General features: G+C 50.6%; 1 protein-coding gene across 3 annotated transcripts; it reads left to right on the top strand.

Moving 5' to 3' along the window:
• The first annotated feature begins 312 nt into the window (after window positions 1–312).
• On the top strand, window positions 313–101,653 carry ARHGEF18 (Rho/Rac guanine nucleotide exchange factor 18). 3 transcript variants are annotated; one of them, XM_027547620.1, is made up of 30 exons: window positions 313–508; window positions 6,284–6,369; window positions 19,980–20,101; window positions 29,558–29,838; window positions 30,862–31,012; window positions 31,662–31,776; window positions 32,787–32,844; window positions 33,461–33,505; window positions 34,068–34,145; window positions 35,984–36,086; window positions 36,227–36,368; window positions 79,141–79,279; window positions 81,066–81,178; window positions 81,337–81,477; window positions 83,140–83,390; window positions 84,105–84,230; window positions 86,212–86,329; window positions 87,164–87,412; window positions 90,073–90,149; window positions 91,467–91,645; window positions 92,625–92,716; window positions 94,978–95,160; window positions 96,268–96,357; window positions 96,654–96,778; window positions 97,417–97,473; window positions 97,571–97,618; window positions 97,737–98,207; window positions 98,572–98,890; window positions 99,511–99,627; window positions 99,713–101,653. In XM_027547620.1, exons 3-30 carry the CDS (start codon window positions 20,087–20,089, stop codon window positions 99,865–99,867), a joined length of 4,038 nt encoding a protein of 1,345 aa, XP_027403421.1. In that variant the 5' UTR covers window positions 313–508; window positions 6,284–6,369; window positions 19,980–20,086; the 3' UTR covers window positions 99,868–101,653. The 3 variants fall into 3 exon arrangements, with proteins under 3 accessions (XP_027403421.1, XP_027403420.1, XP_027403422.1); XM_027547619.1 differs by lacking the exons at window positions 313–508; window positions 6,284–6,369 and adding an exon at window positions 11,050–11,150; XM_027547621.1 differs by lacking the exons at window positions 313–508; window positions 6,284–6,369; window positions 19,980–20,101; ... (6 more) ...; window positions 35,984–36,086; window positions 36,227–36,368 and adding an exon at window positions 46,710–46,828.
• The last annotated feature ends 1,437 nt before the right edge of the window (window positions 101,654–103,090 follow it).

Below are 103,090 nucleotides of genomic sequence, written 5' to 3'. Positions count from 1 at the left end.
GTGTGTATGCTCGTGTTGCCGTGCGTGTATGTGAGTGCCTGTGTCGCCGTGGATACACATGACTGGCGTGTCCCACATGCTGGGGGGAGGCCCCAGCCCTCTATACCTCTTTGGCAGTGGGTTCCACAGGAAGTGGGGGGTGGGGAGAGTGCTGAGACTGCCCTCCACATCCCCAGTCTGCTACCCCATCTCAAGATGCCTGCATGCACGGGGCGGGGTGTTGCTGAGTGGAGGGGGGAGAGCTCCCTCTTTTAAAACCCTGTCCTGTGCTGCACTCGCATCCGTGCCTCAGCCCACGACAGGGGGGTAGAGGCGCCAGGCAGGCAGGCAGGCGATTGAGGAAGAGGAAGTTGGGGCAGAGTTGGGTCACCCTGTGGCTTAACCCGGGCTCTGGCCCGCAGATGCTCCCCTGGGGCCAGCTCAAAGCCCTAGCCAAGGGTCGTGGGGGCTGCGGGAGCTAGTACACCAAGCTGGGGCACCCACAGCAGCGAGGACAAGGCTCCATCTGGTGAGTGACCATCCCTGGGGAGTGCGGGACAGATGGATGAACAGCGGTGGGAGGGGGGCCTCAGGGGCAGCAGAGAGCCCATCTACAATTTCTCTCCACCTTCTAGTCAGCCCGCTTCCTGAGTGGGTTGGGGAGGCTGTTTGACTTGAATCTTTGCTCTGCAAATGTCTGTGGTTTTAAGAAGTCAACTCAGCGGGCTGGGGTCCATAATCAATAAGAGCAAGAGAGAAGGATGGCCCCCTTGTAGCCAAAGTCTGCTCGGGGGACAAGGAACAGGGGATAAATTGGGAGATGGGATTAGGCTCCCGGAGGCAAAGTCAGTCAAAGATGCTTTTGTTCTTAAGCTAGAGATGTGGGGTGAGAAGAGAGGTTATGTGTGTGCTGTGCTTAGTCGCTCAGTCATGTCCGACTCTTTGCAACCCCATGGACTGCAGCCCACCAGGCTCCTCTGTCCATAGAATTCTCCAGTCAAGAATACTGGAGTGGGTTGCCATTTCCTCATCCAGAAGATCTTCTTGACCCAGGGATCAAACCCACATCTCCTGCATTGACAGATGGATTGTTTTACCACTGAGCCACCCTGGAAGCCCCAGAGAGGTCTCAGACCTCCCTGAAACATAATCCAGATAGTGGCGTTGGGGGAGTCTGACTTTCAGAACAAACTCCCACTGATGACCAAGGACATCCTTATCCTAGTCTTCCAAGGTCATCAAAGAAGGAGGTCCCACCACCCAGGCAGCCCTCCTGGTTGGAGCCCTCCACTTGGGGAGGCGCCCCAGGTCCCACCTTGGCCCTCCACCGGGAGCCTTCACACCCAGCTGCCTGGGGTGGGGTGAGGTTGGGTAGAAAGGATGTGGTTTCTGAAAGGGCACACCCAGGCCTGCTGCTTCCTCCCGGCCCCAGTGCCAACACGGCCATCAGGGTCTGGGAAGGTGGCCCAGAAGCAGCCAGGAGTGGGATGGATTTAGAGTGGAAGGCTGGAGCCAGGGATGATGGAGCTGGTGGGGTTAGGCTAGGGGCACATCAAAAAGGCCTCGAATGCTGCACTCAGAGAGTTCCACTGGCCAGGTCACCCGTGGTTCTGAGGAAAACCTTGACAACCACTGGCAGCCAAGGGAGCGCTTCCCCCACTGCCAAGCACCTTGAGCTCCCCAGCCACTGGAGTGAGTGAGTCCATCTGGGAGGACTTCCTGGCAGAGGCAGGCTTTTCACTGGACCTTGAAGCACCCGTGGAATATCAATCTCAAACCCATCAGTGCATCTGGTCTGGGACATTGCCCCCACTCCACCCCCCAAGCTCCGACACAGGGCCAGACACCTGCCAGCGCTCAGTACTGCTGCGGATGGAAGGATGGCTGTGTCGGCCAGTTGTGGGTTCAGAGCTGCACTCCCCTGTGTCTGCGTGGCTGTAGGCAAGTGTCCGCACTGCTCTGGCTTTGTCTGTGCTCCTCCATAGAATGTGCTGTGCTGTGGATCTTGCATGTGAGAGCATGGCTCAGTGCCCAGCATACAGTAGGCACTCTGAAACACTGTCCACCTTGCCCATTCTCTCATATTTTGTCCCTGTCCCACAGCCTGGCTATCCTGAGCACTCTCCACCCATGCCACACGTGTGCATCTGTAGAAACTCTGTGAGTCACATCTAGAAAGAGGGACTAGTCATGGGTGTCAATCTCCATCAAGCGTGCAGGGAGTAGTCTGTTATACAGAGTGAAGTACGTCAGAAAGAGGAAAACAAATATCACATATTAAGGCAGCCAATTAAGGCAATCAAACCAGTCAATCCTAAAGGAAATCAACCCTGAATATTCACTGGAAGGACTGATTATGATGCTAAAGCTCCAATACTTTAGCCACTTGATGCAAAGAGCCGACTCATTGGAAAATACCCTGATGCTGGGAAAGATTGAGGGCAGGAGGAGAAGGGGACAACAGAGGATGAGATGGTTGGATGGTATCACTGACTCGATGGACATGAGTTTGAGCAATTGGAGTTTGGGAGTTGGTGATGGACAGAGAAGCCTGGCGTGCTGCAGTCCATGGGGTCACACAGCTGAGCAACTAAACAAAAACAATTGACCACAGCCCACCAGGCTCCTGTGTCCATGGGATTTCCCAGGCAAAATACTGGAGTGAGTTGCCATCTCCTACACCAGGGGATCTCCCTGAACCAAGGATCAAACTCGAGTCTCTGTATTGATAGATGAATGAGTCACCTCATTCATCGGAGTCACCTGGGAAGCCCCCACAGTAAGGTAATGTTCTTAAATAAGTTGATGAATTCACAAAATGACTCTCTGCACCTGCTCTGGTGAATTAGTTAGATCGGTATTTGTCACAAGGTATAGTAAGGAAATTTCAGGCACAGTGTTCTTTCAGGGAAAGGAAGGTCTACTTTGTTGCTAAGGCAGCTTGTGAGTTGTAAAGCAGACCTGGAGCTCTGGTCCTTCTAAAGTTATTATGAAGTGCAGAAAGCAACTTCTGAGGGCAGGAGGAGAAGAGGGCAATAGAGATGAGATGGTTGGATGGCATCACCGACTCAATGGACATGAGTTTCAGCAAACTCTGGGAGTTGGTGAAGGACAGGAAACCTGGTGTGCTGCAGTCCATGGGGTCTCAGAGAGTGGAGATGACTTATTGACTGAACAGCAACATATTAATGCATGTATATATATATATGGACTCTAGAAAATGGTACCAATGAACCCATTTGCAGGGCAGTAATAGAGACAGACATAGACAACAGACTTGTGGATACAGGGGGAGAAGCTGGGACAAATTTAGAGAGTGGCATTGACATATACACCATCGTTGTTGTTGTGTCCAACTCTTGTGACTCCATGGACTGTAGCCCCCAAGGCTCCTCTGTCCATGGGATTTCCCAGGCAAGAATATTGGAGTGGGTTGCCATTTCCTTCTCCACGGGATCTTCCTGACCCAGGAATCAAAATTGGCAGGCAGATTCTTTACGACTGAACCACCAGGAAAGCCCAACATATATACAGTACCAGGTGTAAAGTAGCTAGCTAGTGGAAAGCTGCTGTATAGCACAGGGAGCTCAGTTCAGTGTTCTGTGATGACCTAGAGGGGTGGGATGAGGGGGTGGAGGGAGGCTCAAGAGTGAGGGGATATATGTATCCCCTCATATACATATGGAAGAGGACTGGAGACAAGACTTGGGGACCATTTGGTGACTCTAGACATGGCTCAAGCCCATGGGGAATCCAGGACAACATGCTGATTTCAGCTTTAATGAGGGGATGGATATGACTTGGGAAGAAGTTGTGTTTAAGATGTTTGTTACTTACCCTCTTTGCGTCTTGGTTTCCTCACCTGAACAACGGGAATGCTGGAAGCGTCAATAGCATCATGCCACCATAGGATGATTGTGAAGAGTAAAAGAATTATTGACGTAAAACCTTGGAGTGGTGGCTGGCAAGACATAAGCGCTTGTTAAATGTTAGCTTGTGTGCTATTACTTCATCCCCGGCCTTTGCGCTGGCATGACCCACACACATGGCCTTCTAGTTGGCACTCCCTCTGAATGCCCATCAACTTACCTAACCCTACACCAGCTGGCTGGTTCTTCCAGCTTCAGCCAATCTCTGCTGGGCTCACTAATGGATCCATGGGACATGCTGTCATGGAGGTGTCTCTGGAATCTGCCCTTTCTAGATGTCAGGGCACCATTGTGTCAAGAGAGGGTACCATCAACAAGATGGCAATCACCATCAATAAGATAGTAAAAGACCTCACTAAGATGGCAGAGATCCTCACCAAGATGGTAGATGCCCTCACCAACATGGAGGCTATCCCCACCAAGATGGCAGCTACGTCCATCAAGATGGAACACACTCCATACTCTTCACCCCCATCCAGACTCTCTTCCAGATCTTTGTATCATCTTTTAACACCTAGAACCAAAAGACCACCCTTTGGCAGGCCAAAGGGCTATTTACAACTTTAACTTGAGACATTCAAGGTCATTGGCCCTCTGCCTCCAATGACTAGCCCCCACCACACAAATCAACCCAGCCTTCCTCCTCCCTGACAACATCACAACCAGCCCAACAGCTCAATATTTAACTGTGGGCTGCTATGTTTATGATCTGGGGTTGGTTGAATCCACAGATGCAGAGAGCCAACTGTGGGGCTTGAACACTGGAGGATTTTGGTATTCATGACAGGTCTTGGAACCAACCCCACACAGGTTATAGAGGGATGGCCGTACATCATAACTTTGTACTAAGTAGGTATACCTGATCCTGTCCGTGGAGGGGATTCCTGAAAATATCCCTTCCCTGTGACATTTTACACCAGACCAAGCCATCCCTGGCCCATATTCTACCTTGCTTTCCTTTGCAGTATCTGTATCTTCTGTGGGTTTGTTGCTATGTCGGTTTTTCTTCTACTTTTAGTTCATGAGATCCTATTCTCTGATGTGCCTCAACTTTTGACTGACTGCCAGATACCGTTTACGAAAAACTGTAGATATTTCTGGTGGTTCTTCATGGTGCTATTTCCTTCCAGAGAGGTTTTACTTTTGCTTCTGGCAGATAGTGAAAGTAAAGGCAGGTGTTGCGTGCATGTTCTGTTGCTCAGTCATATCTGATTCTTTGCAACCCAACGGACTGTAGCCCGCCAGGCTCCTCTGTCCGTGGGATTTCCCAGGTAAGAATACTGGAGTGGGTTGCCATTTCCTCCTCCAGGGAATCTTCCTGACTCAGGGATGGAATCTGTGTCTCTTGCATCTCCTTCACTGGCAGGTGGATTCTTTCCCACTGCGCCACCTGGGAAGCCCCCAAAGGCAGGTGATTTCAGTCTAATCAGAAATTAAGCGGAGTTGAAGCTGAATTTTAGTCTGGGTGAAGGTTGCTCTGTTTCTCGTTGCTCCCTGCTCCTAGAATGAAGTTTTTGGTGACCCCATCTTTCCAGGGTCTATTTCTCCAGCCCCAGAAGATTGCCAGAATTCAGAATTCAGCTTCTCAGCCTCTCTCTGGCCTGCTTTGCACCGAAGAATTGCATTCAAATCAACAACTTGCTTGCGAGGGGAGGGTGGGGGAAACAGCACTGCATCATGCCTACTCACCTTTCTAGGATTCTGACCTCTCATATCCTGGTTTGACAACACCTTGATACTGAAGGTGTTTTTTTGCCTTCTGATTTTATCCAGTTTTTTTCAAAAAAGCTGATTCTGGTGGAAGGGTAAATCTGCAATGAGGTAGCCTGCCATCACTAGAAATAGTTATCCTGGTTGTATTTTTTCTAAGTATTTAAAATTATTTACTCATTTGTTTTTGGCTGTGCTGGGTCTTTGCTGCTGCGTGCAAGCTTTTCTCTAGTTGCAGCTAGCGGGGGCTACTCTTTGTTGTGGTACACGGGCTTCTCAGCTCAGCAGCTTCTCTCACTGCAGAGCATGAAGGCTTCAGTAGTTGTGGCTCCTGGGCTCCAGAGCACAAGTTCAGTAGTTGTGGTTCACAGGCTTAGTTGCTCCATGACAGGTGGGATCTTCGTGGACCAGGGATCGAACCTGTGTCTCTTGCATTGGCAGGCGGATTCTTAACCATTAACCCACCAAGGAAGTCCTTCCTGTTGTATTTTTAACATAAGATTTTTATCAAGCCTCCATTTCTGACTCTGCTCAGATCACCATGTTTCTCTGTTTCTGGCCTCCTGGGTCCCTGCCTTTGTTACCACCAGTTTGATGAAGGCCCCTCCTAACTTCTTACTGCCTTTGATTTCCCTGAAGTTCTCATATCTGCTGTCTACCCAAAGGTCTGGAAGATCCAAGAGGCATTTGCAGTCTGTCCAGGGAAAGTGATGGGAGATGAGGAATTAAAACCTGGAGCACAGCAGAGGAGGTAATTTTTTAAATCTCCTTGGGTTTTCCTCTGGATTTCTGTGTAAGCATCTAGATGTTTGTGTATAACTGTTCTCAGTCACTCAGTTGTGTTTGACTCTTTGCGAACTCATGGACTGTAGCCTGCCAGGCTTCTCTGTCCATGGGATTCTCTAGGCAAGAATAATGGAGTGGGTTGCCATTTCCTACTCCAGGGGATCTTCCCGACCCCGGGATCAAACTCGTGTCTCTTGCATCTCCCACAATAGCAGGTGGATTCTTTACCACTGAGCCATCTGTTAACATATGTCTGACTGCTTATGTGTATGTGTTTGCCATTGTCTGCAAGTGCTGGAGAGTGTGTTGGGAAGTGGGAAGTGTTGGTGTATCGAGTATGGTGCGGTATCTTTCAAGTTTTTTTTTGATGTGGATTTATAAAGTCTTTATTGAGTTTGCTGTTAATACGATACTGCCTGCTTTATGTTTTGGTTTTTTAGCCATAAGGCATGTGGGATCTTAGTTTCCCAGCCAGGTATCCAACCCTCATCCCCTACACTGGAAGGCAAAGTCTTAACCACTGGACTACCAGTGTGTTACATTTGTAGAGTGTATTTTTATGTTTTTTTGTAGTTGAAGATTCAGGTGCCACCTACTCAATAGGATAGTGGAAATGATGAGGGAGGTGCAGATGAGGGTCACCAAGGCCAGTGGGGAGAGCAAGAAGTGACCAAGGACAGAGCCCTGTGTATATAGAGTTCAAAGGTCAGGCAGAAACAGGAAGAGGAACCAAGTCAAGAAGGGAGACTGAGAAGGAACAGACAGAGAAACAAGAGGCCTGTGAGGGATGGATTTCAGGAAGACAGTGGTCAGACCTGTCCCATGAATGTGAGACTGAAAAATGCCTGTTACAGATTTAGCCACAGAGAGAGCTAGAAGACTGAAAGGGATGGAAATAAGACTTCAGGGGGTGGTGGAGTCAAGTAGGTGTGTGTTGGTAAAGACAGAAGTGTGGATGACCCTTTGAGAAGGCAGGGTGGAGGCTGAGAGGTCACTGAAGAGAGAAGGAACAGCCAGGAATTTTTCAGAAGAGGTGGCAAGAATACACAGAAGAACTGTACAGAAAAGATCTTCATGACCCAGATAACTGGGTCAGATAACATGACTTCATGATGGTGTCATCACTCACCTAGAGCCATACATTCTGGAATGTGAAGTCAAGTGGGCCTTAGAAAGCATCACTACGAACAAAGCTAGTGGAGGTGATGGAATTCCAGTTGAGCTATTTCAGATCCTTAAAGATGATGCTGTGAAAGTGTTGCACTCAATATGCCAGCAAATTTGGAAAACTCAGCAGTGGCCACAGGACTGGAAAAGGTCAGTTTTCATTCCAATCCCAAAGAAAGGCAATACCAAAGAATGCTCACACTACTGCACAATTGCACTTATCTCACATGCTAGTAAAGTAATGCTCAAAATTCTCCAAGCCAGGCTTCAACAATACATGAACTGTAAACTTCCAGATGTTCAAGCTGGTTTTAGAAAAGGCAGAGGAACCAGAGATCAAATTGCCAACATCTGCTGGATCATCGAAAAAGCAAGAGAGTTCCAGAAAAACATCTATTTCTGCTTTATTGACTATGCTTTGACTGTGTGGATCACAATAAACTGTGGGAAATTCTGAAAGAGATGGGAATAGCAGACCACCTGACCTGCCTCTTGAGAAACCTATATGCAGGTCAGGAAGCAACATTTAGAACTGGACATGGAACAACAGACTGGTTCCAAATAGGAAAAGGAGTACGTCAAGGCTGTATATTGTCACCCTGCTTATTTAACTTCTATGCAGAGTACATCATGAGAAATGCTGGGCTGGAAGAAGCACAAGATGGAATCAAGATTGCTGGGAGAAATGTCAATAACCTCAGATATGCAGATGACACCACTCTTATGGCAGAAAGTGAAGAGGAACTAAAAAGCCTCTTGATAAAAGTGGAAAAGGAGAGTGAAAAAGTTGGCTTAAAGTTCAACATTCAAAAAACGAAGATCATGGCATCTGGTCCCATCACTTCATGGGAAATAGATGGGGAAACAGTGGAAACAGTGTCAGACTTTATGTTTTGGGGCTCCAAAATCACTGCAGATGGTGATTGCAGCCATGAAATTAAAAGACGCTTACTCCTTGGAAGGAAAGTTATGACCAACCTAGATAGCATATTGAAAAGCAGAGACATTACTTTGCCAACAAAGGTCCGTCTATCAAGGCTATGGTTTTTCCAGTGGTCATGTATGGATGTGAGAGGTGGACTGTGAAGAAAGCGGAGTGCTGAAGAATTGATGCTTTTGAACTGTGGTTTTGGAGAAGACTCTTGAGAGTCCCTTGGACTTCGAGGAGATCCAACCAGTCCATTCTAAAGGAGATCAGTCCTGGGTGTTCATTGGAAGGACTGACGCTGAAGGTGAAACTCCAATACTTTGGCCACCTCATGCGGAGGGTTGACTCATTGGAAAAGACCCTGATTCTGGGAGGGATTGGGGGTAGGAGGAGAAGGGGACGACAGAGGATGAGATGGCTGGATGGCATCACCGACTCAATGGGCATGAGTTTGAGTGAACTCCGGGAGTTGGTGATGGACAGGGAGGCCTGGCGTGCTGCAATTCATGGGGTCACAAAGAGTCGGACACGACTGAGCAACTGAACTGAACTGAACTGAAGTGAGGAAGATTCCACCACCAGGAGGCAGCACTTGTATGAACAAGCGAGGGCTGGCATCCACACAGATGCACATACAGATAAAGCAACAGACTTGTAGACACAAGGAAACCACAGGCCAATACCAAGCTCTCCCCCAAATACTGGAAGCAGATCTCCCCAAGTCCCAGGTGAGTCATGTAGAACCCATCCCACAGATATGGGCATTCACACAAATACATACAGAGGATCACAGAGATTTTAAAAACCACATAGATAATATTATTCAGCCATTTTTAAAAAAAAGGATACTTTGCCTGTTACAACAACATGGATAGACTTTAAAGGCATTATGCTAATGAAATAAATAAGTTCTCAACGCAAATGCTATGTGATCTCATTTATATGTAGAACTTAAAAAAAATAAACGGTGACAACCAAACTCATAGAAAAAGAGATCAGATTTGTGGTTACTAGAGACAGGGAGTGGGGTGGGGAAATTGGATGAAGTTGGTCAAAAGGTTCCAACTTCCAGTTGTAAGATGAGTAAATCTTTGATGTAACGTATAACATGATGGCTACAGTTAACGTTGCTATATGGTGTCTTTGCTTCCCTGGTGGCTCAGTCAGTTAAGAATCCACCTGCAGTGCAGGAGATGCAAGAGATGTGGCTTTGATCCCTGGGTTGGCAAGATCCCCTGGAAAAGGAAATGGCTATCCACTCCAGTATTCTTGCCTGGGAAATCCCATGGACAGAGGAGCCTAGTGTGCTACAGTCCACGGGGTTCCAAGAGATGGACATGACTTAGCAACTAAACCAACCACCAACCAGGAGAGTAAATCCTACAAGTTCTCATCAGAACAACAACAACAAAAAACATATTTTTTCTTTTCTTGGTATCTATATGGGTTGATGACTTCTCTGGTGGCTCAGACATGACTCAGCAACTTCACTTTTTATGGATTGATGGATGCTAACGAAATTTACTGCACTAATCATTTCACAATATATTAAGTCATTATGATGTAAACCTTAAACTTATACAGTGATGTCAGTCAACTATACCTCAATGAAACTAGGAGGAAACATTGATATAAACACCCCTATATACACACACCCCCATAGACAAGTTGACACTCAAGATTTAAAAACATGCTATGTGCTGACACACAAAAGGACTTTGTGTTCACACTCACTCAGTTGTATCCAACTCTTTGTAATCCCAAGGACTGCAGCACACTAGGCTCCTCTGTCCATGGGATTTCCCAGGCAGGAATACCAGATTGGGTTGCTATTTCCTCCTCCAGGGGATCTTCTGGACCCAGGGATCAAACCCAGGTCTCTGCACCTCCTGCATTGCAGGCAGATTCTTTACCACTGCATCGCCTGGGAAGCTGTCACACAAATGCACTGTCAAAAGCATAGTGTGTGCATGCTCAGTGAGTTCAGTTGTGTCCAGCTCTTTGTGACCCCCTGGACTGTAGCCCACCAGGCTCCTCCGTCTATGGAATTCTCCAGGCAAGAATGCTGGAGTGGTATCCCATTCTCCAGGGGATCTTCCTGACCCAGGGATCAAACCCAGGTCTCCTGCATGGCAGGCAGATTCTTTAACATCTGAGCCACCAGGGAAGCCCTCAAAAGCAGAGACAATGACAAACACTCATACACAAACACTCAGACATTCACGCATACCCAAGCCCACCGACCTCAAGACCCAGTCTATACCTGTGTCCTGAGGACTCTCTCACTGCTCTCTTCTGCTCCTCCTGGGAATGTCTTGTATTAATACAGCCAGAGCAAGAGGCCTAGAGGGCAAGGGAGGTGTGGGGTAATGCTAAGTGCTCGGCCTCCCCCAAGGCTGCAGTCCTGCCTCCCCCGTCTCCCGCCCCAGTCCCCAGCTGCCATCAGCTGATGTGTCTGGCAGCCCCTGCAGACAGTCTCCGCCCCTCTCGCTGGCAGCCCTGTCCTGGCAGGGCTTCCCAGCCGAGCGCCTTCTTCATCCTGCCGTTCACTCACACGCTCGCACGCACGGCCCCCATGGCCAGCTCGGCGCTCAACCACTCCTGGCCGGCTCTCTCCAAGTTCTGGCTGAAGCGGTGGGCCTTTAAGAGAGGTAAGGGGGCATGCAGTGAGTAGTGGGCACTGGCCACCCAGGCTCCCTGGACAGCCTGCTGCCCACCATCCCACTCCAAACCTTTTCTCAGCTCAGGGTACAGACACTGCCTGAATCAGCCCCAGATGATCTCTGCTTCCCCAGGGCCCCCATGGAACATCACAGACTTGTGGGGTCCCTCTTGTCTCAGAGGAGATGTCTCCCCAAGCTCTGCCAGGAGGTTGTCTTGGAAGGTAAATTTGTGGATGGACAATTCGCCCTAGACCTGGGGCAGCCTGGTGGCTTCCTGGGGGTTCCTGATGCTACTTGTTCCCCGGGTGGGTGCAGGACAGAGGCTCAGAGAGGCAGCAAGAGGAAGGTCTGAGACATCCAGAGATTCAAGTAGACATGCCCTGGAATATGCACACACATACACATTGGCTGGTAGCACTCCCCCACACCGGGTCCCAGGACCTCAGTTTACCTCTGGGAGCTGGATAGACTCTTGTATCATATCCCCCAAGGTCCGGGTGAATTGCTTTTGCAAAAAGGCACTTCTTAAATCTCAGCAAGAGTTTAGTCCTGAAAGATAGCCAGATAGTGTCCAAGGCCACGGGGCACAGGGGGATTGTGTGATAGGAACTCCCCCTACCCCTTGCTTAAGCTGGGTACTTGTTAGTGAGTGAGTTTCCGTGCAGGAGACGAACCATGGAGAAGACCCATTCGCTTCTTCATGACATACGCTCTGGTTGAGGACCTGTAGTGTGCCAGGCACTCTGCTGGAGGAGATAGGGCTAGCAGGGGACCTGGAGGCTGGGGCTGGGGAGGGAGAGGGTGGCCTGGGGACTGGGATGCAATAGAAGAACAGTCATAGTGGTAGAAATTGCTGCCAGCTGTTGAGCCCTTGTGAAGCCGGACTCAGAAAGGAGGCGTGATGAACTCAAGGTCACACAGCAAGTATATACTGAAAGACCCATGCTTTGAAACCCATTCTGTTCCAAGGCCACCTCTGGAGTGTGTTCTGGGCAGTGAAGGAAGCTACCAGTGTGAGTGGGGAGGGGGGGCTTGCAGAGAGTGTTTAAATCCACCAGTGGATGGCTATGCTAGAGAATTAGGGTATCAGCCATGGATCACGAAGATGTCCACATCCTTATGAAGGTCTAGCCACTCCTGGCCACCCAGCCCACCCTGTCTCCCCACCCCAGGCAGGTTGAAGCTATGATTTATAGGCTGGCAGGTGGGGGAGTGAGCTGTGGGAACCAGTGGCAACTCTTAAACCCTTTTATGGCGAGGGCTGCAGGGGTTGCTGGTGTAAGAGGCTGCCTAGAACCTGAATCCAAGCTGCTAGGCGGCTCCTTAGAGAGAAGCTTGGGGGTGCGGCACAGAGAGGGGCTCCCTAACCGTGTCCTTCCCGTCTCTAGCCTTTCTGTGCCCTCCTCTTACGCTCTGTAACTGGCTGTCTGGGCACCAGACGGGGCCTCCTGGGAAAATAATGGAGTAGATGTGGGGAGCCAGACAAGGCTAGGGAAGGGGGGTTGGGATTTGCAGCAGGGCAGAGCCCCACTGGCCCTTTCCCTCGGTTGCTCAGTTACTCATTTTGGCCACACTTTTTCCACTCTTTCCCTAGTATATGATAAGCATGTATATCATGAGTACATTCTGTGTCTCAACTTGGTTTCCTTCTTGCCTGGCTTCTCTGCCACAGTCCTGCCTCCTTCCATCTAGAGCTCTCCCCACCCTCATCCCCTAGGAATACCATCTCCAGAATGCAGAGCAATCACTGCCACTGGACACTGCCACACGACTTATCCCAACTATCCGTCCTTTCATCCATCCATGCATCCATCTAACCATCCACTTTTTTATCCATCCAACCAGTCAGGTAGCCAACTATCCATTCATGCCTCCATGTATCCATGTTTTCATCCATCCATCCATCTAACCATCTACCCATTCATCTACTCAACAGAGAGACAGCCAACTATCTATCCATGCATCCTTGGATCTATGCATCCATCCACCTATCCATCCAAAGACCCATCCAACTAGTTATCCATCTAAACGTCTACTCATTCATCCATCCAACCAGCCAGCCAGTCAACCATCCACCTATGTGTCTACACATTCTTCCCTCCCTCTAACCACCCATTAATCCATATAGGTAACCATCCACCCATCTAAACATCCATTCATCCAACCGTATAGCCAGACAACTTTCCCTTCAGCCAGCCAGCCAATGAACTAGCCAGCTATCCAACAACCATCTATCCAACAATTCATCCAATTCATCCATCCACCCTTCCATCCAATCATTTATCCACCCATCTATCCATTCATCAGCTCACCACAGAATAGCTCTGTGGTTAGGAGCCCTTGCTTTGGAATAAGAAATACCTGGCTTCCCATCTCAGCTCTGCCTCTTGACAGCCTGGTATGACCTTGGACAAGTCAGTACACCTCTCTGAGCCTCAGTTTCTCCTTCCATAATGTGGGGACTCAGAGGGTTGTTGTTAAGATAGAAGAATGGAAAGAACATGACAGGCTTAGCATGAAGCAAGACATATTGGAACTGATCAAGAGACTTGGGGGATGTAAAAGTGGGTTGGATACAGAACTTGCCCCCATGGACCTTGGAGTGGGAGTCAGAAAACCTTTTCTGTAAAGGGCCAGGGAGTAATACCTCCAGCTTTGCAGGTGATATGGTCTCTGATGCAACTATTGGACACTGTCATTGTAGCATGATGACAGCCACAGACAGCAAGGCACATGAATGGGTGTGGCTGTGTGCTACTAAAATTTTATTTACAAAATCAGGTGTTGAGCCAGAATTGGCCTGTGAAACTCCTGGTCTAGAAGGGAACAAGTAGTCCAATTAAAGTACATCCAGAAGCAGAAAAGGGGTGCGTGCGTGCATGCTTAGTCCCTCAGTCATGTCTGACTCTTTGCAGCTTCATGAACTGTAGCCCACCAGGCTCCTCTGTCCATGGGATTCTCCAGGCTAGAATCCTGGAGTGGGTTGCCATGCCCTCCTCTAGGTGATCTTCCTAACCCAGGGGTTGAACTCGAGTCTCTTATGTCTCGTGCATTGGCCCAGGGGTTCTTAGCCACTAGCAAACCAATCCAAAGTTTTCTGGCTAAGACCATCTACAGAGGATCAGAGGGACCCCTTGGTTGCCAGGCAGAAGAGTGGGAAAGAGTGGTGGGAACTGCACAGAGGTGCACAGGAGAATGGTGAGTTAGGAGCTCAGGCATTTGGGGGGAGTTGAGCGGGCAGACTGAAAAGTGCTCAAATGTCCTTGTAAGGGGACTGGTGTCTATGGGGTGGGGACCAGACGAAGGAGGGTGACTCTGAAATGTCATGCCAAGAAGACACATCTTCTTCTACTGGGATGGAAGAAGCCAACTATTGTTGGCAATGGTTTGTACAGGAAAATCCCAATGAGAGTTGCGATTGTAGGGACTTCCCTGATGGTCCAATGGTTAAGGACTCCGTACTCTCAATGCCAAGGGCATGAGTTTGATCCCTGCTTGGGGAACTAGGATCCTGCATGCCTGGATAGCATGACCAAAAAGAAAAAAACTTGTGGTTGTGTAGAGAGAGCACTGTTGTGTTTAGTCACTAAGTTGTATGCGACTTTTTGCGACCCCGTGGTCTGTAGCCACTAGGCTCCTCTGTCCATGGAATTCTCCAGGCAAGAATACTGGAGTGGGTTGCCATTCCCTTCTCCAGGGGATCTTCCTGACCCAGGGATTGGACCCAGGTCTCCTGAATTGGCAGGCAGATTCTTTAATGCTGAGCCATCTGGGAAACCAGATAGAGCATAATGGAGGCTGATATTAAGATCATATCAAAGGCAAAACCAAAGAAGGACGGAGGGACTGCCCTGGTGGTTTAGAGGTTAGGACTGTGCTCCCAGTGAAGGGGCTCTGGGTTCAATCCCTGGTCAGGAAACTAGATCCTACTTGCTGCACCTGAGAGTTTGCATGCCACAACTAAGACCTGGCACAGCCAAATAAGTAAATAAAGCTAAAGAAATGGAAATTTTTTTAAAAAAGAGGGGTGGGGAATTGACAGGGCTTGGTGTCCTGAGGGGTTGGGAGGAGGCGAGGCTCGAGTTCGGGTTTCTGGTGGGGGTCACTGGGGAGACACTACAGTCACACTGATACATAGACCCCAAAGGAGAAAGGAAGACAAGGAGTTTGGTCTTAACAGCTTGAGGTTGGAGTGCAGGTGGGGAGATCAGGCAGTGGTGACCAGAGGCCACTGAAGACAAAGACTGGAGCTTGAGAGAATCTGTCACCAGAACCAAGCTCAGAGTGTGACTTCAGAGTCAGGGCTCAGTGTGTGCCTGGGGTCAGTGTTTAGTGTGTGATGAGGATTGGGGTACAGCTTGAAGCTCTAGGATGGGAACTCAGTCCATGACTCCAGTACTGGGACTCAGTCTATGACACCACAATCAGGGCTTAGAGTATGATGCCAGGACCGAGGTTCAGTCAATGACACTGGGACAGGGATTCAGTCTGTGACCCAAAGATTGAGGCTCAGCATGTGATGCAGAGATCAGAATGGACTCTGTCTTCAGGGTCAGGCTCAGCCTGTTCCTGGGTCAGAAATGACGTGAAGTGACAGTTGCTTCAGTCGTGTCCAACTCTTTGTGACCCCGTGAACTATAGCCCGCCAGGCTCCTCTGTCCATGGGATTTTCCAGGCAAGAGTAGTTACTGAGTGGGTTGCCATGCCCTCCTCCAGAGATGGAACCCACATCTCTTACATCTTCTGCATTGGCAGGCAGATTCTTTACCATCTAAGCCACCAGGGAAGCCACACATTCCTGGGTCAGAAGCATCCATCCAAAGAATCAACTTTTACCTTCAGCCTTTGGGTCCCAGACCTGCAGGGTCACAGATGCAAGGATGAGGTTCAAGCCTCTGTGAAGCCCCCATCCAGGAAAGCAGGCACACCCAGCAGCCTGTCCTGAGGCCCCCTGGGATCTTGGCCAAGGGATGAAACTGCCTCTCAGGGAGTCTCTCCCTCTTTTTTCAAGCTGCCATCAGCCTCCAGGACTCACCCCCACATCTGGCTTTTCTCGTCCTTCACAGCCTGCTTGTTTTATTCCAACATCTCCCCGAGTCATAGAAGCTGCCTTGTGGGAGATGCAGGGCTGAATGAGGGCAGCCGAACAGAGGCCCTAACCCAGCTTGGGATAGTAGCTAGGAGAGCAGCGGTGGTTTCTAGAATATACCGTGATGGGAATCCCCAGCTTCCCAGTGGTTAGGACTCGGTGCTTTGACTTTCACTGCTGGGGGCCAGGTTCATTCCCTAGTTGGGAATCATGATCCCACAAGCCTTGTGGCATGGTCAAAAAAAAAAAAAAAATAGGAGTGTTGTGAATGATTACCACAATCAATTTTAGAAGGTTTTCATCACCCCCAAAAGAAATCTGAATCCTTTATTCATCACTCCAAAGTTCCCCATTTCTCCCCAGCCTTGCATGCTAAGTCACTTCAGTTGTGTCTGACTCTGCAATCCCATGGACTGTAGCCCGCCAGGCTCCTCTGTCCATGGGATTTCCCAGGCAAGAATACTGGAGTGGGTTGCCATCCCCTTCTCCAGGGCATCTTCCTGACCCCAGGGATCGAACCCGTGTCTCCTGCATTGGCAGGTGGGTTCTTTACCACTAGTACCACCTGGGAAGCCTCTCCCCAGCCTTGCTGCTACTGCTGCTAAGTCGCTTCAGTCGTGTCCGACTCTGTGCAACCCCACAGACAGCAGCCCACCAGGCTCCTCTGTCCCTGGGATTCTCCAGGCAAGAATACTGGAGTGGGTTGCCATTTCCTTCTCCAATGCATGAAAGTGAAAAGTGAAAGTAAAGTCGCTCAGTCGTGCCCAACTCTTAGTGACCCCATGGACTGCAGCCCACCAGGCTCCTCCGCTCATGGGATTTTCCAGGTAAGAGTACTGGAGTAGGGTGCCATTGCCTTCTCCGTCCCCAGCCTTAGACAACAACTAATCTACTTTTTGCCCCTATAGATACACCTGTTCTGGACATTTCATATAAATGAAATCCACTAACATGGGATATTTTGTGAAATGACTTCTGCAACGTCACATGATATCTGTCTTCGAGGTTCATTCATGGTATAATAGGTTTCAAAACGCCATTCCCTTTTGTATTCTTCTTTTGTTTATTTGTTTGTTTGTGGGATCTTAGTTCCCTGCCCAGGGGCTTAGTTCCCTAACCTCGGCAGTTAAAGCACTGAGTTCTAACCATTGGACCTCCAGGGAATTCCCAGAACTCCCCCCCGTTTCTTATTATGACTGAAAAACATTCCATTGTATGGATGGACCACATTTCGTGTATCTATTCATCTGTTTATGAACATTTGGATTGTTTCCACCATTTTTTTTTTTTTTTTTTTTGGTCGCCCTGGATTTTTGTTGCTGCTCAAAGGCTTTCTCCAGTTGCAGCAAGTGGGGCTACTCTCTAGCTGCGGTGCACGGGTGTCTCATGGCAGCGGCTTCTCTTGCTGTGGATCACAGGCTGTAGGGTGTGTGGGCTCCAGTAGTTCTGCATCTCATGGGCTTAGTTGCCCTGCAGGGTGTGGGATCTTCCCAGGCCTGGGACCAAGCCCGTGTCCCCTGCATTGGCAGGCAGATTCTTAACCACTAGACCACATAGGAGGTCCTTAAGTTTTTATTTATATATTTATTTATTTATTGTTTATTGAAGGATAATTGCTTTACAGAATTTTGCTGTTTTCTGTCAAACCTCAACATGAGTCAGCCACAGGTATACATATAGCCCCTCCCTTTGAACCTCCCTCCCATCTCCCTCCCCATCCCACCCCTCTAGGTTGATACAGAGCCCCTGTTTGAGCTTCCTGAGCCATAGTATGCTTAAGTTTTCGAAGAACTGCCAAAATGTTTTCCAAACTCCTTAAGTTTTTCACACCCATGTAATAGCTTTTCATTCATCTATTTATGGAATGTGTTTATTCCTGTCTTGGCTGTTTTCTGCTGTTCTTGCTACTTCCCAGTAATTTTGCATTCATAATTTCATACTCTTTTTCTTAAAAAAAGTAGCCCTCCAAATTATACAAGTGTCATGCCCCCAAAAACGTAGGGCAGTGTTGGTATATACACAGCTGGGAGGAGAAGGAAGGTAAGTGGCTACAGACAGCTCATCCTACTTTGGGATAGAAAAAGACAGCATCATCTCTTCTCATCTGCGGGCCACGGTGGTTATAGGTGGAGTGGCCACAAAGTGGCCACCCCACTGGTACCCTTTGGAGGGCAAAAGCGTGGTACTGTGGGAGGTTTTGTTTTATTTATTTCTTTGGCTATGCCGGGTCTTAGTTGTGGCACACAGAATCTTTTAATTGTGGCATGTGGGATCTAGTTCCCAACCAGGGATCAAACCCAGGTTCCCTGCACTGAGAGCATGGAGTCCTAGTCCCTGGACCACCAGGGAGGTCCCATAATGTTCATCATTACTTGACTCAGCAGCATAAACCAGGACTGTGTCCAGCAAGCCAGGAGATGGGATCACCCAGCCACAGAGGACCTGAGCTAAGGAATGAAGGAGGCCCTAACTGGCACTGCCCAAGGACCCCACCATCCCACTCCCCACCCCAGCCCAGCCCCTCGGGGCTCTTACTGGCTCTTACCGCAAACGTGCTGGTCCGTCTCTCCAAGTACCACCTCCACCTTCCCCCAGCTCCTCCACTGTCACCTCTACACACACTTCTCTTAGCTCCCCAGTTTCAACAGGACCTGGGATGTCATGGCAGGGGGCGTGGAGGCATGAAAGGAGGCCAGGGGTCAAGATAATGCAGTGCAATGACGTGCAGGGCAATGCCCAGGACAGAGGCACCATGGGAGGAGGGTGGATGGACATTTCTGCAGTGAGTAGGATGAGGTCTTCAGGCAGGTGGCCCTGGAACAGGAACGGGGTGCTCTTAGGCAGTGGGTCCCGCCTAAGGGGCAGAGACAAGGCGCAGAGGAGGATCCTGGTGGACATCGGTGGCTGAGCCAAGACATTCGACCTTTTTCCTCCAGGTGGTGGGGCACCTCCATGGGGATTCGAATAGGGAGGCACGATATGCTCTAGAAGCCGTGCAAGGGGCAGAGGGAGAGAGACAGGACACCTGTGTCTCCCTCAGCAAAAGGCTCAGTCCAGGACTTCCCTGGTGGTCCAATGGTTAAGAATCTATCTGCCAATGCAGGGGACGTGGGTTCAATTCCTGGTTTGGGAAGATCCCACATGCTGTGGGGTGATTAAGCCCATGTGCCACAACTACTAAAGCCCGAGCTGTAAGGCCCTCGAGCCACAACTGCTGAGCTTGTGGCCTGCAACTACTGAAGCCCATATGTACTAGAGCCTCACACCGCAACCAGTGAGCCCCCGAGCTGCAACTGCTGAAGCCCACGTGCCTAGAGCCTGTTGCCCACAACAAGAGAAGCTACTGCAATGAGAAGCCTGACCACTGCAACAAAGAGAAGCCCCTGCTCACTGCAACTAGAGAAAGCCTACATGTGGCAACAAAGACTCAGTGCAACCAAAAATAATAATAAATAAAAAAATTTTTTAAATAATGCACTGGGAAGAATTCTGAGGGGGCCATGGCTCAGGAGGAAAGAGCCGTGTGCCTGAACAGAAATGTCTGCTCCAGGCTCAGGATGAGTGGTGGGGAGTGGTGGCATGTATGTTGGCTTACAGATCATCGGTACCATCCTCCCCTGCAACCCCATTTTACAGATGAGAAAACTGAGGCCCAGATGCAGCATTTGGGGCCCAACTCTTCAGGCCTCACAGCTCAGGTCTAACACCTTGTCCCTCCTTTCCCACAGGCTCTGAGCCCAAGCCATGTGTCCAGCCCTTTGACTCTGGAGCTGCAGATTCAGCCACCAAGAGCAGCAGTGGACCCTGGAGGCCTGAGGACCCAGACTTCTCCACTATGGAGGATGAGCAGGCAGGTGTCCAACTGCTGAGATGGGCAGGAGTTGATGACTCCAGGGGAGCAAGTACACTTTGTTTAGCACCTGGGTTTTACCAGGCACTTGTGTGCAATATTTCAGGGAATTATTAAAACATAGCAGAGTGGTTATTATGCCATTCCACAGGTGAGGAAATGAACCCTTTATGGAACAAGAAGAGGGAGCACGGGATGAGTAGAGTGGAGGGATGATGGCTGGAAGGAGGAAAGGAAGGAAGGATAGAAGAAGACATGGATGATGGATGGATGGATGGAAGGACATTTTGACAGAAGAGATGGATGGATGGACAGATGGATAGATGGGTGGGTGGATGGATGGAAGGACTGACAGAAGAGATGGATGGATGGATAGAAGAATCAAGGGAAGAAAGGAAGAGAGGGAGGAGGGAAGGGTGGCTAAATGGATGCATGGGTGGGTAGATGGATCAATGAAGAAGGAAGGAAAAGCTCCCATGAGGAGCTCTGAGCTAGAACATCCCTGCAGAGTCATCCCAAATTAGGCTGAAATGACCAAGCCATTGCATCCCCACACCAATAAGTCATGGCCTGTGGACTGCCCAGGAAGGGATATGACTTCCTGGGAGGAGGCTGACAGCTGACAGCCGTCTGCTGATAGCCACCCACCCCTTAGCATCTGGGGCAACACATCCTCACCAAAGGGGGAATCTGGGTGGCATTTTGGACCACCCACCACACTAAGGAAAGAGGCTTCATTATAGTCAAACCATATACAGGGAATTCTGTGTATCTGCTGGTATTGTTTTTTAAATTTTATTGATTGATTGATCAAGGCGGTGCTAAATTTTCATTGCTGCGTGTGGGCTTTCTCTAGTTGCAGTGACTGGGGGCTGCCCTCCAGTTGTGATGCACAGACTTCTCATTGCTTCCCTGCTGCAGAACATGAGCCCTAGAGTGCTCCGGCTTCAGTAGTTGTGGCTCACAGCCTTAGCTTACCCACAGCAGGCGGAATCTTCCCTGGACCAGGGATGGAACCTGTGTCCCCTGCTTTCGCAGGCCGACTCTTAACCACTGGACCACCAGGGAAGTCCACCCCTTATTTTGGAGAAGAGCACACTGGGGTCCAAGAGGGAGAGAATTTGCCTCGGTGTTGGGAAGAGTCCAGAGTAAATGAAGAGAGACCTGAGACTCAGGCTTAGCCCTAGAGCCTTCCAGGGCTCTGTATATATTGGAATAGGGACCGTGGGCAGCAGGCAGTTGGGCAGCTAGGATGGTGATGGAGAGACCACGCATCTGGGGAAGCAGGGAGCCCTGGGTGTGCTCGCTGAGCACCTACCACCTCCAAAGAAGCCCTGCCACCCACATCCTCATCCTCATCTTGTTGGCCACCAGAGCTGGAGGCAGCAGATGGCGATGTCCCTGCCCCTTCTGTCCAAAAGCCCTGTATAGCATCAGACCTGTACAGCTCTCAGTGCTATCCACGTCTGTCCCTGCCTTTCCGCTGCCCTGGTGGAGGCCACCATAGTTGCTCACCCAGGTGATCTGCACAGGCATCTTCGCTGCTTCAAGCCCATCTGGGCTCTGCATCTTGCGTCATCTCTCTGAAGGGGAATCACCACCTCCTCTCCCCCAGCCTCCCTACCACTACTGTTGGGAACTTAGAGATTAAATCCTTCCTTGGGCTCCCAGGCCTGCTGATACAGCTCCATCCCCCCTACCCCAACACACACACACACACACACACACACCTCCAGCCAAAAGGAAATCTTGCCAGTCCTGCAGGCTTCTGAACATCCTGTTCTTTTAATGCCTGGAATGCCCTCACCCAGAGCCTCCGCCTAGCTAACTCCTACTCATTGCTCAGGGTGTCCCTCATTGTCACTTCCTCCAGGAAGCCCTCCCGATTTCTTCCTTCCTTCTTCTTTTTTTACATTTAGTAGGAGTTCTCATTGAAATATGCATGCATTTTAATGAAAAGTATGTATCAGATCAGATCAGATCAGATCAGTCGCTCAGTCGTGTCCGACTCTTTGCGACCCCATGGACTGTAGCCTACAAGGCTCCTCTTTACTGGAGTGGATACACAGGTAAGATATAGATTATTTTAAAATATATGCAATTGGCTATATATATTGACCTATATAGCCAGTTCAAGAAATCACTTACCTGTCACATAGACACTATGTGATTGGATATACAGTTTGGGGGCTTAATTTTGGTTATGGAAGCTGTCTAAAGATGGTCTAACCTGTCCTAATTGAGTTATCCTTAGTAGATTTTGCATACCAGTGATTACCCCAGTGGTTGGTCCATTTTAAAAGAGGGATTTTTTGTATGATCTGGCTTAGAATAAATCTAATTTTTCAAACTTAAAAAAATTAAGTTTTAAAAAATAATAACAAAAAAGGGATTTCCTAAGTAGAACTCCAGTCCAGAATTCTTGTCCCTCCAGAGTCAACTGTCCCCTCCTGTTCTTTCTAGCCCACTTTCTACTTTCTAGAACATTCACTCATACTTGATTGTCATTGCAGGGTTTAATCATTGGTCTACTCCAATTAGCTCCATCTGGCAGGGCCCCAGAGGAAGATCCCTGATTCCTGAAGTATTAAAAACAACCACCATAATATGGGCTTGGCCAAAAAGTGTGCTCAGGTTTTTCCGTAAGATGTTATAGAAAAACCCAAATGAGCTTTTTGGCCAAACCCATATCTGCTTCCACTGATCAAGGGCTTGCTGATAAGTCACTTCAGTCGTGTCTGACTCTGTGCGACCACATAGATGGCAGCCCACCAGGCTCCTCCGTCCCTGGGATTCTCCAGGCAAGAACACTGGAGTGGGTTGCCATTTCCTTCCCCAATGCATGAAAGTGAAAAGTGAAAGTGAAGTCACTCAGTCGTGTCTGACTCCTAGTGACCCCATGGACTGCAGCCCACCAGGCTCCTCCGTCCATGGGATTTTCCAGGCAAGAGTACTGGAGTCGGGTGCCATTGCCTTCTCCGGATCAAGGGCTTACAAGATGTAAATATCATCTCATTTCACCTGCCTAGCAATCCTACAAAAAGGCAACATAAGGTTTCCCTGGGTGGCTCAGTGGTGAAGAATCCGCCTGCCAATGCAGGAGACAAGGGTTTGATCCCTGGTCTGGGAGGATTCCACAGGCTGCGGAGCAACTGGGCCCGTGTGCTCCAACTACTGAGCCTGTGCGCTAGAGCCCACAAGCCGCATCTACTGAAGTCTAAGCGCCCTAGGGCCTGTGTTCTACAGCAAGAGAAGCCACTGTAGCGAGAGGCCCAAGCGCTGCAAGTAAGAAAAGCCCGCACAGCAATGAAGACCCAGCAAAGCCAAAAATAACTAAATAAGCAAATAAAAATATATTCAAAAAGAAGGCAACATAACACCCATTTTAGAGATGACAAGACTGAGGCCCAGAGAGGCTTAGAAATTTGTCTTAGGTCACACTGAGCCAACAAAAGCTACATCAAGGATGCAAACCCTGACGAAGGCCTTTCTACCCTTCCAGCCACCAGAAAACCCTCTGTCCCTGTTCTGCTCTCTTGTTTGAAACTCGTTCCCTGTTTTACATGATGAAACAGAACCAGAGACACGAAGTTTGCTCTGGTGTGCTATTTTTTTCCTAAAGTACAAGGAGATAAATAGCCATTTACATTTTTAAAAAAACGTTGATCTGTGTACTATTTAAATCTGCACACAGCTAGCCGTTTTTATAGAGTGGAAATTCCTGGGGCATCTCGCCTCTGGGTCTGCGGGGGCGGGGAGGCACCCATCCCCCAAGGCTCCCCAGGGTCCAGGGAGCAGGAGTCTGAGTTGATGGCACGCTCTCTGGGGTGTCAGGGCCAGCATACCTATGTTTGGGCAGATGCCCGGGGAGGCTCCTAGTGGGCTGGTTCCTGTTTCTCACCCAGGAAATGTTGGAGGAAAGATACAAGTTCCCCAGCAAAGGACGAAGCCCCCTCCCTCCTCCTCCCTCGCTGTACCTGCCACAGCCGTCCACCCTCCCCTTCCACCCAAAGACCTGGCCGGGTTCCCACTTCTGCCTCCTGTGAGGGAGGCCAGATGCAGGAGACAGAGGAGGGGGGACCCAGTCCAGGCCAAGAGGCTGTCCTGACGTGTTTATATTTACAGGAGGATGAAAACCAGAGATGCGAGGAAACTTTAGGGGCTGTGGCAGAGGAAGACGGGGTTGGTAGAGGTTGTCCAGACACCCGGGACGGGATGGGAGTGACTTCAGGAAGGCGGCTGGGGAAGTCAGAGGAGAATCAGGGGAACCCGGACCAGCTGGGCCAGAGGGGTGGGTTTTTTGGATAGAGACTGAAGGAGAGGTACCCTGGTGTATGAAAGGCACAGGGAGGAAGTGGCAGACAGAGAAGGAGCAGCCAGGCAGGTTGGGGGAACCAGAGCAGTGGGTGCAGGAACTTCCCTGGCGTTCCAGTGGTTGAGATGCAATGCTTTCCACTGCAGGGGGCATGGGTTCGATCCCTGGTCGGGGAACTAAGATCCCACATGCCACACAGAGCAGCCAAAAAAAAAAAAAGAAAACAGATTAGTGGGTGTAAAGGAGAAATTCAAGAGGGGAGACCATGGAAAATATGGCCAGGGCTCCAGAAGCCAGTCAGAGAATTGCTGTATGATCTAGCAACCCCGCTTCTACAGATCTACCCAAAAGAGGTAAATATGGAGACTCAGACATTTATACACCTCGGACACGACTGAGCGACTGACTTGAACTGAACTGAACTGATTCATAGCAGCAAAATCCACAAGAGCTAAAAGGTGGAAGCCACTCAATTGTCCATCAAAGACCAAATAGATAAACAAAATGCAGTTTTGCTTATATCCACGCAGTGTGGTTCCATCCATACAATGAAATGTTATCCTTCCTTAAGAAGAAAGGAAACTGTGACCTGTGCTAGAACACGGATGAACTTGAAAACATTAAGCTAAGTGAAATAAACTAGACACAAGATGACAAACACTGTACGATCCCACTTAAACAAGGTGCCTAGAATAGGCAGGCGGCCAAAGCCTTATGGGAAGAACCCTGATGCTGGGAAAGACTGAGGGCAGGCAGAGAAGGGGACGGCAGAGGATGAGATGATTGGATGGCATCATTGACTCAAAGGACATGAGTTTGAGCAAACCCAGGGAGATAGTGAAGGACAGGGAAGCCTGGCGTGCTGCAGTCCCTGGGGTCACAGAGAATCAGACATAACTTAGCGACTGAACAACAGCAAAGAATAGGCAAATCCAATGAGACACAGTAGAGTTGAGGTGACTAGAAGCTGGAGGAGGTAACAATAAGCAATTACTATTTACTGGGTACAAACCCTTCTGCTGCTGCTGCTAGGTTGCTTCAGTCGTGTCGGAGTCTGTGAGACCCCACAGACGGCAGCCCACCAGGCTCCCCTGTCCCTGGGATGCTCTAGGCAAGAATACTGGAGTGGGTTGCCATTTCCTTCTCCAATACATGAAAGTGAAAAGTGAAAGTGAAGTCGCTCAGTCGTGTCCGACTCTTATCGACGCCATGGACTGCAACCTACCAGGCTCCTCCATCCATGGGATTTTCCAGGCAAGAGTACTGGAGTGGGGTGCCATTGCCTTCTCCGACAAACCCTCCTTAGGGGGAGATGAAAAAAAGTTCATCTGGAGATGGAGAGTGATGATGATTACATATCGAGTAAATGTAGTTTATGCCACAGAGTTGTACACAAAATTGTTACAATGGTGAATTCTGTTATATTTTTGTTGCTATTGTTCAGTCACTAAGTTGTGTCTGACTCTTTAAGACCCCATGGACTGTAACCCGCCAGGCTTCCCTGGCCATGGGATTTCCCAGACAAGAATGCTGGAGTGGGTTGCCGTTTCTTCCTCCAGGGGATCTTCCTGACCCCCCCGTCTCCTGCATTGGCAGGTGGATTCTTTACCACTGAGCTGCCAGGGAAGCCCCATTTATATTTTACTATAAGGCATCAAAACTGTAGAGTTCCACGTGGGGAAGGTCAGAGAAAAAGCCAGACCCTAGTTCTTCCAACCTCATTCAAGACAGGTATGGACACTGCTGCCTGCCTCCCACCAGCCAAGATCCCCAGCCAACCAAATGCCTGGCTCTTGGCTGGCAAGTATTTCCTCTTTCTCTTTTAAAAATTTTGGTTATATATTTATTGCTTGTTTTGGGCTATGCTGAGTCTTCATTGCTGCACACGTGCTTTCTCTATTTGCAGCGAGCAGGGGCTATTCACTAGTTGTGTGCATGGGTTTCTCATTATGGTGGCTTCTCTTGTTGCAGAGTGTGGGCTCTAGACTGCGTGGGCTCAGTAGTAAGGACACTCAGGCTTAGGTGGCCCACACCATGTGGGGTCTTCCCAGACCAGGGATTGAACCCATGTTCCCTGCATTGGCGGGTAGATTCTTATCCAATGGACCACCAGGGCAGTCCAGGTATTTTCCACTTTCAATTGGCTGCTTCTCTGAAAATTCCCCTCACCAAGCATTAGTAGGGACCTCCCTGTTCCCCCTTTCCTAGTAAAGACTGCCCATGACCGGCCAAATGGCCCATGGATAGGTAGGCTTGCAAAATTGAGCAAATAAAATTACAGGATGCCCAGTTAGAACTGATTGCCAAATATTGCAATGTTTGTAATCTATTTACACTAGAAAAAAAAAAATAGTCGTTTATCTGAAATTCGAATTTCACTGGGTGTCCAGTATTTTATCTGGCAATTCTATCCTGGGAGCCTCTTGTAGAAACCATCAAGGGTGGCAGGTCTGCTCAGTGGGCCCTTTAGGCCACCAATCGGGACAGTCCATCAAGGACTGCCTGAGCTCACACAGATGCCTAAGGCCACATCTCAGGGTTGGTTTTGCCTGTAGCATGGGGGGCGGACCACCCACCTACCCACCAAAGCCTGTCTGAGGACAGCGTCACAACAGCCTGGAAAGGAATAGTCCTTATCCTGCAGACCCTGACAGCCCAGAGGAGGGACACCTTATTTAGATTGGAAGAGTCAGAAAGGCAGCCTGGAGGGCATGCCCAAGGTGGGTTTTGAAGGAGGAATAGGAGTTCACCAGACTGCCTCTGGATGGCCTAGGAGAAGAGATTCTCCAGGGAAAGGAAAAAACAGGTGCCCTGGCTGGGAAGAAAAAAAAAAAAAAAAGGATGAATGACAGGGAGAGGAGAGGGCAAAGAAAAGACTAGGAAAAGAAATAGAGGAGGAAGTAGAGCAAGAAAGAGCATAGAGCTTGGATCCAGACAGATCCCACAGAGTATGAGTCTGGCTCTGCCATTTACCAACTGTGTGACCCGAGGCTGCACAGTCCTTTCTTCTCCCTGAGCCTTAGCCTCCTGATCTGGGAAGTGGGACAACAACACCCCCTGGTAAGAGCTGCAATGGGATTAAGAATAAGGCCCTTGAATAACTGTTGGGGAGGCAACTGGTTGGTGCTTTGGTGGATGTGGCGTTATCATCTACCTCTACGTATTTTTAGAGTCTAACAGCTGCCTCCTGGGTGGGTGGGAACGTGAGGCTGCAGAGGGGCTGGAAGCAGGAGGCGGTGGACCCTGGAGCCCTTTGTAAATACTGGGCTGAGGAGGGAGGGGAAGGTATCGGAAGGGATTTAGGAGCTCAAAGGTTCCAAGCTACTCTCTGGTACAATGGAGCGGAGGGCTGGAAATAGGGTGAGGTGAGCGAAGTGCAGGGTCCAATACTGTCATGTCTTAATTTTTAAAAATTATTTATTTATGTATTTATTTTTAGCTATGCTGGGTCTTGGTCGCTGCACACAGGTTTTCTCTAGTTGTGGCGACAGGGGTTACTCTCTAGTTGCAGTACACAGGCTTCTCATTGCGGTGGCCTGTTGTTGCAGAGAATGGGCTCTGGGGCACACAGGCTTCAATAACTGCAGCACGTTGGCTCAGTAGCTGTGGCTCAAGGGCTCGAGAGCACAGCCTCGGTAGTTGTGGCGCACAGGCTTAGTTGCTCTGAGGCATGTGGGATCCTCCTGGATCAGGGATTGAACCTGTGTCTCCTGCATTGGCAGGCGGATTCTTTACCTCTGAGCCACCATGGAAGCCCCGCCTTTTAAAAAAATTTTGGCCCCAGCACACAGCATGTGGGATCTTAGTTCCTAGACCAGCAGTGAAAGCGCCAAGTCCTAACCACTGGACCACCAGGGAAGTCCCTGTCATGTCGTAACACTTTGATGATTTGTTCATCATGGAACTCTGCACTATATTGAAGTTTGTTGGGTTTTTTGTTACTGTTGTATTAGGGGCTTCCCTGGTGGTCCTTAGGGCTTCTTCCCTGAGGCTCAGACAGTAAAGAACCTGCCCACAATGCGGGAGACCCTGCTTTGATCCCTGGGTTGGGAAGATCCCCTGGAGAAGGAAATGGCTACCACTCCAACATTCTTGCCTGGAGAACCCCACGGACAGAGGAGCTTGGTAGGCTACAGTCCATGGGATTGCAGAGAGTTGGACACGACTGAATTACTTACACTTAGTGGTGGTCCAGTGGTTAAGACTGCATTACCACTACAACGGCACCAGTTCGATCCCTGGTGGGGGAAGTTTCCCATGCCATGAGGTGTGGCCAAACAAAAAAGAAAGGAAAAAGAAAAAAATGAAAATTACAAACTTAAAAAAAAAGTGTGAAAATACGCTTTTCTTGATCTCTGAGTTTGGGGGTACCCCCTACAATTTTGTGCCCGAGGTAGCTTCCTCACGTGCTCCACTCTCATCCTGGCTTGGGAGGGAGACTTAGGGTCTAGGAGACCCCTAAGGGCAGCCCTGGGGAAAGCCTAGGAGCCACAATACTGCCTGAAATTCAGCCAGTAGCATCAAGGATACTGCGTGCAGTTCAGTTCAGTTGCTCAGTCGTGTCCGACTCTTTGTGACCCCATGGACTGCAGCACTCCAGGCTTCCCTATCCATCACCAACTCCCAGAGTTTGCTCAAACTCACATCCATCAAGTTGGTGAAGCCATCCAACCATCTCATCCTCTGCTGTCCCCTTCTCCTCCTGCCTTCAATCTTTCCCAGCATCAGGGTCTTTTCCAATGAATCAGTTCTTTGCATCAGGTGGCCAAATTATGGAGTACAGCACTTGTACAAATTGCATTCACACACATGATCTTATAAGAGGCTTAAAGCAAGCTGGGTGAGCCGGCAGACAGAGGAGAGAGGACAGAGGACAGGATTTACGTGGCCTGTTTCATAAGATGATCAGACAGAAACTCAACAATGGAGGTCGAGTCGGGGCCAGTAGCCCTAATTTCCAACCCCTTTTCTGAGGACTAAGGCCTTGAAGGCCTGCACTGAGGGGACCACCCTCATTCTACCCCACCTGCCAAGAGCTGGGCCCAGAGCCCAGGTTGGATAAGTAGGGGATGGTGTGGAGGGTCTGGATGTGGGGGTCTTCGCTGCCTGTGGGTCAAGGCCTTTTCCGCATCTGTCTCCAGGAGGATGGAATCCCAGGGCTGCTCGGCGGTAGCGAGAGTTCAGAGGACCTCAGCCTGGATTTGGGGGCCCTTCAGGGCAGTGAGTATCTCCAGGACCTGGGCCTCGAAGTCCTTTCACACAGCCAGCCTGGGGGAGCCAGAGACAGTGGCCCCCCTAGTGAAGAAGCCCGAGGAGAAACGCCCCGAGGAGAAACGCCCCTCTCCAGCGCTGCGAGGTCCCAGGGCCTTGCTCGGAGACGCAGCTGGGAGAGGTCAAGGAGCTGCTCTGAGAGCCGGCAGAGGTCAGCCGCCCACTGCGCCGCCGCCTTCCGGGACACACCTTCCAGGGCGGCCACACGCTGCTCCTCACCCCCCACCACCACCTCTGGGTCACCTAGCTCAAGGGCCACCAGAGGTGTCTGTGCTATCAGAGGCAGCCCCAGAGACCCCCTCCGGAGGTGCACACATGCGTGTGGGCACATGCATCTGTGTGCACGGGTGAGCAAGCACACGCTGAAGGAGCGTCCGCCAGGTCAACCTGGAGGCTGCATGAAGCCGGCAGGCATGCTTGGACCCAGATGAGCACACCTGGCCTTGCACACGGGGGCTACATGCCCACACACAGGCATGCACCCTCCTCCTGCTCAAACCCAGAGACGCCTAAATGTGTCCCTTGCATATGCGAGCACAGAACCACAGAGGCACTTCTGTTCGAAACACAGATAGGTGCTTGGCACCACCCACACAGTGCAGGGGCAGCCTCAAACAGTGGAGTGCTTTAGCTGTGGGCCCTCCTCAACTCTCCCCCCACCCCTCTTTCTCCCTCCACCCCTCACATGCTTGTGTGCTCAGTCACTTCAGCTGTGTCTGGCTCTTCTGCAACCCCATGGACTGTAGACCACCAGTCTCCTCTGTCCATGGGATTCTCCGGGCAAGAACGTTGGAGTGGGTTGCCATGTCCTCCTCCAGGGGATCTTCCCGACCCAGGGACTGAAACCCAGTCTTTTATGTCTCTTGCATTAGTAGGCAGATCCTTTACCATTGCACCACCTGGGAAGCCCCCACCCCTCACAGTTTTCCCCAAATATTCATCTAGTCTGTGTAAAAAGAGCAGTGGACCTGTGATGCAAATGGAACTTCAGCATCAACTCCTCTAGCCAGGTTTCCCGTCCACCCCCCTGGTGCTGGGAGATCTGGAACACTGTCTGTGCCCTGCCCCCATCACAGGACCACCCAAGGGTTCCCCCCAGCCCCTGTGCTTCGAATGCTGGAGCTGGGGCGACAGCCCAGTGGTAGAGACCTGACTCCCTCTTGATCTTCACCAGGCTCAGCATCGAATCCTCAGCTGTGAATGAGGGGCCCTTTCTGCCTCGGACACTGGCCAGCCTCGCTCTGAACCTGCCAGGAGAGGGCCTGCAGGCCTGGACCCAAGGGTGTCTGCCTGGGGGTGGAACCCCCGCAGAGCAACCAAGCAAGGTTGGTGCAACCCCCAACCACCCCAGTTAATAACACAACTATGCGCCCAGCAGCTGCCTCTGTGGGACCCTGGGGTGCCTTACACATAGCTGGGGGGACCAACCCATCATGGCAGGTGTCACCCATGACAGAGAAGTCGCTGGGTCCTAAGACTTCAGACCAAGCCTGAAGGTCCTTTGCTGGCCTGAGATCCTTGGCTGTAAGCGCCATCCCCTGGGCTAGGGAACTCAGGCTTGTCTCTGAATCTTTGCAGCTGGGTGGAAGCCCTGTCTGTGACTGAACTTTGCAACGGAGAAGAACTCATCTCAGGTCTGGGATTTTAGCCCAAAGCTGGAGAATGTACACTCGGAGCTGAAGCTTCCACCTGGGGCATCTCTGCCCTTGACCATGACTGGGTGGGGAGTTTCTGGCCATGGCTGGAATTTGTGGTTCAAAATTCCAGAACTCCAGCCCACAGCTGGGGGGTGGTCCTTGGCTGGTACGGTCCTTGGCTCCAGCCCTCGGCTGCTGTGGAGACCCATCCCTACTCCTGTGCCCCAAGGCTGAGGGTAGCCCCTGTCTGCAGCTGGAGGCTGGGGACCCTCAACCCAGGGAAACTGCCTGCAGCCCAGGCTGCCTCTGGGCTTAGCGAGATGCTTATTCCCTGCAGGAATGTGACAGCCCCGAGAAAAGAGTGAGGTCACGGTCTGTTCCTGTGTCCTTCGATGAGATCAGCTCCCTGGAAATCTTTCCAGCTTTGGAAGTGCCACCTCCAGCTGTTCAAGGTAGCCCAGCCTGGGGGTTTCCTTCATTCAAACAAGTGGGGTAGGGGGTTTCTGCTGGAGGGTCCCCTGGTTGGGGCTAGTGGAGGAGGCTTAGGATCCCCTCGGCAGGAATTGGGCAGAATGCTGGGGGAGGGGTGACATGGCTCCTCCATCATCTGCCCTTCCCCCTCACCCTCCCAGGGGACTCTCAAGCCAAGGTGGGCACAATATTGGAATGACCTCCAACACTCTCTTCCTCCTCTGATTCTGTGTCTTTCTTTGTCTCCTTCTTTTTCTCTGAATCTCTATCTGAAGAGCTTGTGTTCCTCTGGTAACAGAAAGACCTACAGGCCAAACCAGAAGCTACCACTTTCTTTTTCTTTTTTTAAAAATTTTTATTTATTAATTTATTTTTTGGCTGCACTGGGTCTTTATGCTGTGTGCAGGATTTTTCTAGTTGCAGCAAGCAGGGGCTACTCTTCAGTGCGGTGCATGGTCTTCTCATTGTAGCGGCTTCTCCTGTTGTGGAGCACAGGCTCTAGGGTGCACAGACTTTAGCAGTTCTGGCACGTGGCTCGAGGGTTCTAGAACACAGGCTCAGTAGATGTGGCACACGAGGCATTCCGAGGCATGTGGAATCTTCCCGGAATCTCCCCTGCATTGGCAGGCAGATTCTTAACCACTGTACCACCAGGGAAGTCCAGGAATTTACCACTTTCTAACAAGTCTCTGAACCTCCTCCACTTTGTCGCTAAGAAAGACAATCAGAGTATCTTCTTAGCGTCACTTTGAGAGTCCACTGACCTAATATGTGTAAAGCGTTTCGCCCTTTGTGAGCTCATGACACACCCGGGACGCTTCCATCCCTGGCTGTCTGTCCTGTTTACAACTCTCCCTCGCCCCGAGGATGGCAAGCCCCATCTGGACCGGCTCCAGGTCTACAGGGGTGCGTTCAGGAGTTGTATGCCAGGCTGGTCCTGCCCCAGGGCACCTTTCACACCTATGTCTCCTGGGGTGGGGGCTGCTTCCAGGCCTGGACCCCCCGGTGCTGGAGTGCATGGAAAAGGATCATGTGGAGCCGAATCATGTGTGAGTGTCTGACCCTTAGGTGGGGGAGGGACCCCCAGGACAGCCAAGGGGGTCAAGGTTTGGGGAAGAGGGATGCAAGGATGTAGCATCGTTGCCCATAAAAGTGAGCAGGGCCAGCCACTGCTGCTGCTGCTAAGTCGCTTCAGTCGTGTCCGATTCTGTGTGACCCCATAGATGGCAGCCCACCAGGCTCCTCCGTCCCTGGGATTCTCCAGGCAAGAACACTGGAGTGGGTTGCCATTTCCTTCTCCAATGCATGAAAGTGAAAAGTGAAAGTGCAGTCGCTCAGTCATGTCCGACTCTAGCGGCCCCATGGACTGCAACCCACCAGGCTCCTCCATCCATGGGATTTTCCAGGCAAAAGTACTGGAGTGGGGTGCCATTGCCTTCTCTGAGGGCCAGCCACAGTCCCCCTCTAATAACCTCAGTCTCCTCTCCCACACCAACTTTCTCCCGGCACCTCAGAAGGTTCTCGACAGTATCAGGAGAGGGTTTGGGCCTTCCAGTTAAGGGTTGCATCAGGACCAGGGCCGGGTCAGGCATTCACAGCTCGTTTGGGGAAATGTCTGTCATTGGGGGCAACTGTGGACTATTTTTATCCAACCCCCCCGCTCAGGTTGATTGTCCAGCAGGTGCTTGAAGAACTCCGACAGTACCATGGGTGAGTGGATAGGGGGCCAGGTGTGGGGGAACAGGTGTGTGAGACAGATGTAGAAGGCAGGTGTAGGGGGACGGTGGACAGGGATGGGGGACGCAAACAGGGAACGGATATGGGAAGACAGGTGTGGGGACAGGTGGAAGAGTGGACGGGTAGAGGGGACATGTGTGAGGATGGGGAGGAATGGGAGGAAAATGAGGACTGGAGAGGTGGGAGGAGGCACAGGTGTGGGGAAGGACAGGACACAGGAGCAAGCTGCCGCTAGCCACGCTGTACCTTTGCACAAACGGGAAAAGGCGGCCCTTTCCCAAAATGCTGCCGTCTGTTGGAAAAATCTTCCCAACATGTTAACTTTGTTTGACCAAGACCTGTTACTACCCTCTGCTGGAAAACCCATCACAATGACCATGTATCCAAGCCCACACGTGGAGGGATGACAGGATCCCTGGTCATGGGCTGCACACCTGTCCACAGGAGCCCTAGGAGAGAGGGGACAGATGAGGGGGCCGCTAGGGGTCAGGGGAAGGGCTGCTGACCCTGTTGTCTGTCCCCTTTGACCTTGCAGGGCCCGGCAGAGGGCTCGATTGTCGGTCTGCCCCGGAGGAGCAGCTTCGAACCTCACCTGGTTTGAGTTCTTGTCTGAGTGAGTACTGAGCTGTGGGCGGGGCAGGCACTGAATTGAGAGGGCAGGGACCTGAGATGGGATGAGGGGTTGGGGCCCCATCCTCTTACTGGAATCACCAGAGAAACAGTGGGGGTGGCAGGGGGCTCCTCATACTCCCTGGCAGGGCAGGGGAAGACTTCTCAGAGGAGGTGACAGCTTGAGCTGGTTTCCAATGGAAAAGTAGGAGTTTGCCGGTATGCTGAGATGAGATGGGGAAAAGAATTGGGTGCCTTCCACAGGAAAGGTGTCGGGGTGGGGCTGGAAGGAGGGGAGGGGAGTCAGCAAAGGCCAGATTGCTGCTGGGAAGCAGAAGTCCACAGCTCTGTGGTGACCAGTGATGGTGAGCACCATCAAGGGTGCAGACCAGAGGCATGGAATCTCCCTCCAGGGACTCGATTCTGCAGGGGTTGGGGTTCTTTGTATTATATGTATTATAATAAATACATGCAATGACTTAATATGTTATTTATTAAATGAGAGTACGCTGGTCATCCAGAAGAGGTAAGATCTAAGGCTTGAGTGTTGGGTGGGAAGAGGGCAGGGGGATTTGAGAGACATCCCATGGGAAGAATGGACAGAGTTTCAGGCTGATAAGATAGGAAGGGGGTGTGAATCAGAGGAAGGAGGCAGAGATGGACAAGGTCCATCAAGGTACCTCAAGCTTGAGACCATGTCACTTTCCCCTAGGCAAACCCAGTCCCCAAGTCTGCTGGAACTTTGCAAACCTCCATAAATGTTGTGTGTGTGTGTGTGTGTGTGTGTGTGTGTGTGTGTGTGTGTCTGTGTTCAGTCACTCAGTCGGGTCTGACTCTTTGAGACCCTGTAGACTGTAGCCTGCCAGGCTTCTCTGTCCATGGGATTTTTCCAGGCAAGAACACTAGAGTGGTTTGCCATTCTCCTCTCCAGGGGATCTCTCTGATCAAGGGATCAAATCTGGGTCTTCTGCTTGGCAGGTGGATTCTTTACCACTGAGCCACCTGGGAAGCCCTATATATGAATATGAAAGTGAAAGTGTTAGTTGCTCAATCGTGTTTGACTCTTTGCAACCCCATGGACTGTAGCCCACAAGGATCCTCTGTCCGTGGAATTCTCTAGGCACGAATACTGGAGTCGGTTGCCATGCCCTTCTCCAGGAGATCTTTCCGACCCAGGGGTCAAACCTGGGTCTCCCAAATTGCAGCAGATTCTTTTACCATCTGAGCCACCAGGGAAGCTCTCTCTCTCTATATATATACGATATATGATAGATATCTATATCTATCTCTCTATATATACATCTATATATTATACATACTATATCTGTATGCAAACTATAGTATATACATACTATACCTATATATATGTCTGTATATATATACAATTGCACTCGTTGCTTGTTGCTGCACAGGCTTTTCTCTAGTTGAGGTGCTCGGGCGTCTCACTGCGGTGGCTTCTCGTGTTGTGGAGCGTGGGCTCTAGGTGCTTGAGCTTCAGTCACTGTGCCTCCCAGGCTCTATAGCACAGGTTCAGTAGTTGTGGCACACCAGCTTCGTTGCCCCACAGCATGTGAGATCTTGCCAGACCAGGAATTGAACCTGTATCTCTTGCATTGGCAAGCAGATTCTTACCCACTGTGCCACCAGGGAAGCCCAGTAAATGTGTTTTGAGTGAATAAGTGAGTGAGAGGAGAGAGAGAGTTCAGGACCACAGCAAGGGTGGAACAGGATAGAGGGGCCTCAGGTAGATTCCAGGTGGATCCCAGGAGTGACATGCAGAACTGGCCAGAAGGGCCTTTTGGGTCTGCTGTAACCCTCCTCACCAAACTCTCCACCCCTTAGGAGTGAGGACAGCATGGGGAAGACGGAGAGAAGCGACAGGGGCACCAAGGTGAAACGCAGCCTGAGCTCCCTGCGCAATCGAGTCACCAGGCAGAAGGAGAAGGTCAGAGGGCTGGGCCAGGGGTTGGGGGGACCCTCTCTGCCTTCTCCAGCTTGCCAGGATGTCCCTGGTCCCAGAGCCCTGTGATTCCAAGTGGGAAGGGACACACAGGGCATTCTAAGGTCCACCTCTGTCCCCAACAGGGGAAGACCCCAGTGCATCAGAAGGACAAAGGTCAGGATGCGCGAGAGAGGAAAGAATGTATCAACGGGCACCAGCTGGCTCGAGGAACCTTCTCTGGCCACTCCAGCTGCCCTATGTGCGGCAAACCTTTTCTGAGCTCTGGTGAGTCCGGTGGCCCAGCCCGTCGCCCTGGATGGCAGCCACTTCCTCTGCCTTACTTCCCTTAAATTGCTCCCATGGCCTCCTTCCATCTTTGCATCCTCCCTTTCAGCTCAGGCCAACCATGGCTTCCTGGAGGTCACCAGGAATCCATCCCTAAGAGCAGGGGTATTTGGTTAGCTTGGACTGCCCCACACAAGTTCCTTTTTTTAAAAAGTGCTTATTAATTCATTTATGGGGCTGCACCAGATCTTAGGTCCAGCACGCAGTATCTTCAATCTTCGTTTCAGCATGCAGGATATTTAGTTGTGGCATGTGAACTCTCAGTTGCAACATGTGGGATCTAGTTCCCTGACCGGGGATGGAACCCAGGTCCCCTGCCATGGGAGTGCAGAGTGTTAGTCACTGGACCACCAGGGAAGTTTGGGACTCCCAGATTCCCTTTAAGTTTTCGCTTTCGTTGTTGGCAAAATCCAGACTCAGGCAGTGTATTAGTTAGCTACAATCTGGCTGGTTTAAACCACAGAAATGCATTGTCTCAGAGTTCTGGAGAAGTTCAAGATCGAGGTGTCAGCTCCCTCTACAGGTGCTGGGAAGGGGTCCATCCCAAGTGTCTTTCCTGGCTTCCGGAAGTCCAATGGTTTGTGCCAGAAGAACTATGGTCTTCATGTGGCATTTTCCCCACACTCATGTTCATGCCTCAAATCCCCCTTTGCCTGAGGATTAGGGGCCAACCCTAAGTCAGTATGACCTCACTGAACTAAATACATTAGCTTAATAAGGCCACCTTATGATGCCCTGATGGGGCTTCCCTGGCGGCTCTGTGGTAAAGAATTGCCTGCCAATGCAGGAGAACTGGGTTCGATCCCTGGAGGAGGAAATGGTAACCCACTCCAGTATATTTGCCTGGAGAATTCCATGGACAGTGGAGCCCTGAAGGCTATAGTCTGTAGGGTCGCAAAGAGTCAGACATGATTTAGCAACTTAGCATGCACGCAGGCATGATGTAGTGAAAGGGGTGAGGTCTGTAATATATGAATTGGAGGGAGAGAGAGAGGAGGAGGCAGGATCAGCCCATTAACAGGCAATTTCCTGCCTCCCAGAACAGTCTCTGCTCAGGAAAACATTTTGTTTGTTTTGTTTAGTCGCTAAGCCATGTACGGACTCTTCAGTGACCCCATGACTACAGCCTGCCAGGCTCCTCATCCATGGGATTTCCCAGTGCCATTTCCTTCTCCAGGGGATCTTCCCAACCCAGGGATTGAACCTGTGTCTCCCACATTGGCAGGCAGATTTTTTTTTTTTTACCACTGTGAAACCCAACACAGAAATCAGGAAAAAGTATTGGGTTCCAAAGGCCTTGGAGGGAGATGACTCTGGTCTTTTATGAGATTTAGAACTTCGCTTTTTTTGACAAGGGGCAGAGAGGAGGCACTGGCAACTGCATGCTAGTTGCAAATTCAGGCTGCTGCAGGGTTCCTCCACCTTGGCCCTATTGCTCTTTGAGGCCTGGTCATTCTTTGTTGAGGGAGGGGAGGGCTGTTTTGTGAACTGCAGGATACTGAGCAGCATCCCTTGCCTCCACCCACTAGATGCTGTTAACACCTGCCCCATGAGTCATGTCAGCCAAAAATGTCTCTAGATGTGGCCAAATGTCCCCTGGGGGCTAGGATTGCCCAGGTGAGAATCAGTGGGCGAGTACAACAGAGAATTGGCCCCAGGGTGGGCCATACAGTGACAGCGGTCCCTCCATCCTGGGGGCAGGTGCCTCCTCAAGACCTGAGCCACAGGTTTTGCATTTCTGCCTTGCTTGGCCCCACACGTGGGCATTTTCCTTCTTCCTCATTCCTCCCGTTTTCCGGAGTAGTTTTTGCTGGCGGCAGGCCTGTTGGCTGCTGCAGTCAGGAGTGGACCCATTTGGAGCTTTCTCTCCAAAGATATCCAACCTGCTTTCTGACCCTGTGAACGCTCTCCAGCAGAAGCCACCCAGGCTTTGCAAAGTCTTCAGCATCTTAAAGTCCTTTTAAGCAGCAGGTGAGTGCTAAATTTGCTTTAGTAGTGTCTGACTCTTTGTGACCCCATGGACTGTAGCCCGCCAGGCTCCTCTGTCTATGGGATTCTCCAGGCAAGAATACTGGAGTGGGTTGCCATGCCCTCCTCCAGGGAATCTTCCTGACCAGCAAGTGACTTCTTGTTTCTGCTGACTTCCTTATCTCTTCATCTGGGAGGGGTGGGGGTGAGGTCTGCTGGATACTGGAACCTCCCTGGAAGGCCACGATCAAGCCCTGAGGGCTCTATCTCAAGCAGCAAATTCAAGGTGCAGGTGGGAAGTTGGCAGAAGGAAGGGTGAGGGCAGAGATCCAGAACTGAGCCAGTACTGATCCAGTAGAGAAATGTATCCATGTTGTTGCAGAGTTGAATATTTTTAAATAAATACACAGATATATTCAAACTACTGCACAATTGCAGTCATCTCACACATTAGCAAAGTAATGCTCAAAATTCTCCAAGCCAACAGTGCGTGAACCATGAACTTCCAGATGTTCAAGCTGGATTTAGAAAAGGCAGAGGAACCAGAGATCAAATTGCCAACATCTGTTGGATCACAGAAAAAGCTAGAGAATTCCAGAAAAACATCTACTTCTGTTTCATTGACTATGCTAAAGCCTTTGACTGTGTAGATCACAACAAACTGTGGAAAATTCTTCAAGAGATGGGAATACCAGACCACCTTACCTGCCTCCTGCGAAACCTGTATACAAGTCAAGAAGCAATAGTTAGAACTGGACATGGAACAATGGACTGGTTCAAAATTGGGAAAGGAGTACATTAAGGCTGTATATTGTCATATTGCTTATTTAACTTATATGTAGAGTACATCATATGAAATGCTGGGCTGGATGAAGCACAAGCTGGAATCAAGATTGCCAGGAGAAATATCAATAACCTTAAATATGCAGATAACACCATCCTTATGGAAGAAAGTGAAGAGGAATTAAAGGGCCTGTTGATGAAGGTGAAAGAGGACAGTGAAAGTTGGCTTAGAACTCAACATTCAGAAAACTAAGATCACGGCATCTGGTCCCATCTCTTCACGACAAATAGATGCAGAAACAATGGAAACAGTGACAGACTTTATTCTCTTGGGCTCCAAAATCACTATGGACAGTGACTGCAGCCATGAAATTAAAAGACACTTGCTCCTTGGAAGAAAAGCAATGACAAACATAGACAGTGTATTAAAAAGCAGACATTATTTTCCCCAGAAAGGTCCATATAGTCAACGCTATGGTTTTTCCAGTAGTCATGTACAGATGTAAGAGCTGGGCAATAAAAAGGCTGAGTGCTAAAGAACTGATGCCTTCAAAATGAGGTGCTGGAGAAGACTCTTGGAGTCCCTTGGACAGCAAGGAGATCAAACCAGTCAATACTAAAGGAAATCCTGAATATTCATTGGAAGGACTAAAGCTGAAGCTGAAGCCCCAATGCCTGATGCAAAGAAAAAACACCCTGATGCTGGGAAAGATTGAAGGCAGGAGAAGGGGATGATAGAGGATGAGATGGTTGGATGGCATCACTGACTCAATGGACATGAGTTTGAGCAGACTCATGTTAGAGTTGAGATGGTGAATGGTTAATGTTAATGGTTAAAGTTGAGATGGTGAAGGACAGGGAAGCCTGGCGTGCAACAGTCCATGGGGTGGCAAAGAGTTGGATATGAATGCGTGACTAAACAACAACAAAGGCAAAATTTTATATTTTAAAAGAAAATTAAATTACAGAAGAGCAAAAGTCTAATATGCCAAAGACACTTTGTTTGATGCACTTAATGTCAATAATTGGAGCACTTTTTAAGGCTTTTTTCCTACAAAAAAAAAAAATGGCATCGATAATGGCTCTGTACAATAATATTTAAAATAGTAGGAAGATGAAAACATCTTCATACCATATTTTGGCAAACAGTTCTAAAGACAGCAAACACGCACTCAGTGGATTTTCCTTTGCTTTAAAATGAGCTACCAGTAATTCTAAACCAAGCAAAAATGCATTGTTCCTGGATGGAATATAAGCACTCATACTCGCAAAAATGTTTTGCAATGAGTTCTTGGCTTCTGTGAAAATCCCAAAATAGCAAAGGAGAGATTAGAGTTTATCTTCAGATTCTATGACTGGCTTCCAACAATCTTTTATCAGTAGACTTACAGGCAAAATACTAGACGCTCAGGATCAGATTCCATTCCTTGATGTAAGGATGGAACTCTGTGGATTGCTGTCCTTGGCTAGCATAAACCAGCAAATAACCACGTGTAGAATAAAATGCAAGACAGGCAGAAGGGGTAGCTTAATGGTTTTTTGTTGTTGTTGTTGTTGTTGCAGGAAAAAAAGAATCCATGCTAATACTATGGTGAAACCAATGCTTACTTAGGGATTTTACCATTAGAGTAAGACTCAAGATCAGACTTCAAAGAGACCAGATCTGTAACTTGGAAGTGAAATGTTTTGCTGCATTTTGGCAATAGACTCTAACTTGGAGTATGCTCAGTTGCTTCAGTCGTGTCTCTTTGCGACCCCATGACTGAACCCCAGCTCCTCTGTCCATGGAATTTTCCAGGCAAGAATACTGGAACAGGTTGCCATTTCCTCCTACAGAGGATCTTCCCAACCCAGGGATCGAACCTGGGTCTCCTACATTGCAGACAGATTCTTTACCACTGAGCCACCTGGGGGAGCAACTTAGAGTATACAACTATCTATTTGAGGACTCTCCTACCCCTCCAGTGGGGGGCAGACCCCTGTCCTCCTGGCAACTTTTCATTTTAGATTTACAGAAAAGTGCAGAGAGAGCTCCCATATACACTTCACCTAGTTTTCCCTCATGTTAATGTCTTGTTGTTCAGTCACTAACTCGTGTCTGACTCTTTACCACCCCATGGGCTGCACTACGCCAGGCTTCCCTGTCCGCCATCTCCCAGAGTCCGCTCAAACTCATGTCCATTGAGTCAGTGATGCCATCCAACCATCTCATCCTCTGTTGGTGCCCTTCTCCTCCTGCCCTCAATCTTTCCCAGCATCAGGGTCTTTTCCAGTGAGTCAGCTCTTGGCATCACGTGGCCAAAGTATTGGAGCTTCAGCTTCAGCATCGGTCCTTCCAGTGTGTATTCAGGGTTGATTTCCTTTAGGATTGACTGATTTGATCTCCTTGCTGTCCAAGGGACTCTCAACAGGACCTCGATACATTTGTCACAACTTAGGAACTAACATTGGTCCAGTACTATTAACCCAATTCTGGATTCTATTCAGATTTCACCAGGTTTGGTTTGGTTCTTTCATTAGTATTCTCCTTGTTTCAGGATCCAATTCAGATACTACATTCTCTTCAATCGTCCTGTCTTCCTAGTCTCTCTGGTCTGTGAGGGTTTCTCTGTCTCGTCTTACTATTCATGACCTTGACAATCCAGAGAAATGCTAGCCAGGTGTCTTGTACGAGGTCCATTAATCTGGGCTTGCCTGATGTTTTGGGGGAGGTTGTTATCATTATTGGTTTTGGGGTTTTGATGGGTTTGTTTTTTGCCATGCCTCTCAGCTTGTGGGATCTTAGCTCCCCAGTCAGGGCTCGAACCCATGTCCTCAGTAGGGAAAGTACGGATTCTTAACCACTGGACGCCCAGAGAATTCCCATGTCTTATGTTTTCTTTTTTAATTGTGAAGGCAATGGCACCCCACTCCAGTACTCTTGCCTGGAAAATCCCATGGACGGAGAAGCCTGGTAGGCTGCAGTCCATGGGGTCGCTAAGAGTCGGACACGACTGAGCGACTTCACTTTCACTTTTCTCTTTCATGCATTGGTGAAGGAAATGGCAACCCACTCCAGTATTCTTGCCTGGAGAATCCCAGGGATGGCGGAGCCTGGTGGGCTGCCGTCTATGGGGTCGCACAGAGTCGGACACGACTGAAGCGACTTAGCATAGCATAGCATAGCATAGCATTAGTCGCTCAGTCATGTCTGACTCTTTGCAACTCCATGGACTGTAGCCCGCCAAGGTCCCCTGTTCATGGGAATTCTCTAGACAAGACTATTAGAGTAGGTTGCCATGTCCTCCTCCAGGGGATCTTCTTAACCCAGGGATCAAACCCAGGTCTCCCGCATTGCAGGCGGGTTTTGTTTTTTTTTACTATCTGAGCTACCAGGGAAGCCCTTTTTAAAAATTTATTTATTATTTGTTTTTGGCTGCACTGGGTGTGTGTTGCAGGGCATGTGCCTCTCGTTGCGGTGGCTTCTCTTGTTGCAGAGCACACGCTCTAGGTTCTCAGGCTTCAGTATTTGCAGCACGGGGCGCAGTTGTGTCACATGGGCTTAGCTGTCCCGCAGTATGTGGAATCTTCCCAGACCAGGGATCAAACCTGTGTCCCCTGCATTCGCAGATGAATTCTTTCCCACGGCACCATCAAGGAAGTCCTGGTGTTTTCTTAAAATTGTAGAGGGGCTATGGGTTTGGGGAACCTTTATGCCTCATCAGATAAGGGGGTAAGTGCTATCGACATGACATCCTTGAGAATATTAATCTTTATCACCGGGGTAAGGTTAACAACTGCCAGGTTGCTATTTTTCCCGTTTCTCTTCTCTATTCTCTAGAAGCAGGTCACTCAATCCAGCCTACTCTCAGGATGGCAGGAGTCAAATTCCATGTTCTGGAGACAATATTTGACTTTCAGGACAACCCTTTGAGATCAAGGGAGATTGGAGTTCATGTCACAGAAATGATGAGCACTCAACATGGTGCCGGGTACATACGGGCAATGGTAGCACCTATTGTCATCGTCATTTGGCAATATCTCTCTTTTTACATTGTAGTGTTTATTTATAGGCTGTACTGGGTCTTCATTGCTTTGAGTGGACTTCCTCCAGTTGTGGCAAATGGGGGCTACTCTCTTAATTGCGGTGCATGGGCTTCTCACTGCAGTAGCTTCTCTTGTTACGGAGCACAGGCTCTAAGGCAGGTGGGCTTCAGTAGTTGTGGCACACAGGTTTATTTGCTCCATGGCATGTGGGATCTTCCTGGACCAGGGATTGAATCTGTGTCCCCTGCATTGACAGAAGGATTCTCAGAGCACTGGACCACCAGGGAAGTCCTAGTGCTAGCTCTTGTTATGGAGGCAAAGCTAGCCTTTTAGTTACAGACCCTAACCCTAGGCTCTGACCACAGCCCCACACCTGTCTAAGGGAGCAACGTGAGGCCAGAACACCTGTGTCTCACTCCAGCAGGCTGAGAGCAGGCACCACCCAGGTGTAAGTCACCACAAGCTTACCTCCCATCACAGATATTCAAAGCTAGATGTGACTGACTGTCCCCTTAAGGAAACAGCCCCACTGTAAGTTGAACAGAACAGGAAGTGAATCATGTTCCAGGTAATTAGTGTCTCCAGGGTAAAGCTGAGATGCTTTCCCAGCGACCAGCTCCGCTGGTGGAGTGCCATTCCTGATAGTCCTGTTCCTAGCCTTGACCTTTGGGGCCCCTCCGTGGTCTGACCCCACCTAGCCCTCCACCCTTCTCTGCCACTACTCAACCCCCAAGATCCCCTCGCCCGGCCACCCTGAAGTCTCGTGGCTACTCGTGCCGGTCACATGTGCCTTGCTCATTCAGTGCTCTTCCTGGAACTCCTTCCACCACCTAACTCTTACTCATTCTCTAAGACAAAGAGCAAGGCCACCTCCCCCAGGAAGCCTGCATGGGGTGACTTTAAAGCCTGCATGAGGTGACTTTAAATTCCAATGGCTGTCAGCCAAGGGCCACTGTGTCCCCCCTGAAGAATATTTAGCAATGTCTGCAGACATTATGGTCTTCCCAAGTGGCTCAGACAGTAAAGAATCTGCCTGCAACTCAGGAGACCTGGGTTCGATCCCTGGGTCAGGAAGATTCCCTGGAGAAGGGCATGGCAACCCACTCCAGTATTCTTGCCTGGAGAATCCCATGGACAGAGGACTTTCATGCATTGAAGGAAACTGGTGGGGCTACAGTCCATAGTGTCGCAGACTCCACTGAGTGACTGAGCACAAGCATGAACTGTCATTAGTAGCAAAACTGAGAAACACAGATCCTTAGCTCTTGGCAGAGTCCCTGGCCCATGATAAGGACTCAGTAAAAGCAGGAAATGGTTAGATGGATAAGAGGAAGACAAGAGATGCCTCTTCTTTCTGACAGGCCCCTTGAAAGGGTTTAGGGGAGAACTTTGTCAACCTGAAGGTAACAAAGGGAGCTCTAGATATAAGGATCATGCCACTCTTCCTGCTTAAAATCTTTCAGTGACTCCCCACTGCCTTTGGGATAAAGTCCAAAAGTTATGGGCATTCAGAGTGATCATTTACAGATCCATCGAGACCTCAAAAGTACCTGTGTCTGGGCTTCTGACCTCAACTGGGGTGGGTGTCTGATGACCTCCACTGGGGTGGGATTCTTGCACTTTTGGACCCTCCAACTCCCTAGACGTGTTCCCTCTCCTGATCATGAAGTCTGGACTTAAACCGAAGGCAGGTCACTTGGGGACTCCGCCACCCAGGTTCTAAATTGAGAGCTGTCAAACACAGATTGTGTGTGGCTTTATTATTATTATTTATTTGGCTGCACCAGGTCTTGGTTGAGGCACGTGGGATCTTTCAGTTGCAGCATGCAGGACTTTTAGTTCAGCATTCAAACTCTTAGTTGTGGCATGTGGGATCTAGTTCCCTGACCAGGGATTAAACCCAGACCCCTCGCATTGGGAGCATGGAGTCTTTGCCACTGGATCACTAGGGACATCCTGATTGTGTGTGTTTTGAAGTAAGATTATTTGGGGGTGATCTTGACCTGGTTGACTAGCTTGGACCTTAGGTGAAAGCTCTTTGGCTCCTCTCCTGGTTCTTACCCACCCTCTTCACCTATGGAGGGCCTGGATTAGACAAATCTCAGGACTGGGGTGGCTGATGGTATTTGAGGGGATGCTGGCACATGGAGGGGCATCTGGCATGTCTATAGGCGTCTGAAAACACCTCTGTGGGGGTGTCCAGCATGTGTTTCATCCTCTGAACACCCCTTTGGGGGTTTCTAATAGCATCTGTGTTGGAGGGAATCTAGAAGTTTCCATGTGGGGCTTGATATATTCCAGAGTGTCTGAAAGCCTGTTTGTGGGTAGTTGATGGCTACTGGATGAAGGTATCCAGTACTTTTGAGATATTTGGCATGTTTTTCAGATTCTGAATAGTTTGGGGGTATTTAAGGGACCTACTGCTGCTGCTAAGTTGCTCCAGTCATATCCGACTCTGTGCAACACCATAGACGGCAGCCCACTAGGCTCCCATGTCCCTGGGATTCTCCAGGCAAGAACACTGGAGTGGGTTGCCATTTCCTTCAATGCATGAAAGAGAAAAGTGAAAGTGAAGTCGCTCAGTCTTGTCCAACTCTTAGCGACCCCAAGGACTGCAGCCTACCAGGCTCCTCCGTCCATGGGATTTTCTGGGCAAGAGTACTGGAGTGGGTTGCCCTTGCCTTCTCCGTGAGAAGGGATCTACAAGGGGTGTCTATTTTCCCATGCCTGAAAGTGAGTTTTGAGTATCTGATGGTATCTGCCTGGGTTTCTGAAATGTGTTTGGGGTATCCGGTGGTATCTATGTTGCAGTGTCTGGGATCACCTGAGAGATAAATGACTCATGTTTTCAAGACTTGTAAATTTTCACTTCCTGTAACCTAGGATGCCACTTCTTCGCAGGAGACAGACCTGTTCTCTCCATTTCTTGCATCCTCCCCTCTCAAACTTCTCTCCCCCGGGGTTAATCCCCCTTTGATGTCCCCAGGCTTCCACGGTACCCCACTTTCTGCCTCTAGATACCCCTAACTCCCCAAGTCGCCCCCCGCCCAGCCCTGCTATCCTCTACCAGGAAACCCCTCCCAGACCTGCTAATTACCCACGTCCCCGATGACTCCACAAAACTTCCCTCAACCCCAATAATCTCTCCTTAAGATTCCTTCTAAGCGCCTCCCAGTCCCGCGAATACCTCGGGGCCCCACTGACCGCCTCCCCACAAACGGCTCCCAACCCCGCTGATTTCCTCTCATGACCTCCCTCCCCTAGACGCCCCTCTGCCCGACTGACCCGCCCCTCAAGGATCGCCCTCACCCTCCTCGAAAGTACCTTTCAGTCCCTTCGCCTTGCCTAAGCTCGAGCTAAAGACCCCTGCCTGCATCATCACCAGGATGAGCCTTAATGTCCCAGGTTCGTGCGACCCACCGACCCTCGAGCCACGCCCCCTTCCGCGTCCACACCCTCTGATCCGCCCTTGGGGGCGAGGCCGCGCGTGCGCATCTCACCCCCGTGGCTTCCCGCTTCCGGCTCCGAGCCGAGGGCAGCCGTGGACCCCGGGAGGCCGGGCGGCAGCAGCGGTGGGGAAGCTAACGGAGTTGCGGGCGGCGAGTGACCTGCGGCGGACTGAGGTGAGGGCGGCGGGGCAGGTCTGAGGAGAACGAGGCTCGGGAGGAGGCCTCGGGCCCCACGAAGGCGTCGTCGGTTCCCGCGGGTGGCCTCGGGCGCAGGACCCCCGAGGCTGCCTCGGCTTCGGGGCCGGCCCCCGTGGGCTCGTCCAAACTGGTGGGTGGATCCTGCAGTGCAGGCTGTCCCTTCCGTGCATGCAGGCTCTGTTTGGAGAAGGCACAGTTCAGACGATGCCCGCCGGCTCCGGCCGAGCCCCAGCCCTCGGGCAGTGCAACCTCCCTGGTTCAACAGGGAGAGGACTCGGCGTCCGGGATCTGGAGCTCCCGGGGCAGGACCTGAGATGTGGTGATAACTCAGCACTGGGGGACTTGAAGCCCCCGAGCATCGCTCACTCCGTGGAGCCCACGTCCTCCTGCCAGTTGATCGTTAGGGTCACAAAATCATAGGAAGTGTGTGTGCTTTGGGTCTTTAGTTCTCCCTCCAGTTTCTTTCTTGTGGGAGAATTTAGATGGTGCGGTGCAGGAATCAGAGGCCCTTGGTCCTTGCATGGTTTATTGTAGCTGTCTTCTCCTCCTCTCTTCTACCTGGTTCTCTGTTGAGATCGAAGTGGTAGAAGAGATGGCTGGCCCAGGGGATCAAAAGCGTTGGCGAAGTTTTACCTCGGAAATGAAGAACACAACTTTTCTTCCTTTTGTCTCCGTTTGGGGGAGAGTGGAACTCCAGCCAGGATCGTAGACGGGCAGGTCTCTTCTTGTTGACTAGAGAAAGTTCAGGACAGGTGAACAGCCCTATGGCCAAGGGCGATGTGGGGATGGTTTTGCAGGTATCCGGGTGAATGATTAATTCTGGAGTTGTATGGAGAAGTGTCAAGAGCACAGGCTTAAGTGTCAAATCACATCTGGGTTCTTCTGGTCCCAGTTTCCACCACTTAAGTCACAGTCTCCCCATCTTTAAACCCAGAATGAGGATCAGTTGTGGATTTGATGAGGTAATACATGTAAGGTGGGAAGCACAGCCCCTGGCATATGGTGAATGCTCAATAAATGTTATATATTCTGTGCATGTGGTATGCCCCCAGGTCTGTATTTTAATTTTTTATTTTTACTGAAATATAGTTGATTACAATGTTGTTTTACTTTCAAGTGTACAGCAGAGTGATTCAGTGATACATATATATATTTGTTGTTGGTTAGTCACTAAGTTGTGTCCGACTCTGTGACCCTATGGACTGTAGCCTACCAGGCTCCTCTGTCCATAGGATTTCCCAGGCAAGAATACTGGAGTGGGTTGCCGTTTCCTTCTCAAGGGGATCTTCTCAACCCAGGGATCAAATGTGCATCTCCTGCATTTCAGGCAGATTCTTCACTGCTGAGCTACCGGGGATTCCATATATACAAATATATTCCCATATATGTATATTCCTATATGTATATATACACACATATATACATTCTTTTTCATACTCTCTTCTGTTATAGTTTTTTACACGATAGTTCCCTGTGCTATACAGTAGATCCTTGCTGTTTACCTGTTTTATATATAAACAGGTAAACAACAGGTGTGTGTATGTTAATCCCAAATTCTTAATTTATCTTCCTGCCATCCCCTTTGGTAACCCTAAGTTTGTTTTCTATGTCTGTGAGTCTATTTCTGTTTTGTAGTTACATTCATTCGTATCATTTCTTTAGATTCCACCTGTAAATGATACCATATGATATTTGTCTTTCTCTGACTGACTTCATTTAATACTCTAGGTCCATCCATATTGCTGCAAATGGCATTATTTCTTTTTTCTTTTTTTTTTAAATCTCAGGCCCATATTTTTCAGTCGACGTTCCGAGTAATAAAGAGTCTGGAGAATGTGAGCATCTCAGTTGTTGTTTGGACTGGGTTGCAATTTATGTTTTATCAGTAGTTTGCTAGTTCTGTAGGTCAAGCCCTTCTAAGGGGGTGGAAGAAGCTGTGCTAAAAGGAGTAAGAGGGGCTTCCCCGGCGGTGCAGTGTCTAGGGCTCTGTGCTTCCATTGCAGGGCAAAGGTTTGGTCCCTGGTCAGGGAACTAAAATCTTGCATGCAGCACAGCTCAGCCCAAAAATAAAGGAGTGGGGTAGTTTTTTTAATTCTGGTCAGTGTAACTTGTTTGCATTGTGTATCGCTTACTTCCCGCTTCAGTGGCATGAAGGAGAGAAAGGAGATTCTTTGAATCTCTTTTCTTTCTCTTTTTTTCTTCAGTCTGAGGTAAGAACGCCCCCACGTTGAAAGCGTGGTAGCACGTACATTGTTCCTGGTGGAAACCTTGGTATACTTTTCATTGTCACACAGTAGCGATTACAGCCAGTTGCCCTTGTCACCAGCGCACCCCCACCCCACCCCCGGCCTAGGGCTGTGGTCACCAGCTGTGCCTCCCTGGCTGTTTACCTTCCACGTGCTTAGCATATTTCTGATCCTCGTGTCAAGGTCTCCTTCATTTTTCTTCACTCGTCCTGGGTCCTGTTTCCATTTCCGCAAATTCCACCCATGACTTTTTAAACATTTTCCTCTAGGCTCTCTTAAGTCATTTTAAGCCCAGAGGCTTTGTTAGGTCCAGCTAGTCACTGTTTCTTCATTATTTGTGACTTAAACTTTACTTTTCCCCTGAAAGTGGTGAAGAGCTGCTCTTGGTTTGTAAACCCTCTCTCCAGGTGCAAAGCAATTCCCTGCACAGCTCCTGAGCGGCCACTAGGAATTTTTCTGGAGGAGGAATGTGGCTGACGGGGGAGGGGCAGTCTGATTCAAATAATGTCCTCCAGGAGGCCTCAGTGAAAGGACCCCTGCAGCTACGCTTTTTTTGAGTGTGCGATTAAAATTGCCTTGGGTGTAAGCAGTAAAATTGCCTTGGGCGTAAACGGTAAAATTGCCTTGGGTGTAAGCGGTAAAGAATCCACCTGCAATGCCAGAGACACAGGAGACTCAGGTTCAGTCCCTGGACAAGGAAACGACAACCTACTCCAGTATTCTTGCCTGGAAAATCCCATGGAGAGAGGAGGCTGGTGGGCTGCAATCCATACGGTTGCAAAGAGAGCCACAGCTAAACACAGAGGTAAGCAGGCTAACTAAATTCAACTGGTATGCTGCTTCTCTGCTTTGGTTCTTAAGTAGATTCATAGTTGCCATTGAGATTAAAGATGCACTTGTGGGGAGGGAGGAGGGAGGAGGGTTCAGGATGGGGAACACATGTATACCTGTGGCGGATTCATTTCAATATTTGGCCAAACCAATACAATATTGTAAAGTTTAAAAATAAAATAAAATTAAAAAAAAAAAAGAATCTAAAAAAAAAAGTTGCAGTTGGTTTTGTTCAAAGTATCACCATATCTTGAGAAAATTATTCTAAAGATTTTAAGGAAGGGGCTATATATTTAACATATTGCAGGTGGTTACATTCTGAATGCATGTCAATTTTTTTTAACTGGCATATAATCGCTTTACAATGTTGTGTTAGTTTCTGCTGCACAACAATGGTGAATCAGCCATGCTGTTGCTGCTGCTAAGTCGCTTCAGTCGTGTCCGAATCTGTGCGACCCCATAGACGGCAGCCCACCAGGCTCTGCTGTCCCTGGGATTCTCCAGGCAAGAACACTGGAGTGGGTTGCCATTTCCTTCTCCAATGCATGAAAGTGAAAAGTGAAAGTGAAGTTGCTCAGTTGTGTCCGACTCTTAGCGACCCCATGGACTGTAGCCCACCAGGTTCCTCCGTCCATGGGATTTTCCAGGCAAGAGTACTGGAGTGGGGTGCCGTTGCCTTCTCCTGTATACATATACCTCCTCCCTCTTGAGTCTCCCTCCCACGCCCCCATCCCACAGAGCGCGGGGCTGAGCCCCCTGTGCTATACAGCAGTTCCCACTAGCTATCTGTTTTACACACGGTAGTGCATATATGGCTTCCCTGGTGGTTCAGCGGTAAAGAATCCACCTGCCAGTGCAGGAGATGCAAGCTCGATCCCTGAATTAGAAGATCCTCTGGAGGAGGAAATGGTGTAAATGTCAATGCAAGTGTCTCTAGTCGTCCACCCTCTCCTTACCACCACCACCACCACCACCACCACCTCATGTCCACAAGTCTCTTCTCTACATCTGTAAATGCATGTCACTTTAAAAGAAAAAAAAAAAAGCTTCATTAAAACATAATTCACATACCATAAAATTCACCCTTTTAAAGGGTGCCTTTCTGTGGGTTTTAGAACATTCACAAGCTCACACAACTGTCACCACTGTCAACCGCCGGGACATTTTATCAGCTGGTCATTCCTACAGATGGGTTTCAGGAGGAGAGAAAGGCCACAGTAAGAGGGTCTAAGTGGGTGCCCCCTCCATCACAGTGTGGGGTGCAGGGACGGCAGGACCCCATCAGACTGCTTGGCTGGAATCCATTGTGATCCCATGAGGACAATTTGTTGTTCAGTCACTCGGTTGTGTCTGACTCTTTGCAATCCCGAAGACTGCAGCACACCAGGACAGTTACACTGTTCATGGATGACTCTGATTTGCTGAGATTAATTTTCAGAGGGAAATTGAATTTAGAAGAATAACTTGTGAAGTCATCCACAGTAGGGTTAGTGTACTCCTCCGTCCCCTCATAAGAGTGAAATGGACAGTAACTGACCAGATAAAATGGGGAGCATCCCTGGGCATCATGGCAGTAAGGGAATCAGCTCTGGGTCATCTGGGAGTCAGTTCTCATCATGCCAGGACATGGGAGTGATGGCAGATCCTTGTGACCCTTTGCATCATCCCCTCAGGGGCTCTCTGTCTAAGAACTGAAAGAGAAACAGGAAGATGGAAAGATGGAGACCCTCAGACACTGCTGGTAGGACTGTAGAACAGGGCAGCAACTGTGAAAACAGTCTGGCAGTGCCTCTAAAGGTCAGACATTAGATTTACCATAAGATCCAGCAGTTCCACCCCTAGGTATGTGCCAAATAGAAAAGAAAGCCTCCTGCTGCTAAGTCGCTTCAGTCGTGTCCGACTCTGTGAGACCCCATAGACGGCAGCCCACCAGGCTCCCCTGTCCCTGGGATTCTCCAGGCAAGAACACTGGAGTGGGTTTCCATTTCCTTCTCCAATGCATGAAAGTGAAAAGTGAAAGTGAAGTTGCTCAGTCGTGTCGGACTCTTAGCGACCCCATGGACTGCAGCCCACCAGGCTCTTCCGTCCATGGGATTCTCCAGGCAAGAGTACTGGACTGGGGTGCCAAAGCCTAGGTCTACACAAAAATTGGCACAAAAACATCACAGGAGCATTGTTCACAACAGCCAAAGAGTAGAAACAATCTCAATGTCCATCAGCTGATGAATGGATAAAGAAAACGTGGGCCAGGAAGTTCCCTGTGGCCTCAGGATTCCAGGCTTTCACTGTTGTGACTCCAGTTTAGTCCCTGGTCAGGGAACTGAGACCTCACAAGCCATGCAGTGTGGCCAAAAAAAAAAAGGAAGAATGGGTGAAAGAAAATGTGGGCCATCCATGCGGTGGACTGTTCTTCAGCAGTGCAAAGGAATGAAGCATTGACACACTCTACAACTTGGCTGAGTCTCAAAACTGTGTGAAAGCTCAATGAAAGAAGCCAGTCCCCAAAGGCCACATAGGGTCTGATTCCATTTACACAGAATATCCAGAACAGGCAAATTCATGGAGACACCAGAAAAGTAGATTAGTGGTTGCCTGGGGTGGGGAGAGGGGGAAATGGTGAGTGACAGCTAAGGGGTCCAGGCTTCCTTTTGAGGGTAAGGAAAATGTTCTGAAACTGACACACAACTCTGAATAAACTGAAAGCCATCGGACTGTACACTTGAAAAGGATGACTTACGTAGTATTTTAATTCCATTTCAAGAAAGCTGTTGAGGGGCTTCCCCGGTGGCTCAGTGGTAAAGAATCCACCTGCAATGCAGGAGACCCGGATTCAATCTCTGGGTCAAGAAGATCCCCTGCAGAAGGAAATGGCAACTTGCTTCAGTATTCTTGCCTGGGAAATCCCATGGAGAGAAGAGCCTGGTGGGCTACAGCCCATAGGGTCACAAAGAGTCGGATGTGATTTAGCGACTAAACGAGAAAGTAGATTATAGACTCAGGTCCCTGCCACGTGGGAGACAGTTAGGGTCCTCAGTGCTGTCCGTTAGGACAGGCCAGTTGAGGCAGAGACTTGGGGTCACAGTGTCACCCTGGCTGTGTCCCAGGCGGGAGAGTCCTCTGTGGAGGGGTGGTGGCCAGGCCAGGCCTCAGCGGCTGTGAGCAGAGGGAGAATGGTGTACAGAGGCTCAGAGTCAGGAAATGATGTGCCATCCATCGTATCTTATAGGCCAGGGTGGACCCAATGGCGGCCTCCATCCTCGGGTGGCGGAACAGGAAAGGGGGGAGTCTGGAGACAGGGTGGCCTGAGAGGTGATGATCCGTTGAACCCAAACAAACAAGGACTGTAGAAAGAGGACAGAGTTCAGGTCGCTTCACAGGTAGATGAGTGAGGGCTTTGTCGGTGGTAGTGTGGGAGAGAGGGTGACGGAGGTGACCAGATGGATGCTGGGCCCCAACGTCATCAGCTAGGAGAACGCTTCCCTACACAGCCTGCAGCTCCCAGGAGCCTACCCTCACTGGTCTGGCTAGTTGGAGCTCTCTCCAAGTTTGTCTTGCTTTGAAGATTGGGGAAGACTGTGCCCTCCCGTCAGATCAAGGCTCTCTTCTCGCCTCCCCACCTCCACCCCATCCCAGGGTCTTTCAGAGGTCTAGAACATTGAAAAGTATTCATCTGTAGACCACCAGGGACCCTGAAGTTGTAGCTCTTTGGGATGGAAGGGGAGCGGGGCAGAAGGGTAACCCATGGCACTCGCAATCTTTAGTTGGGGCATGTGGAATCAAGTTCCCCAACCAGGGATGGAACCCCTGCCCCCTGCATGGGGAGCGAGGAGTCTTAGCCAGCTGGACCCTCAGGAAAGTCCCACGGTGTCTATTTAGAAAGCAGGCGCTGCCTGCTAGGGGTTGGGGGAAGAGGGGGGAGGGGAGAGTTGGAGAATCCAGCAGCAAAGTGATGTGAAAACCTTCAAAAATGAAATCTGACAGCAGAACAGCAACCTGACTCGTGTGCTTATGTAACCAGCCTCAGAAGCCTGATGCCCTTCAGCCGGCTGATTTCCCATCCTTGCTTTTCCAGGCTTTTCTGGCCATTTCCAGCAGGCATCAGCTAACACACACACACACCAAGGTGTTATTCATGGAGAGTTGTGGTTCTAGAGATCAAGGAGACATCTACATCTCTTTTCTGTTCTGGAACTATAGCGGACCTCTCCCACCCCATTGATCCTGTGGAAATATGGCCCAAAGATGCCCATGTCCTAACCCCCAAGAACTTTGAATAGATGACCTACCGTGGCCAAAAGGAATTTTGCAGGTGTGAGTTAGTTAAGGATCTGGAGGTGGGGAGATAATCCTTGGTTATCTAGATGGCTCCAGTGTCGTCACTAGGGTCTTTATGCAAGGGAGGCGGGAGGGTCTGGGTCAGAGAAGGTGATGCTATGACCAAAGCAGAGGTCAGAGACAGGTTAGAAGATGCTAGCTTTAGGACTTCCCTGTGGTCCAGTAGTTAAGAATCTGCCTGCTGATTCAGGGATCATGGGTTCAGTCCCTGGTCCAGGAAGATTCCACATGCTTCAATGCAACTAAGCCTCAGAGCTCTAGAGCCTATGCTCTGCAACAAAAGGAACCACCACAGTGAGAAGCCCGCATACCCCAACTAGAGAGTAGCCCCAACTCACTGCAAATGGAGAAAGCCTGTGCACAGCAGTGAACACCCGTGTAGCCAAAAATAAATAAATAAACATGTATAAAAAATTTTTCAAAAGAAGATGCTGGCTTTGAAGATGGAGGAAGGGGCCACGAACCACGGGAAGCAGGCAGCCTCTAGAAGCTGAAAGAGGTCAGGAAACATTCTACCCTGGAGCCTCTGGAAGGATCGCAACCCTGCTGTTTCAGACTTCAGACCTCCAGAACCAAAAGAGAATATATTTGTGTTGTTCTCAGCCATTGTTTGTGGTAGATTGACACAAACAAAATAGCAAAATTGCACACCTGGTTTCCCATGCGGCTCAGCAGTAAAGAATCCACCTGCCAATGCAGGAGACGCGAGTTCGATCCCTGAGTCAGGAAGGTCCCTTGGAGGAGGACAGGGCAACCTACTCCAGTATTGTTGCCTGGAGAATCCCATGGGCAGAGGAGCCTGGCGGGCTACAGTCCGTGGGATTGCAAAGAGTCAGACAAAACTAAAGTGACTGAGCGCACAGCACACCTGGTTTTCCTCTTGTCTGACTCGGGAGCCCCCGGCTCACAGCCCTGCCCTGCCTCACTTTCCCTTCTCACTGCAGGCCTTTGTCAGGAGGCCACTGTCACTCCTCCTTTGCTGGCCTGCCTCGAGGCCCCTTCTCTGCACACAGGACCATGAGCACCTGGACACAAAGATGACAGCAGGGCACTTGGGTCTGCTTCTGTCCTGTTGGGGAGGCTACCTGAACTCTCTAATCCTTGGTTTCCTGTCCATCGCATTACAAACATACCACTCCTTGCTTCCTAGGGCTGTTATTGCTAGTGGAGCGCTCCCACAGCGTCTGGGTGTGTTTGTTCATTCGCTCACTCGGTCATTCATTCATTCAGCAGATTATTTATTATCCGGTACCTGCTGTGAACCAGGTCCTAGAATTGCAACAGTGAATGCAACTTTGCTCTTTGTGTTTTTAACTTTAAAGAATCACGTCTTTCAAAATGAATAAATGGATAGTTTTTTCCTTAAATGAAGTGCAACCACAGTGGTCTCCTCCAGAAATCCAAGGAACAGTTATTTTAAGTCCCACCTGGTAAATCAGTGCTTCCAAATCTGTCACCAGGTTCCCCCTTCCACCCCAGCCCCGCTGATGATCAGGAAGCTAAAACCTTCCTTGGGGTGTTTTTCCTTCTTCTAGAATGTTCCCAGAGCTTCAATCAAAGGGGAAGACTTCCCCACCTACTGGGGTGAGCTCTGCCATTCACAGGCTCAACCATTCTGCTGCTCCTTTTTTTAATTGGGGTATTATAATTCATGGGGCTTCCCTCGAGGCTCAGACAGTAAAGAATCTGCCCGCAATGAGGGAGACCTAGGTTCAATCCCTGGGTTGGGAAGAGCCCCTGGAGAAGGGAATGGTTCCTCCTCCAGTATTCTTGCCTGGAAAATTCATATACCATAATATTCACCCTTTTAAAACGTATGAGTCAGTGGTTTGTAATATAGTCACAGTGTTGTGCAATCATACCCACTGTCTTAATTCCAGAACATTCTCACCATCCACAATGGAAATCTCGTACCCATTAGCCATCACTCCCCTTTTCCCCATCCCCAGGCACAAATCTACTTCCCATCTCTATGTACTTGCCTATTCTGGACATTTCCTATCAATGAAATCACAACAGGCAGCCTTTTGCATCTGATTTATTTTACTTAATGTAACGTTTTCAGGCTTCATCCATGTTGTCACCTGGATCTAGCTGTGTTTTGTTTTGTTTTAAATAAGTATTTATTTTGGCCGCACTGGGTCTTAGTTGAGGCATGCGAACTGTTGCAGCATGCAGGATCTAGTTCGCAAACCAGGGACCAGACCCAGGCCGCCTGCGTTGGGAGTGTGGAGTCTTAGCCACTGGACCACCAGGGAAGTCCCTATATATTCTTTTCCACTTTCTTTTCCCTGGTGGTTTGTCCCCAGCTATTGAATGTAGTTCCCCGTGCTGTGCAATAGGGCCTTGTTAATCCTTTCTTCCGCCTCCGTCTTCACGTGGCCTCCTCCTCTGGTGCCTGTCTCCATATCTGTGTGTCTCTCCGCGTCCAAATATCCCTCTTCTTTCCCTTATAAAGACACCATCATTTGGATCTCGGGCCCACCCTAAATCCGGGATGATCTCATCTTGAGATCCTTGACTTGATTATATCTGCAGAGACCCCATGTCCAAATAAGGCCACCTTCTGGGGTTCCGGGTGGACATGAAACTGGGGGGGATTTTATGCCACCCACCGCAGGAGCTCTGTGTTTCCAGTGACTTGTAAATGAGAACAGGCTTACAGGAGTTGCTAGTACTTAATCCGTACATTCTTTAGAACACATCGTAACTTCCAGGTATTTTAAAATTAAGGGTTGGACTCGAGCTCGCTCTCAGGAGCCCAGTTTAAGTGAGGAGAGGAAAGAGATTGACCTTAAGGAGAACTAGTTCCTTGCTTGGGAAGCGTCTAAATCTGAATCCTCTGTGGGTATAATTTGCTGTAAAGTATAAATTGGTGCCTAATACATTACAGTGGGTCAAAATGTTTGGCTATTTGCCTGTCCTCTGCATAATCTGCTCCTTCTCCATGTGTTCAGATACCACCCTCTTAAATACAAAAGTCTTGTTGCCTTAGAGAGGGAAAAAAAGTTCTGTCTGCCCAGCCCTCCACCTAGCTTACATAAGCACATGAAAAGTGTTTTCTCCCTGACCTTGAGACATGAGATATATTAAAATGTATTCAAGCTCACAGCGTTGCAGTACTAAAAGGAATACTAATGAAGGTTTTGCAAGGTTCTGGAATTTTCCAAATGTAGGAGCCAGTTAGAACCAGCATTCTCAGGACAGTGGGGATCTTGAGATGGTCAGAAACCCACCCCTCATACCTGTTTGCTACCAACATGAGCCGTTTCAGGGCTCTGGAATTCAGTAATGACTCCACACAGCTAAACCACTTCCCTGCTTCCTTTATTCCATTCCCTGTGTGTGTCAGGAATTAAAAAGGGGAGTATCACATGAGCCCTTCTGGGTGCATGTTGATTGCAGGGAATAGGCCCTCCTTTCCAAAACAAACCAATTAGATACGGTAGACCAGGGCTCAGCATTCTTTTTCTATAAAAAGCCCAGGAGTAAATACAGCCTCTGCAGGCCACAGAGCCTTGGTCACAGCTGCCCTACCTGCTAAAGCAGTCCCAGACAGCAAGTGGGCGTGGCCTGGGTGCCGATAAAACTTTATTGACTAAAACCGGTCGCTGGCCCAAGGGCCAGAGTCTGCCACCACCTGATTTTACAACAGACTCCTGATTTTTCCTGTTCTCTTTCTAGGCCCATGATTCTGATCCTGTAAATACGGTGAGGGACACACCTACAGAGGGGACAGGAGTTCCTGGCAGGTGTGTGTGCACTGGGAACTCCCCATGAAAGGTCTTCTTGCTAAGCCTCCCCAACCTCTGACACCATTTCAGTTCTCTTCACAGACGTGCAGTGCCCTTGAATAATTTCCCAGGCCATTGCAAGCAAGGTTCAGTTTTGTTTTTCCTTTTAGCGTTGTAGGTTTGTGTTTTTCTTTCCTGCCTTCCTCCTTGAACAGAATGGTTTTTATCTACTGAAAGAGAAACCCACTGACCTGCGTCAAGTGTTTGATTTCCCCTGCCCTCCTCACAGCCACCTCTGCTGACGTTTGCTCTTTATTTCCCGCATTGAAGGTTTGAAAAATAATACTATTACATAATCAGGCCAGTTGGGGTTTTCTGCAAGATTTCAGATGCGTCGTAGCTACACCTGAATTAATCTTTTCAAAATCACTTTGTTTTCATTAAAATGTTTTTATCACGTCATTCTGATTTCTGGACAGTCAGTTGAATTTGCATAATTGTTTACAACATGCCAATGAGGAAAGCCTGCCGACTTGCTAGCAGGGCCTCAGCGGGTGGAATGGTTTTGCTGGGGCCCCTACAGTCCTGCCTCTGGCCTTGCCCTCAGAGGGATGAAATAACTTATCCACAAAGTGCATGCTTTTTTTAAGGTCTGAATTCCTTGTGAATGAGGCTGAAGGTGCCTCTTTGCCTAATACCAGAAAGTGGTGGGAAATGGAGCAAAGGGAAGCGGATAAGCTCTGGGACATGCCTGAGCTGTGCAGGGGCGTCCTCCTCCCGTCCTTCCCAGCCATGTTCGTATCGAAGCATCACGATCACACCTTTGTCCTCCCGACCCGATTTGCCCTTTCATCCTCATGTCGGAAGGCTGTTTGCCCTGGTGATCGGTGTTATCATTTAGGAGTGATTCTTAGTAGTTTACTCTTTTTTTTTTTAGCACTATAGAATATTTTTTAGTTGAAGTGTTCATTTACAATAGTTCATTTACAATATCATGTTAGTTTATAGTGATTAGTTATGTGTGTTTAAAGTGATTTAAACACTTTAAACACTTTAAATATTTAAACACTTTAAATATTAGTTAGTTTAAAGTGATTCAGTTATGTGTGTGTGTGTGCATGTGTGTTCTTTTTCAGATTCTTTTCTATTATGAGTTATTACAAGATATTGAGTATAGTTCCCTGTGCTATATAGTAGATCCTTATTGAGTACTCTTGCCTGGAAAATCCCATGGACGGAGGAGCCTGATAGGCTGTTCGTATCCCAGCCATGTTCGTATCGAAGCATCACGATCACACCTTTGTCCTCCCGACCCGATTTGCCCTTTCATCCTCATGTCGGAAGGCTGTTTGCCCTGGTGATCGGTGTTATCATTTAGGAGTGATTCTTAGTAGTTTACTCTTTTTTTTTTTAGCACTATAGAATATTTTTTAGTTGAAGTGTTCATTTACAATAGTTCATTTACAATATCATGTTAGTTTATAGTGATTAGTTATGTGTGTTTAAAGTGATTTAAACACTTTAATTTAAACACTTTAAATATTTAAACACTTTAAATATTAGTTAGTTTAAAGTGATTCAGTTATGTGTGTGTGTGTGCATGTGTGTTCTTTTTCAGATTCTTTTCTATTATGAGTTATTACAAGATATTGAGTATAGTTCCCTGTGCTATATAGTAGATCCTTATTGAGTACTCTTGCCTGGAAAATCCCATGGACGGAGGAGCCTGATAGGCTGCAGTCCGTGGGGTCGCTAGGAGTTGGGCACAACTGAGCGACTTCACTTTCACTTTTCACTTTCATGCACTGGAGAGGGAAATGGCAACCCACTCCAGTATTCTTGCCTGGAGAATCCCAGGGACAGAGGAGCCTACTGGGCTGCCGTCTATGGGGTTGCACAGAGTCGGACACTACTGAAGCAACTTAGCAGCAGCAGTGTGTATGTGTTAATCCCAAACTCCTAATTCATCTCTCCTACCTGGCACTCTCCCTTTTGGTAACCATGTTTGTTTTCTATGTCTGTGAGTCTGTTTCTGTTTTGTGAATAAGGTCATTTGTATCATTTTTTAAGATTCCAGATATAAGTGATGTCCCATGATGGTTGTTTCTCTCTGTTTGACTTCCTTCACTTAGTATGATCATCTCTAGGGCCATCCGTGTTGCTCTAAATGGCATTATTTCATTCTTTTTTATGGCTGAGTAATATTTCATTGTGTGGGTGGGTGGGTGGGTGTGTACATCTTCTTAAGCCAGTCACCTGTTGATGATTTGGGTTGCTTCCATGTCTTGTCTGTTATAAATAGTGCTGCTATGAACATAGGGCTGCATTGTGTCTTTTCAAATTAAACTTTTCTCCTGATATGTACCCAGGGGTGGGATTGCTGGATCACATGGTAGTTACTAGTTTACTCTTGGTAAAAAGTTCCAGAGACACCCTTCCTCCCCCTCCCTACCCGCTGCCTCCCCTTCCCCTCCATGCAGTGGGTAAACTTGTTCATCAGAATGACTCAAAAACACTAAACATAGCAGTTTTGTTTCCTTATTTCCCTGAACCACCCTTGTCAAACGCTAAGGGAGCTCTGAGGAGCGACCACTAAAAGTGGGCAGCAGGGACCTTCCGGGCCACTTTTAGAGCCCTGAGCAATTCCCTGGGTGTCGGAATCAGTTTCTTGAGGAAGCTCTCAGTGCCCTGTCCATCATGCAAGATAGCTGTCAGTAGAGAGGAAAGACGCCCAGGATGTCAGGTTTGTGGGAGGAAGCTAAAATCCACGATGGCCGAGCTGCAGCCTCACTCTGAAGGGCAAGGCCCCTCTAGCTCTAGTCGTGCCTTTTTTTTCTTAGGAAACATTCTAACTGGTTTTAAGTGTAGATTCACATCGCTACACCACCATCCCCACCATCTATCTCCTGGACTTTCTTATCTTCCCAGACCCTGTCCCCATGAAACACTGGCTCCCCAGACTGTGTTACCCACCATTCTACTTTGTGTCTCTGAGAATCTGCCTACACTCAGCCCCTCGTATATGTAAAATCATGCAGTATTTGTCCTTTTGTGACTGGCTTGTTTCACAGAGCATGATGTCCCCGGGGCTCATCCAGCTTGTAACAGGCATGAGAATTTCCTTCGTTTTTAAGGCTGGGTACTGTTCCATCTTATGGCTATATCTCATTTTGTTTGTCCATTTATCTGTTCACGGACCCTTGGGTTGCTTCCACCTCTTGGCTGTTGTGAATCACGATGCTATGCACACGGGTGTGCAGATACCTGTTTGAGTCCCTGCTGTCAGTTCTCTTGGGTCCATACCCAGAAGTGGAATTGTTGGACTGCATGGTAATTCGTTTGACTTCTTGAGGAACTGCCAAACTTTCCCAAAGCAGCTGCACCGTTTTACATTTCCACCAGCAACATAGGAGGATTCCAGTTTCTCTGCATCCTCCCCTACCCTTGTCATTTTACATCATCCCATGCTAGTGGGTGTGAAGTGGCATTTCATCGTGGTTTTGATTTGCATTTTCCTAACAATAGGGATGTTGAACTGCTTTTCACAGGCTTATTGGCTACTTCTCGCTATCTTTTTTTTTTTTAAGTATGTATTTATTTGGCTGCGCTGGGTCTTGGTTGCAGCATGCAGGCTCTTTTACCTGTGGCATGCAGGATTTTAGTTATAGCATGCGGAGTCTTTTAGTTGCACCATTTCTGTATGTTCTTTGGAGAAATACGTATTCACACCCTTTGCCCGTTTTTGAATCAGTCGTTTGGTTTTTCATTGTTGGATCGTAAGGCTTCTCTACGCTAGTTGGGCCTGACACCAGAGAGTTGTAAGAACTTAAAAGCAAGTCTCAGATACCCATGACCTCTGACGTTTCTGGGCATCCCAGCAGAAGCATCTGACATCTGGCAAGTGTGGTCTCAGGCCTGGGGAGGAAGCAGAAGGATTGGCCAGGGCCATCCCCCAACTAGAGACAGCCGACCCGCCATCATGCCTCCGTCACCCAGAAGAGTGGGTCATCAAAGCTGCGGTTGTAAGCCCTAAAGCCAGCATGCATCCCTGGGAAGAAATGGTGTCACAGCAGCCTTATTTCCTCCTCTGGCAGGTGACGGTCTGGTCAGTCGACCAGGAAAGTGGGGTGGAACACCGGGCGATGGGAAGGTCAGATCTGCTCCTAGACAACATTCTTGGGGTAGAAGGAAGTACACGGAGACGTTAAGATGATTCTGAGCTAATCACCCTTTAGCCAGGCTTATAATAAGTTGGGTGAAAGTTCCCAAAGGGCATTAATTAGGAAGTTAATTCCCCTGGAGAAGGAAATGGCAACCCATTATTCTTGTCTGGAGAATCCCATGGATAGAGGAGCCTGGTGGCTGCAGTCCATGGGGTCACAGAGTCGGACACAACTGAGTGACTGAGCACATGTGCTCACATTTGGTGAGTTAATTAGAGGGAGACCGCTCCTGGGTTCCATCCTCTGCTCTGTCCTGACCAGTCATTTACCATGTAATTTAGAAAGACACAGATGTGGAAGGTTTGCTTATCAAAGCTTTAGGGTGGCCCCCATCTCTGTGTCATCAGAGCCCCCAGGTCTCAGTGACTGAAGCCAGCAAGGTGGGCTTCAGGGCAAAGAATGTTTCAGTTTCCATGTCCGGGTCTCACGTGGCCTTTCCCACCCTGGGCACTGTGGACATTTGGGGCCGGATGGTTCTCTGTGGTTGGGGTGCCGAGCAGTATCCTTAGTAGTGACCTAGGATGTCAGGAGCACCCCCGACCCCTGATGATGATCTCGACTGTTTTCAGATGCTGCCAAATGTCCCCCAAATGCCAAATTACCCCAGGATGAGAACCATTGGTCTAAATTAGCAGCTAGGGAAATACAGGATGGAGAACGAGGACTGAATGACAGCCTGTGAGAAAACAGCCTACAGATTTCAGTTGATGAAGCAGTGCTTCTGAGATGAACTCCCTCTGCCCGCTGTTCTGCACTACATGCAGCAGCCAGGGACCCTGAGGGCCATCGTTGCCATGTCTTGCCCCATCCAGTCCCCAGGCAGCTCTGCAAAGCAGTCTCTCCAGCTCTGGAGTCTCGTCCACTCCTTGGCTTCAGGTACTGTCGTCTGCCCAAGTCTCCATCCCTCTTCTGGACTGTCTCTTGAGGGCCCCACTCCTGCATCTAGCTGTCACCTGAGACCTCCCAAGCAGCTTGGGCGACTCCCATCCTAGGTCAAAGGTCACCCCTCCCCTCTCCCTGCCCTGAGTCTGCCCCTGCCCATCCCCCGTGTCAGCAGTCCTGGCACTCTCCACCCCTGGCTCCTTCCATTACTGCTCCCTGGTTGCATCAGCCGCTTCCAGAGGCAAATCTGATCTAGGACCCTCATGCATAAACTTTTCTGTAGCTTCAGTTTCAAGGAAAAAGTATAAACCCGAGGCACCTCTAAAGGCCCATGACAGTGTCCCTCCCCCCTCTGCCCACTTTGTTTCTCCTTGTTTCTCTTCTTCATACCCCGAGCCCCCTGCAGTGGAAGCGTGGAGTCTTAACCACTGGTCCACCAGGGAAGCCCCAGCACTTCTTTTTAAAAGTCATAGACCTTCAATATTTAAAGTAGATAAATGCACTTTTATTTGCCTGCCATTTGGTATAGATCCAACAGCCTTTCCATTAATGGAAATTTGTCAGGTTTCCTGCTTGAAACCAAACCTATGGTAGAGACTCTCCTCTCTAATTTCCTTTTAATCAGAAATTTAAAGAAGACTCCAGCCATCCAAATGCTAAATCGTTTGAAATAATTTTAGATCTTTGAAGAAAATCTAAAAAAAAAAAAAAGGATCATGTAGAAATTCCCTGGCGGTGCAGTAGCTGGGCCTCAGCACTTTCACCACCAGCTCCTGGGTTCAATCCTTGGTGGTGGAACTAGGATCCCATAAACCTCACAGCTTCAGCAAAAAAAAAAAAAAATAAGATTGTGCAGAGTTCCCACACACCCTGCATTCAGCTTCCTCCTAATATTAACCTTTTCTTTTTTTTTTTTTTAACTATAAAGGTCATATGGCCATCACAGGGAATTTGGAAAACAGAAAAATGAGGGGAAATACCCACAATCCCTTGCAACTGCGGCTAGCTGTCAGTCTGTTGTGTCCCCTCCCAGGGTTATCTTTCCTTACTCCCGTTTTCCTATTTTCCTGCAGTGTTGTTCTCGTCGGTACATTTATTTGGAGAAGCAGTTTACTGACACAGATCTGAAATCATAAAGCGTTTTCTAATCTCTGCCTTTGCAATTCTGTCCCCTTGACGCTTGCGTATATTATTGAAATACATGGCTCTGACATCTGACTACAGGGAAATGATTAAAATGATTCAAAGACCATGCCCTGTGCTGTGCTCAGTCATGTTCGACTCTTGCAACCCCATGGACTATAGCCCAGCAGGCTCCTCTGTCCATGGGATTCTCCAGGCAAGAATACTGGAATGGGTTGCCATTCCCCTCTCCAGGGGATCTTCCCAACCCAGGGATCGAGCCTGTGGCTCCTGCAGTGGCAGGAGGATTCTTTACCTTCTGGGGTATATTCACTGTGATGACAGCTGTCAGCGTACCACCCAGGCAAACAGATATTGGGGCAGAGTCATTTGTGAATGATGACAAGAGTATTGGCTGGTTTTTAATTTTATCTTTAAAAAAAAAATTTTTTTTTTTTTTTTAAGTTCATTCCTCTACTATAATTGAGGGATCAAATCCAGGTAACAGTGACAGAGGTGACATTTTTGCATGAGCCCTTACCTGAGTTTCCTGAGGACCATTTCTTTTCAGCCAGCAATCTGTGCAGGTAAGGAGTTTGGACTGCATTTTTCTCCAGGAGCATAATATGCAGCTGCCTGGATTTAAGCCCAAGAATGTTCTGCTTTGTTCTTTTTTTTTTTCTTTAAGATGACTCACCAATAGCAGTTTGCTTTAGTTAGCTCTTATCTTTACAAAACAAGAATAATTTAGAGAAATTCCATCTTGACATTAGATATTAATTTAGAGATGTACCTTATTTATTGGTGGAATAATTAAGCCAGTGTTCCCCCCCCCCCCCCGCCCCCGCCAGAAAAAACTTTCAAGTTAAGGTTTATTAAGAATGTTAAGAACTGACTGTAGGCAGTACACCAGCTGCTTAATTAACATAATTAACCTCTACTGACTGGGTACTAAAATCTAGCTGTGCCTGACTGCCCTACCCCAGCCTCTTTTTTTCCCAGCAATGTCAGAGTAATATTTTTCTACACATCATGTCCCTGTGAGGAAATGATGCTAAACTACTTGAGGGATAATGGGGACAGACTGGCCCACTTCTGCCAGAATAAAGGTCTCACGTGAATGTTTCCAGTTAGAGTATGTTTTACGCCACAAAGCATCCCTAACTCTCAGATGTGCTAGAAGGAAAAGGAGCTTTGAACAGTTTTCGTGGAAGAGTGTGGTTTCTCCCCATGCACCCAAGTTTTTCCGTAGTGTGCCATCAAAATTTCCTAATCAGAGGTCACCTCACAATGTAGAAAGAGCCTCCTCCATCTCTCAGAATTCTGGGGCTGGAGGAGCCCGAGGGAAACAAGGTTCTGATCTTGGAAGGCTAGAGACAAGACCACCCACAGCCCCTCCCTCTCTTTCCCCTGACAAACTAGAGGCGGCCTGGCCCACCACCCCAATTCCAAATGGGTAGTGGGATTCCATCTGGTCTGCTTTCAGACACAGAGGTTTAAAACCTGCCAGGAGGAATTTCCCTGGTGAGCCAGTGGTTAGGACTCTGAGCATTCAATGCTGAGGGCCAGGGTTCAAACCGTGATCTGGAAACTAAGACCCCACATGCCACAAGCTGCACAGCATGGCCTAGATAGATAGATAAGTAAATAAATAAACCCATAACAAAGGCTGAGCGCCAAAGAATTGATGCCTTTGAACAGTGGAGCTGGAGAAAACTCTTGAGAGTTCCTTGGACAGCAAGGAGATCAAATCAGTCAGTCCTAAAGGAAATCAACCCTGAATATTCATTGGAAGGACTGATGCTGAAGCTGAAGCTCCCATACTCTGGCCACCTGATTGGAAGAGCTGACTCATTGGAAAAGACGCTGATGCTAGGAAAGATTGAGGGCAGGAGGAGAAGTGGGCAACAGAGGATGAGATGGTTAGATAGCATCACTAACTCAATGGACGTGAATTTGAGCAAACTCCAGGAGATAGTGGAGGACAGGGAAGCCTGGTGTGCTGCAGTCCTTGGGTTTGCAAAGAGTCAGATATGACTCAGCAACTGACCAAACAACAACAAAAATAAATCAAACCTGCCAGGAAAGCCAGGTGGGCCAAGGGCAAGGGCAGAGTGTCTGCCCAGTTCCCAAGGGTGGGCGTGTCTCTGGGCCGTGTGGGGGGGTGAGGCTGTCCTCATCAAGTCAGCTAGGGTAACAAGAGAGCCACAGAGACCCCAGGAGAAGTGTGCAAAGGTGACCACGTGTCTTTAAAGTGAAATAACCAAGAACAGGCTGGACAGGCTTGTACCTGACTACTGCAGGCCTCACCCTTGGATGTCTGCCTTTGACCTTCCCAGCAGGGCTGAGATCTGCCTGTGTAGCTGTGCCCTGAGCCCAAAGATGGCCAGTGATGTCACACAGAGATGAGTGACACCCACCCCTTACCCTCATGGGGGTCAAGGTTCAATGAGGCCTGAGTGATGCAGTGAAAGTGGGGGAGGGTAAAGAAACCACCAAAAGGCCTAGACCTTGAGGGTGGGAAGCAGGGCAGGGCAACCCAGAGGGACTCTGGCCTGGCCCCAAAGCTGGCGAAGCAAAGGGGCGCCTGGGCCAGGGTCCCCAAGGCCTCCGAGGGTGGACATGGTGGCAAGAGGTGAGGCCTAGGAAGGGCCCACATCCCAGAGAGTCTGTCTGAAGCAGGCCAAGGGCTCAGGACTGCATCCTGAAGCCATGGGGACTACTAGCCAGGTGCGTGGGAAGCCGAGCTGGCAGCAGGTGAGGAGGGACGGGGCTGGCAAGTCTGGGCGGGCAGCCTCTCAAGGAGGTCACAGCCTTGGCCAAACGGCCAGGGCGTGTCTCACTGGTACAGAGGGAGGGCCCTACACAGAGGGGCAGGGGCTCCCGAAGAGCCCAGGGAGGGGCCCCAGGGACAATGGGGGAAAGAACGGGTGTGTGCAGAGGGGACCCCGCCTCTCCTGGAAAGTGTGTCAAGTCTGAGTTCCCTCGTTGGGGGAGGCCACATACCCCCAGCTCACCAGAGTGCTTTTGGCTCAGTAGAGCTCTTTGAGCTGTTTTTCTTTTGGCTGCAAGTCTTGTGGGATCTTAGCTCCCCGACCAGGGATCGAGCCTGCAACCCCTGCATTGAAAACACAGGGTCTTTTTTTCCCCACAATCAGGAAGATTCCAGACTGTCTGCATTGTGATGGGGGGAACAGACTGTGGAAATGGGCCACGGGGGTTACCCAGCTGCTAATAAGGATCTATCCCAGGAAAATATCCGTTGCTGATCGGAAGTGTGTCATGCAGGTGTCCATCACAGCTTAATTTATAACCACAGGAAACATTACAACACAACATTAGAGGAGCATGTGTGCTCAATCTCTCAGTCAAGTCTGACTTCTTACGACCCCCATGGACTATAGCCCACCAGGCTCCTCTGTCCATGGGATTCTCCAGGACAATACTGGACAGTTCTTCAGGACAATTCTCCAGGAGAATACTGGAGTGGGTTGCCATTTCCTCCTCCAAGGGATCTTCCCCACCCAGGGATCAAACCCACATCTCTCATGACATCTCCTGTACTGGCAGGTGGATTCTTTACCACCGCACCACCTGGGAAGCCTATTAGAGGAGTGGTCGTCTCCAATAAGTGATTTTACAGCCATTGCAGAAGACTTCCGTACAAAAGCCACAGTACAAGCTTTCCGCAGTGTGTTTCACAGGCTGACAGAATGTTTATGACACATCTTCAGCAGAAAGGCGGGATGCAAAATTGAGTTTGGCAAGAGCTCACCCCCATGTGAGGTCCAACTGTGGGAAAAGGTTGTTTTTGCAGATCAGAAATGGTTGATGGTGGATGACAGCATGACCTCCTCATTGAAATGAACAGAAATAAAGATGGAAAAGAATGTGCTGAAACAGGAGCGGTGGTTCCGTGTGGTTTGTGGAATCCTGGGCAGTTGCTATTAAGTGTTTAATAATTATGGGAAAGTGACAGTTCCTCACCTGTTACCGTCACCTGTTGCATAGGGCAGCCCCCCAGGAGAACCTGCTTCCATACCCGCCCACAGGCCTGTCCTGCATGGACACCATCCTGCGCTTTCTTTCCTCCAAGCATCGCTCCCAACCTTCTACCCCTTCCTTTCCAGTCACAGCTGGGACCCCTTGGTGGGTCTGTCAACCTTCCAGGCATGCCCCACCGGGCCCTCAAGGGGGCCTGGGGCCCCCTGTGTGCCACCCTCTCTGGTACTTTTTAGAAAACCGTGTGGCTTCCTGGGTGCCACTTTGGGGCAGTGAACTCACTGGACTTGGCTGTGGCCCAAGGTAAATGCCCAGGCAGGCCTGGCCGGCCAGCAGCTTAGCCCTCCTGGCTCTGGTTATCTCACTGACGTTGCTGTGACCTAAGGTGACCCAGCCCTGTGTGCAGCACGCTGGTGGTTTACTGAGGTGCTGGCAGGCACCTGGAACGCCCCCCTGGTTTTTCACCTGTGCTGCTGCTGCAGGTGGCCCCACACCCCCCATCTTTGCTGGATCTCTTGGTATTTCCTCTATAGTAATTTCTCCAAGACAGTTTTGTGTTAATTCATCTCTCTGTCTTTATTTACAAACAAAATCTGGGGCAACTTTTCTGCTGCGTGTCATCCGTGAATTTGATAAGCAAGGCTCCTATGGTCTCATCTCAGTCAAGGCCAAGGACAGAGCCCTTTGGCATTCTACTGGAGACCCTCTTTCTGTGTAAGATCAGTCCACTGCCAAGCCTGAGTGTTTGTGGACACCCAGTAAACTTTTTAAAATATTTATTTACTTGGCTGTACCGAGTCTTAGTTGCAGCACACAGGATCTTCATTGCAGCTTGTGGAACCTTTTTAGTTGTGGCATGCGGGCTCTTACTTGTAGCATGTGGGATCTTAGTTCTGTGGCCAGGAATTGAACCCGGGTGGTCCCCTGCATTGGAAGTGCAGAGTCTTAGTCACAGGACCAGCAGGGAAGTGTGGTCCCAGTAAATTTTAAAGTCCCTCAAGCTGTGCTCATGGGTTCTTAATCCCCCTGTGAATTTACAAGGATGTCACAAGGGACTCAGCCAGCACCTAACTTATACCCCAGGGGCCCGTATCCACTCTGTCTCCCCACTGTGCCCAGAACCGCCCAGGGACTAGCAGGCCATTTGCTGTAGCGACCATGAGCACCTTCTCTCTGTCTGCTCTCCTCTAGTGCTGCAGAGCACACCTCTCGGAGTTGTCTTGATTTGTTCCAAGGAACAGGAAACCCAAGATTCTCAGCCCATTATGTCCCATGCTCACATCCCAGAAAGCTTTTTTTTTTTTTTTTGCCACAGATTAACATCGAGTTTGTAAGATTAACTTCCTTCCTCTTTGCCAATCAGGATGGCTTTGCCCTTCTGTCATCTCTGTCCTCCCCAGCTCCCCCAGAGGTGCTCCACACAGGCTCAGCCAGCTGTGTCCATGTCCCACTCGAGCATCGTTCAGTCTAGGGACTTCACTTGGTGCCATCTGTGTCCCTGGGCTGTGCTGTGCCTGGCCCTGAGGAGCTGAGGTCAAGTACGCGTGCCTAGTCCTGCCTTGAGCCTTGATGATCTTCGAAGTGTGTTGTTTCTGTTCCTTCGCAGTCCAGGGGCCATCTCACCTGCACGGAATGAAGATGGAAACCACAGTGAAGGAGTCTCATTTCTTTTGTGTGGACACACTCTGAGTCCCTTAATGGGATGTTAATAGTCATAAAATACACTAAAAACTTGTCATCTTAACCATCTTAAGGGCATAATTCAGTGGCTGAAAGTACTTTCACAACACTGTGACTATTCCCACCATCCATCTCCAGAACTTGAGTCTCGAAATACTGGAACTCCATCCCCATGAAACACTCACTCCCTGGCCCCTCGCCCCGCCCCCGCCTCACCGTCCACTTCCTGTCTCTGTGGATCTGACTCCTCCAAGGACCACCTGTGAGTGGGATCAGACCCTGTGTCCTTCTGTGTCTGGTTTCTCTCACTGAGCATCATGTCCCCAAGGCTTATCCACAGTGTGGCAGGGCTCAGCATCTCCTTCCTTTTTTTTTTTAAGACTAAAATAAAATCCCAGTGCTATGAATGGACCACATCTGTTAATCCATTCCTCCACCTATAGACACTTGGGTTGCTCCCGCCTCAGCATCACTGTGAATAATGCCACTGCTGAACATGGGTATCCCTAAATAAATATTTTCAATTGCTTGTCTCCTCCCTCTGCCAAGAAGGGCCTGGCCCATTCTAGTCCTTTTTAAACATAACTCAGAGTGTCCACACACATATCTTTTCAAAAATTATTCTTTTGTTTTTAATAAGGCTCAGTTCTTCCTGAACTTTAAAAAAAAAAAGTAACTGTTTGGGATTACTCTTCAATTTATAAAAAAAGTTACAAAAAAAGAGAGTACAGAGTTTGCATATATCTCCCACTCAGTTTCCCGATGCTCACATTCCTGCAGGAATTCTTCTTTTTTTTTTTTTTGTCTGACTTTATTTGCATATTTACTTTAATGCCTTTATTTACATTTATAGAAATATAAATATTCCTAACATTTATTCATGGCTGTGCTGGGTCTTTATTGCTGCATTGAAGCTTTCTCTACTTGTGGCAAGCGGGGTTACTCTCCAGTTGTGGCGCGCAGGGGCTTCTCATTGCGGTGGCTTCTCTTATTGCAGAGCACAGGCTTCAGCAGTTGCAGCTCGCACACTCCAGAGGGCAGGCTCATTAACTGTGGCACCCAGACTCAGTTGCTCCAAGACATGTGGGATCTTCCCAGAGCAGGGATCGGATCCTCGTCCCCTGCATTGGCAGATGGATTCCAGTCCACTGCAGGGAAGTCCAAGGTTGGCTCTTTTATCTCAGTACAATGCCCGTGAGATCCACCCTGACTGTTGTGTGTTGTATTCTGTCGTGTGGGTAGACTGAAGTTTGTCTAGCCTTTTACTCCATGAAGGACCCATGTATTGTTTCTAGTTTGGGCTTCAAAGAAGCAGTGAACAGTGGTGCATAGGTGTTTGTCTGGACTGAAGTTTTGCATTCTCTGAGATAAATACCTAGGAATGCAGTTGTTTTGTTTTCTTTACAAACTGCCCAATTGTTTTCCAGAGCGACTGCACTCTCTACATTCTCACCAGCCATGTATGAGCAATCCAGTTTCTCCACATCCTCGCAAGCAATTAGCATCATCACTGTTTTTTTATTTTAACTATCCTGGTAGTGATGGTCCCTGGTGGTTTTGGTTTGCATTTGACGGTTGAGTGATGTTGAACATCATTTCATGTGCTTTTTTTACATCATCATTCAATATCTTCTTCGCTGAAATGTAGTCTTCATCTCTTCTGCTCATTTTTCTAAATGGGTTGTTTGTATTTTTACGATTGGATTTTGAGAGTCTGTTATATATTCTAGATGCTAGTCCTTCATCAGGCAGTTTGCAAATTTCTTCCCAAGCCTCTTTCCATCCTTTTAAGAGATCTTCCACAAGCAAACATTTTTAATCATGATGAAGACAGTTTAAAAAATTTTTTTTTCTTTTGTGGATCAGGCTGCTGGTGTCACAGCAAAGAACTCTTTACCATTTCAGCCCCAGTTCCTAAAGATTTTCTCCTATGTTAGTTCTGAATACTTCTATGGTTCTAAATCTGTGGTCCATTTTGAGTTTTTGTTTGTGAAAAACATGAAGTTTTTAGGTTGAAGTTCATGTTTATGCCCACAGACATGGCCATTTGTCCTTTCTATGTTTAACTTCCAGAATTATCCATAGAGAATATGGAATATTTTGTATGATTGTGATTTGCAAGCATATCACTTGATGGTATAACCCACATGTCCTGTACAGTATTTATGCAAAAAATATGGTATTTGCTACCATATTATCCTTTTGCTATACATGAGGGAGCTTTCAACATGGCTCTGTAAATCACTCAGTATTAAACATTAATTCTCAACTTGCAAATCTTCATTCCAGTACCAGTTAACTGTGGACGGTGACGTTATGGGTTATTTCTACTTTTATACTGTTTTGTGATGCTTAAGTCTTCTGCACACACAGTCAAGAAAATACCACTTTTTTTTTTTTTTTTTTAATAGTGGTGTTTGCTGGTTTGACGTAATTGGGAGTAAGGGGGCTGTGTATTTTGTTAATTGGGTGATTTCAGATCCACAAAGAATGTTCTTTCTGGCTTACTCTTCTAAACCACAGTATGCCTTTTTTTTTTTAGTTGTTTTGCTTGTCCTTTGAGGCAGGGGGTTAAGATTTGGGGCTTGGCTGTTGGTTTTGTTTTTTGGGGTTGTTTTTTTTTGCCTCCTATATTTTTTCTTTTTCTTTTTTATGCCACCTCGGTTGTATAACATACAATGAAGCAAGGCAGAGAAATCAATGAGTTGTCTCAGCATCGATTCAGTCTGTTCTCAGGCAGCCGCCAAGCCTGGAGCTGTGAACTGAAAACTCCACTTGGCATCAGATTTTCTTAATTGTCTCTGGAACACTCTCCCTGCAGCCTGTGCTTGCTAGAACTCTCTAGAGACAGGCGGCACTCACAGCCTGGGAGAGAAGTTTTCGCAAACACAAAGAACGGAGGTGGTGGGAGGAGGACCCAGGACCTCACCCAAATGGGAGAAATGGGGGAGCTGTTCTGAAGCCAAGCTTCCAAAACTGCTGGGTGGCTGGGGAAGTCTGGTCCTGCCTAAAGATGCCGCCAGTCTGATCCACTTGCTTGGCCTGCAGTAGAAAACTGCAGGAACGTGGTACCCTGGCCCAGCTGCCTCCCAGAGATGTTTCCAGTTGGTTTCCTATAGAGTGACAGGAGGAGTCTGCCATTTAGAATATTAAAAAAATTTTTAAAGTCTAGTTGATTTGCAATGTTGTGTTAGTTTCAGGTGTACTGCAAAATGATTCAGTAATACCAGGTGGATCAGTGGTAAAGAATCCACCCGCCAGTGCAGGAGACTTGGGTTCGATCTCCGGGCTGGAAAGATCCCCTGGAGAAGGAAATGGCCACCCACTCCAGTATTCTTGCCCAGGAAATCCCATGGACAGAGGAGCCTGGTGGGCTACAGTCATGTCATGGGGTTGCAAAAGAGTCAGACACGATTTAGCAACCGAACAACAATACATGTATATCTATTCTTTTTCAGATTCGTTTCCATTATTGGTTATTATAAGATATTGAATATAGGTCCCCATGCTACACAGCAGGGGGGTATATGGTTGTTGGTATAACAACAGGGGGTATATCCTTGTTGGTTAGAATTTAAAATTCTTATTTGGAAGTCAGTGTTTCTGGAAACCAGTGTGGGTCTAGATTATAGAAGGACAGTTTAAGTCCAATTAAGATGGTCACTTGATGGGTTTCCTTGAAAATTAATTTTCAACAGGTCTGTAACTATTAAGTCATATTCATAGACTTTTCTTGTGGGTCCTTAATGATTCCCCCGGGGGCTGATGGGGTCCTGCTGGTGTATCAGGGGATTTATAGATGGCAGCTCACTCGGGAGCCTAAGTGGGATAGAAATTAGCCCCTGTTCACCTGAACTGCACAGCGTGGGGTCTGTCACCCAAGTAACATCTCAAGGTGGGATCACTTCAGCTCTCACACCAGCTTCGTCACCTGATTTGCTCAGAGACCACTCTTTAAGAAACCAAGACAAAACGGGTTTTTGTTTTTGTGGTTTTAGCAGCAAGGACATTTTTAAAAGTGATTACGTTATTTGCTTTTATTCATTGAAGAACATTAGGAGGGATATGATTCATAACCCAGGGTGTGTGGGTGCTAAGTTGCTTCTGCAACCTGGTGGACTGTGTAGCCCTCCAGGCTCCCCTGTCCATGGGATTCTCCAGGCAAGAATACTGGTGTAGGTTGCCATGCCCTCCTCCAAGGCAACTTCCCAACCCAGGGATCAAACCCTTGTCTGTTGTGTCTCCTGCATTTGCAAGCGGAATCTTTACTGTCTGAGCCACCAGGCTTAGGATATATACCTGTATTATATGACCAGTCTGTCTGAGACTCTCCCACATGGAAGCCCAACCCAGGGTAGCATCTTTTTTTATTATTATTATTATTATTATTGATTTTCTTTGGAGTACAGTTGCTTTACGATGTTGTGTCAGTTTCTGCTGTACTGCACAGTGACTCAGCCGTATGTTTACATATATCCCCTCTTTTTTGGATTTCCTCCCCATTTAGGTAACCACAGAGCACTGAGTAGAGTTCCTTGTGCGGTAGGTTCTCATCAGTTAGCGATTTTATACCTACTATCAGTAGAGTGTATATATGTTCATCCAAAGCTTCCAGTTCACCCGCTTCACCCCTTTCCCCTTTGATATCCATCCATTTGTTCTCTATGTCTGTGTCTATTTCTGCTTTGCAAATAAGATCATTTACACTATTTTTCTAGATTCCAGGTTTGAAAAAAAAAAAAATTCCTGAGAACGGACTGCTGTCTGTGTTTGTGGCTGAGAACAGGGTGTGTTTTTTCCTCCGGGCCAAGAACTTTTTCCATTTTTACCATTCACTTCTCTTTGTTGTCCCTCCCTCTCCTCTGGGTCCCCTCCACGGTGGACGGGTGGCCACAGAGGGCCAGGAGCACACCGGTCGATGGCACCTCTCAGCGGCAGGCAGAGGGTGCTAATTAAGCTCCCGGGTGGCTCCCATGGCAGTGCAGACAGCACCGCCCAGATCCCAGCGCCCGGCCACTGCTCACCTGCCCCACCGTAGCTGTCCTGGTGTAGGAGAACACGATGGCAGGACAAATACAGATTCCTGCTGTCTCAGAGTCAGGGACAGCAAGATTCACTCACAGTGGGGGTCAAGCCTACAGATCCCTTGGCTCCCTCTCCTCCTGCAGAAAGATGGCCCTTCCTCTCAGTTTACCCATTAACCATGATGCAATGCACATATCATACAATCCACCAATTTCAGTGTGCGGTGCAGTGGCTTTTAATGTTCTCAGAGTCACTGCAATCCATTTTATTGATTTAAAAAATGTTTTAATTAAAAACTGTTTCTTTGGCCACACCACGTGGCTTTCAGGATCTTAGTTCCCCAACCAGAGATCGAACCCCAGGCCCAGGACAGTGAAAGCGCCAATTCCTAACCACTGGACCATCAGGGAATTTCCCCCTTCTCATTTTTTTTTCGTGAAGTCAAGTTTAGACCCCCAGAAGAAACCCCATACCCATGAGCTGTCCCCCTCCAATCTCCCCCAGTCCTGTTGTTGTGCTTAGGCGCTTCAGTCATGTCCAGCTCTTTTTAATCCTATGGACTTTAGCCCACCAGGCTCCTCTGTCTGTGGGATTTTCTAGGCAAGGATAGTGGAGTGGGTTGCCATGCCCTCTTCCAGGGGTTCTTCCCAACTCAGGGATAGAACCCAGGTCTCCCACACTGCATGCAGAATCTTTACCGTCTGAGCAACCAGGGAAGCCCCCAGTCCTAGGCACCTGTTAATCTGCTTTCTGCCTTTGTAGATGGACTTATCCTGCATGTTTCCTAGAGACGGGATCCTGCACTGAGAGATCTTATGTGCCTGACCTCTTTCACTCAGCAGGGTTTTTCCCAGGTCCATCCTCATAGGAGCATGTTTCAACCTTTCGTTCCTTCTTTGGCTGAGTACCTCGTATTCCACTGTATGGACGAACGACATTATTCTTGGATTCCGTGTTTGCAGATTCACCTGCTGGCTAAAATGTGTCTGTAACCCTCAAATCAGTACTTGTGCGGTGTTCACAATCACGTGCAGAGATAGTTGAAGTGAAAAATGTGAGTCACTTAGGAGTTCCCTGGTAATCCGGTGACTAAGGCTCCAGCCTTACCATTTTGAAGAGTACAATCCAGTGGCATTAAGTACATTCACAGGGTCAGGCAACCATCACCACCATCCATCTCCAAAACTCTCTTCATTTTCCCCAATTGAAACTGTCCATGTTAAGCAAAACTCCTCATTCCCCTCCCCCACCCCGGGAACCCACCTCAGCCCATCCTGCATTCTGTCTCTGGGAGTCTGACTCCTCTTGGGACCTCCTAGAAGAGGAATCCGACCATCTTTGTCCTTTGGTGTCTGACTTACTTCACTGAGCATCGTGTCCTCACATTTTGTCCACGTTGCAGCAAGTATCAGAATTTCATTCCTTTTTCTAGCTGAATAAAATCCTGTGAAACAGTGATTTCTTGGTGCCTACTTTGTGAGAGACCCTTTCTCCCTCCTACCAAGGAGACAGACAATAATGAGAGTAAATGAGTAAATCATGGCATACGTTGTCAGGGCCAACTCAGCATTGTGTTACCTGGAATTTTGTCCCTTCTCCCCTTCTGAGAGTCCAGGGGTACCTGGGATCCCTAAGCAAGACCAAGATGGAAGAACCTCAAAGTGTCTTCCCAACACCCCAAGGAGGCTCTGATTACACTTACTGTAGATTTAGTGTTATCCATCATTTTCTAAAAATTCTCTGGAAGCGGTGATTCTTCGAGGGCGTTCCTGGTTACCTTTTCTTCTGTGGGCTGTTCGATTACAGCAGAATCCATCCAACTTCAGGCAGGACCTTGGGTCACAGGAACAGCCTACCAGCCACACCAGGACACTGGGCAAAGGCTTTGTCTCTGCGTTCGTCCCGTTTGTACATCCAGATAGATCATAATTGCCGAGGTGGAGTTCACTGGGTATAGAAATGCCGGGAAGCACTTGCCAGGGACCGTGGAGGCCTCGGTTTACTATTTTCACCTTTGCCAAACAGGTGTTGGTATATGGGCGACAGCTTGACCACCTGTGTCTACCACGATAATAGGCACCATTAGCCATTTACAATCTCCATGTCAGGACGTCTGAAATCACTGAGCACGTGGCACCACCCAGTCTCCATGCTACTCAGAACCAGAATCCCAACTACTTTCCTCGAGTGACATAGAGAAACCAGGGGACGGGGAAGGGATGCGCTGGGGACCCAGGAGCCAGATCTGGAATGCCAGTGGTCAGATTTCTTTTAAAGGCTGCTGTTTGTCTTAGAGCAAAGCTTTTAAATGTGGCTTTCAAAATTAGCCAAGCAGCCCATCCCAAGTAGGCTTGACTTACATGGTGGATTTGCCAAAAAAGAGGCAGCAAAAAATCAGCCTAATTAATGACAGCCTGGCTTTCTAAGAGCTGCAGTTTTCCATCAGTGAGGGAGGAATCAGTGGGCACCGTGCATCTAAATGTTCAGCACTTTTTTTTCCCCTGTATATATTTTTATTTTTGGCTGTGCTGGGTCTTGGTTGCTGCTCAGGCTTTTATCTAGTTGCAGCGAGGGAGGCTACTCTCCAGTTTCGGTGCACCAGCTTCTCACTGTGGTGGCTTCTCTTGTCCTGGAGCACAGGCTCTAGGCACGCACGCTTTGGTAGTTACAGCACATGGGCTCAGTACTTGTGGCTTGCAGGCCCTAGAGCGGTGGCTCAATGGTTGTGTTGCACAGGGTTAGTTGCCCCCATCACATGTGGGATCTTTCCAGACCAGAGATTGAACCCTTGTCCCCTGCATTGGCAGGTGGATTCTTAACCACTGGACTACCAGAGAAGTCCTTCAATACATATTTTTAAATTTAAAAAGGCAAAAATTACATTTGCACTTTTAAAACATTAATTCTAGCATCACATTTTTTAAAAATAATTTGAAATTATTTTAATTTCAAATTTCTCTTGGTCTCTTACTTGTGTTCAACATCCTTTCCGCTCGACATCCAGTCTGTTGCTACATTTCTGGTTTTGTTGTTTTTGTTTTTTATTGTGTGTGTGTGTGTATTGTGTTTGGGGGGTGTGTGTCCAAAATCCAGTATAATCATGACTTCAAGTATAGTTATAATAGATCAGTACTCGCCCATAGATTGTGACCTTAAAGTAACATGCAAGGCACTGCTAGTAACAAGTGTGAAAAAATTATAGATTTGAATCAGGTCATCTTGTGAGTATATCATGGGCTTTCATTTATCAAATATAAGTGGCATTGGGCTTCTTAATTATCAGTGTCCTTATTTATCAAGGTGAAGATAAGATTGCCTAGTTTCACACTTACTGAGAGGATTGAATGAATTCACATATGAGTAGAACACATTCAAGTTTATGATCTGTGGCAGGGTTGGGGGGGATAAGTTGCTATCAACAGTAACATGCCAACTCTGAAATTAACGAGCTGATGAGCACAGACAGCCCTGCTGGGGCCCCTGTTGTGTGTTCGGTTGGTTTCCGATCACCTTCTACTATAGGATCAGAGCCTCAGGTTCTGTTAGCAATTACGAGCATCAGAGACCCAGTGGTCTCCACATCTCAGAATCACCCTGACAGCTGGTCTCAGATTAATTACAATCGCGTGTGTGATGTCGGTACGAGGTCCTTAGTCTGTGATCCTAAGATTCTCTGTGGCGGATATAAGCTGATCCTTACTATCTGCCCCCTCTCCCCACCAAGACAGAAAGGGTCTGGAGTGGGGGAGTTGCCGTTTTGTTGGTGTTTTACCCAAGGAGAAAATCCTATGCGATTTCCACACTGAACGGTCACAGTGGGGACCCACTTCCTGCCCTCCAGACCCACGGCTTCAGCCAATACAGTAAGAGAACCAGCTTGCCATTTCTAGAAGGATTCCCCCCCCTCCCTGCTCCAGGGTATAAAAACAGCACAGAGCAGCCGAGTCTCAGTGCCCAGAGCGTGACCATGGGGAACGGGCATTCCAAGAGCAGCGACAGGGAGGGCGCGCCCCGCAGCTGCCCTGAGCTCTCCTTCTATGGCTCTCTCCCCAGGAAGTGGAGCGAGAGCATCTTCCTGGACAACGAGCTGCTGACCTCCAAGATCCTTTCGGCGCTGCGGCCCCAGTCGGAGCAGGGCCTCCCGACGGGCCACCTGCGCTACCCCGCCCACTTCCTCAGCACCCACTCTGTCTTTGCCTCTGTTGCAGCATCCCTGAAGGAGCACCCGAGGGCCACCCTCCTGTCTGATGGCAGCCCACGCCCGACCAGGAATGTCGGCATGACGGTCTCGCAGAAGGGGGGTCCACAGCCAGCACCCAGCCCAGCGGGAACCGGGACAAGACTCGGGTGAGTGGGTTACCCCCTTTGCCACCAGGAGCTGGCGAAGGGAGGAAGCGGGTAGGTGGGGAGGCTTCCTCAGGGACCCCTCGGACAGCCTCTCCGGAAGGAGACCCTCGGCAGGACCACACCACCAAAAGGCAAGATTCCCATTAACACCTGCCTGGGAGATTCACTTCTCTTCCTTTTTCAAAAACAGTGTGTTCCGCACTGTTATATTTTAAATGGATAACCAACAAAGACCTACGCTATAGCACAGGGAGCTCTGCTCAGTGTCATGTGGCAACCTGGATAGGAGAGGGGTCTGGGGGAGAATGGATACATGTATATGTATGACTGAGTCCCTTCAGTGTTCACCTGAAACCATCATGACATTGTTAATCAGCTATACCCCAATATAAAATAAAAAGTTCAAAAGGGAAGGGAAAAAAAAGGTGTGTTCTGGGGTCCCCAGCCACTTGGAGCCAGTTTGCCTCCCGCTCTTGAAGAACCCTTGGACAGGGCTCCTTTCCGTCCTGCAGACCAGGCAGGAAGCCTGCTGGGGTCGCTGCGGAGTCTGTATCGTATTATTTATGCTTTAGGCTGGTTTTCCTAGGGCTTCCAGGTGGTTCTCGAAGTGCTGCATTCAGCAGCGTTCAAGTAGAAAACCTCATGTTAAAAAAAAATGTCTCTGCATGAGTCGGTAGGACAAGAAGCTGATCTTCTTTTCCCCTAGAAAGGATTCTCCCTTTAATCTGGACTGGGAATGAAGCTGTGTCCACCCTGCTCTGGCTGGAAAGAATTCTGGGGATTCCAGAGGGCACCAGTGGCTAGGAAAGGAAGCATTTAATGAATACACCTGTAGAGTGTACTTGGGTGGCTTCCCTGATGCTCAGATGGTAGAGAATCTGCCTATAATGCAGGAGACTGGAGTTTGATCCCTGGATCGGGAAGATCCCCTGGAGAAGGGAATGGCAACCCACTTCAGCATTCTTGCCTGGAGAATCCCATGGACAGAAGAGCCTGGCAGCTACAGTCCAGGGGGTTTCAAAGAGTTAGACACGGCTGAGTGACTAACGCTTTAACTCACTTTTTCATAGAATGTACTTGAACATTAAATTAGTTTTGGTGGCAGATACAGAGAGCAAACTAATGTTGCCAGTGGGGAGAGGCAAGATAGGGGCAAGGACTTAAGAGGCACAAACTACTACGTACAGAATAGATGAGCTACAGGGATGTATTGTATAGCACAGGAGATATAGCCAATATTTTATAATAACTATAAACGGAATATAAAAGTTGAGTCAAAAAAATTCTGATTCACTATGTTATACACCCATAACTTACGTAATATTGTAGATCAACCATACTCCCTACCCTCCACCAAAAAAAAGTTAGTTTGATGGAAGAGCTCGTCATGTCACATTCACAGGTAGTCTCCTAATTTTCAAAAATGATCTGTGACAAGGACTTCCCTGGTGGTCCAGTGGTTAAGACTGGGCACTTCCATGGCGGGGGGTGCAGGTTCAGTCCTGGTCAGGGAACTAACATCCCACAAACCACGCAGCACAGCCAGAAAAAGAAAGGAAAAAAAAAGGTTTATGACAGAGTTAAGCCTTATATTGACATCCAGAAAGTTCTCAAATAGTATCTAATCAAATCAAGTAACAACCTGGTTTGCTCTTAATCAAATCAAGTAATAACCTGGTTTGCTCTTATAGACTGTGTGTGTGTGTGTATGAGTGTGTGTGTGTGTGTGTGTGCGCGCGCGCGCGCTTAATTCAAGTTCTTTAAAGTTGTTTTTATGTCTCTTTAGACCACTCACAGGAGAGATGGATGAAACTGATACACTGTTTCCGAAGCTCAAGCAGGTGGCGGATGACTCGCTTTTTCTTACATCTTCCAGCACTGAGCCCATCTTTATAGAAGGTACCATCACCGTGATCCTTCCCCGGGTGTCACGTAGGCTCCAGTCTCTGGGAGGCATCGAGACCCACGTGCAGGCATCCAGGGGACAAGGGCGGGGGGTAGCCCCTGAGCCAGCTAGGCCCCAGCCGCCGAGCAGCAGCCTCCTGTCCTTCCCTCAGACCCCTACACTGCCTCGCTGAGAGGCGAGGTCGAAGCGGACACCCACGAGTTCGAGGCTGAGTCCTGGAGCCTCTCTGTGGACCCCGAGTATGTGAAGAAACAGAAGAGGGAGGTGGTGAAAAGGCAGGACGTGCTTTATGGTAAGGAGGCCTGCGCGCCTTCTCTTTCTTCTTTTCTCGTTTTTTTTTTTTAATTGATTCCACTGGGGAGCCGGGGCTCCACTGTCGATCCTTCCTGAGACCACGTGGCACCCTACACTTGCTCCCCTCATCCCAGGGCAACTGGGCCTTCCGGGCCAGGGATGGGGCGGCCGGGCAAGACTTTCTGAGAATCAGTCCCCGGGGAGGGGAATGGCCCAATGCCCAGTCCTTAGTCATCCCCACCTTGCTGGTGACCCCGAGGGAGAAGACCACGCAGGCCCATCCCAGCCGTCCCCAGTCAGATGACCGCAAACAGGCCCAGACAGAGCCGCAATGGGGGCTCTGAAGGCGGGTCTGTCCATCTGAATGTGACCATAACACCGGCTCCCAGGTGGGCACCTCTTCCCAGTAACCATCAGAGAGCTAGCCGTGAGCAGCCACTCTCCTGAGACCGGATATCATGGTCACCATGGAAACCATAGCTCCCAGACACTGCCCAAACCTGGGCTGGTGCTCCCGGCAGGTCCCTCCAGGCCCCCCTCCCTGCAGCTCAGTGGTGACCACTCACCAGTGGACACTCAACTCCTTCCGCGTTTTACACACTCAGCTCCCTGCCAGGGCCAGAGCAAGTCGGGGTGTGGGCAAGGAGGAGAGCCCGGGCCAGCCAGGGGTCCTGCAGACAGGGCCGGTGGGGGCAGCAGTCCACCGCTTCCATCTGGACAGCGCTTCGCCTCGCTGTCTCCACAGCTGGACAAGCACAGAGTCCTTCCAGCCCCATGGCTGGCAGCCCTGGAACGGGCCGATGCTATTAAGCTTTCCCTTAAACTTTTTATTTTAAATTGGAGTATAACTGATTAACGGGCTTTTCTGATGGCTCAGTGGTTAAGAATCTGCCTGCCAAGCAGGAGACGTGGGTGTGATCCCTGGGTTGGAACGATCCCCTGGAGAAGGATATGGCTGACTACCCACTCCAGTATTCTTGCCTGGGAAATCCCATGGACAGAGGAGCAGAGCCTGGCAGGCTACAGTCCATGGGGTCACAAGAGAGACACAGCGTAGTGACTAAACAACAGCAATAGCCAGTGAACAACATGGTGATAGTTTCAGGTGGACAGCATCAGGAATCAGCCGTGCGCATACATGTATCCTCTTGACTTCTGTTTCGTCTCTGACAGCTTCAAGACCTTAAGTTAAACAACAGAAAAACTTCATCACAAAATCTAATCTTTATTTGCTTTTAACATGAATTAAAAATCCTCCCTTGAGCTTCACTTTTCCTATCAGTTACAGTCTGGGGCGAGTCTCTGACACAGCACCAGCGTGTGAGTTTCACATCCCAGGGAGGGATGTCCATCAGAACAGTCTTGTTTCAAGCAGCCTGAAAACGTCTTCAGTTGACATTAGACAGAAAACCCTCCTGTGAAGTTGAGGTCTCGGCATACATCCAGTCCTCCCTTTCCTGGTGTGTGTCCACCTCCTTAAGCTGGGCCCTGGGCAGTGCTGGGCCAGGGAGGACGGGAGGCCTGGCCCCTGGGAGGTCAGACGACTATGATGAGGGCTTCGAGGAAAGCTGAGAGGCCAGACTGGCCCATAGTGAGACGAGGGAGGGCCCAGCCGGGGTGTCGACCTGTGCCGCTAATTCCCACATCCCCGCCCCCTCAGAGCTGATGCAGACGGAGGCCCACCATGTGCGGACGCTCAAGATCATGCTCAAGGTCTACTCCCGGGCCCTGCGGGAGGAGCTGCAATTCAGCCCCAAGGCCGTCAGCCGCCTGTTCCCAGGCGCAGACGACCTGCTGGAGGTGCACAGCCACTTCCTGTGTCGGCTGAAGGAGCGCCGCCTGGAGTCGCTGGAGGAGGGCAGTGCCCACAACTACATCATCCGGAAGATCGGGGACCTCCTGCTTCAGCAGGTGGGTATGGCCAGACCCACCCCCACCCCACTTTGTCCTTCTGTGTTCTGAGAGCCCAGCCCCCGAGGACAGTGGTCCTGGCCTCTCACAGCTGCCCATCTGAGGCAGGGGAGCTCAGAAACAGAGGCCTGAACAGCAAACACGCTTGTCGAGACACCGTCCAGTGTACAGGCTGTGCTTTTGTTTGGCCAGTTGGTTAGCCAGTTTTTACTTTTTTTTTGGTCTTGACACCTGCGTGGTGTTTGAACCACTGCCATGGATGGCAGGGCCATGGACCCCAAACTGACTTTTGAATGGACTTCTGGGCCGAGCCGAGATTGACAGAGGGGACCCAGGACCCCTCATCTGCCCTTGAAGCACCCGGAGCATGCAAGTCACCTAACTAAGGAGAAGACGACCCTTTCATGAAAAGAAGACCCTTTTCACCTCTGATTTTTTTCTGACATTCTCTTGCTTAAATGTATTCTTCCTGGTCGGATTTCGGGGTGTTTTACAAGCACCTGTGACATGCAGAAGTTTTCTCCTTTGCCCTTTCGGTGCCCTGTTAATGAGACACCATGTGCCGAAGCATTTTGTTTGGGGCCAGCAAGCCAGACGAGAGTGAAACCCCAAGTCAGGTCAATCTGTGGTTTAGCAGACTCAGGCGAACGAGGTGAAGACGTTCCCCAGCAGTTTCCATGTTTCTCCTAGTAACAGGTCCACGCCTCTCCTCAGTTTTCAGGTGAAAACGGAGAGAGGATGAAAGAAAAATACAGCGTCTTTTGTAGCGGTCACAACGATGCTGTCAGTCACTACAAGTTGCTGCTGCAGCAAAACAAGAAATTTCAAAACTTGATCAAGGTAAAAAAAAATTATTTCTTTATATTAAAAACGTATTCTCTTTGCAGTAGGTGGGTTTTTTGGTTTGTTCATGGGGAGCGGTTTTGTTTTGTTTATTTTTGTTTTCCCCACAAAACTGTAGGCATTTGGAGAGGTTTATAAAGGACTTGTTACAAAACGGTGATTTTCCAGGTTCTACCTCATTTTTAACCACAGAGTCATTTAGAACAGGGCCATGAAAGGTCTGGAAAATCCCCGGGTGTAAAGCACAGCAGGCGTGGTTTTTGTTTCCACCACAGCAGGGTGGCCCCTGAGATGCCACTCAGTGGGTGACCACCGTCCTTCAGACTGTCGAGGGGACACGAGCGTCCCCTCCGGAGCCACCTCCCCTGCCTCAGATGTTCTAGCAGATACAAGGCCTGCAAGCCTTTGCCCCCTTCTGTCCTCCGGCCGTCTGCTCCCCGCTCGTCCCCATCAGCCCATGGAATGACCCACACCTGTCCTCTGCCTGACAGCATGTGGGTGCTCAGGGCCCAGGAGCCAAGACCCCTGCCTGCCGCGTCCTGGGAGGTGCTCCTGGGCCAAGGCCGTGGGGCGCTGTCAGCGTGTGCCCTGCAGCAGAAGCCCCAAAACAGCTCCATGCCTGCAACCTGTGCCCCAAGTGACACCCAGTAAATAACGGGCTAGAGTGAAGGGCAGAGAGTCATTAAATTTCACTCCATTGTCCCGGCAGCAGACCGATGGGACAGGGAGAGGGTCGTCTAGTGGTCTGAATTCATCTGGTGATGAGCACGGGGCCAGGCCGCCTGACGTCCTGAACCAGAAGCCCCTCGCAGGTGGGGGTTTCCCACGAGACAGAAGGAAACAGAGCCAAGTCTCAGGTCTCTGTCCCATCCCCTCCCATGCTCTTACAAACTGGCTCCTGGGACCTCCCTGGCAGTCCAGTGGTTAAGACTCCACGCTTCCGATACAGGGGGCACAGGTTTGATCCTAGTCAGGGGAATTAAGATCCCACATGCCACCATGGCACAGTCAAAAATACAATGGTTCCTGGCCTTCCTAAAACACAAAGCAGAGCAGTGGGGACAGACAAGCAGAAGGAAGCACAGGAAGCTGCCCCAGCCCCCACCAAGAGGTGCTTCAGGGCTTTCCCTGCCGTCCGGTGGTTAGCACTTGCCACTTCACTGCTGTGGACCTGGATTCAATCCCTGATTGAGGAACTAAGATTCCGCAAGCTGCACAATTCAGCCAAAAAAAGAAAGGATGGCTTCAGATGATCGCCTCTTTGGGCTCTTAGCCAGAAGCATGCACCAGCAGCCACCAGGGAGCTACTGCAGGGACCACAGGCCCAACTGCATCAGAAGGCCTCAACAACCATCAGCAGTGTTAGGGTCTGCACGTGTGCACGTGTGTGTGTGGACAGCTCTCCGGTGATTCCCAAAATCCACACCAGCTAGTTTCTTCCTCATGGCTTTTGCAGAGCCCTGCATTTTACAGCAAGTGAGTCAACCTCTGGCTTCTTGGCCTTTCTGTATATAGCAGGCACTCCTTGCTTTCTTTTTTTAATTTTTTATTTAGTTAGTTATTTTTGGCTGTGCTGGGTCTTCATTGCTGCATGCGGGCTTTCTCTGGTGGCAAGCGGGAGCTACTCTTCATTGCAGTGCATGGGCTTCTCACTGCAGTAGCTTCTTTTTGAGAAGCACAGGCTCTAGGGCGAATGGGCTTTAGTAGTCACAGCATGTGGGCTCAGTTGCTCCTTGGCATGTCGAATCTTCCCGGACCAGGGTTCAAATCGGTGTCCCCTGCATTGCAAGGTGGACTCTCAACTACCGGACCACCAGGGAAGCCCGGTCCCTGCTTTCAAGTGTCTGCTGAAGCAACAAAGAAAAGGTCCCCATGAACTGATAAAGGAAAGGGTCCCCAGCCCCCCGTGTCCCACCGTTAACGATTCGGCAGGAAACAGATGCCCATACGGCATGGCTTTGTCTTCTCTATTTCACAGAGAATCGGCAACTTCTCCATCGTGAGGCGGCTCGGCGTGCAGGAGTGTATCCTCCTGGTCACCCAACGCATCACCAAGTACCCTGTGCTGGTAGAGCGAATTATCCAGAATACAGAAGGTATGCCAGCCCTCCTGCCTTGCCTGTCCACGCTGGGTGGGGAGGAGGGTCTCAGTCTCCCCGCCCCCGTTCTAACAGTGGATTAGACAGTCTGCTCTGCAATCTGTCCTGGATTCAGCCAGGCTCAGCGATCATTAACTGAGCTCCCACCTTGTAGAATCTACCCTCCTGGGGGCTGGGATTTCCAACTTGAGAAACACAGGGTGTTTGGTCTCCCTTGCCTGCACCCCCCCTTCAGTTCCTGCAAAGTCTCAACTAGAGCAGTTGAACTAGTATTGAAGAGTCAGTGGAAGGGTGCAAGCTGTGTTCTGGCTAAGGACCTCCGTGTCACATGCCTGGTGCCATGGAGGGCAGAGAAGATGAGCATGTAGCCCAGCCCAGGGTTCTCAAAGGCCAGGGCAGTACTGACCACACCTCCCTTGTTTTCTCCAGGGGATTTGGGCAGTGGGAGGATGCAGGAGTTCCGCTGCCCTTGGAGTGGGAGGAGCCAGCCCTTGGTGATGGTGGGGGACGGTGGTGGGAGTCTTTTTTGGAGAGCTGGAGGGCAGGGGGAGGCTGGTGACCCAGGGCTGTGCAGGGCCGTTTTAATTGCTTGACTTGCGCCTCAGCTTCTACATTCAACAAACGCTCTGTCTTGGTGTCAGCCAGGCACTGGGCTGTACCTTTACTTAGGAGAAGCGTTTATCTCTCAGGAGACTTGAGCTGGAAGGTGACTCTCGAGGCCGCTCTGAGCCATGGCCTCGGGAGACACCTCCTCGACCCCATAGCCTGCCTGCCTCCATCACGTGTGTGGATGCAGACCAAGGAAAGCGCTAACTCTGCCATGTGTGGTAGCTGGCTCCGAGGACCACAGAGACCTGACCCAGGCCCTGAACCTCATCAAAGACATCATCTCACAAGTGGACGCCAGGGTCAGTGAGTGCGAGAAGGGCCAGCGCCTCAGGGAGATCGCTGGGAAGATGGACCTCAAGTCCTCCAGCAAGCTCAAAAATGGGCTGACCTTCCGCAAGGAGGACATGCTGCAGAGGCAGCTCCACCTGGAGGGCACCCTGTGCTGGAAGACCACCTCTGGGCGCCTGAAAGGTAAAGCCCTGCGCCGGCCGCCTCTGCTGGGCTCCATCATGGCGTGGTCAGCGCCATCTTGGATCAGTGGCACCATCTTGGGTTGGTGAATGTCATCCTGGGTTGGTGGTACCATTTTAGAGTAGTAGGTGCCATCTTGCATTAGTGGCGCCATCTTGTATCAGTGGCACCACCTTGGAGTAGTGGGTGCCATCTTGGAGTGGTGGGTGCCATCTTGGATCGGTGGCACCATCTTGGAGTGGTGGGTGCCATCTTGGATCGGTGGCACCATCTTGGAGTGGTGGGTGCCATCTTGGATCGGTGGCACCATCTTGGAGTGGTGGGTGCCATCTTGGATCGGTGGCACCATCTTGGAGTGGTGGGTGCCATCTTGGAGTGGTGGCTGCCATCTTGGAGTGGTGGGTACCATCTTGGAGTGGGTGCCATCTTGGATCAGTGACACCATCTTGGAGTAGTGGGTGCCATCTTGGATCGGTGGCACCATCTTGGAGTGGTTGGTGCCATCTTGGATCGGTGGCACCATCTTGGAGTGGTGGGTGCCATCTTGGATCGGTGGTACCATCTTGGAGTGGTGGGTGCCATCTTGGATTGGTGGCTGCCATCTTGGAGTGGTGGGTGCCATCTTGGAGTGGTGGGTGCCATCTTGGATCAGTGACACCATCTTGGAGTACTGGGTGCCATCTTGGATCAGTGGCACCATCTTGGAGTGGTGGGTGCCATCTTGGATCGGTGGCACCATCTTGGAGTGGTGGGTGCCATCTTGGATCGGTGGCACCATCTTGGAGTGGTGGGTGCCATCTTGGAGTAGTGGGTGCCATCTTGGATCGGTGGCACCATCTTGGAGTAGTGGGTGCCATCTTGGATCGGTGGCACCATCTTGGAGTGGTGGGTGCCATCTTGGATTGGTGGCTGCCATCTTGGAGTGGTGGGTGCCATCTTGGATTGGTGGCTGCCATCTTGGAGTGGTGGGTGCCATCTTGGAGTAGTGGGTGCCATCTTGGATCGGTGGCACCATCTTGGAGTAGTGGGTGCCATCTTGGATCGGTGGCACCATCTTGGAGTGGTGGGTGCCATCTTGGATCGGTGGCACCATCTTGGAGTGGTGGGTGCCATCTTGGATCGGTGGCTGCCATCTTGGAGTGGTGGGTGCCATCTTGGATTGGTGGCTGCCATCTTGGAGTGGTGGGTGCCATCTTGGAGTGGTGGGTGCCATCTTGGATCAGTGACACCATCTTGGAGTACTGGGTGCCATCTTGGATCAGTGGCACCATCTTGGAGTGGTTGGTGCCATCTTGGATCGGTGGCACCATCTTGGAGTAGTGGGTGCCATCTTGGATCGGTGGCACCATCTTGGAGTGGTGGGTGCCATCTTGGATTGGTGGCACCATCTTGGAGTGATGGGTGCCATCTTGGATCAGTGTTACCACCTCGGAGTGGTGGGTGTAATGTTCGAGTGGTGGACGCTATCTTGGATCAGTGGCACCATTTTGGAGTGGTGGGTACCAGCTGACACAGAGCCAGCACTTCATGGCTAAAGGATGGTTATATAGCAAGTCGGGAGGAGTAGAGAATCAGAGCAGGAGCAAGCTGGAGGTGGCTGCAGGGGTGCCCTCTGTCTCCAGTGATGGAGGTGGTATGGTGCACACAGCAAGGGCCACCAGGTGAAGAGGGCGCAGCGAGTCACCGACTCCTGAGCAGAAACCCAGCATATCATGACTCCCTGACTCAGCAGAGGCCTCAGAGTTCTAAACAACAGTAACAGGCCCCAGTGGGGGTAGAGAATGCGACGTGGGTGTCACCCCTGCTGCTTGGGGCGAGCTCCAAGCCTCCTTTCGAGATCTGCTGTGCCGTTCCAAACCAGAGCTCAGGGCTCATCCTTGAGTGTCCTGTCCGTTCCATGAGCCTCTGGAAACACCCATCGCCTGTCCTTTGGCCTCAGCATCTTTAAAGATCTCTGGGGAAGTGTCACAGGTGGCCAGATGACAGAAAGTGTCTGTTCTCCATGTAAGCAGGTGAGCAGCGAGAAGATACGGTTTACAACTGAGACCCACTATGTGCCCAGCACCAAGGCAGGTGGCCGAGGCCCTACCCCGTGGGGCTCCAGCCGGTGGACAGAGAGAAGTAAACAGGAAAACAGTGAAAAGCTCAGTACGTGCTTCAGAGGAACCCCGCAGGCTTCAGTGCAGGAGAATTCCATAAGGGGAGGGTATCTAACTGGGGTGGGGTATCCTGAGCAAGCTCCCTGAGGAGGCGGTGTTTTCATTTCCCACAGCGCTAGTGCTGCTGTTAGAAACACAGCTTAGGATTCGCACCCCTGTGTACCAGCTCTGCCTGGCGGTCACCTCACGATGTCTCCACAGGGACAGGGCTCCAAGCCTGCCACCACCAGGAAGCTCTGGCGCCTGGGGACGAGAGTATATCCGTGGCAGGAGGCAGGATGCGAGGGTCCAGGGGTTCGCTGTTAAATGTTGAAACCAGGAGAGGGGAGGGGAGGGATCAAGTCGAAGCTGGGACACCCCCCGACACTGGGCTGCTGCAGAAGCATCATGGCACCGACTTAGCACCACAGGGCCGAGGCCACCTGGGCTTCCGTCTGCCTGGCAGGATCCACATGGCCACGGGGACCCTGAAAGACATCTCCTTTCATGCTCTCCCTTTAGACGTCCTCGCAGTCCTGTTGACAGATGTGCTGCTGCTGCTCCAAGAAAAGGATCAGAAATACGTCTTTGCATCCGTGGTACGTGTCCTGTCCCTTCGCTACTCAAAACCTGCCCACATGGAGGCAGCTGAGGGGCAGGAGCAACCAGGGGGCTACCTCAGTGCTGGGGCAGGGGGGTGGCCTGAGAGCATGGTGGCTAGAGAAGCACACCCATATGTTACCCTGTCGTCCCAGGCCCTCCCAGGGCCAGAAGGTGCCAGCAAGGCAGGAGTAGACTTTGCCAAAACCAAGGTCCCGTGCAGTGGCTTGAGGGGGCCTCAGGGTCATGCCAAGGCTGCCCGGTCACCCCTGAGGATGCGGCTCAGGCAGCCGCCATCCTGTGAGCTGTGGCTGCGTTGGCCCCATGGCCCACTGGTCCTAGAACAGCCACATTGCAGGAGCTCCCCGCTGGGGAGGACTCGGAGTCAGTCTGGGGTCCATCCACCCCACCTGGCCCTCGTCTACCAGGGAGTTGGCCTCTTCCCCCTCTCACCTGGGTGACCCATGAATACCCACTGCTGAGTCCCCCTGGAGAGGATGAGGGACTTTGTCACTCAACTCTGGAGTCTCATCCCTTTCCCAGAGACTTAAACTGGCTTCTCAAGAAGTTTCCAGAAGTAGGTTGCGCTGTCACGCCCATGACCCCAGCAAGCGTCATGCGTGCTGGGTGTTCACTCCCACGAGGGCGACACCATGTCTGCTGCTCCCCAAGTGCCCCACCTGGCCACCCTCTGTGTGTGCCTGGATCCTGATCATCACCTCTGCTCAGAAAGACCCCAGTCCTGTTGGGTCAGGGCCACCCCCCTCAGCCCTCACTTCAACTTAGTCACCCCTTTAACAACTCTGTCTCCATATACCATCATGTTTTCTGAGGTTAGGACCACGGCATATGGATTTAGCTAGGGTCAGTGGCGGCTAGAGACCAGTTCAGCCCATAACAACCAGTTACAAGCGTGCCTTTTACTGGTCGGTCAGAGCACTGCCTCTTGGGGGATGCCCAGAGATTGGGAATACTGCTTGGCTCTGATTGTTTGGGACACAGGTTTGGGAGGAAGATGTGTTTGTTACCATAGACCACCAGCTGTTATATTGCTGAGTTTTGTACAGCATTCATGCATTAGCGATCATAAAACATCTTTTAAGCACATTGAACAGACACATGAAAAATGATGTGAGGATATCATCACCATAGTGCCTTTTTCCCCCTAGATGGAAAAACCTTTCTCCCTTGAATTGGAGGATAAGCGGGGTGCACGCCCCCACCCCCGTCCCCTTCCCCTCCAGCTCGCGGTTCCACAGCTGTGGGGCAGCAGCAGGTACAGGGTCACCCTCCCTGTTCCCCTCCCACCTGTGCAGGACTCCAAGCGCCCCGTCATCTCGCTGCAAAAGCTCATCGTGAGGGAGGTAGCCAACGAGGAGAAAGCCATGTTTCTGATCAGTGCCTCCCTGCATGGGCCCGAGATGTACGAGATCTATACCAGCTCGAAGGAAGACAGGAACACCTGGATGGCCCACATCCGGAGGGCCGTGGAGAGGTGAGGGGCCCGGCAGGCCTTCCCACCCCCCATGGCTGCACCCTCGGCTCTGTTGTTGTTGCTCAGTCACTCAGTCCTGTACGACTCTTTGCAACCCCCTGGACTGCAGCCCACCAGGCTCCTCTGTCTGTGGGATTTCCCAGGCAAGGATACTGGAGTGGGTTGCCATTTCCTTCTCCAGGGGATCGTCCCGACCCAGGGATCGAACCCCCATCTCCTGCATTGGCAGGCGGGTTCTTTACCACTGAGCCACCAGGGAAGCCCTTGGCTTCGGCAGCTGGCAAGTTGGCAGATGCCTAGAAGTGCCCGTGAGGTGCTGGGCTCGCAGGCAGGCGGGAGACCCCTGTGCTTTTCCCCTCCCTCTCCTTCCACCTCGGTGCTCTGTCCCTCCCCTCATCTGAGGGCAGACAGACAGCCCCATTGGGCTCCTTCCGACATGACTAACTGCATGTCTCTGGGACAGGGATGCAGGGTTGGCAGCTCTAATCTTCTGTATTGGTGGGCTGTCTCCCTCCCACAAAGGGGGCTGTTCTTCCCCCTCCAGCCACAGACCCCAGCCCTGTGGCTCCGTGTGATGCCTGGCTTATGGTCCTCAGATGGGGCCGGGGGTCTGGCCCCCATGCCCAGCCTGCTGCCTCTCTTTATACCCAGGAGCTTCCCTTAGTCTGCTCAGCCTGCCCTCAGTGCTCAGCTTCAGCTCTGCTGGGCTGGCAGCCTCCCATGCCTGGGAGGCCCCAGGGAATGAATTGCCCCAAATAGTGTCCAGGTATTTAAAACGTGTGGCCGATGGTTTCCCAACACTTGGAGACTGGATGCACGCTGATGGCTGTGTCTCCCCCTCAAGGTTGGCCACTAACAAGCTACATCTCTCAGCACATCAGAGATGCTTTTTGCAGTGGCTTCTCCAGGTGGACCTCTGCCAGCTCAGAGGCAGCCAGTCCCTGGAGTGCACTCACCCATCCGTCCCCTCTCCCTACAGCTGCCCAGACGAAGAGGAAGGGCCCTTCAGCGAGGCCGAAGAGGAAAAGAAGGTGGTCGAGACGCGTGCTGTGAGGCTGAGGGACTTCCAAGGTGAGAGGGGAGGGAATCAGTCCGACCTCCACACCCATGACCCAGCCCTCACCTGGTGACACGGCCCCGGGAGCCCTCCTGGGCCCAGTGGTGGCCCTTCCCTTCTGTCCCATGAGGGCTGGCCATGGAGCAGATCACTGCCCACACATCCAGGGCTTGAACTGTGGGATGGCCCTTGCCCTGGGGTAGTGATCTTCCAGGAAGCGTATAGGAAAGGGATTGGGGGGCTCTAGGGTTCCTCCTGGGGTCTTCGCTCAGGAAGGGACTCGACGTGGTATCCCACGTCAAGTGCGTCAGACCCTCCAGGTCCCTGTGAGAGCTGGGACCCCCACGGCCTCCTCCTAAAGTTGAGTGGATTCAGGCCATCCTGGTTTTGCAACCAGCCACACCGGCTTCCTCTTCCATCTGGATATTTTTTTAACTACGTTATCGAACTGTATTCCACATACCACACAGGTCACCCATTCACAACATGCCATGCAGTGGCTTTAGTCTATACCAAAAGGTGGTGCAACCGTCCCGACAGTTTCAGGCTGTTTTCATCACCCCAAAAAGAAACCCCATCCCCATTAGCCATCACTCCCACTCTTTCTCCACCCCTAGACCCTGGGAACCTCTGTCCTACTGTCTGTCTGGGAATTTAGCTATTCCACACATCTCTTATCAATGGGGACATTTGTCCCTTTGTGACGGGTCTGTCTCACTGCATGATGTTTTCAAGGTTCATCCGTGCAACAGACTCTTTTCTTTTTTAAAGCTGAATAATATTCCATCTTATCGTTGGACCACATCATGCTTATTTTCCTCCCCAGTTTTCACAGCTTCCTGTGCAGTTTCAGCGAGGTCATTGCCAAAAATAAGTCCAAGTACTTTGTGATCTCAGTCAATTTCCCTCTTCTCCCGTTCTTATCGTGATCTTTATATTCAACTTAGATAACATGGAAGCAGTAAGCACCTAAAATTAGGTAGTGTGTATTTTATTTCTCTGTGTGAGGAGAGGTGCACATTGGAGGGTATTCAGGAATAAAATTATTCAAAGGAAAGGGGAAATCCCCTTGACCCCAAAAGTATCATGCTAACATACTGCTCATTTCACCCCCTCCTCACTCTTGTATTCCTGCCAAAGGGTAATTAATAAAGTACAGGCCTTGCCCAGACACATCTCCACAGACACCTCAGAGTCATCCAGGAATGTCTCATTGTCACCCATTCCTGACGAGTTGTGGTGAATTAGAAATCGGTATCTTCTTCACTGAACTCTTCTTTCCCATCTTGGACCGAAAGCCAATCTCATCCTTCACACTGGAAGGTCAGGGACCCTCCCATCAAAGCTAGGATCGAGACAGGGCCCCCCCCTACCATCACCACCATTAGTATCTCCACCCTGGACTTTCCAGCCAGGGTAATAATGGGAAGACTCTGAAGTAAGAGATCACAGTTGCGGAAATTCCCTTGTGATCCAGTGGTTAGGACTCCACACTTTCACTGCCAAAGGCACAGGTTCAATCCCTGGTCGGGGAACTAAGCTTCCACAAGCCATTCTCCACAGCCAAAAAGAAAATGGAAAAAAAAATCACAATTGGAAGGGAGGTGGCAGAATTATTTTTTGCAGGTGACAGGATTATCTGCCTAGGAAATCTGATAGAATCAACTGGAAAACTATTGGAAATGTTAAGAGAACTAAATAATTTAGCTAAATAGGATGTGTGTATATATATATATATACACACACTAGCAGTCATGTGAGAAAGTCTAGTAAAATAAGTCATAGTCACAGCAGCAAAAAAGCTATAGGGACTTCCCTGGTGGTTCAGTGGTTAAGACTCCACACTTCCATTGCAGGGGACTCGGGTTGATATCCTTGGTCAGGGAACTAAGATCCCACATGCTGTGAAATGTGGCCAGAAATAAAAATTTTAAAAGTATAAAACCCAGAGACTTGTAAGAAGGCTTTCAAGATTAGAAAACTAAGTCTTTAAAGGCTCTCGGTTTGTCCCAAACTAATAAATTTAGTCTGCTATGGCCCTGCCCCACACTCCCACCATATTTGATCTTTTTATAATTGAGGGAAGCAAGCAGGAGGCAGGGCCACACCCTTGCCTGCCTCTCGGGAATTCTGGATGAAGGGAGTGGTCCAGGACAGGATGAGGGTCAGTGGGAACGCCGGAGGCCCTCCTGGCCCAGCGAGGCATCATGACAGCCGGTTCCTCGGGGAAACCACCCCAGAGGAGGCTTACCACCACCTCACGGCCACCTTGCAGAGCGACTGAACAGGAAAGACCAGCAGATTGCACAGAGCCTGAGCGAGAAGCAGCAGATCTACCTGGAGATGGCAGAGATGAGCGGGCTCGAGGACCTCGCCCTGTCTCGGCTTCTCTTCCGGGGAGGGGACCCCCCCGAGAACCTGCAGGGCGAGCTGATTCTCAAGTCAGCCATGAGTGAGAGTGAGTAGCCACGAGCCCACCCCTGCAGCCCAGCCCCATCGTTCCTGGGGCCTCCCAGGGGACCCCAGGCCGGGCACACAGCCCTGTGTGGCCTACCAGCCACCCCATCCCCGTGTGCTTCTGCCCGCTTCTGTTAGAGCTGGAAGGTCCCTGGACCAGTTGGGTGCCAGCCCCTCGATGCAGACTCCAAGCACCATCTCACATTCACTCAATAAACATTCCCAGTGCCTGCCGAGCTCCAGGCCCCATGCTGGGCAGGGGGGATCTCAAATTGACTGAGATGGTTCCTCTTTCTGATAAGTGGATCACTGATGCTCTCCCCAGAAAAAGACACACATACAAGTTTGATGGGTCATTTTAGGGGCTCCTGGTCCCCGTAGCTGAAGGGTGCTGGCCGATAAGCGGCCTGCTTCCCAGAGCCATCAGGGTCCTTGTGGAGCCCCTAGCATCTTCCACATGGCTGCTGAGTCCTGTGCCAGGCCAGGGGCTTTGCTGGGCAGGATGGCCAGTGCTTATCCAATCTGACAGCACAGCCAGGGCTGCTCTTCCATCAACCAGCAAGACAGACAGGGTCCTGCCCTCCAGAACTTTCCATCAGAGTGAAGGGAAAAGGCGGGAAGGGTCCCATGTGGACTCAGTCTTGCTCTCTCCAGCCAAGCCACCGTCTCCGATGTCTGTAGTCACCACTGTTCCTGGGCCCTGAAACTCCCTCGTGTCTGGTGCCTCAGCCTAGAACATTCTCCCCACCCCCTCACCTGGCCAAAGTTTGTGTCCTCAAGCACCTTGTGTGACCACCCCTGCCCCCTCCCCTCGAGGCCACCTCCTGTGTCTCCTGCCCATCTGTGTGACCATCAGCACACAGGTAGTGGCCATGCTGAGTTCCCTCCCAGGCCCAGGGCCCCCCACCTCCCACCCCATGGTCCCCTGAGATCCCACCTCTCCTGTAGATTGGCATGTCCTAGGCGCAGCACCTGTGCAGGGGGTGCCCAGGATAGTGGGTAACCGACACCCTTTGAGGCCTCTGCCTGGGTCCCTGAATTTGGCTCTGAATGCCCAGGGTGGAGCCAGAGGGTGACTCAGCTCCCCTCCATCCCCTTCCTTCCACAGTCGAAGACATCCAGAGTTTCATCTGCAGGCGGCTGGGCAACGCCTACTGCCAGGCAGAAGACGGGGGCAGCGCAGGCAGCCCAGGCAAGGGTAAATGGTGCTGCCACCTACTGGGGACCCCGGAGCTCGGCAACCATGGGAGGGCGTGCCTTTCCACAGCATCTGGGCATTTGCTCTTCAGCATCTCTCTGCTGCTTCCCTCAACCTTCTGTAAACACCAGGGTCAGGTTTCTGGAACTTCCCGGGTTTTGTCAGTCATGTTCTGACAGCAGCACCCAAGCCAGTTTCTGCAGCCCAGGTTCCCTACCCAGCCAGGGGATGAGGTGGGGCGGGGAGCAGGGCAGGTGGGACCCGAGGCATCTCACGCACCTGGCTTGGGGTTTCAGACGGCAGTCTTCAGAAGAACATGTGCAGCAGTGACCTCAGCCCCCGAGACTGGCAGGGCCTGGTGAGCAGCCTGGACTCGAGGCCTGGAGACACCCAGGGGGCCCCCGAGGAAGCCTCAAAGGTGGTACGTTGCCTCCTTGGGATGTGCCTGAGCTCAGTACAGAGTCAGCCCATATCCCTATAATTATCCTCTGAGGCCGAACAGCCTGTGTTTGGTTTGTCTGGTTTTTCCCTCTTGGGGCAAATAGCAGCCAGTGCTACCCCACTCGGCAGTGACTAATCGTTAATGTGCAAAAGGACATGCAGGTTCCTCCTGCAGTCCCAAGGAAGGGCGGGGTGGGAGGCGCACAGGAAGGAGGCAGGGGAGGGGACCTGCTCAGGGCAGTGGCCTCATCAGTAGGTGAGAGGTACTAGGCAGGGACCACCAGCTGGCAGTCTACACAGGTGTCCACCTTCCACGGATGTGACGTCACTGGCTGTTCCTCTCTTTAGCTCCTAAGGCCCACCCTTGCCAAGCACTGGGCTCAGAGTCCCAGCTCTGGGCTCCTCAGAGCCTCGCACATGGGCCCACACCCCTGCACACTCCTACCTCCCAGGAACCACCCTTCGCCCTTAATTCTCCAGACACCAAGGCTGGCACAAGTCAGATGAGCAGAGGGGGGGCCGGTCCCATGCTAAGGGGATGTCTCATCAATAGTAAGTGGGTCCCACTCAAGTCAGATTGGCCTGTAAAGGCTCTATGTGTTGATGCTGTCTCCCCAGGCAGAGTCACCAGGTGCAGACCCCGGCCCCCACCCACCTGCGGTCCTGGAGTTGGAGGTAAGTGAAGGTTTGTGTGTCCACGTCCCCACACCTACTCCCTGGGACCCAGCGGGGCTTCCTGCAGCGCCCAGTGGCCCTGTCCCTCTCTCCACAGCTCGTCCAGCGGATCCAGACGCTGTCCCAGCTGCTCCTCAGCCTCCAGGTACGGGGCCTTTGGGGAGCGCAGCGGGCCACATGTGCCCTCCTCCTTCAGGTTAAGGCTGGGGGCTGGAGGATGGCCTGGCTCTTCCTAAAGCCGGCCCTCCCCTCCCCTCCCCCAGGTGGTCATCGCCCAGCAGGACAGCTACGTGGAAATTCAGAAAGCAGCCATCCAGGAGCGCGAGAAGCAGTTCCGGCTGCAGTCAACACGCGGGAACCTGCTGCTGGAACAGGAGCGGCAGCGCAACTTTGAGAAGCAGCGAGAGGAGCTGGCAGGCGTGCAGAAGCTGCAGGGCCAGCTGCGGCTGGAGCAGCAACGCTGGGAGCGCGAGCGGGAGCAGCAGCGCCGGGAGCTGGACCAGGCCTCGGCGCGGCTGCAGCAGCGTGAGAGTGAGTTGCTGCGGCTGCAGGAGCGGCTGAACCAGGAGCGCGAGGAGCTGGAGCGCCAGCGCCAGGCCTACCAGCATGACCTGGAGCGGCTGCGCGAGGCCCAGCGCGCCGTGGAGCGGGAGCGCGAGCGCCTAGAGGTGCTGCGCCGGCTCAAGAAGCAGAACACAGCGCCTGGGGCGCTGCCGCCGGAGGCACTGGCGGAGGTGAGCACCGGCCTAATGGTGCCTGTGCCTGAGAGCCTGAGTGTGCACATGCGTGGGTGGGTACGTGCCTGTGTTTTCGGGACAAGGGAGGAATGTTGACTCCATCAGGCCTACACCAGACTCTATGCCCAGATGGGACCCTCCGAACTAAGAGGCTTCGGTTAAGCCATGCCGGGCCCGGGAGGTGGGCAGGCACGCCAGCTCCATCCAACCTCCAAAACCCCACCTCCACCCTGGAGCCTGCAAAGTGTGGGGGCTGGTGCATGGCACCGTGCTGATCCGCAGGGCGCTGCCCCTCCTCAGTACCCCAAGAAGGGCTTCCAGCAGGAACAGTGTTGGGATGTGTCTTCTGTGGCTTTTTCAGACCCAGCCTCTAAGCCACACTCCCAGCTTCAATGGGAATGGGCTGGATGGATCCATGACCCTGACCAAAGCACCAGGGCCCCGACCCACCTCGCTGGTGTCCAGTGCGGGGTCCGAGTACGCCGAGCGCCCCGAGGTGGCCCGCAGGGACAGCGCCCCGGCCAAGAGCGAAGTGCCCATCCAGCTGCTGAGTGCCACCAACCAGATCCAGAGGCAGGCAGCTGTGCAGCAGCAGATTCCCACCAAGTTGGCAGCCTCCACCAAGGGCGGAAAGGACAAGGGAGGCAAGAACCGGGGCTCCCAGCGCTGGGACAGCTCGGGTGAGTTGGGACTTCCTGGCACCCCCCCTTCCCTCCCCTCACCTGGTGCCCTCCTGGCTCCTTACCTCTGGACAAGACACCGACAGGAAACCCCAGCTGGTGATGGAGCTGAGGCCTGCGCCACACACACAACCACCTACCCACCCCCAGAGACTTCAGAACTCAGTTCCTGTTCCCACCTTGGCCCTCAAAACTGGGATCAGACACAAGGGAGCACCTTGGTGATTCAGAAACGGGCCTCGGAAACCCCCGTGCAGAGGGGGAAAGTGTGCCAGTGACTGACACTGCTTACTCCCCACTGAGTCCTTGCCCCAGAGCCAGTGTTCCCCAGTAAGAAGGCCCTGGGGCCCTCCTGGGGAACAGGGCCCTGGTCCCAGGACCCCAGGCTGCAGCATCACAGAGCCTCTTGTCTGAAGATTGAACGAGTCCAGGGGCCCCCCCTCGTTCGCCAGGGGTGTCTGCTCTGGGTTTTGTCAGTGAATTCGGGGCCTGTTGTCTGAGCGGCGTCCCTCCCTGGGAACCGGCACTGGAGAAAGTGTGGGCGAGGAGTGGGGCGAGGTCCAGGTGCTCTGGCACTGGCAGCGAGACTGCAGACCCCAGTATCTTCCACCCTCTTTCAGCCTCATTTGACCTGAGGCAGCCGCTGCTTCTCAACAAGCTCATGGGCAAAGAAGAGAACACCTCTCGGAACCGCCGCTCTCTGAGTCCCGTCCTGCCCAGCTCCACGCCCCACCAAGGTGAGCGAGCCGGCCCAGCCCCCTACCCCCTGGCACCCACAGTGCCTGGCTGATGCGGACACCCACCACCCCGTCTCTCTTCCAGACCCCAGCCTTCCAGCCCCGACCCCGGGCCCAGCCGATGTCCCCACCGAGTCCCTCCCCCTCAAGACCTGGGGGCCATCCTTTCCACCCGGGGCCCCGTCCTCCACACCAGTCAACAAGGAAGAAACCGGCAAGGAAGACGTCATCTTCTTCTAGGGGGCATGGCTCGGGGTGCAGACCCCTCCCTGCACCGCCCACTCTTCATGCTCTGTGGCCCCACCCCACCCCCAGCCCACCCTCTCCCCTTCCCACACAGGCCTCCTCTGACATCTGCCAGGACGGGGCAGGCAGAGCTGGCCTGCTGTCTTGAGGCTGCTCGCTCTGAAGGATTAGCAGTGGTGCCTGGGCAACTTTGTAAACCTTTTTGTTAACGTGAAAAGGAAAGTTTGTAATGGAAGGCTGAAGCAAAGCTAACCCACTGGAGCTGCCATCTGCCATCATAGCACCCCATTCCAGCAGAGGAGAGTCCCACTCTGGGCTATCTTTCCAAGGTAGTGACCAGAGCCACCAGGAGACCCTGCAGCAAGCCACAATGGCACCAGAAGGGGCCTGATGGGGTTGGCTCTGTCCACAGAATCAGGCCGAAATGACTTCTAAAGCAGAGACACGAGTGGGTTTGTGGTGAACTTCTAGGCCAGGATGCGACCCCACCCAGGGGTGGCACACAGTTCACCCAGGACAGAGGGCCACAGGGCAGGCAGGGTGGCTGAAGGGGTTGGCCCATGGCATGCAGGTATGTCCTGCAGGTTCGGAATTTCATCCTGAAAGGGGCTGACCGGGAGGGGACAGACCACCGCTCATTTTAATCTGGTGGAGGTTTTTAAAACCCACTCTTGTCGAAGTTGGTGCTTTCCCAAAGCGCCTCCCAGACTCAATGCCTGGGAAGCCAAACCCAGGGCTTCCACCAGGGCTGGCGCATGCCTGAGGGTCCCAGCCCTGGATGGAGAGTCCTCCTTCCCCATGAGGTGGCCCCCAGCTGGCATCTCCAGTGGATGGGCAGATACTGAGGTGACACAGAGCAGTGGGAGCAGAACTTGGAAGGGACCAGTGTGGCCTGGGCAGTCACTGTTGGCAGCGAGTGCACAGATAGCCGCCTCACAGGCACCTCACGTCCAGTGAGCTGTCGCAGGTTGTCATCAGTCCCCGAGAGGAGGGCGAGGACCACTGGTCCAGCCTCGTGGTGCAGCCGCAGTTGTTGGGGTGGTGTCGCGCGTGACAGTGGGCACACCCACATTCCAGCTCTGACCAAGTGCAGGCTCAGGGCCAGGGAGCATTCCAGCCTTTTCCTGCACCCCAGACGCCCCTGCAGAACCCAGTATCCCGCCAAGCATTGGTGGGAAGGCAGGGTCTGGGGTGGAGCAGGAGCTTGGGCACCATGGCCCACAGTGACAAGGAACTGACCGCAGTCCTGGAGTGCTCCAGAGGAGCAGCGGCCCCTCCCCGGGACACGTCCGGCCACCCACGCCACGTCTGTAACCACTGTGTTTGGTCCTGAGACGCATCGGAGCACTTTAGAAAAGCTGACTTTACATTCCTGTCCTGTCGTGAAGAGGACATTCCTGGGCCCCGTGCCCCCACCCACAGGATCCTCTCACCCACCCAGGGGATTCCTGCAGGGATAAGTTCAACGCCACGTGGTGGGAATCGGCCACAGAGGCTTCCAGGTGGTGCCTGCAGCGGGGCAGCACCATGGGCCCGTCCCACCAGGACCCCGAGGCCACTCCCAGGTACAGCCCAGTCTCGTTTGTAAAGTTAGGAGTTGAGCAAACATTCCTACTTCGGTGGGGTCTGTGCACATCTTCGTTAATTGTGACCATGACCTTAGTCAACCCAACGATCATTTTTTACGATGATAGCAGCATCTCCTCACTGGGGGTTATGTCTGAACTGCTCTAGAACTTAAGACCTGACTCTTGCAATAAACGTGTCTAGGGGGAGCGGACCGGAGTCACTTTCTTTGGGGTTTTGTTCTAGGACAACCTGCCCAAACTTCAGTGCTGCAGTCTGCGTGGCGGGGGGGCAGCAGCACTCAGACCCTCTGTTTTGCTAGGACCCTGGGGAGCCCTGGACACCAGGCCCAAGGCCTGCTTGATGACCAGACTGTGATTCTCCACTTCTCCTGGCGGGGAGTGTAGGGAGGCAGGGACATGTCCCAGGCCAGTAACAGCCCTCACCCCCAGTCCCACTTGGCATCAGCTCCGACGAGTGACGGGATAGACCGCACAGACAACCCAGGCCAGGCAGCCTGCTCTGGATTCCACCTGGACAGTCAAGGCTGGAGGCAGTGGCAGTGCTGAGGTGGCCCCCCAGCGCATGGGTCCCCACCCATTTAGGCTGCCCCCCGCACCATGGTCCTGGGATGTCAGCCTCCTCGACAAGGGGGGACCCTACTGGCTTCTGGACCTGTCAATCTCCCTCCTCAAAGGAGCCTAATTTGCCATACACATGCTCCCCCACATCCCATGAAAAAGCTGTCTATGCCCCTGGGGCTTGGTCCCCTGGAATCATCATCTTGTTTGACCCCAACCTCTAACTGACCTGCCAGCCCAGGGAAGGGCACCAGGCAGGGGGCACAGCCACATGACTGGCAGTGCCAGCAGCTGTATCCCAGCCCTGCTGCCCAGGCCCTCGGGGATGCCAGCCCCTGGGGTACCTGTGACCTGCCGCATCACACACACAGGTGTTCACGTGGTTCCCTGGCAAGCACGCTGCCTTGCAGGTGTTAACTCAGAGTCTTCAGACAGGCAGGTGCCACTCTGACCCCCACCCTAATCTCACAGGTCCTCTGGGTGCCTGGAAGGCAGAGGGAAGGGGGAGAGTGACCTGGCCCAGCCTCCTAACCCAGAGGGAGCACCCCAGATGGACGGGGCAGGGGCTCAGCTGGAGGCCAGGTGGGGTCCTTGTGTCCTGTGAGACCCTGAGCAGCCCCACACCCCAGCTGCCCACCACGTACCTTCTTTGTAAAAGAACAAAACATGGTTGAAACCACAGGCTTCAGGGCCTGTAAACACGACCCTTCATTGGCTCTTCCAGGGGCCAGTGAGTGAGGGGCAGGCGTGGGCCGCCCACCACCTGCCAATATCACCTGAGGCCACACATGCATGTGGCCTCTCAAACCCCAGATTGGAAACAAACTGGTCCCTTCTCGCCCGCCGTGCTTTCACAAGCTGGGAGCCTCAGGCATCTCCAGTGATGATGCTCAGAGCCCTCGAAATGCTCAGACCGGCCCCGAATGGACCACAGCAGCCCTGAGTCCACGCCGTGGCTGTGAGGTGCTTCAGCCACGACAGGCACCCCGCGATGCCTGGGAGCTTGAGACCCGGGCAAGGCCTGGCAGAGGAAGCAGCATCCACAGCCAGCCAAGGGTGCCCAAGCCCGC

This window comes from Bos indicus x Bos taurus, chromosome 7 (genome assembly GCF_003369695.1).
Source record: "Bos indicus x Bos taurus breed Angus x Brahman F1 hybrid chromosome 7, Bos_hybrid_MaternalHap_v2.0, whole genome shotgun sequence".
Taxonomy (NCBI): Eukaryota; Metazoa; Chordata; class Mammalia; order Artiodactyla; family Bovidae; genus Bos; species Bos indicus x Bos taurus.
Note: the sequence above shows the minus strand (reverse complement) of the source record. Positions and strands in the feature narration are given on the sequence as shown.

Coding starts and splice junctions, on each gene's coding strand:
- ARHGEF18 (XM_027547619.1), top strand. CDS start 11,075: ATGGCCAGCTCGGCGCTCAACCACTCCTGGCCGGCTCTCTCCAAGTTC. Junction 81,478..83,139: donor AAGGCAGGACGTGCTTTATG/GTAAGGAGGCCT, acceptor CCGCCCCCTCAG/AGCTGATGCAGACGGAGGCC. Junction 97,619..97,736: donor AGCTGCTCCTCAGCCTCCAG/GTACGGGGCCTT, acceptor CCCCTCCCCCAG/GTGGTCATCGCCCAGCAGGA.